Source organism: Citrus sinensis, chromosome 1 (genome assembly GCF_022201045.2).
Source record: "Citrus sinensis cultivar Valencia sweet orange chromosome 1, DVS_A1.0, whole genome shotgun sequence".
NCBI lineage: Eukaryota > Viridiplantae > Streptophyta > Magnoliopsida > Sapindales > Rutaceae > Citrus > Citrus sinensis.
Genome location: NC_068556.1, coordinates 2,534,310 through 2,638,206, shown reverse-complemented (window position 1 = coordinate 2,638,206; position 103,897 = coordinate 2,534,310). Strand labels below are relative to the sequence as shown.

Sequence of the window (103,897 nt, the reverse complement as noted above, 5' to 3'; positions counted from 1 at the left end):
TAATTATTGGTTTGCAAACACAAGAAATGTACTATATTTATATGCGTTTATTAAATTTTATATAAATGTACATGGGTAATAATAATAATAGAACATATAAGTTTCTAAGATATTTGGCAACATTATCAAAATATAGTCTAACCCATAAAACCTAAAATGAAATCAAACAAAATAAGAAACGCGAAAACGTGAGAAAATACAAGATGGCGTGCCATAAACAAATTGAAATATAGTACAGGGATATCGATGGCAAAAACACTAAAACGACAGCACAGCCTTGCGTTTTCAGTTTTCGGACTGATGTACAAGCTCGTCAATTGTTCGTTTCAACCTACAGCAGCTTCCTGACACTCCTTTTGCCTTCCTTCAATTTTCTTCTCCTCTGAATCCAAACCGTTTACGTAACAAATATTCTTCAATTTCGCATCTAAATTCTGCACACAGCATCATTCGAATCGGAAAAGCTTTCAGTTCCGCTAATATCATCACTGATCTGGATCCAGATCCAGTGATCCACTGCATCTGTTCGTACAATAACTCGATTTCGCAGCCACAGACTTCCAGATCTCACATTTCGTCTCAATTCGCCGCAACTCAGAGGTGAATCGAACTCTTTATTTTGTCGAATTACGAAATCGATAGTAAGCGACGTCGTTTTTTTAAAGAAATGATTTTGTTTCTTAGTTAATTTGGTTTCGGTGGATTTAGGTATTGTGAAAATAGAATTTTGAAAGGTGGAGTGTTGAGAAATGCCAGTGAAAGCAGCACAGACGTCGTTTAGGGATCGGACTTTTGAATTTCAGAGTGTAGCAGAGAGGCTAAGGAAGACAGTCTCATCGCAGAATGGGCCAAGCAGCAGTTCCAAAGCTGATGAGCAACGATCTGCTGTGACACTTCAGTCTGAGTTCAACCGAAGGGCTTCTAAGATAGGGTTGGGGATACACCACACGTCGCAGAAGCTCGCGAAGCTAGCCAAATGTAAGTGTTGGGAATTTAGTCATTGTTGTGTGTATTTGATTTAGACTGCTCCCCGCAAATTATTTGAAGACAATGAAGTAGTTTATGTTTGATAGTCAATAGTTGACTTGATGATAATTCTTGGAGATTGGTCTGTTTTTCAGTTGATTGATATTGGGATTATAAGCTATTAATACTTATTTACCATCACGGTAGGAAGGAGTTACTGCTGCTATCATGAATGATATATGTGTATTTTACTGGATGGACGAAAAAGTAAAAGAATAAATGAGTTTATGGAGACTGTATTTGAAACAACACAGTTCATGATGGTAACAATGTTGCTTGGAGAACCATCCTCCTTGGTTGCCTGGACTCGTACTAAAATGTGTATTATATATGCTCATTGTTAGGCTGGTTTGTTTATTATTTGCTTTTAGGAAACCATGGCATGTAATTGTCACTTGAGTTAAACTGATGCAAACCCTTGTATGCTTGTCTCTGATATATTTTTGCATTGAGTAAAGCAATCAGAAGTTTTATTTGATTTGATCCAGTGGCAAAGAGGACTTCAGTTTTTGATGACCCCACTATGGAAATTCAAGAATTGACAGCTGTCATCAAGCAGGATATTACTGCACTGAACTCTGCTGTGGTGGACCTTCAACTCGTCAGCAACTCTAGAAATGATGGTATCTCCAGTGACACTACTAGTCATTCAACTACAGTTGTAGATGACCTGAAGAATCGTCTGATGAGTGCCACAAAAGAGTTTAAAGAAGTCCTTACCATGCGAACAGAGGTAAGAGCATACTGCTAATCATCTTGTTTATAGTTTTTACCTAACTACATTAATCATATCTTCTAAAAATCTTTGATTGTTTGATTAATTGTTCAAAGGCTAATGTTATGTTATTGGCTTTGTGTAGAATTTGAAGGTTCATGAGAGTAGAAGACAATTGTTTTCTTCCACTGCTTCTAAGGATTCTGCAAATCCTTTTGTTCGTCAGCGTCCTCTGGCTACCAGGTCGGCTGCTGCTAGTACTTCAAGCTCCCCTCCTCCATGGGCTAATGGGTCACCATCTTCCTCTCAGTTGTTTCCCAGGTAGTAGCTTGATGTTACCTCTGTTGTGGGAAGCATGTCTTTGACATATAAAACTTAATCATAATTTCTATTGAGAATCGTTAAAATTTTTGTTGTGGAAGTCAATGTAACTGTGACTACAATTGCATTTTTATGTAATAGTTGTCATTTTTTTGGCCCTTCTAAAATTTCCTTTGACTGTCACAATCAGCTCCATTATTTCTTTTATAGAAACATCCTGGCTCTTCTTCTTTTTTATGGCTGGGGATTGTGATGGTGAAGAATATTTCCGAAGCTATTAATTATCACGCAGCTAGTTTTTTCCCCAAATTCTTGCTACGTGAAGGCTTGTTCTCAAAGTTTCTTGTTGGAGTTAACTTCTCTTGTTACCTGATGTTGGTCTTGCTGTTTGCAGCATGTATGATTCTAAAGTGTTCCTCAGTCTTGTTGGTCACAAGTAATGTAATTGCAACTTCTAGCCTGATTCCTCATTTTTAATTTTACAGGAAGCAGGATGGGGAGAGTCAGCCATTATTGCAGCAGCAACAGCACCATCAGCAACAACAGCACCATCAGCAACAACAGCAACAGCAGATGGTTCCATTGCAAGACAGTTACATGCAGAGCAGAGCTGAAGCTCTTCAGAATGTAGAGTCTACCATCCATGAGCTGGGCAACATCTTCAACCAGCTTGCGACCCTGGTCTCTCAGCAAGGGGAGATTGCTATCAGGTATTATTTATTTTCTAGAAATAACTCAGTTGCTCTTTGCCAAGTAATGCTTTATTCTGATCTTTCACATGTCTTGTAGATTATAGTTTTAAATAGTACTTTATATTCTAGGTTTGATATGTACCATGTATTATGTATATACAGCCATTAACCGATTGAATCTTAAGTAAATTTCCCAACTCGTGACTGAAGTTCAATTTATTAGTTTAAGATGGCTGAGAAAAGCTTAGGTAAGGCTTCTCACACAGATCTGGTAATGTGAATTTAGACATAGTCAACTGAGTGTAGAGACAAATATAGTATGTCAAGAATTTTTGTGGAATAAGATGGGTAGCATATTTTTTTGTGGTTAAAATTTTCACTGACAGCTTTAGGTAGTTGCTGCATAAATTTGAAATTCATGGGTGCCTCTATTACGTTAATGTGAAATGATATTGTTGACTGGAGGGCATGATCATTTCCATTAATTGTCTTGTCAGTTTTTAAAAATTTTGTCAACTCATAACAATGTGTTGAAGCATTTTCAACCAATGCTCTCTTGCATCAACTGAAAGGATTCTACTTTGATGTGAGACAGTTGCTTGCATATATGTTCTGCATGTGAACAATTTTTGTGATTGATGAGTGAAATGTGTGTTGCAGGATTGATGAGAACATGGATGACACCATGGCAAATGTAGAGGGGGCACAGGGAGCTTTGCTCAAGTACCTCAACAGTATATCGTCAAATAGGTGGCTAATGATCAAGATATTCTTTGTATTGATTTTTTTTCTTATGATTTTCCTATTCTTTGTGGCCTAGTCAATACATAGAAACACCTAATTTAAAAGAAAGAACTTTGCTGCTCGTTTTCACTAGTATGGAGCCATTCCCATTCTTTACATATACTTTTCCTTTTTCCGGTTAATTCAACAATTTGCTCCCAGAGAGGTATGATTATTACTCGATTTGCTTTTGTAATATGTGTGGATAAACGTAACTGTACATGATGTTTAAAAAAATGAGAATTGCAAGAACTTTGTAACTGTTGTCTGTAGCAGATACTATATGTTTCAGTGCATTTACACTACTGCCCATGAGTATTTGTCACATGTAACTCCCGCAACTTGTGTTTATTCAACTTCTCAATTGGAATTGATTTTGGAAATCGGGTGATGCATAAGAATTTGAAAAGCCCCTATGCTTGTATTTGATTGTTGGCAGAAGAATTTTAATTGTAGTCGTGAACATGTATGTATAATTTCTGAGAGCAGAGATAGAGAGATATCTGTCGCGGGTAACAATTTTTTTTTTACCGGCACCGTCCAGTCGAAAATATTTTGTTGGGTGGTAAACTAAGAAGTCCAAAACATTCTGAGAAATTTATTAAAATGGCAAAAACGAAGGGCAAAATTATCAAACCATTCTTTTAAATAATTAAAAAAAAAATCGAATGAGGTGCAGTAATAAATTGTTGTGACAAAATCAACGACATTTGAAAACGTGCTTGAAGGATCTGAGGGACCATTTAGACTCCAACATCGTGATCGTGATGATTGGCAACGAGACTGATATGAAACACCTCCAACTTCTATGTTAATTTTTCAGTCTCTCAATGGTTTATTTTGTTTTGGCAGTCATGCAGTATACATTAGCCACGGTACCGCTTACTCTGGTTTCCGGTGTATCATTGTACAATAAAAAATCGAATGAGGTGCAGTAATAAATTGTATAAAAAAGTTCCAAAAAAAATGCAGTAATAAATTGTTGTTTTTTATTTTCTTTTTTCTTATATGAAGCTTTGACCATTAAAGAATCTGAAAAGAAGAGTTTCACTGGCAACAAAATTTCTAAGTAGCAGATGGTTTTAAAGTTTAAGAAGGGGTGTAGAGAATAAAACTCTTATCATTTAATTTCTTCTAGTATGTCCATGCTAGTAATTTGCATGATAAATATTTTATTAATTAAAAGAAATTATTAAAAAGTGGATTTCTTATGAGTTGAAACGGTATGCAGTAAATAAGCTATTTCTGAAAATTGACCGTAATCTTGGACAATTTTACCGTTTTAGTGTGCATTTCCAACGTGGATTTCTTATTCTTATTTAATTTGATAGTCCTTTCTTTTAATTCTATGCCGCGTAATCTGATTGTAATGATGGACTCGTAGATGCGGAAACTCTGTACATTATCTATCAATCACATCGGTGAAATGTTATGTTTCCGAGTCCTAAAGAGGTGTTCAAATGTTGACCAACCAGGTGTCGTACCACTATTACGTTTGATTTCTTTCTGTTAAAAAAAATAAAAATAATAATATATATAAAAAATCCCCCTGGCGATTTTGTTTGATTACGTGAACTCGACACTCAAAACGACAACGTTTCCTCCTAATTTCATTCTGTAACACTGGCCCCTGCAATGTAATTTTGGAAAACTATCGGCACCTAATCTGCAATACTAACAAAATAAATGGACTGTTTAGTTACAAACCACGTTCACCATATAAATATCAACCTTTCGTGTTCCTTCCTCCCATTACGTTATCTCTCAATACGAAAGCCCTACTAGTACATTCATCACAACAGCAACCGCTGCATCTGCATAGCGGCCGTGTCGTGAAGCTCTCCTCTGTCGTTTCAAACCCTAATTTTCTCTCTCTAGAACTCTCTTTACGTCCTCTCTCTCTCTCTCTCTCTCTCTCTCGCTCTCGCTCTCTACAATCAATCTCGCTTGCCTTTCAGGACAATCATTTAGGAGTTATTATCTACAATCGCGACCCCTTTCATCGCATTTCGTACAAATTTAGTTTTCGGCTTGTTTGTTAGTTATTTTCTTCAATCGTAATTTGTCGACATCCAGATTTGAATAAAATCAATAAATTTTTGCGGCAAATTACAATTCAATCCTTTATATTTTAACAATTAGTATATTTTCCCCCAATTCTGGACTCTTTGATCATTTACACCCCTAGATCGAAATTTATAGGGAGAACAAAATGGTCGGTGGTGGAAGGAGAGACGATGGATCGCTGGTGATCAACAACACGAACGTGTTTGCTGCTTTGGAGACTCTAAGGAAGAAGAAGAAGTCCGATAAAGAGAAAGGGTCATCGAAAAGCAAAGGTTCCTCGAAATCGCAGCAGCAGAACAAACAGACCGAGGAGCCAAAGGTGTTCTGGGCCCCTTCGCCGTTGAAAGTTAAGTCGTGGGCTGACGTCGATGACGATGACGATGATGATTACTACGCCACCACGGCTCCTCCCCCGGTCGCATGGGGATCGTCTGACGCGCCGGCGCCGAGCCAAGAGGAGGAGGAGAAGCCCGCCAACGTCGAGGTGAGATACTACGTCGTTTAAATTTCTCGTGTATTTATATGTATCTATAGATTACTAAGTTTGGATAAAATCTTAAGAGAAACAGTGAAAACAACTCCTTTTATTATATTTTGATTTTGAGGGTTGGGGGCTGTGACACGTCTAATTTGTGGTTGATTTTGACGCGCGATTCTTGTTTTGATGATGTACATATTTCGATGACTTATTCACACTGGGTGAAATTAGTTTAGGATGGTAATTATTATTATTGTTATTATTATTATTATTATTATTGTTTGTTGAGGGTCAGTTCTATTATAACATTAGTACATATCCTCTTAGCCTATTTGATTTATTTTTATGCATATTAGTTTAATTATGCTTATTCAATATACTTCTTTGATATTTTCAACTTCTAGAAGTTTAGTGAAAATCATTTGAAGTTTTTTAAATACCCTGTTGGATAATCACTTTTCAGTTATTTCTTAGGTAGTTATGAATGATCCCATTTCTTTTTGTTTTTTTACTTTCTCTTCTTTACATAAACAAGTTCATTTGGTCTCTGCAAGCCATTTCTATCCTAGACGGTGCCATTTATATTATGTCAATTAACTTGGTACTTACTGTGTGGCGGGGTGCAAGCAACGCGTCTATGTAGCTAACCTTGGACTTGCTGAATTTGGAATCATTCATTTATATTTCCTTCTTCAGTATCTTTTCATGAGACTGTTGTACTATAGTGCTGGATATTTCAAATATATTTGGTTTTTTCGTTGGTCAGGTTGAAACCTGGATGTTAGAAGTGTTTGGTCATTGTGGGAGAAGATGGCAATTGTGTGATTGAATGTTCTCCCTATGTTTGCACTGCGCTATCACTTTTATGCTAATATTTTTCACAGATTTATGATCGGTGATCACACAACTTTGTATGTTGTAGTGTGTTATAGCAATTTGAGTGCCTTAAATAGTAGTTTTATACGTTTTGACATGTAAGTCCTACGTGGTGGCTTGACCATTGGCTATTTGGGATTACAGGAGAGTGAAAGTGAAGAAGATATCCTAGATGAAGGGGATGACGAGGTAGAGGAAGAGCATGATCGTGAACCTGAGGTCCCAGTGCACCATGAGCCTGTGGTGAAGCCTCCTGAAGTTTCTGTAGTACCTAAGGAGTCAGAAAGGCAACTCTCGAAGAAGGAGAGGAAGAAGAAAGAACTGGCAGAGCTTGATGCTCTTCTAGCTGATTTTGGGGTTGCCCCAAAAGAGGGAAGTAATAGCCAAAATGAATCACATGGTAAATAGACTGTTTGAATGCTACTTTTTTTTTTTTTTTTGGAAGGTTTCTAATTCTCAAGTCAAGAATTATGTCTGTAGCACATGGAAAAGTGGTTTACGTTGTTTGCTTGCAGTAAATTTCCTTCAGTCATTTGTTAAAATATGCATTAATATCCCTCAGTCATTTGTTAAAATATGTGTTCTTTAACATTCTTTATTGAAAAATCTCTGACATACTTTTTCTCTCCTTTTTGATCATTCACGCTCTCAACTCTTGAGTCGGGAAATCCCCCCGGTGTGGTGGGGGGAAGCTGAATCCTCACCTCTCTCACTCGTCTCTCTCTTTAATGCTGATACGCACACATGCATGTGCTTTAACACTCATGCATGCTACAAGCACTAACTAATGATTTATGGACCAACTTGCTTTTCTATTCATTTTCTAAAAATGAATTATTTTAATGTGCAGATGTTGCACAAGACAAGAAAGATGCAGAGCTAAATGGAGAGGAAGAAAGGAAGGAAAATGCACCTGGTGAATCTAAAAGTGCTAAGAAGAAGAAAAAGAAGGATAAATCTTCCAAAGATGTGAAGGAATCGCATGAGCAGCCTAATAATTCGGATGCCACTAATGATCCAGATAATGCTGGTGGATCTGAACACGCAGATGATGATGCATCTGCTGTTGATGTGAAAGGACGGTTAAAGAAGTTGGCTTCTTCTAAGAAGAAGAAGTCTAGTAAAGAGATGGATGCTGCTGCAAAAGCAGCGGCCCAAGAGGCTGCTGCAAGAAATGCAAGGCTTGCTGCAGCTAAGAAAAAAGAGAAGAACCATTATAACCAGCAGCCAGTGCGGTAAAAACCTCATGTTGTTTGGCAGATATATGAACATGTTATTCTTCTTGTTCATATATATAACAGTGCAAAATAAGTGGTGGACTTTTGGCTCTGGTATTGTTAAACATGACATTTTAGCTGTATTGCCGTGGACTAGGGGTAGTTACCTGTTGCCATTGTGGGTCTTATTGTTCTTCTGTTATAGTGGAACACATTGTTTTGGCAGTTTTGTTTATGAAAATCATTACTTGACAGTACTTGTCGATTATATAATTGTACCCATCTAGCTCTTATTTCTGGTTATTTCCTTTGGAATAGACGGTCAAGACAAGTTAAAATCTGGTGATGATATAGACTTTAGTTTGGTATATGTTAATATTTAATTGTTCTAAGTCAGGCAACTGTTGTTTTCATTTTAATTGAACTCTTGAAAATCACTCGGGCGTGCCGTTTCTTCAACTATGTAGGCGTCTTTGCGAGATTTGATGAATGATGTTGAAAGGCACAACATCTTTGGAGGGGGGGCCAAAAGGGTAACAAAAAAAATTCCAATCTTTTATGATACAAGCCGAAGTTGGTGTCACATCCGACTTCAGTTAACTGATTTTGTTCATTTTGTTCACTTCTGCTTTTGTACAAAAAGAGGATAAACCTATGAACAAGCTCATTCATTTCTGAGCAAAGAATAATAATAGCATGTCTACATCTAGCTATTTCTCTTACACTCTTTTTCCTTGTCTTATTTCTTTGAATTTCTTCTAAGTACACCAGAATATTTAAGAGATTACGGTGAAGAAGCTTAGTCCTGTGATGTTGCAGAATACTCAAAAAGGAGGCGTTTGGAAGGAGCAGATTGTAGGAGCACTCTCAGGCGGCTTGTAAGCTGATAGATCAATGTCCATTGCATAGCCATCTCCGAGTCTTTCATCTGCCTAACAATAGAGGCCTAAGAAGAAGAGAAAAGTTGCTTTAGCTGATAATAATCAAATTAAAATGCTAATATTTTAACAACTTCATATCTAAAATGTAGAAAGGCCCTATAAAATGAATTGGGTTATTTTTTCCATCGACCTAGGTATTTTCTTTTTTCTTTTTCTTAGTTAATACCAAGTTATCTAAAAACTGAGAAGCTCCGACAAATGAAGAACAAAAGATATCGAGGAGATTAGAGCATGATAAAAAGTAGAAATTTAGATGACCTGGAGACGTTTCCCAAGCTGAACTTCAACTTCTGTACCAAATGAAATATTATTGGCCAGAGATTTAAGAGGATCAACAGTCGGATCAACAGAGAGCAAACTAGGTATCTGCGGGGCATACACCAGCCTCCACCTAGCCTGACCAAACTCTCCCTTTCCTTCTATTCTTGGCATCAGTGTTTCAAGTGTTGCTGTTGCAAGCTTTTTGAATGCAAGTTGGCCATCACCTTCTAGTATGGATTCTGCCAATTGGCTCTCAAGGACTCTTGCAGCCTGTGCAATTAGGAAAAATAAGATATTGTCCAGCAACTCAAATGTAAAAAACAAATACATTTTATCTGAATCTTGCAATTGTAAAGACAACTTAAAAAACGCAGATCAAAATGTGGGGAGAATTCTACCAAGCCAAGACACACAGTAGTGTCAGAGATTGCTATGAGATTAGACTTCATGTAAGTGAATATTCATCCAATCCCAGTCCAATATATACCCTTTCAGTATATGGAGATCATTATATGACAGGCCAAAGAAATTATTATATACATGGATAACTAGTCTTGGCCAAGAAAACTCTCATCCATCAGTTCAGGTACAATAAAAGGAAGAATGATCCCTGACCACGATATTCAATGTTCTGTACCTCCGTAGGTGAGAGGACATCTTGTTCCATGGAACGTGTTGATGTAACTACAATCTTGTCCTGCCAATTGCTGCCTCGACTTTGAATCCTGAATTGCCACTCTGATCCTACCAAAGCTAAGTCTAGCATTGGGTCCAGTCCATGCTCGGGCTCAAATTTGGCTATATTTAGATGCTCTCGCTTGAGCCTCACCTAAACTCAAAAAGGGTAATGTCAGAACATTTGATAAAAACTACCAGCCAACCTAAATGTTGCAGTTTTTTTAAATGATTAATTACATAACACTAAACAAGGAAAAGAAAAGACACTCACTTGAGTTGCAACAAGATTAACATCACCATTCTCAAAAGTTAGAATGCCTTTGGGCTTTATCAACTTGGGATGTGAAGGACCATTTAACTCAATCTCTCCACTGACAGCAAAATTAAGAATCAAAGGATAAACTATCCTCAATTCTGGCCCTAAAACAAGCTTCAAATCACTTAGCCGGATATCTACATTAGGCTTAATATTAACTTGCTCCATCTCCTTTTCATCTGCAGCTGATTTAACTGCAAATAAGCAAAATCAAGAGAATAAAAATAACAATAGGGGTAAACATTTTATATTTTTGCAACTGAAATTTCATTTAAAAATATCATAAGATTCTTAATGATGTGAGAACAATACTCCAGAAAGAGAGGTCATTCAAATATTTTCTAACCAGTCAAGAACTATAATTAGCATGTGTGTTAATTTGCACACTCAAAATATACCAACCCGGCGGTAGAATGGCACTTGGTATATAAACACTTCAAGTTCAGTGCCTTTACCAAAGAAAAGTACAAAGAATAAAAATGGTTGTCACCAACAATACCCCACCCCACCCATGAAAATGATTGTTCAAAGAAATTCCTCCTAAAAAGTTCAAAATTTTAACTTCCTTTGGAATGTCTTACTGGAAGATCATGAGGGAAAACGAATCACGGTGACTGTTAAATATTACCTGATGGTCGAGGAAATTTGGTCATTGAAGCAGCAGGTTCAGAGCTAAAAAACCGTGAAACATATCGAGAAGCAACTGCACGATTGATTCCACCACCTGGAAGCCTGGACTGATTTGCCTCCAATCTGTTGAAAGGAGCAGTTCCACTACCCTTATCATGAGGTAGATATGCTTCACCGTGGCTCAATTTAATATTCCCCGAAATGGTTGGTTGCAGAATAGAGCCAGTTATTTGCATCTGAGTATCGACCTGGCCACTGATTTTGGCAAGACATTAAGTTATGGTCAGTATGTAAACATATTAGGAGACACAATTATGACAACTAACAGAAAATGAATTATAAGCATGCAAAAGTAGTTCAAAGTGCAAAATATGTCTATCATCATCTTTCAATGAAGCAGTGATTAGAAAGCAAGCACCATCATGCATTCAGGAACTCAATCATCGAAGAAAGAGATTAATGGATGCACCAAGCAAAGATACCAGTACCACAAGCAAATTAGTGATGCCAAAGTGCAAGGATATATGGTTGTTACAGATGCTGTCTTAGAAATAAGCACCTTAATATATTCTTCGCCCGTACTTCCAGAACTTCACACTTCAAATCAATTTTATCACCAAGTGATGCTTCATTTGTTCTCAGGGGCAGATTGCCTTTTATGAACAGCTTGCCCCTTCTGCTTACCCTGCTTTCCAGTGAAGTGATACATAACCTATTTGATTTCACATGTACAGTGCCTCCAAAATTTGTGAGTGGTTTCCGAAGTACTGGTGAAGATATAGATGCTCTATGGAATGACGCAGATCCATCAAGGACAGGTTGCTCAACTGTACCTCTGACCTATTTATTAGAAACAAATCACAAGACTTGGACAGTAAATATCAAATCTTTCCAGATCATAATTGTTTATTTAACCACAAGTACAATGCATCTAAGTTGATAAATTGGCCTATTAAGAAACTATCTAATGCACCTGAAGCATAATATCAGCATTGCCCTGAAGCCACTTGGCATAAGGAGATAAAGCTGTCAGCAGCATCATGCCCCCATCCTTTATATCAGCATCAACTCTCACTTCACCAACATCTAAAATGTTCCAGTTCAAACCTTTAAGGCTTTCTGCTAATTGAGTATCCCAACCTTCTTCAGTTCTATCTCGAAGATTTATCTTCTCACCAGTTACATCAGCAGACCCTCTATTCCTTTCCTTCACCCAACCAGGAACCCAAGCTGCTCCACTTTTATCTGTTTCCACATCTTCTTCCTCTGACGTACTATTTTGGACCAAACTGACAGGAACACTTCCTTGTATATGTACATGGCCATTTTGGATGATTGGTTCAAATTTTGCATTAAACAGAAAACGACTGGTTGATGTTAATGAAGCAACTATTTCAGCTCGTCCAAGATCAATGCCACCAATGGCACCATCCAGGAGCCTTACCTGAACATCACACTCTGGTTTTGCAAGATTACCTCTTAGATCTCCTTCCATGTGCAATATACCCCTAATTGGTGCTAACAATTGTCGCAAAGAATGAATGGCATCAGTAGCTGAAGATTCAATGACCTGAACAACAGTAGGGACTAGACTGACAGGAAAATTTAGAACAGCAAAATGAAGATTGGATTTCGGCCCCAGCAGTGTCCCATCAGCATGGATCGTGGCATTATCTTTTTGGATAAACATTTTCTCAAGGCGCAGACCATCATCATTGCTGTACGCGCCAACAGCCAGAACACGCTGAGTTCTGTAAGTTCCCCACTCCCAATCCTCTCCATGAAAGTCAAATTCTGCCTGACACACACATGCAAGAAGGGGGAAAAAGATACTGTTACAGACAGACGCAGAGAGAAAACTCATGAAAGATCATTGGCAGTGCAGTAATGAAGGATGCTTCCCCCCCCCCGAAAAAGAAAAACACCAAAAAAAATTCAGAAAGGGAAAAATATTAAAGTAAAACCCTGAAGATCAGTTTACAGAAATTCAGCAGTTGCGCATGGCAAAGCAATGATAAACTAGAATCTAATAACTCAACAATGACTGAAATATAAATACCATAGTATCCCCATTGCCTCCACCACTTGCATCAAGAGAGCCACGCCAGCGGCCTTTGAATTCAGCTAAACCTGGAAGACTCAAGTCTTCAAGAATAACTTCATTTGATGAAGCATAATGCTTCTGTACAACCTGAATTTTTATAAAGCTGTTAAACTCATATCAACACATAAACCTGAGGTCAAAAGTTCTCTATGCACTCATTATAAACAAAAAATTACACGCTACTCAGTCCGATAGGCTTCAAGCTAAAGCATTAAATACTGCAGCTTTTGAAAAGGAAATGAGTATAACTCAGTTTAAAATGTTAGTACCTCGAGCAGGTCCTGAAGGTTTTCAGCATATATTCCCACTGACTGCAAACTTTGTATAAAAAGGTCCTGAGACAAGTAAAATGAACAGAGCACAATGAGTGATTTGTAATCGAAATGAAGGATAACAGTATATATGCCAGTAGAAGACATGAAATAAGATGCAAGTACCAAGCTGACATGAGAAAATTACTGTTCAGACTTCACAGGCTATCATCCCATCATTATTCATTGTGTTAGTTATAGGCTTATAGCAACTAATTATTGCCTGGACCAAACAATTTTCTTGAGATGTTATCAAATTTCAAATTCCAAATCTCTCCAATACTCCTAAATTTTAATATCATAATTTGCTAAGCTGTCCACATTATCACTATTCATAAAAATCCAACAGTTAAGCAGAATTCAGAATTCAACCTTTGATCTTGAGCGAACAGCAGGATCTGCACTTCGAGAAAGAAGTCTAGCAAGTGGAAGCATCTCAGCAACCTCAGCCCGAGGAACTTCAAGTCGCATTCTCCACCTTCCCATTGAAGATATGACACTACCCAAATGCCCAGTCATAGCCCTTTTAAACAAGCCATCCCTTTCCTTTCCAGAAAAGTTCCGATCACGTGTACCAGGCAAGACATATTCACCTTGAAGCTCATAACGGCTATTGATTTGCTCCAAAATAGTTTTTTCAACAGTGATCTAATGCACACCATAAAGTAACAAACTCAGCCACATTCTTCACAAAGACATATTATTCAATTTTACAGACAACATAAAGGGATATTAAAGATCATAATAAACCAGACTAAATATTCCATCATTAACTTTTCAGGCTACATATAGCATTAGTTCTTTATACCAATGCTATCCACTCGTGACCTCATTAAAACACTTGGAACATCAAGGAAAAAAATATTAGGTTGACATCACAGTGTCATTACTGCAAAATAATTGTAAATTTTACAATTATGTATTGAAATTCACAAGTGAAAATAAGCTGAGTCAATGATGTACACAAAGGACAAACGGCTGGTTTTTTGAAATCAGCAACCAGAAAAAGTAGGAAACGTCTCACTGTAGCTAAACAATGAGAATTAAATAGATGAGTGAATAAATCAAGAGATTATGGCTTTGCACGTATATTTGAAAAATAATTTTCTGAGAAATTAGTTTCGCCCGAATATCAAAATACAGGGTATGCAATCAGATGTATCACCTGGATAGCATGGAATTCAACAATGAAAAACAGTGAAAGTTGATAATTGTAAGGGGTCTAGTGTTGGTACTTACAACATCTCCACTCCATCTGACGGCCACATCTAGGGCTTCACCGAGCAAACCACTGAATTTTGGCCGAAGTACAGATAAGAGACCATGACCCCTTCTTTTCTGAAGATTAAGCTGAATCTCTGCCTGATAGAAAACCAACAAGTGATGACTGAGCAAATTTTAAGTGTATACATTGTTAATCATCAATATTCAAGCAGATCAAGTTTCTAAAGATTGGCATAACATCAAGCAGATCAAGTTTCTAAAGATCAGCACAACATCAATTTAACATTGAACACCTTCAACACATAATATGGATCATGAACACTTCAGAGCAAATGACATAATGGTCATAACGCTGAGTAGAATCTTCTATAAGATTTGCAGGAGAAACTGAATGTATCAAACTTTTACAAAGAGAAATCCATTAAAAGGAATAATCGCTTTTTCCAGATACAGATCTATGTGTAGGATTTTCAACTGTTGTAAATAGATAGCTATGCTGCAGTTGTACAATAGAGGCCCTTGTCGTTTGAGCTTTGGAGTCTTTCCATTCTCCTTACTGTTGCCTTCTTAGGGAGGTCAGCCAACTAGGAGAAATGATCTCCCAGACAATCTAATTGCCCTAAAAATAGAATGGCACAGGCAGCAAACAATGCAATGCCCTCTGCATTATAGCGTTTTCAGGCACAATCTAATTTAATATTAAATTTTGAAACATTGCAGTTGGCTCTTGCTAGCCTGAACAACTAGATTATCTGTTGGAATGCCAGGAAGGATGCAATCACCAAAATATTTGTCTGCTGAGCTATTTCAAAGGGTATAGCTTAAGCTTCTTTCCTTAACAATTTAACTACCTAATTATTGATACAGAACATCTCCGGTTCATATTCATAATTTACAGTCACATTAGAGTGGAATGAGCAAGAGATGCTCTGGAGAGCAGAAAAAAATTGTGGATGCTTATAAACCACTTACGACAAAGAGGGCAATGTCATGAACTACTCATTCATTCAAAATAGATAAAATCAGGAAGGGGGAAGACCAAGGAAGATGGTTGATCCAAATAGGCTTACCCTTTGTATTGTTCCACGAAGTGAAGCCAGCTCCAATTCATCAAGTGGCAAATGGCGTACCTACAACCAGCATATTATAGCAGGCAAGTTAAATAACTCATCTTTCTAAAGATATTCCATTTTAATGGATACAAACACCTGATACACAACAAATCGAGAAAAATTCAAATTTAAACATCCAATGTTTCATGATACCTCCAATGTAATTGACTGCAATGGTCGAAAACAGACATTAGCTTTTAGTTGCCCCTTCTGCAAGGAAAAAGACAACAATTTCTCATTCTGCGAGTTGTCTTCAGAACTAGGCTGCAATGGTCCCACCAGCTCCACTGCCAAACTTTCATCTGGTCTACCTGTGGCATCCATCTGCACCACCACAAATGAGCAAATATTTCAGAATGACTTATCTAGTATTAGAAAAGAAGCAATATTGGGTATGTCCCCACCCTGAGCCTCCATACTTGAATATCTATGTCAACTATCACATACATTAACACATCAGTCTCTATATACATCAGAATCACTAATGTCCCTAACGTAGCTCAGGCAGAGATTTATATATTAAGCAGACATACTACATCTAATACATAAACATAGTGCTCTTTTCAAGAAAAAAGGTCATACAAAAGCACAGTACTCTTTTCAAGAAAAAAGGGTCAAACCAAAATAAGAAAGTCCTTGGGGGTCCTGTAGTTGTATACTTAAACGGATAACATTTATGCGAGAACTTATCATCTTAAGAGGATGGAAGAGTGTAAATTGTCAAGCAAGTTTCAGACAATAAAATTCTTAACAAACAATCTTCAAAAAAAAAAAAAATTCCAATTCCTTTTGCTACTGGGATAGACATAACCACACAAGAGATTGGAATAGCTCACCAAATGAGGTCTTAATCCATGGAGGAAATGATTGGTAATATTCTTGGCTCTACCCTCAAATGTAGAACAAACGAAAACAGGATGGAAAGGAAATTACAATTATAATGGCGAGACATCTGGAAGCTACAGAAGGACACAAACCAGACGATTAACTTGAACTTATAATGTTGTCCCAGCAATTTCGACAGCCACATAAATAGAGCATTTCAAGCTTTTCAAGTTCTTTGAGCAACCCAGAATGGCAAGATCTTTTATTAGCAAAATAAAAAAAAAGGGCATTGGGTAGTTGCATAAACAAATAGGTAAACGTTCATTTAGTCACTATATTTTTACTTAAGTGATCGTTTAGTCCCCATATTCTTAAAAAAACCTCAGTATACCCTTGTTATTAAGTATGTTACATTTTTGTCCTTATTTTTTCCTTACTTTTACAATAATACCCTAGAAACAATATGCTTGACATTAATTAATTTATCTATAAAAATTATTTAGTAAATTAACTAATAATTATTTATTAGCAAATTTATTAATAAATATCAGTATGAAAGAATTAGTATTTTTTGTAACTTTGTAATAATCTTGCTAATAATTATTTATAAATAAATTAATATTAGCTGACTTAAAGTAATATTTAATATCCTGGGAACAATCTTACTTATAACTGTATATAAAAATTTTAATTTACCACATTAATCCTAAAAATAAATAATAACTTAAAAATTAACATTAATTTTTAAGTTGGTTTTAAGGCTAATTTGAGGAATTAAATTTTTTTCTTTTCATTAATATCTCCAAGAATATTGTTGTAAGGTATTATTGTAAAAGGAAAGAAAAATTAAGAGGAAGAACGTAATATGTTTAACAGTAGGAGACTAGGAGTGTCTTGAGGTATTTTTAAAATATAGGGACTAAATGAGCAATTACCCTAAACAAACACACAGATTCTAGAAATATATTGTTTAAAGATAATAGTTGTTAGGCATTACCTTGATATGGTCACGTGAAATACTCAACGGTCCAACCAACTGTGGTGCCAGTGTCAACTGATTCAGTTTCAGACCTGAAACTGACACCTCCCCGACAAGACTCTGTTTGTTTGCTTTATTTGTCATTTCCATGTTCTTGTCAGAATCAAAATTTTGCACGGTAGATTCACTACATGGCTTAAGAACCTTTCCCTGAAATTTTATCTTCCCAGTTGCTTTCAAGTGTGTGGGTCTTGGAGAATCAAAAGGATAAGAGACCAGGCTGAAAAACTCAAAACCACGCATGCGCAAGTCCAAATCAACACCTTCTACAGTAAATGGTATTGCACCCTTCACATCAGACTCCTTTCTATCTATCCAGTAGTCATCGGGATAAGATGTTTGAACTTCAGTGTACAATTCAAAAGCAGCAGATGAAGAACTAACAGTGATACAATCATGGGAGATCATGATAGCTCCTCGAGCATCAGTAAAAGACCCTTCTGCTTTTGGTGCAATCCATTTAATGTCAAACCTCCTATTTTCAAAAAGAAAGACCAGTAAGCCAAATTTCAGTATAATCAAGAACCATTAAAGACAAACACAAACATGAGAACATGAAAAAAGATGCAGAAAGTGAAGCCTACGGTCTCAGAAGAGATCCAGAAAGTTTTGTCTCTCCACTTAAATCCCCTAATTTGAGCGGCATCAGTTGAAGGTAATCCGATATATAACGATGTGCAATTTTATCAAAGGACACATTTCCAGAGAAATTTACATCTATTGCTCTATCATCCACCTCACCCTGCAAAAACAAATCATTTTACTCAAAAAATAACAAAACCATAAAATAAAGAAGTTAATGATGATTACAGAAAAGTGAAGAGAATGATTTAATTTTCCAGCCATTCCAGCCAGTTAGGGCCTTATTGAAGAAGACACTAAGATGTTAGTCTATAAGTCTCAAATCCTAAGGTAGATAACTGCAGATCAGAAGAGCCACGGCAATGAATAGATTCACAGAACTAAAATTATTAAATGAGAAGATCAAATCCACCCAAATAAAAGATTGGGAAAGGGACATTCAGGAAGCAATATTATAATGTATCCAAATTACCAATCAAGCACCACCATTCAGACATCACAGTAACACAACTTTGGTGAAAAAGAGAAGTTTAGACTTTAGACAGGTTCCATCTCAGAAACAGTTATATACCTCTGGGCAAATCCATGCATTCCCTGCCCCACGAATTTCGCCACCATCAACAAGGCTAGCTCTAATTCCATATAAGTCAGCAACCTATCACAGGCGCAGCAATTCTCTTTTTATCAATTTTAAAAGCGAAATGGCACAATCACCACTCTCTTTTAATTTTAAGTGTAATGTCACCAACTTTCGGAAGGAGAAAAAAAAATAGCACTTACACAATTATCAGTATTAAAAGTAAAGTTAGCTGATACATATGAAAATGGAACACGGTCAAAAGCTGCCACAGCCCCAGCCTCCTTGCTTTTCAACATTGCTTCCATAGCAGCAGACACAGGAACATCAGAAACAGAATAAGACATCTTTCTAGAAACCATTCCACTTCCCACGAATATAGGTGCATCTAATGGGCCTTGACAGTTAAACACAGCAGTTACAGAACCAGCCAACTGCATTCAGTAAAGAAAAAGGAAGAATGTGAAAATAGGGACCATTTAATAACTTACTTATAGGTTAAAAACAAAATGAAAATTGTAAAGATGAATTGAGATTACTATATTCCTAGGAGAGGTAAATAAGATATAATAGGACCTAACTATCAGGTTTTGTACAAATAGCAAATAAAATTGCAGATAGGAACCCAGACAGACTCAAATTAAGTAATTAACATACTGGGAACAGCAAAGGCTTCATCTTGAAAGTTCTCATCAAAGCATTTACTTCCACACAAGGAACCTGGAAATTCAGTATGATAAACATATTAATAGATAAGCTGAAAGCTGTAAGAAAAAAATTTGAAAAAAAATACTGCCAGCTGCTGGTTTAACCTCAAAGGAAATGCCAGGAATTAGAATTGATATTCTATGAGAAGAAAATAACACTTACTTAAGTGCCCCTCATTTGTTACATTCCACATAGTTCAAAGTAATTATAGAAGCTTAGAATGATCAAGTCAAACACTGATCTGAATGACACAAATACATTCTGCAGAATCAAATTCAGTTTGAAACCTATATGTTAAGTCATTCACATTCAATCAAATGTAGTAATAGACACCTGGCACATCAGATGAAACTCCCCTTCCTCAGGATGAATGCCAAAATCTCCTGAAGCTTCCAAAGGAACACTGCCAAACCAGCCACTTGCATTGTGTAGGAATATTCTTTGACCACGGAAACATAAACTTGTTGAAATATCCTGCGAGAAAGTCACATAATACAATAAAATATTCAAAACCTCTAACCATGCTTGATATGATAGACTGACTACAATGATTTCACATTTCAGAATACATATATCATTTTGAGCTAGCGCATAGCATAAACATAAAAGCAATCAGATGAAAGCAAGATGATCAAAAAAGAACAAGGGCCAGCAAATTTCTTTGTAATAGGTAAAATATTCTTAAGAGATAGTGCTATCTCATAGCTCCCCATTTCCAATAATAAAAAGCTGGCCCTGAAAAAAGAATTTCTTCGTACTAGCAGCAAGTTCTATCCTTTCTTCACAGTTCACAGGACACCCAAAGTACATCCCTGATAATAGATTCTCTTCCTGTCCATGAAGTTACCTCTACCCATACCCACACTCAGTGTCTTTAAGAGAACGACATTATCAATATATGACTCTTGTGCCCCTTAAGCATTAGAGAGACCAAATAACTTTAAGGAGAATAAAGATATTAAAATTGCTTCAATATATATTTGCATCTTGCCATCACATTCGTGCACTGACTTGTACCTAAAATGGCCTTTAAAAACAAGCCCCTAAAGCCACCATGAATCAGTTACCCAACAAAATAACCTTTCTTCTATACAACTATTACTGAAAAATTACAATTATATACACTGCAAGAGATATCTTTACGGAGAGGGAAGGAGGCAAACATTTGAGAAGAAATGGAAAGGGACATACAGAAAACGAAGATGGGGCATCAAATATTCGAAAGGCCAATCCTGTTATGTCAAGTTGTCCATGAAGACTTGGAAATGTTTCCCCCGTGGACATGCATAAGTGAACCTGCGAAAAGTAAAGGTACAAAATGAGAAAGGCAACTGAAAAATTGGCCAGGACATGCAATATTTTAGCAAATTTTGAGCTTTCTCATCGACTTGCGGTAAAGAGAAAACTCAAAGCAAATTACAAAAAGAAATATCCTCGTGGAGTAGAAAAAAAGAAAAAAAAATCAAGAACATCGAATATCTGCATGACTTGTTGAGGATGTTTGCTGTTGAAACTAATGATTTAGATCCACCAACATCCCGACGTGAGCAGACTATACATAATCCAGAAAGAGATACAATGTAATAGCTGGTTGGAAAGAGGCAATAAATCTAGTACAAAGACTTTAACAAGGTAGATATGAAATACCATTTCTCCAAAATCATCTGAAGAATGTTTATAGCATAAGCCTCAGCTTTTGTAACAACTAACCATCCAAGAGATTTAGATCTCATTTAGCATGGTTGCAGTTTTCAAAAGCAAAATATGACCGACTAGCATGCATTTTTAGAAGAAAAACATGCGCAGATATCAAAATTGTCGATCTCGCATAATCAACAAGAGATTTCTGAAACACCAAAGTCAGATAAAATGGCAGAACAAAACAAAGCAAGACCATAACAAACAGAAAAAAACGATAATTCCCATATCAGCTTTGACATAGGAGTGAATGCATATGAAAGAACTCCAAATAGAAGTATCACTACGGCTCCTCCATAAGATCTAAACTTAAGCTTCTTTCTGACATAGGTCTGAAACTGTAGGGGGAAAAAATCAACTAAATGGAGTCAGAAAAGCACCTCACCAGTAGCTCTCCCCTTGGACCACATTATTGGAATTTCTAGAATCCTTTCAAAAAGCTGCATAAAGAGGACAAACACAGCACAAGATACAATAAAATATCAATCATCTAGGTTGCAGCAACAAATGCTTAGCAATTCTAATTATACATCACACTCACACTATACCTTACCGGAACAAATAAATTCATAATTTTCAAATTTCCATGCCATTGCTGCTCTATACTGTCTACAAAAACATCAGCAGACAACCAGCCACCATCGCCAGAAATTGTATCTGATCTCCACATCTTACAGTTGCCACTTACTTGTACATGCACTCGGCCATAGTGATTCTGAAACTTCACATGTCCACTGGCATTCTCCATCTCTCTAGACAGTGAATGCAGATGAGAAAATCAAAGTAAGCGCATAGCTTACTGAAAACAATATGTTTTGAACCCATCTTCAACTAGCTTGATGTTGTTTAAACTAAAGACAGAGGATAAGCATTAAAATTCAACATGCATGGACAGTAGAAAAAAATATATGATACACACATTAAACCAGTACATAATTACAGAGTAAATTAGCAGGGTAGGGAGATACACACCAGATAGGGAAAAAGGGAGAGCCACAACATACAGAAAACAATAGGAAAGTCCATATATACAGGTCTATGCATAGATAATTACTATTATCACCCTCAATTCAACAGACTGAGAAAAATAAGCAATATATTTCCATGCTCTAAACTTCGACAGCTTTTGATAACTAGAAATAGAGGAATGGAGAAGTATAATGATTGACTCTTTAATTAAAGGGAAGGCTCCACGAACTTTTCCCGCAAGTTTGAGAATTTCAAGAGCACTGTATTAGAAGGGCCGACAATACCCAACTTTTGAAGTTTTGGGTTATGGCCAAATGAAGGATTTCTTTCATTAATTTACTAGAAATTAACATTAGTAGAACTAGGCTATGGAATAAAAAGAAGGGAATTAAATCTCTAACTACCAGATTGAGTTTAACATTGATTGCCACATTTTTTATTCAACAGAATAACATACATGGATCCTCACTTTTGTAAAATTCAAAAACCAAATCATTAATCCCTCCAAATCTGCCAATCTGCCAGTCTTAAATAATCTCAAAACTCTGTTAAAATGCATTAAAAATGACATCTACAATGCAACGGCTATTGGATAGTTGTAGAAATAATCTACCGCATCTTTCAAATTGATTATGCACAGACCATTATTCTCACAACAAATATAATCAGATAACAAGGTTACTTGAGAAATAGTTTTTCTTTATTTTATATTCATTTTTTTAACAGAATAACTCAAATCATTATTTGAATATTCAGATTTCTTCTTTTCCAAATTGATAAATACTCTTACATTTGCATGACATTGTCTAACTAGACCTGCAGTCAAACATTTGAACCTCAACCTGCAAATCACCTAATTATAAGATTCCATGAACGAATAGTGGAAAATTGCATTAAGTGAAACTGGTTAACTGAATACGTTAAGCAATGTTCAAGTGTTCAGCAACAGAAAACAAAATTTTGTATTCACAATTGAACAGCAAGAGTATGAACTAATAATGGTTCTCACCTAGGCTCCCTATCACCGTATGCAAGCAACATTAGTGTTCCGCCTTTGAAATGAACAGAATCCAGTACAAACGGAAGCATCTTCACGATTCCTTCATTCTGCACTATATATACCCCATCAACAAGTTCTGCAACAACATCTTCAACATTTGGTGCCACACCTGACTTCAACTCCTTAAATGGAGCCAAAAAAGTAGACAATAATTCCCTCACATTTCCCCAAAAAGAGAGTAAGCTTGATTTCAAGCCAAGCGGCCAAATGGAAATTGAATCAAACATTGCATCCTGAGGCTCAGAATTTATGGAAGTTGAAATCTGAGATGCACATACCCCTTGACTCTCAGGTGAATTGTTATCCATACATTTATTTACATCACCACCTGCCAAGTCCTCACCCTTTACACTACAACTATTTGTCTCCGTTCCTACAATACTAGGAGCAGATAGCAAATTGTCCCTGACCTTTCTAACTCCACTAAGTCTACCTACAGTCATAAGGAATGGATCACGTATGAAATCAAATTCATTTAACAAGCCATGGACATTTTTGTTAGCAGTAAGATGATGAACTTTTGCATCCTCCTGTTGTTTTCCATTCAAATTATCAGCCAGTAACCGATCTTGATGACTAGTCACATCGGAATAAGTGCCAGCACTAGTATCTCCCTCACTTTTCACCAAAATGTTGTCAAAGTTCAATACATCATCATTTGCAGATGTCTGAGAAGGTTCATCGGACTTCCCTTGTACTAGACCCTGGAAATATGCTTGTGCTGCAAATGCACTACGCTCAAGGATTCGTCTTTTGGCAGTAACACCAGCTACGGACATATCACTTCCATTTACTTTCTTAAACTTGTGCTTTTTTGGTCCTTTTATCGCTTTAGACCAGAACCTTAGTCCTGATCCAGGAATCTTGACACCAAACGATCTCTCCAACTCTGCATGCTTCATATCGTAATCAACACCTGTGTCCATGCAATGATGATCTCCCCAATGCATCTTATCATCCATGCATTTAAAATTCTCAGAGATAGCTAGTTTTGTTGAATGACTTGCCTCCCGCAAAGCTTCATCCTCGAGTTGGCATGAACTATTCTCAGAAACAATATAACCTACCACTGCAGCTTCCCGAGCCATACCATCCCTATCTCTGTACCAGCGATCAGTTGCTTCCTCTCTCGCAAGCCTCCTGGTTTTGGTACGATAATCAATCCCTTCTTCGGTGGAGAAGTGCCTCTGCAGACCACCACCTTCAGATGAGGGTAACCCTAACCAAGAAAAATCCTTCTTTTGTGCAATTAATACTGTTGGATGAGACAAGACAGCATCAATCACTATCTTTCCCCTCCTCAAACTAGCAAAGGGGTGAACACGAAGTTTCATAGTATGTACCTCACCACATGAAAACTCCTCGCTATGAGGCCCAATAGAGCATGACTCCAAAGTAATGCTCAAAGGTGAAACTCTTCGAACCTTACCAAAATCAATATCACGCTGGATATATTCACTAAGCATTGAACAAACAGAGGGCAAAAGCTTGGTCTCAATAAAACTCTTTGCTTTTCTTTGCCCATACCAAACCAATAAGCACACCCCAGATACTACAGCCATGATAATAGAACACCTCACTAATAACAAACCCTCTTTCCACAATGGTTCCAATGACTTCACCAGAGCCTTACTCCGCACAAAGGGTTCTTTCACACAACTCACCACCAAACCATTCCTTGACCCAATGGATTTCCTCAATAGCTCTACATTTTTCCCACAAAAATGTGAAAACCTAACCGCTTGCATTATCCAATCATTCTGGTTTTTCTCACACTTACACTTGTGAGATACCCTTCTCGCACATTTCCCCCTATCCAAATAAAGACGATTGCCAGAGTTTCTACCATTTAAAGAGCTATACACTACATTTCCAAGAAATGGACAGTGAAGTTTCCCACTCATTATGAGTGAATTTATAAGCTAACTCCACAACTCATCTGATGGGGACTAAGAACCCCGTTCTTAGTCCCCTAACAATTCAATTATCGCAGGATAGCCAAACATTTGATCCCTAAGAGAATAGAGAAATCGCATTATAACACAAATTGGTAAAAATTATGCATCTGAGAAAAGGTAGAAAATTAAGATAACAACAAAGCGTTTATTTAATTGTCTCAAAGAAAAAGCAGCATAACATAAGTAATTTTGGCATTTATTCTTTTACCGCCTAAATTACACGGAATTAAAAATATTTGAAAAAGTTACTACAAGTTCAGCAATTCATAGCCCCAAATAATTAAATTGATAACAATTTGAAACAAAAAAAACTGAGAAAATTATGAGTAGAATTAATTTACCTATACAGATGGTAGAGAGCATAATAGAGAAGGTGCGAGAATGTGTGTTAGATTTGTTTTGTTTGAAAACTTGATGGTTGCTTGGCTTGGCTTGGCGTGGCTTTGCTTTCGAGTTTCGAAATAATAGCTGATTGCGTTTGCGTGTGTTGTTGGAGTTTTGTTTTGTGTTTCGGGGTGGGAGGGAGCTGGGATTCTGGAACTGGCAGGAGAAGAGCGGTATTCTTCTGACTGCTTATGGGCGGAAATGCCACGGGAATTATTTTAAAATGACGGAAATAACCTTATCTCGCAGTCGCTCACATATGGGTCTGTCGTTCGTTCGGATGAAATCTTTGATTGCTTGCGATGGTGTATTCGCGCCACTAAAACTTCACTCGCATTTCGAAACGACCTAAGGCCAAAGAAAGATGTCGATTATTACCACTAATATTTGACAATCTTAATAATAAAAATCCAAAAATAATTTATTTTTTAAAAATATTGTATTTTGATCTACAAATATTAGAATAAATTTGTCCATTATCTTGCTTTAAGTAGCTTAGTTATGGCGCAAGCGAATATTTGATTCGAAAACATGCAAAATCTACCCTTAATGTTTGGGGAAAAGAAAAACCCCTGCATGCCCATAAGAGGATTATGAAGAGAGAAGTGGTCGTGTTCAGAAATTTAAATTCAATTCAAATAAAGTATACACCCAAAGTTGATATAATTAAACGTATATTTTAGTAATTAATTAATTTGGTATATCAAGTTTGGAATTGTTTTTTCGGTGGAATTGTAAGCAGTTAAATGAATAAATATATATTTTCTGCACTAGTTACAAGTGGCTTGCCAAAATTATAAGGATGACAAGTCGTCCTTCAATAATTTATGGAAGATGCGTTCTTTTGAAATATTCATAAACATCAAGTCATTCACTAACAGTGAACGAGATGGCAATAGTTTTTTCCTAGATGACTGGAAGCATTGTCTCCAATGCATTTTTTTTTTTTTTCCATTTTTCCAAAATTTTAATATAATTTACCTGCATGACTCAATGAGACAGGCTGCGGAGTTCAATCACTGTAGCAGCTCACCATCAAAGCTAAAAGCAAAAAAAAAGAAAAAAAAAAGAGGCTAATACATAAAACTTAAATAAGTTTACACCCTTAATACGGGGAAAGGGGGAGGGAATATTGTGGGGGGGGGGGGGGGGGGGGTGGGGGGGGAAAGAAAATTCTTGTCACCAAAATCTCCATGGATCTTTGTATGGAGGAACATAGTCATCTGTGGGAGGCAGAAGGTGAAATGAGGCAACAGATTTTTCCAAGAAAGGTCCCATCTGCATCATCACATAAACGTGATCTTTAGTTTGTCTCAGATACTTATTATTACATTTGTGCGTGTGTGCACGTGTTGAAAGAAAGAGAGAGACCTCGTCCCACTGCTTGCCGAGCGTTGAAGCACTTATAGAATAAAGATAACCTGCGATAGATTTTCACAATTCAGAATGGGATGAGATGTCAGAGAGTATAAAAGAGAGAGTCCCGCAAGAAATAAGCTGTATGTCTTTAGTTGCGCAAGTGTTCAATAATACATCAGCAGTGTCAAAAACTGGCACCCAGAAATGAGCCAAACATTCTCTCTTTTCTCCACAGTGTTAAAATTTTTTGGCTAATAAACCCAGATAACTTATCAATGGGTGAGCTTTTTAATTCTTTTAAATCTAAAATAATCAGAATTCATAAGCTCTCAAGCAGTCTTAATATGCAATTAGAGATCTCTTCAAAGGCAGTACTTACTAATAAATGGAGTTAAAAGCTGAAAACATGTTATGATCATACCTTCTCGCTCGGCGGTTGAAGCAACATAATGTCGATAAAGGTTTGGTTCCTGACCCTGCCATTGCATTAGGGTGTCAACGATCAGTAAAAGTATGCAAATCTTTCCATTATGACTTTCTATTGAAGACAAAGAAAAAAAAATTTACAAGATTTGTTGGTGATTTGCGAATAAGATATTCATAAAACCAGTATGGCTCACCATCAACCTGAAGAGGAAAAAACAAAAATAAGAATAGGAAACTAGTTTCATATGCACGCACAGAAACGTAGATATCAACTATATGCTTATGTAACTGTATTTGCTAGGTAAAACTGAAGTTGTTCAACTGTGTAAAACATTTTATTAAGAATTGAACTCAGTTCATATAAGAAAACTTGAAGCAAGGGTTTTGAGCTTACTTTACTAGTATGGGCATCAAGAACAGAACTCTCAGCCATTCGCTGACTTGAGGTGACTCGCTGCAGAAGAATGTTGCTTGTTAAACTAGCATTGCTCCAAGGTCTTAATCATTGGAGGAAAGAGAATCTAAGTAAGCTCTACATGGGCTATTTTAAAACCTATATTATGAGTACATATGATTGGACGAGCTTGGAAGAGTGGAGATTATCTCTTTGAGTTAAAGTTTCGCATTGGATTTATACTACAGGAAGTAGTGAAGTTTCAAAGTATAACTGGGTCAACAAATCTAGAATTGCATTAAAACTTATTTAGCACACTGTTTGTGCCTGTAGTCCAAAACAGAGTATGATTTATTACCAATGCAGACTTGTCAGACAAAACAGAATCAGCAACATCTTTTGCATTCCACGTACTTTTGTCCTTTGATTTCAAGAACTGAACATTTGGGGGACCTATCTGAAATAAATGTTATAAATTTATAGAACTTGAAGAGATAATCAGAGGGTAAGGATTCATCATGTGTATGACTATGTCAGAAGTTACCGTAACAGAAATGATGAGATTATCAATAATGTCAACACGCTCAGACACGATCCGCAATCGGGCATTAGCTGTATCATATTCAAATTTAGAAGCTTCAGCTAAACTTAGGAAGGAGAAATAAGTGCTCATGAAAGTGGCAATCTGGTTGAAATTTCACCATTCTAATACCAAATAGAGACATAACGGTGAAACTTACGTGACAGTGGAGCAGCTGATGAATAGCGTTCTGGCTTTCTGGATTCCACCCTTCAAATTAATGCACAAGAAATAAGGAACAAAACCGTTTGCCTTTGCATAAATAATATAGCAGAAAATAGTAATTGTCTACACTACGTCATAAGAAAAATCTTTTGAATATTATTGAATTGTTCCATTGACTGTGAAAGTAAGTGAACATATTTGCTGACTAGGAGCTAGCAGTCCGAATGTACAATAAAGAGAAAATGCAGCAAGTCATGCCAAATTTAATCCCATTGTAGGAAACCAACCATTTAAAGAGGAACTTCTTAGATGGCAACTCCATTGGGTACAAATAAGTGTAAGCATTTATTTCATCAACAAATGAAGCCATTTTTACATCCTCTCCAGCAACGGATCCTGCAACATGATTAGTATAATATTTGAGAGATGATAAAATCAAGCAAAGATCAAGATAAGAATAATCATAAATTTAACATGATAGCATCATGTGTAACCAAGATGATTGCTGGAGAATCACTTGATAACAATGTTTCCAGCCAGATCTCTGACAGCATAAAATGGAACATGGTTAACAATAGAATGAAAATTGAATATTCTGACACCCGCGAGTTGTATATGCTTTGGAAAGCAAGAACTGACTGAACTAAAATCATGAAGAGTAACAAATATTGGGTTCTGTAAAAGAAAATGACTGGGGACCTCCAAACATCATTTCTACAAGAACACACACAAAAAGGTGCAACTAAATGCAATCCTGACAAAGAATGTGAGTAGATCGGCCAAAATCTCTTTCTCTTATTCACCGTAAGGAATGTACCATGGTGACATAGCTCAAAGTTAAGTCAAATAACAATAGACAGGCATGTATCTCTGGGCTCCACATGTTCTGAATCAATATTCTCAATTGAGCAGGTTATTGCAACATGTCGATCCTATTAGATCAAGATATAACTGAACTCGATGCTTCACATTAAAATATGAGTTTCAAATGATATGTCATTCCAAATAAATATGAATTCCGGCCATACCAATATAGGCCAATATTCTGTTCCTGTTCGCTCTGTTCCATCATTTTATACATACAATCAACATAGGTAACTGCATATGAGCTTTCGAACTACTGATGCAAGAAAATTTACCATCACCATATGAATTTCAGTCATTCTTTTAGGCAAATTCCATGTACTATATTGCCTATTCTTTCCAAAGAGAATTGCCCAAATAATCTTTTTCAGTGCACACATCATCAGCAAACATATAGTAAGTTCAAACTAAAGACACTGAAATTTAAACAATGATAAGTAATAACAACAACAATGAAGATAAGCCAAACAAGTGAACAATAAGCTTATATACCTGGAGTTGGGAAGCCCAGAGATAACGAGGAAGACAGACCAAAGAGAACTAAATCCCTTCTGCAAAATCCATTTTGTTGAATGGGTTTTGAAGATGCACACGAACACACTATTGCCTTGTTGTTTAATCTGCAATTCTTCTGGCCTTGCACAATGCTGCCCCGATGGTTTCTGCTAGCCACCACAATACACCATTTACAAAATAAATAAATAAAAACAAAATCAAATAAAAGAAAAACATTAAATGCATGCATGAGACGAGAGACAACCTGATGAAATGAAGACGGGGGAGAGAAAGAGAGGGAGAGAGAAGCACCATTATTGTGACGGTAGTCTCATCCACGAGGATTTTGTAAATCGTTTTTTTAGTTATTTTAGCATTTACTGTAAAACTCGGATGTGGCATATTTGCATCTAGACCCATCATTTTTGTTATTATTTTATTTAAATTATTTTAGAAGACAGAAAAATTAATCCAAATATAGTTGTTCATTAGCCTCTCTCAAAATAAAATTGTTCGTTAACCAATCTGTCGTTACACCAAACAAGCTCTGACAGTCAAATGAACTATAAAAAGCTTTTTACGTCCTTTACCATATCTTTCATTGTTATTATATTAAAATGCAACAAATAAAATAAAACGTGTAATAAATTATTTTTTTAAAGGTATATCTTTTGGGATAATCATCTCTTTAAATTAAGATAGAAATAAATGATATAATATCATGTCTAAAATAAAAATAATAATTTATAATGAATTTTGACATTATAGTGAGTCATGAAAATTTAAGCTTATACTTTTAAAATGTGATTATGATGAGGTTAGAAAATGAACTCTACTAAGGGTAAGTACTTTAAGTTCATAACGGAAAAAAAAAATGCATATTATCCTGGGATAAAAAATATCAACTCACAATAAAAATGAGAAATTCAAGTATATTGTATGAAATTAATGTGTGTTTAATGTAAAGTAAGAATTTCAAATTAACAGTGCAATATATATGTAAGCCTACAATAGATTAAGAAATTTATACTTGTGATAGCATAGTAAATTGAAGCCTGTAATAGAAAGAGAGATACAAGTTCACAATGGTATTACAACACAATTTGGTTGAGGGAATTGGATTGATTTCAAAATACTAAGGTTATTGTGTTTGTGTTTCTAAATTACTCTCCTTACTCACGATTAATATTAAAAAAGAGGACCTTAATGATAATATTTATAAGGGTTTGTTAAGCAATAAATTAAACATTGCCACGCTGGCAAGAGGAATGAATTTGAAGCTGGCTCACGCTGAGCCTTTGATGAGTGTTAGGATAAAATAATCGTGTTTCCAAACGGAACCCATAACGCTCGATGTTCAAGTAAACGTCTTTGCTCTTTTTGTTACTCCAAAGGCTAAACCTCCCTCATCTATTATTAACTTTTTCTCGCCATTTCTTCAGATCTCTTCGATCATCATCAGCCTTTCGCATATTCAGATTTGGTAAACTATTTTATAATTTTGTTTTATTTCCACTATTGCGATCATACTTATCGCGTTATAATCGTTTGATGTAATAGTATTGTCGTGATTGATTGTTTGTGTCTGAAATAAGTTTCGATTTAATAGTTTCTTTCTTCTTCTTTTTTTTTTAATTTGATCAAGTGTGTTTTTTTAATTGAATTATTCGTAGATTCATATCGATTTTTTAATTTGATAATTTATCTTTTTAATGTTTTGATTATGTTGATATGTTGGAATTAACCGCTAATACATGAAAACGAGTGAAGTAAAGTTGAAACAACCATAAAAACATGCTTGAAAATAGTCCTGAAATTAGGTTAATCTGGTTATATTCATTGTTAGGGTTGCTTTTGGGGGCAATTCGCTGCGAAAGCACTTGATGTGGCAGTAAGTGCTTCTCCAGAAAGCACATCGCGGTTGTGTTTGATCCTGAGTTGCCTTTGTCTATTTCATCCAAACATTGTCAATTAGACTAGAAAAGTACTTGTCGATGCACCTGAAGATAGTCTCATTGTCATTATGTTATTAGAGAAGCATATGATATAGATTAGAGTATGAATTTGATTTGAGCTTTACTAGTTCCTTGCTATGACTAGGCTTGTTCCAGATCATGCCACAGATATGAAAACATCCTTTTCCTCTTTCTGGAGAAAAGCATGACGAGTGGCAGAAGTTTTTTGTGGTTATTTGTTTTTAGTCATGACTTGACATATTTGACTAATTGATTCAGAGAATCTTTGTGTTGTGGCTGCTTGCCTCGGTTCTATTTCTGAGTGGGATATATATTCTAACAATTAACAGGCTGCAAGGTTTTTTATTTATGAAATGAGGTTCATGTATTTAGTTGGTGGCAAGTGGCAGGTTATATGCTTGGAATTTGTGCCACGTGCATAAGTATTTTTAAATTGAAACTGATTCTTTGTCCTTGTTTCTGAGTGAAGCAATGAGGCCAGGAGTTTCTTCTTTAAATCCGTATGCAGCATCATATGTACCGCTCTCTAAAAGGGAGGCATATGATAGGACTGAACCTATCACAAAAGATTTCAAGCGTAGCAATGAGAATGTCTGGTATGCACATCCTGGGCATGTAACACAGTATCATGGCAAAGTTTCTTGTGATTCCAGTGCTCAGAGCGCTCAAAAACTCCCCAATCCTGAAGGATCTACTGTGAAGAGCCAACCTCTTCATGGTTCTTATAGTTCTTCAAGTAAGCAGATGATGGATGAAGAATTTGAAATGGATTTGGAATATCTGCAGATGTCATTTCCCGGTTTATCAAATCAGTCTCTCACTGATGTTTATTTGGCGAACAATCAGGACTTGGATGCCACTGTTGACATGCTAACCCAACTTGAGGTAAGCTTTGCTGATGTATAACTATTGGGAGTTATCATTTAGGGGATTCGTGGTGTGAACTTTTATGTATTCTTTATCTTTCTTCCGGTGGATTGGTGTGTCGGAGAGAATGAGTTGGCCGTTTGATGTGCCTACCTCAAGCACCATGCATCATGTTAATGAATGGTTCAATCTCATTAAAATAAACTAATCAAATAGCAGAAGTCTTTCCTGATTCTTTTGTGAAACAAGAGCAGTCAAGGAAGTGTTGTTTCATGCTTGCTTGATGAATGGAGGTAATAGCAGGAGGGCTATTCGTCTGAACCCTATTGAGGCATTAATTTTATGCATTAGTGTTGTTTCAGTTTTGGAGAACAGCGTCTCCCACGATTGTGATCTATATACAACTGCTGAAAGTAATACATCTTTCTTCTTTGAAGTTTCGACCATCTCTCTTCAATTATCTCTCTTTTACTATAGATTAACGCTAAAATTTGATTTATCTCAGTCTTATACCTGCTGCTTTCATGCAATTTTTAGTAGTTAAAAGTGAGCAATTGCATCATATGATATGTTGAAATGTTTGTTTTAATTGCAAGCAAAATCCTATGCTTTTTGCTTAGTGACAAGAAGACCACTTGTCAAAGGTTGTCAGGAAAGTATATCGAAGCTACCATATTTAAATCATTTGTACTCGTTTCCTTTCCCCTTTTGTGAATTTAGCTTAGATTTTAGTGTCTCTTAATCCTTCAGTCATTGTAACAGTGGATTTCTTTCTCTGCAGTTTGACACTATTGAGTCTTCTGAAAATCTACCAGACACTTTGGACATTGGTGATGTTTCAGAATCAGGGTCTTCATCTGAGTGTGCAGCAATGAAACTGAAGACAGTGGTAGGTGAAGCCACTGCATCCTCATCTGGTTCCCCGGGCTCAACCGTCATGTCTTGATTGAATTTGTGAGAGACAAGTTGGATGTGTTTCCCTTTTGCCTTTTTTTTTTTTTTTTGTCTTGTTAACTTTTTACTAGTTGTAGAAGCATGTAATTAGGGGGTCCTTTACTTAGAGGTAATAGGCATCATACATATGTTTGGTTATGGTTGTATAGTTACAAGGTGCTTGTGTTCTAAGGTTTTTTGCCCTTCTGGCTTAATGCTTTTGTTAGATGGGTCAAAAGCCCCTTATGCAATTATAATGCAGAATATGGTTCTTTGAAATTCAAGTAAATGGTTCTTTCTCGATTTGCTTTGAAATGGTGTGGCACAAAGATCGTGTTGTTGAGTAGACCTTGCTTCTTGTACTTAAAAAGCTTGGTAGTATATGATGCTTGAAGCTTGTTTATGATAGTGGCCAGCAATAGTGCAGTGTTTTTAGCCTGTTCATTCATGAATTTCAATGTTGTTCTTAGGCTACTTCCATATCCATAAGATGTTAACAATATTGCCAAGCCCGTAGAAGCAATAGAACACAAAAGATCTTGTGAATGTTTGATTTTTTAATTTTTTTTTTCTTTTCACTACTAAGGAATTCCTGTTCGAAAACACTACAGGCGAATCATCTCATTTCGCACTCACGTGGCCCATTGGGGTTTAGAATTTAGTGAGATTGCAACAGCTAAACTGTCGAGGGAACATCAATATCACGTCCTTGCGATCTCGTACACCAAAACAACAATCTTTCTAAAATATTATAATGCAAGTATCTTTTTGTTACATATGATGAAAACGTAAACCAATTCCATTTAAAGGAAAAGAAAAGAATAAGAAAACGGTCTAAAAGAAAACGGTCTCAAAGGTTTCCCTCCCAGAATACCCATGGCGATGAAGACTGCATCCAAGCGCCATGTAGACTAACAGTCATTGGAAATGCTGATGTGGCATTTTCAATGGAGAAGATGCTGTGCCGGATACGCAGAAAGGCCAAAAACAATAAAAAAAAAACAAAAGAGAGAACGCCATTTTTTTCTTTTTTTTTTCAATTTTAATGTTTTTTACAGACCGAACAGCCAAGAAACAAGCTAAATAACAATTCCGGGACACGGCTATGATACAGGGACTCAAAGTCCCTGTATCATAGAGGGGGTCAATTTATTGACCCCTTTGTTGTTTGGCTGCCATCTGGCAGCCAAACAACTTTTTTGACTGGCAGCAACCGGTTTTACAGCCGGTTGCTGCCATTAATATGTTTTTTTTATTTAAATAAATTAAAATAAAAAATATTTAAAACGAATAATATTTAAAAAATAATAATAATAATAAGTAAAAAATGACAAGTAAAGTAAAAATGAAAAAAATATTTTTTATTATAAATATTTTAAAAAATAAAATAAAATGTGTGTTAACAAAAAGACAAAAATTTTATTCATTTTCTATGAAATTTATCTCATGTTTAACATTTTAAGTTTCATATTTTATGTTTTATATTTCATGTACTGATTTTTCAAATACCCCAAAATTTTTTTTTTTGCACCCGTTTCATGTTTACGTTCTATATTTCATGTTTGATGTTCTATGTTTCATGTTTTATGTTTCATGTTCACTGTTACGGAGAGACTCATATTTTATGTTTGTTGTTGCATATTTTAAGTGATATGTTTCATGTTGGTTGTGCAATGTTTCATGTACTGATTTTTCAAATACCCCGAAATTTTTTTTTTTGCACCCGTTTCATGTTTACGTTCTATGTTTCATGTTTGATGTTCTATGTTTCATGTTTTATGTTTCATGTTCACTGTTACGGAGGGACTCATATTTTATGTTCGTTGTTGCATATTTTAAGTGATATGTTTCATGTTGGTTGTGCAATGTTTCATGTACTGATTTTTCAAATACCCCGAAATTTTTTTTTTTGCACCCGTTTCATGTTTACGTTCTATGTTTCATGTTTGATGTTCTATGTTTCATGTTTTATGTTTCATGTTCACTGTTACGGAGGGACTCATATTTTATGTTCGTTGTTGCATATTTTAAGTGATATGTTTCATGTTGGTTGTGCAATGTTTCATGTACTGATTTTTCAAATACCCCGCAATTTTTTTTTTTGCACCCGTTTCATGTTTACGTTCTATGTTTCATGTTTGATGTTCTATGTTTCATGTTTTATGTTTCATGTTCACTGTTACGGAGGGACTCATATTTTATGTTCGTTGTTGCATATTTTAAGTGACATGTTTCATGTTGGTTGTGCAATGTTTCATGTACTGATTTTTCAAATACCCCGCAATTTTTTTTTTTGCACCCGTTTCATGTTTACGTTCTATGTTTCATGTTTGATGTTCTATGTTTCATGTTTTATGTTTCATGTTCACTGTTACGGAGGGACTCATATTTTATGTTCGTTGTTGCATATTTTAAGTGATATGTTTCATGTTGGTTGTGCAATGTTTCATGTACTGATTTTTCAAATACCCCGCAATTTTTTTTTTTGCACCCGTTTCATGTTTACGTTCTATGTTTCATGTTTGATGTTCTATGTTTCATGTTTTATGTTTCATGTTCACTGTTACGGAGGGACTCATATTTTATGTTCGTTGTTGCATATTTTAAGTGATATGTTTCATGTTGGTTGTGCAATGTTTCATGTACTGATTTTTCAAATACCCCGAAATTTTTTTTTTTGCACCCGTTTCATGTTTACGTTCTATGTTTCATGTTTGATGTTCTATGTTTCATGTTTTATGTTTCATGTTCACTGTTACGGAGGGACTCATATTTTATGTTCGTTGTTGCATATTTTAAGTGATATGTTTCATGTTGGTTGTGCAATGTTTCATGTACTGATTTTTTAAATACCCCGAAATTTTTCTTTTTTGCCCCCGTTTCATGTTTACGTTCTCTGTTTCATGTTTGTTGTTCTACGTTTCATGTTCCATGTTACGGAGGGACTCATATTTTATGTTTGTTGTTGCATATTTTAAGTGATATGTTTCATGTTGGTTGTGCAATGTTTCATGTACTGATTTTTCAAATACCCCGAAATTTTTCTTTTTTGCCCCCGTTTCATGTTTACGTTCCACGTTTCATGTTTGCTGTTCTACGTTTCATGTTTGACGTTGTATGTTCACTGTTATGGAGGTACTCATATATTTATGTTCGCTGTTGCATATTTTAAGTAAAATGTTTAATGTTTGTTGTTTAATGTTTGTTGGAATGATGAATGTTGCATCTTGATTTATGTTTTACTACATGGCTTGATATGTTTGTTATTATATGAATTTATGCTTCATGAATTAGATAGCTTGATATACTTGTAATTTTATGATTTTATATTTCATGCATTAAGGGCGCGTTTAGTGCATGGGATTGTGTGGTATTATACCACTATTCACATTAATTTATTACCAAGAAGTTGTTTGGTAAAATTTGAGACCTCATTATACTGCATTATAATACAGCATAATAAGGCATGGGGTCGCATTACGCAAACCCAAGGGAACCTCGGGTTTGCGTAATGCGGAAGCTTTTTGCCTCAATTGAGGCAAATTTATTTTATTAAAATATTATAAAAATAAATTATTTTATTATTAAATACTAATATAATGAATAAAATATAAAAATAAATTATATGATAATATTATTTTATTTATTAATGATTCATATAAAAATAATATATTAATATTATAATATTATTTACATTAATATTAATTTTAAAATTAATATTATTTAAATTTATGCAAATTTCAATATTTATAATTATTTATATTAAATTAAAAATTTATTAATATATTAAAATGTAAAAATAATAATATATTGTAAATTAAAATATAATTTAATATTATTGAATAATAATTTATTAATTTATATTAACAATTATAATATTAATTATAATCTAAATTTATTATTTACATATAATATTAAATTTTATAAAATTTTTTATCATAATTATAATACAAATTTTAAGATTTCTATATTTATTATTTTTCTAAGTATTAATATATATTATTTTTTAATTATTTAATTTAATTAATCAAACATTCTACAATATTGTTATAATACAATGCTAACGCAATACAACATAATACAATATACCAGCATTAAAATAATACAATACAGCATAATACAATATAGTGTGCCAAACGCACCCTAAATGGCTTATTGAAAGGTTTTAAATCTCAAAATGATTTAAAATTAAGCAATTTTAAAAGGCCAAAAATAAAATGGTGTGTGTAATACAAGTATAAGAGCTTACCCAATTAGAGACAAAAAGATTTCCCAAGTCTAAACCGGTATACCACTTCTTCTCATCCGGAAAACCGTTTTTCTTATTGATTTCTCTCGGGACAAATTCCGGATAACCGGATTGTTCAAATCGGTGAGCCGCATTTTCTTTGGTTGCTCTCGGGTCAATATTCGGATAACCGGATTATCAATCCGGAAAACCGGATTCGCGTATGGCCTTCACTGGATTTAACCGGATAGCCGGTTCTGTAAATCCGGAAATCCGGATTCGAGCTGCACTTTGGCAGCATTCTGGATTCATTCGGCCAACCGGTTAAGGAAACCGGTAAGCCGGTTTTAACGTGCTATCTTCTGGATCCAACCGGCAAGCCGGTTTGTGATATCCGGAAAACCGGATTCGAGTGAAGGACTTGCTGGAACATAACCGGATTTCCGGTTCAAGTCAAACCGGCAAGCCGTTTACGGCTTGTAAGCTTCTGGTCACTTTAATTTCGTGCACTGATTTTAATCTTTCAATAGTCATACCTTATACTACAAGTGTTCGTTTTAAACATTCAATAATATTATTTTGTAAACATTTTTCATCTAATTTTTTATAAATATAATCACTTTCGAAGTATTTGTATTATGAATAAAGGTAACCAACAAAATAATAATATTCCAATCCGAATTTGCTTTTAAGTGTTTTAAATCTTTCGTTTGGTCGGAGAACTATCAAAGCCTCTTAGTGTCTTATATTTAATTTTAATCTTTGAAATATAGCACTCGCTTTTTATTAAAGAAAAGTACAATTGAATATATAAGTGTGCTAAAGCAAAATATGACTTAACTATTAAGTTTGATTAAAAAAAAACTAAAATGAGTAAAATACTAATGGTTGCAATAAGTGGCCTCACAAATAAATTCGGAAGAGCTCTTATGTTCCACTGGCGCTTTTTATAGCCAAAATCTCCACTATAAATAACCTTGCAACCATTTTTAATTCTATTAATTCCCACACAAATTTATAGGCTTATTTTCCCATCCGCTAAATCAATTTAATCAATTTATTTTAACTAATTATAGGAAACACAGTTTAATGAAAATAAATCAAATTAACTATTCCTACGTCAAACATAATATTTTCTACATATCATCCTAAAAATCCACCAAAATCTAGTACATTACACCAAGTGTATCATCCAACCTTATTACAAGTACCATCTCCGAAAAAAAAAGTGGATTGATATATTGCATAAATTTACGACAAATAAAAAAAGGAAGAAAGGTAAGTAGTTTTAAAGTAAAAGCTCAGCACAACTTATTAACAACGTATTTATTTTTTAGCAGTATAACATTTTCTTTTTGACATTTTTCAAATAAGTATCTTGTGAAATAAACATCCATGCAAATGAAATAAACTAAGCTTTATTAAAATAAATAACAGGATAAATAAATAATTAAAACATATGGTTTCATTCAAAAGTCATCAATTGTGATCACCATATCAATTGCAATCATTTTACCATTGAAGGGTAATAACACAACAATTTTCCAGTATCCTGCCTCATGGTCAATACTTATAATTGTTGTATAAAATTGAATGTGTTCTATCACTTGCTCAGCAACTACAACGAAACCCAGCAATGTAAATGGAAAAAGAAATTTTTTTTACATAAGCCGTATAAAAGATGCCTTGCAAATATCAACCTATATTTACTAAAGCCAACCCTAAAATTCTGCAGCCAACAAAATTGCAACAAAGCCGCAGCAAAGTTCATCATCCAACAGATTCTGCCCCCTCCGAATAATTTCCAGCTATTCCAACTGTAAGACACAAACAAGAAAGCAAAAACCAAATCCCATAACTAGAAGTATAAAAAATCTTGCCAAAATATTTACTGAACCCACGAATGTAACTTGCTTTCTCATAACTCAGCAACAAAGACACCACCACCAAATCTCGCATCCATAATAAGATACAAAACCAAAGCAAAAATGAAACATTTCTTCTTCATGGACGACATTGCCATTTCCACTCTTATTATTTCTCTTAAACTACTTTTCTTTTCCTGTTCCTTAAAATGCAGAGACAAGTAAGAATTCCAATTACAGGCAGGCGATGATGCAAGTTCCAAGCACTCACAAAGGGCTTTCGTGGATAAGTTTCTCAATCAAAATCAAATTAAATCAAAATCAAATTATTGGTGAGTGAATTTTATTTTATATATTACCTCTCCTGCCTAAATAAGATTCTTGTGCCTCAGCATTAAGTCCGCTGCCAAATCCGACCCGGAGCTTGAACTTTACTTTGTTGGTACTAAACTCGCACTTGATGGACAGTTTGAGAGCGAAGCGGACAGATCTATGACTTCAAAAGCCTTATCCTAACGCGCCACAGGGCAATCTCCCAGAATTACTGAGAGAATACCAAAACTTCCCCTAAAACTGCAGCACAAAATATGTAAGAATAAAAAGCTGTAAAAAATAGCAGTTCAAATATTCAAATAGGTGCAGATAAAAAATACAAGAAATAATGTAGCGCGGTCCCAATACTCAAAAACATTTTGCCATCACTGCTCCAGAGATGTGCAAGAAAATGAAAGACATTAAACTAAATTTCAAGGATTCAGTAATGAAAGGGAAACAAAAGCATGTTGGAAAACCCCCTTAAAAAAAAAAAAATTAGTCCCACACTCCTCCATAACTCTGACCTTATCTATCATTGCATGATAAAAATTCTAACAAGGACACAAACAAAATACTATGAAAGCTTGGGTTAAAAACTGACTATAGACACTCCCTGAGTTGCACAAGTCCGTATATTGAACTATTCAAAACATCTCCTCTCACACTGCAATAAAAGTTTGCAAAAATGAAAGAGAGCTTAAGCGTTCTTCCTTATAAGAATTACTCAAAACATCTCTTCACAAAAGCCAAAAAAGTTTGCAAAAATGAAAGAGAGCTTAAGCATTCAAATAAGACAAAATATTACTCACATACAGTCTACTCTAAAGCATTCATAGATAGAAGAAAAAAACTAAAGAGAGGTTTTGGGGCGGGGGGAGCTCATTACAGAGAACCCAAGTAGCAAAGTCTAGATACTCCACATAAACTACGAACTTTCCAACATCACATGCACAAAATAAATAATAATTACTCAAAATTTACCCAAATAGAAGAATAATACCAGTGAGCCAATGTCGATTCTCAACATATATGCTCCGATCTCTTTATAGGAGCAACTTGAGAGAGAGAGCAGCAGCACCAGTCGAGACAAAGCAGAGACGCAGCAACACCACCACCACCAGCCGAGACAGAGCATGGACGCATCAGTAGCAGCATCACAAGTTATTCCTAAAGAGAGATGCAACAGCAGCAGTCGATCCTTAAGAGAGAAATTGTAGCAGCAGCAGCACCACCACCACCAATCGAGAGAAGCCGAGACACGACAGCAGTCGATTCTGGTTGAAGAACCGTGATGGAGAGGGAGACAGCTGTGACGAATCGTGGTTGAAGAACTATGACAGAGAAAGAGATGTGAATTTCGATCGGGATAAGGAGATTAGGCTTGGGTTTTGTTTTGCAATTTCTTTTTTGATATAATTTCTGATTCATCTGAGAACGTGTTTAACACGAGAGCGAGAGGGAGAGCGGGAGCGGGAGCGGGAGCGGGAGCGGGAGCGGGAGCGGGAGCGGGAACATGAGCGTGAGCAGGAGCGCGAGAGTGAGCAAGAGCGAGAGCGAGGAAGAATGTGGGGATGGAGAGGGAGAAAGATGAGGATTTTCTGGTTCAATGTTCCGGGGGGGGGGAGGAGAACAAGGGGGTGGGGGAGAAAGAGAGGGGGATGAAAATGCTTTTCTTCCGGTTGCCCTTCTTTTTTTGCTTTTATTCACGTTTTCTTTCTTTTTTTTTCAAATTAAAACCTCAACCGTTGGATTCAAATAAACTGAATCCAATGGCTCAATGGCAGCCCCTGCACCATACAGGGGATTTTAGGCCCTGCATGGTAGCCGTGTCCACAATTCCGTTGCTTTCGGTTGTTAAACATACGTCTCCATCAGACGTTGTCTTAAACATTAAAAATAAATAAAAATTAAGACACCATAATAGATTGATTCAAAGATTCTTTCTTTTCAATCAATCTTTGACACCCAGATCAAAACTTTCCAATTGAAAACACCCAAAACGTGTTTGTTTCTTTTTTGGAGGGGGTCAATACCAAGAACTAAGATAGTTTCTTGTTAGCTTTACCAGTATCTTATTTTTTATCATTTTACCTAGTTATAATAAAAAAGAAAAGATTAGAAAAATAGAGGTATTTTGTTTTAATGATCTGGGTGTTTTTAGAATGATATGATCTGTAAATTTTTTGGTTAGTAGAATAAAATTTTGTATTCTTGTTGTTGGGTTGAATATTGTGGGTGTGATTGAATATAAAGAAAGGAGAAAATGGGTATGGATTATTACAACATACTGAAGGTGAACAAGAATGCAACAGAAGATGATCTCAAGAAATCTTATAGGAAATTGGCAATGAAATGGCACCCTGATAAAAACCCCAATGATAAGAAAGAAGCTGAAGCCAGATTTAAACAGATCTCTGAGGCTTATGAGGTATGCTTTTCTTCTGAGTTTTGTCTATTGATGGTTGTTTCCTTACTGATGGATTTTGTGTTTGTGATATTTGGATTAACAAAATAATAATAATAATAATGAAAAGAAAGGAATGTATCTGTTGGATTATTGATTTGTTTCTTATTATCTTTAGGATGTATATTCAAATTAATTTTCCCTATGTCAACCAGTTCAGCAACCAAATGAAGCTGTAAGAAAATGGTGTTTGCTTAACATGGAATTTTTGCTATCCTTAGACAACAATGTCTGCAGTTATTTTCGCTATCTTCAGAGGACAATGTAATGGTGTATTTGAGAAGTTGTTGTGATTTCAGGTCTTGAGCGATCCTCAGAAGAGAGCGATTTATGATCAATATGGTGAAGAAGGGTTAAAAGACATGCCACCATCTAGCAGTAGTGGATACTCATATGCGAATGGTAGTGGTGGTAACTCTAAAGGGTTCAACCCAAGAAATGCTGAAGACATCTTTGCAGAATTCTTTGGCAGTTCACCTTTTGGATTTGGGTCAGCGGGACCTGGGAAGTCCACAAGGTTCCAGTCAGAGGGAGGAGGTACATTTGGAGGATTTGGTATGGGTGAAAATATTTTTCGAACTTATAGTGATGGGAGTGTGCCGAGGAAACCTCCGCCAGTGGAGAGCAAATTACCATGCAGCCTCGAGGAGCTATACTCTGGATCAACAAGGAAAATGAAGATTTCTAGAACTGTAGTTGATGCCAATGGGTATGTGCATTAGCCTCAGTAACTCATTTTCTTCCTCTTCTCCTTACCTTCTTTCTTCTCTACCCTTCTGCAGGTATTGTTTTAATAAGGTCTTGCAGCAGAGCTACCATTTATCCAACACAGAGCACTATGTTTGTAGTATGTTATATGGACTGAACCTTCAAGTGAAAGAACTAGCCCTTAAATTAGTTTCAAGCTTGGTTACAAGCATTGAGATTGTGCCTTTTTCTTCAGTTTATCACATCATATATGGCACTTGTTTTGTTTGTTTCTAGCTTCTTCAAGTTCTCATCATGCAAAAAAACCATCTTGCATCCATAACACATTTGACCAATTTGAACTTTATGGTATTTAAACAAGCTTACTGATTAAAGCATTAATAGGATTTTAGCGAAAATTGACAGTTTTATAAAGTTTTCCCTTGGGCTGACATTGTTACTCTGTTGAAATTCTACTCGGAAGGTTTAATAGACATTCTATGGTGGATTTTTCCATAGCATGTCAGTTTGTACATCATTTTTAGGGGAATATTTTAGTGAAAACTGAAAGAAGTTTGACGAATATGTTGAGAGGCAGATCAATTACTTAATTTTCAGTACTACTGTTACCATTTTCCAATTGGCAACACTTCGTGCTTGTTGTTATAAGAAAACAAGTTCTCAGTTAACAGATCCCTTGTTGTCCAGCTGAGACAAGTTATCAGTAGTATTCAGCATCATTGTCCCATCATACTACTTTCTGTTACTACTAATGAGTTTTTGCTTCATGGCAGCCTTGAATTTAAAAGAGTTACAAAAACTTAGAGGGCATGAATATCATACTGATTAAGTTCATAACTTTGCAGACGCCAAACACCAGAAAGTGAGATATTAACCATTGATGTGAAGCCTGGGTGGAAGAAGGGAACTAAGATTACTTTCCCGGATAAAGGAAATGAGCAGCCAAATCAGCTACCAGCAGACCTTGTATTTGTGATAGATGAGAAGCCCCATGATGTGTACAAGAGAGACAGCAATGACCTTATTGTGAATCACAAGGTGTCGCTAGCTGAAGCACTAGGGGGGACCTCAGTAAGTCTCATCACACTTGATGGCCGTGATCTTAACATTGCTGTAACAGATATAATTAGTCCTGGTTTTGAGCTTGGCATTCCTGGGGAGGGAATGCCAATCGCCAGAGAGCCAGGTAATAGGGGTGATCTAAGAATCAAATTTGAGGTGAAGTTCCCAACAAAATTGACACCAGAGCAACGAGCAGGACTAAAGCGTGCCTTGGGGGGTTGATAATTCTTGGACCTTTGCATATACATAAACAAATAGTTTGAGCTTGGCTGCCCCTAACAGTGGCCATTCCCCTGTTGACAAACTGTGGTATTTCACAGGTAGAGGTACCTGCATATTGAAATCTTTATCCGCTCCTATCTCTATCCTCTACATTTCACTTTTCTCAGTGCCCAGTATTTTTGTAATCTTGTAATTCCCACTATGATTCTTTTTATTTTTTTTCCTTTTTTGTGTCGTTATTGGATGTATAATGTAATTAACTCTTTGTCTCCCCCCCCCCCCAAACCCAAATTGTGGGTTGATTGGAGCCTAGGAATTTAGGGTTGTGGAAGTTGCATGTATTTTTGTAATTTTTTTTTCCTGTTCAATATTTTTTTTCTTTCACTGTACTTAATACTTATTATACTGGATGGTGAACCCTCCAGTAGATTTCATCCAGCCAGTGTATTATTCACTCATTCTTTAGAAACACAACTTGTCATAATTCAATCTTTTTGACCGCTTTAGTTATTTATCATTTCTGTTGCTTCAGTATCACTAACACGATCCAAAAATGTGCAATAAACTCCGAAAGTGTACGTTTACATACACCCGTAACTAAAGGTTCAGGCAGCTAATCCTCTAAAAACAGCGTTTACTTCGGGTATCGTGTTAAGTTTCTTTATTTTTTCAATCAAGTTAAATGGCAAATACCAATTGTTCTTGACATTTTTTTTGGGTTCCTCTCAAAATGCTATTTTCTGGACAGCCCATGTAGCAAAGTTATGTAGAGAACTAGTTTTTCCGTTTGCTATAAACAGAAAAGACTACAACTCAACTACTGGCGGTTACAAAGTTAAAAGAAACGAAACTAGAACACTGGATTTACAATAAAAGTAATTAATTCAAAAGCCTCTACTTTTCGGGGCATCTTGACGCCAGGCTGCCCCCGGTTGCCCATAAAATTGAACCCCTCCAGCTCCAGGTTGAGACGGAGGAGCAGTATATGTTCCGTGCTGGGTCCATTGATTTTGTTGTGGGGCTTGCATAACGTTCATTTGGGGCTGCAATGACAAGGATGGCTGACGATATTGTTCATGGGGTTGCATCAATCCTACATGCCGTTGTTGGTTAACCATGGGGGGTCGCTTGTAGCCATGAACTGGCTGTGCAGACTGTGGCTGCCACTCCGGGATGTCATCGTCGTCGTCGTTCCATGGCTGAATTGCAACCCCAATACCCCTCCTGTCTGAAGAGGCAGCACCTTGGGGCTGTCCATATTTATGTATAAGCTCTCTTATTTGATCCACAGGACGTGACGGAGTCTGGGGATGATGCAAAGGGGCCACTGGCCCCCGAGGGGTATGTTGGATTGAACCACCAGAAAAGTTAAACTCAGGAAGGTCATCATCATCCCGGGCAGCTCCAGGGCCAAACCCAGGAGGAACTTCATCATCATCATCATCATCATCCTCTTGAGCAGGGGGTTTAGCATAAATAGAGTGTCTGGCATGAGACATTGAAGTTTTCGGTGTAGGACTCACGTTCATGTTTGTATTGGTTGTAGTGGTGGTAGTATCCTTATCTTGATGTCTCCTAGTAGAAGTGAAGTGTTTCTTAGAGGCATGCTTATGGTGTGAAGCTGAGTTTGGTGATATTGTTGAAGTTAATTGAGCTTTTTTCCATACAAGAACACCAATTAGACCATTATCAATAGCACCGAGTGCCTCGAGATGGTCTTTAGGGACGATCTTGCTCAGCAAGTCAATCGTTTTCGAGTGAGGCGGGCAAAAATAAAGCTCAATGCCGGGGCCAGGCTCAGCAATACCCACTCTCCCATCCGACACATAGGATTCAGCAACCTGCAAAAATAATCACATACAGCAAATTAAGTACAAGTCAGTCACTACAACCAGCAGCAAAAGGGTCCACACAATTACTAATAAATGGCTAAAGCTTAATACCTCCGACAGATTCTTACGATCACTTTTTGGGGACGCCTCCTTGCCAACAACGTGCATAATCTGCAAAACATTTAAATATATTAGCAAAACCATCCAGAGTAAGTCAAATAGAAAACCAATATTTATTACACTCTAAATAACTAATTTGGTGCCACAAAAATAAAAAGATAAAAAGATACATACATGTCAATCTGCCCCAAACCCAAAACGTAATTATTATTTTTTTCCTTGATCTTTATGTGGAACGGTATAGTAAATTTCCGTACTTATTACCATTGAAAATAACAATAAATAAATATTAGTTTAATTTGATAATGGCCACTTTGAACATGATGTTGTCAGTTGGACAATAATTGTTTAATAGAGAATGGACGTCTGCTGATTCTTATGTGGGTAACTTCACAGTCTCTCCAATTACATCAATTAATTGAAATTTTAAATTGTAAAATTGATCCCATCTCGCTATTCATCCACCAGAATATTGTGAGCCGCTGTTGCCAGACCCAGCAAAGTGCTTGCTGTTTTGCCTAATTGATCCTAATACCAGCTGTGCTTCTTTCACCTATAAATAACTTTGATTATGTAAAATTATCTCACCCCAAGCTGCTCTTAAATATGTGATCATTGACCTAAAAAAGTAATTTTCTGTGGATAAAAAGACCCTAAATGCATCAGTAGCAAATAAAAGAATAAAAAAATTGGATAGAAGGGCTTTTCTTCCTTCTTCCTTCCTTTTTGGTTTGTAAATAGAGGGAACAACAAACAGGTCACATATTTAATACAGTGCAAACAAACTTGAGATACCATTACAGCACGACTTCGAGACATTGGAAGCTGTTGCAGGTATTTCTCAAATGCATCAAGTTTCACCCTCCCCTTGATTTCAAGGAAGCTAGCCCACTCCTTTGTTGAGGTTTTTTCACCACTGAAATAATAAAATCAGATTAGCAACACAAAATAAGAACATAAAAGGAAATAATCTACCATCTACTTTCCAATAAGTTAAAATTACTGGCATCTCTCCTCCAGATACTAATTCTATCATATAATACCATTAACATTCTTCCCAAACAGGCTCCAAATGATGGGAAATCTATTTTTATCAAGAAGGGACAAATCATTTTGCAGGGTTTATGCTTTTCCATCCTCTCCTAAAAATTCTTGTGTTCTAAGCACAAGAATGCAAAGAAAAGAAAATATAGAACGCGCAACGCGGTAAACAAACATCGTCTTAACTCAGAGAACTCAACTAATTAAAATAATAATTGCAGTATCAGAAATAATATTATGCTGCACACAGGGCACTATCTCTGCAATTCATCAGATCCATTGTCCTGACAGATAGGATGCTTAGCAGTATCATGGATCGTATGCTTATTAATGATGACAAACAATTGTAGGAAGAAATACAGTGTACTTGAAAACATAAAAATGTTCACACACCTTTTGAAGATGCCAGTTACCGAGGCCATGGCTGAGATATTAAGCTGAAGCAAGCCCTCCCAAACAAGTTCACTCTTTGATGCAACAACAGGAGCTGCAGTTTCTGATTTTACAGGACTATCATTGTGCTTCGAAATAGTATCAGATTTAGTTTCTGTTCCTTCAACATTGTCATGTTTGGCTGGTGTAGCATTAACAGGATCTTGTTGAGTCTGGAGCGACTTTGACTTGGAACCAACTTCTGTATCATCCCTGTCCAACTTGGGTGTGGGTGTTGATTTTTCAGCATCCCCAGATATATCTTCAAATGGAGGCTCTGAATTAAGGGATTCCATGAATTCATCAAGAGAGACAATTGGAGGAAGAAATTCAGCATCTTTCATTTCATTATCAACCATGAGCCCTTGCATCAAATCAGTAGCTTCGCTTGATGGAATGGTAATGGTGCATTGATCTTCCTGTCCTTCAAGATTACTCTTTTTTTCAGTGGCTGCGGCATTTGATTCCTCTTTTGTTTGAACAGATTTAGAAGGGGGAGAGGCTCCTCCTTCATTCTCTTGTCCTGATCTCCGATCATGTGAGCTTATGCCAAGAGACACGTCCATGGAAGTAGTATCAACTTGTTCAACTTCAACTTGGAATTCACCTTTATGCGTCTTCTTCACCATCCGCCTTATATCAACATCTGAATCCGGTAAAACTACCATTTGGGCCAACTCCTGGGCTTTTGCCATTCTCCACTGAGAGAGCTCCTTAGAAGCAAGTTCCTCCGCAGTCATGGAACATAAACGTTCTGGGAGAATTTCTCCTGACATAACTTTTTCTCTCAGTTCAGGGTTATTGTGATCCTTTAAATTGAACAAAAGAGATCTGCCCTTTTCTTTATACTTCTTATTCACACCTCCAAATAATTTAAAAAGTTCAGCTTCAATTTTAGATGCCAATATCTGTGGAGATTGATCTGGTGGTGGTTCTCCCCTGCCTCCATCTCCAACCACTTTCTGATTTCTCAACTCCTGATTTTCTACAGTTGGAAGTTCATTTTTCTCTTGAACGCCTATTACAGGTTCCAGCACCCAAGAGAGTCCATTTCCCTGCAGAAGTTCATCTCTGGCAAAAAAGTTGTCACTAAACGGAACATCTTCATCTGGCAGATGATTGCCATATTGAAAATCTTCCCCACTGCATTTTGGGATCTGCATAGCTGTAGATGTATTACCATTAGTAAAATTTTGTTGGGTTCCACTTCGAACATCTGTGGACATTGCAGAAGAACCTTCCTTTGAGGTTGCCGCTTCCTTGGGTGCCGCAGAGACAGGCTCAACAGTATCAGAAGCAGCAAGTACAGAACCATTGGGTTGAGAAATCCCCTGCAACTTTCCAGGAATAGTTGCAGCCTCATTCTGAGAACTTTTTTCTGCATTTGAAGATTTATCTTGTGAAACTAAGGCCAGCGCAGCAGCCAAATTTTCCCTCATCTTGGACCTCACAGATTCGAGAGAGCCACTTTGAACCTTTGCAGATGATTGCAAATGAGCATTTTGACTTTTCTGCATCAATGGCTTCTGTGGCGCAGATTTACCGGGTACGGAATCCTTTTGTACTACTTTCTTATTTGAGGCTGGCGAATGTTGTGATCCTGTAGAATTCGACATGAATTGCATCTGCTGTGCAACTCTTTTGTCTGGGCCACTTACTGGCTGCAACCATGGCCTATGTTCCAATTGCGCCACCCTCTTGTTTGACGGTGATGACTTCTGCATCACAGAAGGTTCCATTGGTGCCTTTCGCTTGTTTAATAATGATAACTGCTGATATGTTACATTATTAGACAATGTTCCAAGCTCTCCCCACTGGCTGGTAGGTGGAAAAAACTGCTGAGAAACCATATTATATGTTTGTGTATCCATCTGTCCAGTCTGCTCGTTTGACATTGGTAGTATCTGTGACCCAAGATCATTGGACACTGGCTGTAACGTACCCATTTCCATGTTCGCAATTGACAATTGTTGAGATTCAGAACCATTATAACCTGGTCCCACAGGCCCAACTGCCAAGTTAGACATTTTCATTTGCTGAGATGCAGTAGTACCATTATGAGCTGATCCCACTGATCCACCTCCCATGTTTGACATGGACATCTGCTGGAGCGAACTGGTTCCTAATCCCATTTGCATGGATGAGTCCAGTTTAGGTTCCAGCTGACCCATTTGGCTGCTTTGTATTGATAGCCGGTGTGATGCTAGATTGTTTGACATGCTAGCTCAGCAGCATGAAGAACATGCCAACAAACTGCAATCCCCCCCCCCCAACCCCAAAAAAAAGAAAAAGAAAAAAGAACAGTTAAAATTGCATAAAGCTGCATATCCACAGCTATCTGAATAAAAAAAGCACATGACCACAAACTCAAAATAATGACACTTAGCATGCTCTTTTTACTTTCAGAGATTCCAAAAAAATACAATTAAACACAGTAACAACAATGCAAAGTCAGCACCAAATCAGGCATTTCAAAGGCCTATATTAAGCAACTCTCAAGCACTCAGACAAGTATATTTTCAAGCTTAGACACGGGATATATTACTTTATGACCCAAGAAAGGCTGAAATCCTTATTAATTAACCAGAGTCATCCTTGATAGCTAAATCAACCAATCAATCGTTTGGGGATTAAAAAAAATGACAAGTACCAGCAAATAACAACCAATTCATACAAGGAGTGTAATTAAACATCAATCATATAATAAAACTTGCAGTAAACATGTATTAAGATACAAGTTGCTATAAGAATTGCTCATTTCACATTAAGCAATCATGTAATCAATAAAACAAAAGAACAAAAATTCATTCAATCGTACGAAACCTTTTACAGCCATTCACCATTTGAAAAAATAAAAAATTAATTCGAGAATAATTAGGGCTTACAACAAAAACAAACGAAATCAGAGAGCACGGATTCGAATCTAGAAGTTATCTAGAGACAGATCAACGAAAAAAAACCCTAAAAACAATCGAACCAAAACACAGCGTTTCGGAGTGGGGATGAGTACCTGATAACTAAAGCTGAAGAGAGAGAGAGCGAGAAGAGGGAGAGCGAGAGAAAGAAAGTCGGCTATAGAGATGAGGCTTTGGCTTGACTTGGCTCGTAACTTTTGATTGTTGTTTGGTTTGGGTAACAATATAAACCCTAGAAATTTTTTTGATTTGATCTTAAGGGATAAGCTCAGCGGCCTTTCCAGAGAAACCACTTTAGCTCCGCACGTGTGCATTATTGACACTAACCAACGGTGTAGGGGCAAAATTCACTAGATGGATTGATCTTAAGCCGTCAGATCAAGAAACGAGCCGTCACGTCAGGATGACTTTTAGATCATTAGTCCAAATTGGCCCTGTGGGCTGCCCAGCATACACTCTCATGAATATTTGGGCTTTAGCTAAGCTGACTCCGAACTCGATTTGCCAAAATGTTTACATTTGTAAATCATAGTTCTATTTTCTAGAAGAAATTAGAAATTTGTAATCATAGTTCTATTGTTGGAAGAAATTACATAAAAATAAAATACGAATTCAACTAAATTAAAATGTTTTTACACTTACAAAATCATGAGCCCTCCCTTATTTAAATGATACAATTTTTTTTTAAATCAAAATAATTTTGATGCAATGATAAGATTTTTATTACAAAAAAATTATGTTTAATTAAACCTATTGTAACTTTTTGTCTTTTTCTGTAAGTTTATCAGAAAAAAGAAGAGTTATATATATAATAAGTAGAGTTTCACAAGAATTTTAAAATGGTGTTAGGAGCTTCACTATTTAACAAATAAATTGGGCCTTATAAGCAAACAAGAGTGATCAATTCTGTCCATAATTGTTAAATTGATGATGTCAGAGAAATGCCCTTTTGTTAAAAAAAAATACAAAATCAGCAACAATATGTCTATTTGCTTAAAAATATAATGATATGTCTACAAATAGTTGCACAATTTTTTTTTTAGTACGATTTAAGTTGAGGTTTGTGTGGTATAAAAAGATTGATTACCTAAAAATATTATAGGACCCTCATAATTCTAATATTGGATATGATCGCTATCTTGGTTCTTTTACACTATTGTTATTATTCAAAAATTGTAGACCTTTGTTGCAATTTTTAAAATTCATGTTTGGATCACGCTTGAATGTCTTCACGACGGTGGGGAGAATAAAAAAAAAGGAAAATTCCAAAACGCCCCCCCCCCCCCCCCCAACCAAATGCAAAGTGGAACAGAAATTTGATTCAACAAAGAGCCATATAAAAGAATATTAAAGTTTTTTTTTAATACGTTATACACAGATGTTACTGACATTACATCAGACATTACAATTAATATTTACAATCATACTATATAACTGAGATCACCGTCATACATTAATACACTGAAGCACTTGCCCATATATTTTAAACCCTCTCTAATATTCGAGAGTGTCTACTCTACTCACATTTCGTAAGAGAAAGACTATCTCCACTCAATTATGTTGATAATTGAGAGAGTACTGAAGTTAACTCTCATTTCGTAAGAGATATACTGTCTCCACTCAATTATATTGATAATTGAGAGAGTATTGAAATTAACTCCTATAAAACTCTTATGGAGGCTCGAACATTTGCACTCAACATTGGACCAAAAGCCCATTGGTAAAAGAATATTGAAGTTTGGTGAAAGAATATTAAAGTTAAGTGAACAAATTCATTCTCTTTATAGGAAGGGTAATTTTCAGAAACCTCCCTTAAGGTTTGGTGTATTCTCACTTAGATAGAAAGTATTCGCGTATTCTCAGTAACCTCCCCTGACGTTAGTATTCCTACTCTTAGACCGTTTGTTGACTGATAAAATGACCAACATACCCTTGACTTCAAAACAACACAGTTTTTATATTAAGATTAATGTATAGTATGTACTATTGGTTAATAGTATCATATTTGTTTTGGCGCCAAATAGATATAAACACAATGAAAGTACCAAATCACCCTTCTCATTTTCCAAAATGACTTAACTAAAAGAGAAAAAATTTGAAGTCTTTTTTTTCTGGCGCGGGGGGATAGGAAAATTTTTTGAAATTTAATTTCAACTTGCTTCTAAAATAATTTCAACTTGTTTCTCAAACTCAAGATATAAGATAAAGCATTCATCTTCCTTTATTAGTAACAAACCACCACCGCAAATATCATTTTATCTCCACATCAATTATTTACAAACTCTTTCAACAAAAATCAAGAGACTCCATAAGGCATTAATTTTGATCATTTATCAACAAATGGAGACTGAAACATTAATGGCACACGCAAGAGCAACAACTTTGTTCCCGCACCTTCTTGCTTGTCATGAGGGTCACTGCCAGCCGTAACAATCCATTCCTTTCGCTTATCCACATCTTTGTATGAATATAAATGTCAAAGTGTGTTGCAATTGGGGAGTCGTAGTTCTAAAAGCAGGGTAATGTCTGTATCACCACAAAACCAAGATGAACAAGTTCATGAAACACAAAAAAAGAAAAACTGGCCAAATAAGATTAAGAATGAACATTTCCAACATCATCCTTCCCCAAGTCAACAAGCATAATATGCTCTACACATTGCTTTTTATCATTCAAAATTTTCTTTTCAAACACTAAATTGTCATTAGCAGTCTTGCCTTTTCTAACAGTGCCAAGGGGTTGATTAATAATTTTTCTCTGTAAATAATGATAAAAGGTGAACATCTGCAACCATCACAACAATACAAACAAAAATTCTGATAGTAGAAAATAATTAATGCATAGAGTGGGAAACAAATCTTATATAGTCATTATGTATCCCTAAAATCAAAACTTAAGGAGAAAGAGAAAAAAAATGTGAAATTAATCATCCCAAAATTCCTTCAAGTATTACTAACCTTCTTCATACTAGTAAGAATTTTTGGACTAAAAGCCACTAGTAAACTCGATTTAACATGATTAGAGAAATAAATAAATGAACAAAAAGCTTGGAAACTAAATATTATTTCTTGACAAACAAATAGTGTTAGGGAAAAGCAAACAAACTTGTAACTAAGTCATGTATGGACTTGAATTAACATCTCAATGTTTTCTATATTTCAAATGAAGTCTGCAAGAGTTTGCCTTTAATAAGGTTGACTTAATATGATGTGGAAAATGTGACCAGGAAGGACATATTGCTTGGTATGCAATGCAACCTCCTTGTATGCTTCACTTGTCATGCTTGACCTCTCCAATTTCGGACTAAAATGTTGTGTGTAACTTTATTGAACCTAAGCAGAGCTGTGGTCTGAAATTGCATTAAAAATAAAATGTCAAAAAAGTTAACTAGAAGAAACAACAATGAAGAAAATGATATTAAAAAATATAAATTGAACGACAACAATTTGCAGAATTTTTAATGGAACTATCCATGCTCCCATTTATACAAAACCAACAAGTTATCACTAATCATAGGTTAACATAATTTCTCCATCACAAATTTATCTGGTTTTTCCACATATAACCATTACTTTATGATTTCAGTGCATGCCCCAATAAAGCCATGTAATGCACTTCATTGTTGAAACTTTTTTCCTTGAATTAAAACAGACATGCAACTAAAATAGCTCATGTGCACCCTAAACCCATGGATCCAAAGAATACAGCAAACCATTTCATTTTTCGCAACCCAAGTCATGTAAATAACACGATAAAAACCCAAAAAAAAATTCAAAAACCCCTTTAACAGAATACTACCTATATACACTTCAAACTATCTTCAACATACATTTTTATATTTAATTTTACTATAACTATCATGAATCTATTGAAAATAATCATAAGAAACAAATAAAAATCTAAAAAGTTTTCAAGAACTATTTTTCAATCAATCATAAAGGCAGCAGAGATATTTAGCTCTATGTTCAACGTGCTTTTGTAATACTCATTTAACTACAACTAACACTAAATGATGGACAAAATCAAAAGCAACAGCAACAATCTTAAAAAAATTTCAAGATCCATTTGCTAATTTTTCACCGAGACTACCAATTTCAGCTAATAAAACTAGCATGCATTGAAAGAATTAATACCTTATTCGTGGCTTAAAACAGTGGGATGATTGGCTAGTTGTCGGAAAAAACTCACTCGCGGTCGTGAATCATTCGTAGCCGATATTAGAGTTGGCTTCATCGTCATGGTCTTTAATTTACGGCCGAAGTACTTGATCAAAGCATTAGAGAGAAAATGAAACGAGTTTTGCTTGGTTGCTTTGGATTTGTGGAGTAGAAAGACGAGAACTTTTTATTTTGTTAATGTCTGTTGGATAAAAGCGTGCTTCAACTTATTCTCCACTGGATATTAACAATGGTCAAATCATTTCCAAAGCCCAGTGCAAAAATATTAAGTTAACTTGAATAGTTTGTCGTTAGCGTGTTTGATTTACAATCTTGCCCTCACTACTCAACATATACTAAACGAAATATTGACGTCAGGGGAGGCTACTGAGAATACGCAAATACTTTCTATCTAAGTGAGAATACACTAAATCTCAGGGGAGGTTTCTGAAAATTACCTTTATACGAAATATTAGTTGTACAAAAATTAATGTCGTTCAAATGTTGGTTTGATGACCATCGCGATTATCACAGATTCGCATAGAAGGATGATTGCCACACACAACCTACACGATTTATTATTAATTATATAGAGTTTTGTATTTTCATTGCATCAATAATTGAATAACATTGCACAGAAAGTTTGTCAAGCTTCCCTCAGTATAAATGTATAAAAGGTAGTGTTTTACTACATTTTAACTGCCTGATAAAAATAAATACTTGTTTTAGAAATATCTCGAAGTAAAATCAAATTTTGAGACTCTTTTACTACATATTGCTTTTAGAAAGACCCACAAGAACATTATGTTCATTGTTCTTATAACTAAAGAATTAACTATTAATCTTTCCCAAAAAAAAAAATAGATTAAAAAAGAAAAAAGAAAAAACAAATAAATGAGGAAGCATCTCTACTTTATATTTCTATAACGTTGATACACAAATACTTTCCCATCCTAAACGCAACTCCCAGGCTTCACGCGGCCATTTGATGCCGCCAAGCAAGTAATATAATCTATATATAACAGCACTTTTTTGGAAAAAAAAAAAAAAAGAAAGAAGGCAAAATGCTTTTAAATCATCCATCGGCCAAGCTACATCTCAGCCGAGAAAAGAAATGGATGAGCTTGGACAAATAATCCAGCCATACAAGAAGGGATGCTCAAGCATTTAACTATGAAATCATACATGTACAATAGAGGAACAAGGTCATGTATATATATTACATCATCGCACTGAGGTTATCGAGCCATCGTCGGCCCTCCTGTCACCCCTCCACTGGCTGTCATTTGTCCCGGAGATCGAACCCAAAATTCTGGCATTCGCCCCGGAGATTGAACCCAGAACAGTGTCACCAACCTCAGACTTGCATAGGGGACATGAAGCATTAATCTTTAGCCATTTATCCACACAATCCTTGTGAAAAAAATGAGAGCATGGCAACTCCCTCAGCTCATCATTGTTAGCATACTTTGCCAAACAAATGCAACAAACCTGTATATGGTTAAAATAAAAGAGCATCATTTTGGATCCTGCGTCAATAACAAGATTGACAACATAACACCAAGAAAATCAGCACATAGCTTAACCATACAATGTTCTGAGAGAGGAAAATGTACGTCTTTACTGGCAAAACTAGCAGAGACTTTAGCATTATAAGCAGACATCACAGTGTTCTCAATCTTTAAAGCAATCATGGTCAAAATAGTACAGTCAAGATTGTGCTACGAGTTAAAACAGACAAAAATCACATTTGGAGTTATTGGATAATTGCGCCCAACATTCATGATATGAATGACTGAATTTACCAAGCTCGTCATCATTCAGAATGTAATTCTTCATTTTATGGAGGACTACAAGTCAGAAAATCTCCTAATGGTTATGTTTAGTGTCTATGATAAACAAAAATGGACAAATCTATGACCAAGTATCTGAACTCATGATTAAAACCAGCAGTCCAGCAAAAACATACCGCATCTTCTCCAGATATCACACGCTCCTTTTCTGTTCCTGCAGCCACAACCCCACCATCACCAATGCTTGAGCTGTTATCTCTGTCATTACTACTTCTAGATTTCTTCAACTTAAACTTGTATGTTGGTAAAGCATCTATTGATTCTGCTGTGGCTCCTCTGGTCTGTGCTAGATCTTCTCTTAACCCAAGTATGGAAACTATACAAGGCAGGCAACAGCAGATTGTTGCACAGAGAATGAAGGGCATAGCATATCCAATACAGCTAATGGCAAGAAACACTATACATAACCTGCAAAGCAACAAAGATTTAAAAAAAAGATAACACGAGCTTTAAAAAAAGGGCAGAATTTGGAAGGAGTGAATGAGATGTACACCATGGCGAAGTACCTGTACAAATTAGGAGCATCGGCGGCAGATGAATGCCCACCAAATATCCAAACGTTACCAACAACAAACCAAACAGCAAAGAAGCAATCCAATGCCATTTTGAAGTATTCCACCAGTACCTTGAATCTGTCGACAAAATGAATTAATTTATCAAATTATAAGTAATTAAAGCTCCTCATTGGCACAAATTTCCTAACCAAGCAAAATAAAAAACAAGGGGGCATAAGAAGCATAATGGCAATATGCCACAAAAATCATGGAAAGCAGATCTCATGGACAAAGATCTATTTGCTTTGTTAGGTGACAAATACTGAAATTTGAAAACTGATGGAACCATGGGAACATTCTCTTTGTTACAGGAGACAAGGGAAGGTTGATTATACACTTAAACTTCTTATGGAACGAACTCAATCTTATAAGACCACGAGATGGCACCAACTGCAAACAGTTGGCCAATTCAGTTTGATCAAGCTAACACCAAGAAAGGAGACGTGGGTGGAAAAGAATGAACAATTGAACAAATAAGATATTGGGAAAAATCTCAAATAGCCAATATACTTTGGTTTGTTCTACTTCATATACCCAAACCCACTACAACATGATTCGGATTTGTTGACAACCTATTTCTGCATTCCTAGCCATAATCCAGCAAAGAAACTAGTATCAACTGCTCTCAACCACAAAAAGCTCCAAAGATTTAGTAGGCGATGAAACTCTGTTAAACAATACAAACTATTTAAATGACATTAGTCATCAATGCAACAGAACATATAGAAAAAGTCAGCAGATACCCTTGTTCCAGCATGCACAACAAATACACCAAGATTCATACCTTGGACTCAGTACTCCTGTATTTTGTCCACCTCTATGGGATGCAATAGGAGCCCGGTGATCTTCCACTTCTGAAGTCCTAGGGACAGAAATAGAAAACGGTGCAGCAGGTGCATTTAAGCGAGCCGAACTATTACGAGATTGCACTGAATCTGGCTCTGAAACCTGATTGCTTTGACGATAACGCCAATATAGAAGAGGAAGGGTTGCAACACATCCAGCTGCATAACCCACAATCCATTCAAACAAAGGAGCGCGTGGATGCTCATGTCTGAACACTGACAAAACAACAACAGCTGAAACAACCTGGCTCAATGTGAGAACTAGTTCAACAGAGATCCATAAACCAGAATTCAATGGACTCCTACGACGACGGGATTCCCCTCTCCTTGTGAATGCAACATTCCGGGTATTTGATCCATTGACAGAAGTTGATGGCTGAGAAGTTGGATTTCTCGAACTACCCGAAGATCCGTCCTCATGCCGCGTAGAATCTAAGCCATTGGAAGTTCTATCATGAGTTGAATTAGATGAGGAAACATCAGTAATCGTTATGTCGATAATGTGCTCGCAATTGTTAACGTTCTCTGGACGCTCCATTAACAACGGGAAAGTTTCGGTTTCTGTTTCAGTGTGTAGTTCCGCAGAGGGAACATCCATCTAAGTTCAACGCAATAGAAAATAGTGTAAGCATAGAATCAGAGAACAATATACCGACTTTTACTCAACTTCTCAGCTGCTTGAGGCAAATGCCACTCTCTACCAAAGATAGCTCAAGCCGTATTTACAAGCTTAAATTACTTGGCATCACAAGTCGTGGAGAATCAAATACCTAATACTGTTAAACAAGAAAATGCATGAAGATCAGAATCAGAATTAAATTCATTTTCCCTTTCAAAAAAGGAGAATAATTTGAAAACACATTTATTGCTCAAAAAGGCAACAGAAACAAAAGCAAACCAAATTTTAATGGAAGGTTCTTCATAATTCAAACCCTGATTATGCATCCAGCTATCTGTATTAATAAATTTTATTTGAAAGCTTACTTTCCTTATCTTCTTGGATTTCCAGCAAACGAAATCACACAAAGCAGATGTAAATTAAACGAAATTCATAGCAGAGCACAGCCTCCTCTACTATTACATTGGAATAAGACAATAGATGGGAGAGATATCACCACTAATTCTACTTGAAGGATATCACTCAACTAACTGATCGGTTCATCTAAATCAAAATCCAAAAAATCCTGTGATCTTCCATGGCTCACACAGAAACCATTGGAAAAGGAAAAGGGAAACTCAAATTTTAACTTGAATCATATCCCAAAGAATTGCTTCACTTATGGAAATCTTGGAGGCTTTAGTATCTAAGAAGTAACAGACTATTTCACAATTCATTTTTCCTCCCTTTTCTTCCCCTAAGTATCATCAAAAACATAACAAGGCAATGTAAACTCAATGACATTTAAAATCTTGATAAGAAACTAACACAAACTGATTGATAAAAACTAAAATAACAACACAGGTTGATTAAATTCAGTCTTGCATTAGTGTGTAATCCAGAACACTCAGTATATGTTTAAATACTAATTGGAAAGAAGCAAACAAATTGAAGCCTTCAAACTTTTCAAGAGCTAAAATTCCATTATTTTTTGTAATTAAAAATTAAAACAAAATTACCAACGATTACGAAAATCAATAACACAAACAACACTCGATCATTTCGTGATCAACTCAGTTCTTTAAAATTACAAGACCGAAAAGAAACCCCAACGACGATCGGCGAATCAAAGAAAAAACAATAATAAAGCACATTAAAATTTGACGAAATTCGAGAAACAAATTCACAACCACAGACGAACAGAGAGCGAAAGATAATCGTTACCATAATGCTAGCGGCGAAGAAGAGCGGAGCGGCAGGTTGCAGTCGATATTTGAGGAGAACGAAACGATGTCGTTTAGGAATTTTTTTTTTTTTCCTGGGTTTCGTTTTTTTTTTGTTTTTTGTCTTGCTTATAGACGGGCAGATAAAGAGTCAGCTTTTGATCTGCATTTACTTCGCCGCGTGGTCTGAGAATATACCTCTGCTTATTTGAGTGTGCGTATATTGCATCGTATAAATACATCATTTTGCTTGTTATTTTTCTAAGGAATAAAACGTTTACCACGATTATTTTCTTTTATTTGTTTATTAAATAGGACCAATTGCTGCATTTTTTTTTTAATAGTTTTATAAAAATGCCATTAATTATTAGTTATTATTATTATTATTTCCGCGGAAATATTATTTATTTTGCCACGTCAGCATCGGGACATAGACATTGCCGAGCAATGGGTCCCATTTTGACACGGGAGCACTTTGTCATTTTGTCTGGCTTGTCGACTTTACAAGTTCATCATGATTACGACAAATCAAATTCCAATCGAGAAAAAGATGTCATTTCCTTGGGAATCTGTTACAAGAATTAAGAAGCAGCTGTAAGTAACAATGAAATTTGAACCGTTCCTTATTATTATTATACACCAAACTCATTCATTACATTTGTGTAATTTTAAAAAGAATCGTAAACGTAGCATCAAGAAAGTCCTCACCGAACTTCCGAGCTTATTAGTTTGGGCGTTTGCTCCTCCATCTCGCCATAGTGCGTGTGGCCCCGCCTGTGTTTGTTTCTCGTTCGATTCTTAGAATATGTATCTCTAACTAATTAGGTAGTGGTAGTATGAATGCTAATTAGGGTCATTTTGATAATATTATAAATTTTAAAGTAATTACTATTATAATATATGAAGATATATATGGAATTGTATTAAATATAAAAATAATTTTCAAAATTAAAATTTTAAAACTATTTCTTTTTTATTTTATAAAATCTGCTACAAGATATGGTGATTTTATCCCAGAACTACCAAGATATGAAAATTCAACTTCGTTCACATTTCAGCTGAAGTTTGATCAGCTTGTTCAGAAAATAAGCCTATATCATCAAATAACATTCGCTTCCATGGGAGTTGTTTTCAATGATATAAGCTTTTTTTCTGGTTTACGGCTAATAAAGCTGAAGAGCCTTCCAAGAAAGTTTCTGAGAAAGCATTTATCATCCCACATAGTAACAATTAGCAAAGGTGAATACAGGATTAAAATAAAAAAACGACTTACAACAATTGGCTGTCACAGGACCATACAAAAAAGAAATCCCACCAACCTAAACGACGACCATTTCCCCCCCCCCCCCCCCTCCTTTTTTTTTTTTTTTTGGGATTTCACCACCCCATATATTGTAAGGCGGAGAAAGACTTGTAAAAATTTTGGAGCAAAAGTTACAAAATGTAGGTAGGTTAACAGGCAATTGAGGTTGCTAAAGGAGTCACCAGAACAGCAGTATTTCCTGTTATTGGCTGAAGACGGGCTGCATTTTCTAATTGCTCCCATGCTTCCTTCCGCCTTTGATCTACCAGGCTCAGGTTGGCTACTTGTTCCCTGTACTGAGCATGGCAAGACATGAATAGCACGTCGTCCATCTCAGAGAACATCTTTCTAACATTCAGAGTGAGGTTGAGAACTGCTTGGTTCCAATGGCTCTGGGCATTTTTCTCTAAAACTGGAAGTAAAATAGGCAGAATCACCTGCCGGTTATGTGCAATCAAGTTCACAATTTGATCGTTGTTCCACAAGAAAAGGGCTCTTTCGGCGACCTGAAATGAATCAAGTTCAGAAAATAAATCTTTGAAGTTCTTTCACCAAGGATATTGAGTAATAATCTCTCATAATACAGAGGCAAATACAACACTACTACAGAAAAAACAGCTGCTCTATGATAATAGTGAAGAGAAAAATGGCAAAAGCCATAAGGCATTTTCTATCAAAAAGTGAAGGAAAGTGCCACTGCAAAATGACAAAAAGGATATAAGGTTGCATAAACCAAAACCACACCAAGAAGTCGAACCTCACCATGAGACCATGCAAATCACAAAGATAGTTGAGGTATTAAGTATTAACAAGAAATCCTCCCACCTAAGAAATTGCTCATTAAGCATCAAACAAACAAAAAAAAGATGCTCCAAAACTTTTTTTTTTTTTTAATAAATAGAAGCTAATGATCTGATCAGTCCTTTTAAAACCAACTGAATACAAACTTGAGAATTTTTATTAAAGCACCAGAAATCCCAAAAATGCAAGGATAAGAAACCTCTACATTGTGCTTGAGTGGAACCAAATTGGTTCTCCACTTATCCTGGGTTCCCAAGATGGAAGGCACTGAACCTCTTCCACCCCAGGCCATAGAAATCGACTTTGGATTCACAGCCTCTCATGATTTTGGGTTGGATCAAGGTGGTTTTATGGGAGGATTGCACCATCATAAAAGTTCACAACAAAACTGCAAAGCACAACTACCCATGTAGCTTCCAGCACACAACGCTCATAAACAATCATATAACAGTCACATGCAAGGTAAAAAATCTAGTTGGTAGCTCCAGCAGGGTAGTGGCTCAGGGTAGGATAAACATCAGAATAGTCCTCACACTTTTGAATTACTATTAAAGAAATTATTCCTTTGAACAACAAAAAGCAGAAATATTCAAAATGAAAGAGAGCAAGATAGAATCTAGAAAGCATGCTAAAAATACACGAAGTAAAGCAGCAGATACCATTTTACACTCCTTTAAGAAAAAAGTAAATGGGTGCCTAACTTAGAAAAGAAATTAAAAAATCACATGCAATCTTAAGCATTAACGAGTCAAGAAATCATAGGATGGTCCAGGAAATAGTACCTGGAAGTGGAAACTGTTAATGCAGCATCCAATCCGCCAGAACAATGAAACCATGACCTTTTGAAATTCCACCATATTAATTGCTTCCAAAATCTCTTCTATCTCCCCAAGGAACATCACCTCCTTCTGGCTGTTGGTTATCGGCCAGTATTTCAACAATCCATTTATCACAGTACTCGACAACTTGGGCTCCTTCTCTATAAACTGCATGACGCAGTATGAGAGCTGTTGAAAATAAGTCCCCAAAGACTTGGGCTTGTGCAAAGGAATTATAACTCTCCTCAAGAAGATCTTGTGTTCCTCTTTCAAAGGCAATGCAAACCCACTAATTATACTCCCCAAAATCTCCAACAACTCTGCAATTCCATTATGTTTCTCCGTCTCAAAAACAAACCGATAAAATATGTTACTCATAGACTTTCTGATAAACGGCCTATGAACCATAAATTTCCCATAAACCCGGTGCAAAATGGTCTTTAAACACTCCCTTTCTCTCGGATCATCGGAATCAAACAAATCAAGCAATCTTAAAATAAAGGAATGGTCGATATACCTTTTCGCAACCTTGGCATCAAGACACGAAGAAGTAATAAACTTGAGCAACAAATCATACACAATTTGCAAATGTGGCCACGAGGGATCGAACATAGGCTCGTCGTCATCATTTTCACCAGTAGTATGTGAACTACACCGATAATTAGGAGGAAAAACTCTGAACAAATTAACAGCACACATCCTACACATTGCTAAAATCGCCGGTTCGCTAAATTTCATAGACCCAGCGGCTACAAAATCTAACAGCTCAATCAAGGTCTGTTTTTTAACATCCTTTTCAACACAATTCTTAGTTGGGTCAGTGAAATCAAATGTTACACAACAAAGGCTCACTTTACTGACAAATAAATTCATCTTCTCACCATTGGGCACATCTTTGAATGGAAGCAACGGCTCGATTCCTGCCACGACGCTAGCGGGAAACACAGCTGACGAGGTTCTTTTTGTCGCAACATTGGATTTGCCCGCTGAAGAATATTTTTCTCCACCGTTGGATTTATTCCCATTCCCAGAAGCAGCGCTATTGCTTGTCGTCGTTGTGTTAGAGTTTGTGGAGAAATCGGTGCCGGAGTTGGTCCGATTCAACTCAGGCGAATCCGGTTTCAATGATTTTTTCGGAAGTTTACTGAAAAATTGCTTAAACATTGTCAAAAATAATAAAAAATCAAAAAGAAAAAATAAATATGAACAAAAGGGAAAATGAAACCCTAAATTGTTCGTTACCGATCTGTTGAGAATGTGGGTAAACGATTAAAAGTTACAGAGACATGAAAGAGCGAAAAGATTTGCGGTAAAATGATGGACATTGAAGAAAAATCAGATCTTTGAGGACAATGTGGGCAAAAAGTTGATTCTTTTTTTCTTTTTTTTTAAGGTTTTGAGGGAAAAAAATTTTGAATGTGAGTGCATGCACAATCAAAGAAATAATGATTACACAAATCTTCAAAAATTGAAACAGAGGGACAGTTAATTTGAGAAATTGATTATAAAAGTGATTGGGGAATCTAAAGAGTGAAGATCCACAACAAAGAGACTTTTAGAGAGATAAAATGGAGATCTAGGAAAGGGAGGAATTTTTTTTTTTTTTTTTTTTTTTTTGCTTTGTTTAAGGTTGTTGTAGGTGTGGTTTGATCTCCATGAAAAGAAACCAAACTAAACTATCAGATGTGTAATTGTGTATTAATGGGCGTTTTATTTTTGTTTTTGTTTTTTTTTTATTTTTAATTTTTAATTTTTTTACTTTTTTGTTCTTCGTGGATGAGAAAATTCTAGGTTTTTTTCTCGGAAAATGCAGGATTTAACTTTAATAAAAAAAGAATAATTGGGATGTAATGTAAACTTTACTTTTCTTTTTTTTTTTGTGGAAATAGTTACGGTGGTTGACTGGTTTCTTTTGGTAACCACATCAAAGTCCCTAGAGTTTTACTTTTACTCAAATACTGATATTATTTTCCATTTATTTCAAATAGGTCCCTGATCAGTGATCACTGATCTATTGTCATTCATCAATCATCCCGTCATCCCGTGACATGAATTTAAGTCTTCTAACATAGAAGGTATTATATGTGACAGTTTCAGTTAGACTAATGAACCGTAAAGTTTTTACTATAACCACTAACCGGGCAAAACACAAAATAAATAAATAGATTGGATTGAGCAAAATTTACATAATTATTGAATGACTGAAATTCAAGTCACTTATATAGTCATATTTAGATTTAAAATTTTTGACATGATAAATTGATAACACATTTATATAATATTAACTTATTTTCATTAAAAAATCATCCTATGTTTTTCATATATTTACAAAGTTGTTAGTTATATTTAAAATAAAAGTAATTAGAGCTTAGGAAATTTGTACTATAAATTTGTTTGAAAATATTATTAAGAACATGTTTAAAAATGTGATTCTTTATAAAATATTAAAATTATATATATATATATTAAATTGGTGACACAATATTAATTATGATAAAAATATCAGAATTAGAATTATAATAAACAAATCAGCGTTAGAAGATTCTTAAAATAATAAATAAATAAATAAATCAGGTTTATTTATTTTAAATTTGATAGAACTTGAAAAACATTTGATACTCTTAACACAAATTGCCACCTCTTCAGCTCTACTGTCAATATTTGATACAAAAGTAAAACACTGAGGCCCTTACATGAGAAATTGCGAACTATAGGGATCTAAGTGTTATTACTCCTTTGCCGGTGCATGTTAACTTGATTACACGTGTGTCTGCTGTCTTGTACGTTGAACCGTTGGATTGGTCACTGGTGGACGGCATGTGATATCACTATACATTAATTTTTGTGTTCAATCGACTCAATGCTCACCTTCGATAAGGACGATTATGTAAGTTTATTCAAAAGTATTGTCCTTAGCAAACCTTTTACGGAATGTTTCATGAAAATATATACGCAAACATTTTCTTTTTTTCTAAATGAATTTATAATCTATCACCAACAAATATTTGTAAGTTTTAATTATTTAAAAACACGTCCAATGGAAACACTTTGGAAAAGAATCCTAAGCCAACACATTCACATTTTTGCCCGACGAGTCCACTCTAAAGTACCAATTTATATTACTATTAATAAATTAGAAAGCTTCGCACACGTGGAAGGTCAATTGATGAGTCAGTTGATGCCCTCCCCTTGAGGAAATATTGTTTTCATTTGTTTAAGTTTTATAAGAGATCTAATCTGAGAGGAATTAACAAATAGCATAATTCAAAAAAATAAATAATAATAAAGGGAGTAAGATCCCACATAGCAATACGCTCTGTTTCAGTTGAAATATTTATATCTATAGTCAGTATGTAAGCAACCACATTGCATAAAATGTACAGTATAGTAGAGCTAAATTACTAATAATAGCTACAAAAAGATTTTTTTTTTAAATTACAAAAATATAACAGACCATACCTGAGAATTTCTAGTCATATCTCATTCCCATTAAAAAAAAAAAAAAACTCGCACATATATTTGCCCCAAAGTTAGAGGCTAAAAATGACATGCATATTGAACCCTAAGCCGTCAAGCTCTTTGGAGTTCAGCTTGTTTAGTTACTTACTGGTCAAGTAAATGGATCAGAAAAAGAGCGACACACAATAAAGAATATGGAGCAAATAAAAGAAAAGAATAAGGGTAGCTATAACTTTTTTTTTTTTTCGGGCCTTTATGATTAATCAGGTGTTTAGATACAGAAGTACTCTCTGCATAGCTACATCTTCAATCCTACATGTAAACTAGGGGGAAAGAAATTCTAGCCGTTGTTAAGACTTCCCGGAGGCTGGGAAGTCCTGAAAATTATTCCTCAGAGGACATATAAACTGTCTGTCTAATTGGTCAGACTCCAGAAATTACAGGTTACAATTTTTGACCTGGAAGCACCAGAACTGGATAAGATGCTACAACAACGATGAACAGACAATAAAGGCAAACCATAAATTAAAATTAAACGGTAAAATGTGTTATGATGGGAACCCAGATCACCCTCCAAGAACTAGAATGGAAGCGCTGTGTCAACAGGTTGTGTAACTCATCTTATGAGGAAGAATCAGCTATTGTACTTGTTCATCTAGAGAAAACTGATAGAACTCGCTCTGTTGGGGTCATGGTTGCCACACATTTGAACTGCCACGACAACAGCATTTTATAAAAACAGATTGTCTAGCTGAAGTGGTATAAGAAAGTTAGAGCAGGTTTTGGCATACTTTCCAAAATAGTTCCAAGTTCTCCGGAACAACTTGGATGCATGATTAGCTTAACTAGTTCATATGAAAAATGATAGATGGCACTAAAAATCAATTACCTTTTCCTGTCTATATTTCTCACGTATGGCATTTAGTGAGCAACCGTCAGTATTGAGCTGCAAATCTTCTAGTGCTAGTACTGTACACTTCAGCTCTGATGCCTTGTAACTAGTATAATGCTCTAAAGTTGAATTCTGCAGCAGGTTCACAGAAAGATTTAATTTAGGTAATTTTATCTTATTCGGGAGTGTAAAGAATGAACAAAACTAGGCCCTGCTAGATCAATGAAACAGAAAAAATGCTGACCCATGGGTGCTCTGACTGATTAAGCGTCCATTTGGCAAGGAACACGGCAGATGCTGCTACAAGGGAAGGCCGAAACCTTAGGAAGCTATACTCCAGAAGAGTCAACTCAGCCAAGTAATTTGCTAGGAATTCAAGCTCCAAACAAGAAACCTGAATATCAAAGCAATTAAGTTGTTTTACTAAATTGTTATTGAAGAAATTAAACCAGGGAGTATGATTTGCATTTAGGTTACCTTATGTGAAGCTTGAGCCGCTTGAATGAATCTCCTAAAAACCAAAAATGAGGGATAAAAAAAATTAGTCTTTTGCACTATCAAGAGGTATTTGGAAAAGGCTAAGGAAGATGCTGGTGGTGCTTTACCTTAGAAATGATTTTGTGGTGGGAACAGATAATTGAAAGTGCAAGAAATTCAGAACTTGACTCTCCATTTTCAAAACCTGTCAATTGACTTCAATTAGCAACCTTATAAATCAGAATGGGGAAGAACAAAGGCAAGATTGGACATTGCAAAATTGATAAATTGGGATTTTTCAGAACTTGAATATCCTAAGAATACTCTCTATTTAACTAAGCAGATCGGGTCGACTAGAAAATGCTAGTTTGCTCTTGGGCCAATTATTTAGGAGAGATGACAAGAATTACATGATGCAGCAGAACATATGGTCGGTATATTCATAAAATTGCCAAGTAAAATCATACCTCTTCTCTCGTGTAGGTATTATCTGTGATGAAGCAAAATTCTTCCAGTCGTGGTGCAATGATTTCTTCATACTTTCTTTAAACCACAGTGGAATAGGAAAAAAAAAGGGAAAAAGGAATCATTTAGTGCAATAATCAAAATAAACATAATATCTGATGTTCACTAATTTAGGAATATTCAAGTTATGTCGACGATATGCTATTTGAGTTAGATTTCAAAGTTTGAAACAAATTGATGAATGTAAAGCAATACAAGATAATTACTGCACTTCCTCATCTCCATGCACATTCACACTAGAGAGATAGAATGTCTTCATAATTCAATTGAAGAATTCTTTATATGTCAAAATAAAAAAAATTGATCAAGAGATTAAAAAGGTAGGAGTCTAAGAAAGGAAAACAAAGGTCAAGCATTTTATTACGTTGCAATTATTCTTTTAAACTTCAAAATGACAGATATTCACTACGAAGTAGCATACCCAACATGTTCAACTAACATTATAAATCTAAGAAACCCTAGTTCTATTACCGACCATTTGAAACTTATATTATTTGATTTATCTCTAGAAAATGTGTCAAAGTTGACAAAACATTTGTATCAAATGTACATTCAAACTCAAGAATGTTCACCTGTTGATGTCATCATCAGCATTTCAATACAGAAACATAAGAAATTTTTTCTCCCCCCCCCCCCTTTCCTGATAAAAGCCTCAAGAGAGACATAAGAAACTTTCAAATGATGAGACAGATATCACAAACTAAAAACATACAGCAATTAAGAAAGTGATAAAACTTGGAACTTACGAAGCAATTAGCATGCAAGTGACACCAACAAGCTGGAGTCTTTGCTTCGGAATATGATTTTGGGAGAGAAACCGATCAATGAGATTCACTGTGAGGTAAAGTGTGTCTGGAACCAGCTTATATTCTTCAGAAACCTAAAAGAGGAAACATAAACTATGAGTTTTGATCAATTATCTTAAAATTTTGTGGATATAAATATACATTTTTATCAAATTCATTTGAGAATAAAACATCGCTATTGCATTAAAGCTAGGTAAAGGCAAACTGTAGCAGGCTGACTCACCTCCACAAGCCAATCAATCAATATTCCCCGCATGTTTGGAGTGATATCTTGCTGCAACTTTTCCATATAAGTTGTTGAAGGTCTTTGGTCAAGCTGAAAAGAGGGAATTTTCAGAAAATCAGCATTAAATATGTTTACAACATCCACTAAATCAGTAAACAAGTATCCTTTCTTTGCCAAGAAGCATTTCAAAAATGAAAAAAATTTTACTTAATAAACCAAACTAAGTATAGTCTGTCTGAACAAAAATCAAACTGAACCCATAATGCTTTCTCCTGGTCCCAGCCAAACAAGAAGACACTTGCAAGTGGACATCAGAGTTCGCAAGGATATGATGATAATCATAATAGCAGCCAGCATAAATAACTTAAGAGATTGGAAAAGGCCAGAAACAACAGCAACTTTAAGAAGTTCTTTAAGAAGCAAACCTGGTTTACTTAAGCACAGGCAATGATAATGACATCCAGTGAATGAAAAAGCACGGTAACAAGTATTAGAAAGTAGTAATTACAACACAAACCTCTGTAACACGTATATTATTGTATATATCAGGGGCATATAAGCTGCACACTTGAGGATCTTCCAGGTTTGAATCAATATTCACAATGCTTGGACCATTTGATTGCAGTTCTTCGCACAAGTTGTTTTCTTCTGCATAACCCAATTAAAAGACTGTCACCTTTGTGCATAAGTTTAGAAACAGAACTGTGTAACCTGCACATTTTCTTTTACGTCTTACTTGAAATTTTTTTTCACATCATTAGATTCTTTTGTCTCCCAAACATCAATCACAAGATTAAGTATAATAACAACTTAATAAGGGCATAATGCACAATTTCTGTTGCATAATTTTTGAGAAGACAACAAATGCATAACCCTTCCAAAATAGCGGCATGCAATGTCATTTAGAAGATATCCTGGCATATAATTGTGTTTGCCTTACAGTTTATACAACTCATATTTCCATTAACCGTTCTAAAATAATTTGAAATTGAACAGAAACCTCTCATTTGATGGCCTTGGAGTCCAAAAGGTTTCTCTGAAACATGTGTTGGATGGTTCCGATCTGCTTTGCCACATTCACTTGTGTTTTCTGTCACCTCCTGTGGTTCCCCCATCCTAATTTTTGACAATTCTTCAGCTAACTTTTCTTTTACATCTTCTTCAACAAGTAGATTTTCTGCACAGACATCTGAAGACACCTTTGCAATCTTCTTTGGAGGACTACTACTAGGTTGCTTTCTAGTCTGTCAACCAGCAATATCAACAGATACAAAAATTCTTATCCTTATACCAAAAAGTTTTCAAAAATAGTAGAAGTTGATATAGTTTCTAGACAAACAAAAAGTGCCGCGCCATTTCTTTGTTGGTATTATCACTGTATACAAAAACTGACCATCTCCCATTTTTAGTGGTCTGGTAAAATCAAACAATCATGTAGACAAATGTTATGAACTCACCTGAATTTTAGCAAAACTACTATAGTTTCTATGCGAATTTTCACAGATGTTGGTTACATCTTTAAGTACAGCCCTTCTCTTATGCTGAATGCCTGAGGTAGCAGTCACAGAAGCTTTGTTCTCATCCGACGCTCCCCTTTTGGAATTCATTCTTAGAACATGCTTGTGATCTGGTTTAAAGGTAGGTTTTGAGGAGGGAAATATCCCTCCTGATGTTCCCAGGGCTTTAGCTTTTGCTCGTGTGATCCGTGAAGTAGGCTCTTCAATTTTGGCATGAGTTTTATTTTCTTTATTTATGTTCACATGCCTTGAAGAAGAGCGAGGCATGACTTAATCTGAAATGCTGTTCATTGGACCTGCATTTCTATTGCCATTTCAGTGCAAAAAATAAAAACAAGAAGCTAAAACGTAGGCATGTAGCCAATAAAGCAATTGTGCAGATGCAAGAAATGCTAACGCTAACATATTAAACATCAAATGCCAAGTACAATCAACTGTTCTCATAAGCAAGCATTGGTAGATTCAAAATGTTGATGTTATTCATAGCGATCTCAAGAGGAGCAGATATAGCATATATTTGTAATTACTATGCTTTTGCTTAATTCTGGGGAGCACAATAACTAAAGTCTTTTTTACTTGAGAACAGCTCATGTTTACATCTTCAAAAGGATTAGTTTAAACAACAGATCTCTAAACCAAATTGGGAGCATCAATAACTTCAATCCCCTTTTAAAGTTAAAAAAAAAAAACTACTTTATTTTTACACAATCAAACGATTTTAAATATTTGACCAGGAAACATAACTTAGAAGGACAAGAATGCAGCTAAATTATGAAAGCCATTTTGCTTGCAGATATTAATTACACATTTCAGTTTTTCTTTTATTTTTCACAATTTATCAGAAATTAAACACAGATTCGTTCTGCATTTTCACATAAGCCAACCAAACCCTAACCTCTGGAAAATTTGGTCACCTTTTAGCTTCAAGTTCAAATAATAAATAACATTCAAAGTTCAAAATACAAAAGTTATCCATCCTCTGCTCCAACCAAAAATTCCTCCACTAATTCGTTCCAGGAAACAGTATTTGAAAATATAAAACGAAAACAAAAATTGCACATTCAAACGCAAATAATTTAATGACAAAAAAAAATTGTGCAAATATGGTAAATGAAAGGAAATATCTGAAAAAGGAGACTCCATCACAGATCTACGAAACGAAACTCCAAAACAATATCGTCATTGTCTCGTCAAAGTCTGTGACTCTCATCGATCCATATAACACAACGAAACAACAAAATTTAACACGGGAAAAAAAAAAAAAAGGAATGTGTAAGCAAGTATCCGAGAGAATAGAAGAAAACCGAGCTTACTGAGTGACTTGGAGCTCCGAGACCTTTCGAATCGGGTCAAAAAGAGCTCTTGAAAAGAGAGTGAAGAGTGTGCGTGAATTGTGATTGTGAAATTTGAGGAGTGTGACTGGTGTTATATTACTACTGCAGGAGCAGGGGCAGGGCCGCAGCAGTGGGGAGCGTGAGCGGGACGGAGTACAGTTTAAACTTCCAAAAAATTTCTTATTTCCGCTTCCGCTTTTTACTGCTTCCACTCCACGCTCTTCAGTTTTTTTTTTTTTAAATATATATATATATATATAGAAAAAGAAAATACCCAAACAGATCCCCAAAGTTTATTCTAACGTAAAAATAACCCCCAACTTTTTAGAAATAAACATACAAAGCCTCTACTAAGTTCTAGCTAGTTTTGAACTGTTACAATTATCACAATTTGTATGGCTCCGACTCCGAGTAAAATTAAAATGAAATAAAAATAAGTGAGGTAGTAAAAATGATTCTATTGTTATATCAAAAAAAATTTTATCTTTAAGGAATTTTTTTTCTTTTGGGTCATAAGATTTAAATTGATGTAGCTTTGATTTTATTCTTAAAAAAATTCATACGAAGAAAAAATTGTATGTGATAATTTATAAAATATTATTTCTACACTAGCCTCATACTTTAATTTTATTCTTAAAAAAATTCATACAAAGAAAAAGTTGTATGTGATAATTCATAAAATATTATCTTTATACTAGCCTCATAGTTTAATTTTTTTCACCTACCCATTCTATGATAATTTTTGTTTTCACATCAATTTATTAGGGGATGGTTCTCACTTTTTGGTGAACAAAGCCATCACATGATGCTACGAGACTAATCTACAATTTCAACTCTATTCACAGAAGTCATATAAGTATGTTATGTGTCCATGTATGTATTAAATCATTTTTCCCCACACTATATACATTAAACACACTTCATTACTAACCTTATTATATTAAGATAATAAGAATACGTGGTTAGCCATATCCATGATTATAATTTACCATATCTAAACTTAACAATACCAATCTCACCATTATGTTGATCTAAAATGTTTGGAAGTCTTAAGCTCCCCCCCCCCTTACCTAAACTTTGTTCTTTTTATTAAATATTACACTTGTCACGTCAGCCACCAACCACTTTAAATCACATCTGCCATCAACCACTTTTCTATTATTTTATTTATAATTCTAAAAAAAATTTAAATTATAAAATTTAAACCAGCCCAAAAATAGTGCTCGCAGGTCGCGGGGGGGGGGGGGGGGGGGGGGGGGGGAGAAGAACGTCCCTAGGGCAAGAAAGAGAGAGAGAGATGAAGAAACTAACGCAAGCGTGGTTATGTGTGTCTAGTATTAAAAGTTAATTGTATCTAGGTCTATAAGGAAAGACTTCAGTGGCCTGAATGTTGTTTTCGTGTTTGATTTGACCACGTGATTTAAATATTAATCAGTGGTCCGTGGATTATATGTGCGGGAATCTATAAATGTGATCCACTAAGATATTGCCGCGTTTGCATGCCTGGTGAAAGTCAATGCGGAGTGCTCTTTTGGAAAGAACTATGCGATTTTCGAAATGTTTAAACTTAAAATTAGAATAAAAAAGAGGAATTTATTGTGGATTTTCAACCACGAGGTAACTCAAAATAGGACAAAACTACGTTACAGAATCTGTAAGGTACAGACTGCAGCATCAGCCGTTGGATGTGGTTGGATGTGGAGTGAGAAACTAAACAAAAGAAAATCGGATGGTGGGATGACGGGAGATGTTTGTTACAGAATCTGTAACATAGACAGGTCCACTCAAAATAATAAAATTCTTTTATTTTGAATAGGTTATTTCAATATACATAGTCATATTTCATTTTTTGTCTTTTAATACTAATTTTAAATTTTTTTAGAAATTTTTAAAATTTTTCTTTAAATTTACATTAAACTTACAAATTACAGTTGGTAATCTCTAGTAGTGCATGCAGCCATGAGTATCATGCTTTTATTATTATTCATCTTTTATTAACTGGTAATTAAGTAGCTGTATTTACTTGCCGACAAGACCTCCACGAATAAAGTTCAAACAACTTTTAGCTAACTGAAGTCGAATTTTTGGAGGTGCTAAAGTAAAATTTTAGTCCATATATAATAATTAGAGCACCTAAAAAGGGTGACAACTAATAAAAGAAAGTCTCAATGATTTCCACTTTATCAAGATAAGCACGAAATCTTAAGAAATTCAAGAAATCTAACAGGTGTAGCCAGATGAAATACAAACATATACATTTAATCGTCTACAATGACTAAATAAATAATAATAATAATAATAAATAAATAAAACCACCCAGCGTTTCTCTAAATTTAATTTAATTAATATGTTGCGGTGGGCAACCGATGGGGGTTAATGCTGTCTTTATTATCCAGAATCCAGATAGATATTGATAATTTTTGGAAAGGGGGAAAAAAAAGAACGGGGGATTTAAAAGAGCAAAACTCTCTCTCAAAATCTATTAAACAGTTTTATTTCAGGAATCAAATCAAGGCTTTAGAGTTTTTTTTTTTTTTTTTAATACTAGTTACACACCAGATTACTGTATTGCACAGATATTTACAAATATTTACAACTGTTATCACAATAGTATATTGATATTTACAATCAGACATACCTAACTGGGACTTATATATGATTACTTTAAATTTTATGAAATATATGCTCACATAAATTGTCCTTACAGACGAGGGATGCCTCCTACTTCACTTACATTTCGTAAGGAATAAGAAGTTATAAATATTTTTAGCCCCCACAAAAGCATTGTGGGGGCTTGAACCGCTGCCCAGAGCAGCCCACCACTTCAACCAAGGCCGAAGTGGCAAGGCTTTAGAGTCGGTGGAAGCATTCATGGGAAATATTTGCGAGCAATTATTGCACACACATTCACAAATTCTAATTATGCCAAATTCAACTTTCATTTTGAGAGGGTGCACTAGTACTTGATTCAAATTTTTTTACAAAATTTTAAGAATCTTAAATTTGGCTCTTTTGCAGCCATTTGGAAAAGGGGTCCCATGACCATAAGCAAATACGCTCGCAATTGAACCATTGTTTGGGATATTGACGATGAGGACAATAATTTTGAATAGTTAGTTGAGTGGAGGGCGCTTGCCTAACTAAGAGGAAGGCAACAACTTTATAGGATTTGATAGAGCCAAATTAAAATGGTCCCCATTGTCCGCTCCCCTTTATTTTCTTCCCCCACCTAATCTTCTGCATACATTTCAGGCTATGAATCGTTTTGTGACTTTAAAGGGTAGCAAATGCTTAAGTCCAAGTGGCTAAAAACACTCACTCACAATTGTAAGGAAAGTGGTTCGAATCCCTTCATACGTATTGTGGGGGTTTAATTTAAATGTCTTTTCTTAGAGCCCCAGAACTTGAGTGAATGTAATTTTTCTCCCAAAATAGGAGTTGGTCGTCCCTCGAATATTTGAGAGGGTTAAAAATTTGAGCGATGTCATATCAGAATTGATGTAAACGAGTCTCAACAATTTATATGGCGTAAATATCATGAACATTAGTTCTCTTCAAAAAAAAAAAGGAACCAAATTAAGCCCCCCCCCCCCCCCCCCAAAAAAAAAAAAAGTTCAGCTTTTTTCTACATTAATTGACCCTTTAAGGGTCTCCATTGTTAGTAGTATAGACGAAAAGTTGTTCTAATAAAAATGCAGTGATTCTAATTGCGCAAGCCAGGAGCTAAGGCTTGTGTGTGCGCGCGCTCTTACAAACACATTCATCACGGAGAGATTATTTTATGTATCAAAGATCAATTAATATTAATATAATACGTTCATTATTATTTAATGTAACTACTCATTTATCTAGTAATTTTTTAAAAAAAAAATAAATGAAAACCTAATAGGATGCTATTAATTTATTATATCATAGAACTAATGTGAGAAACAAACGAACCCTTTTAGATGCTCCTTTCGGCATTTTTAATATGCATTTTAAAAATTTTAAATTGAAAAACAGAAAAGATACGGACCAAAAGAGAGGAGAAAAAAAAAATGTTTTTGGCTTCAATCATTAGCTATTTCTGCTTTTAATAAACAATTTTCGATTGGATCTTGATGATGTCAGTGACATATTCAAACCGCTTTGAAACTTGTTTGTTGTTTTCTTAAAATCATTACTTTTTTTTATTCCTTGGCTTCATAATTAAGAAGACTTTGAAATCTCGGTCTTTCTTTTATTATTGATTATTATTATTATTATTATTAACATTTTGTTCGTGGCTCGGCTCTATCAATTAATTCTACTTAATAATGTGAATTAGACGAAGTCATTCGTGGGTGTTTTCATTTCACGTGTAAATCTTTTGATTTGAGATAGCATATAATATATAGGCGCTCCACCCCCACTTTAGCCCACCACCATCGTGTTAATTTCTCAATGTCAAATTAAACATCAAAAAGACTTGAAAAGCATTGTCATCGTGTTCGCTTCTTTTTGTAATTTGCAGGCTTTAAATTTAGAGCAATACCTTTACACCCACTTACTAGAATGAGCAAGTCTTGAAGTTGTCATAGGAATGGCAATGAAGTATATATGGATTGAATCTATATTACTCCATATTCATATTCATTATGGATCTATATTTTTTGCTTCATATCTAGATTCGAAACAAAAAATAAAGATTTATATTTGCTCCAAATTCAAATTAAAAAATTCAAATTCAAATCTGCTATAAATCCATCATGAATTCTAAATCTCAATAATAAAAAATCAATTTTTTTTAGAAAGAAAATTTAAGACTAAAATGTATTGGTAACAATTAAATTATATAATTTGTACAAAAAATCTAATAAGTATTGTAGCTTCTACTTTTGCACCAAAATAAACAAATAAGAAAGATAATAAAATATCGATAAAAAGTAATTGCATGAATAATATTATTATAATATTCTAATGTCTCATTTACTATCTTGATATCCACTGCACACCATCATATTCCTATATCATTAAATAATAACATACAAGTTAAAAATGATTTATTATATTCAGTGCTTTACTATTTTTATTATTCCTATATCACACTCGTAGTTATTTTCTCATTTTCTTTCTTTCTTTCCTTTTTTTTTTAATAGATTGCCATCTCTCGTTTCTCTTAGTAGTTTTAGCAGTGTGCTTACAGAGTTGAATTTGGGTAGATACAGCATTGAACTAGCGTGAACTTTATAATTATTTTGGAGCACGGGAAAGCTACATTCAAATTATTCATATTAGATTTGTATCTTTTAACTGTGAATGGTTTAAGATTTAACATAAAGTTGTGCATAATTAATTTTATAGTTCTGCAGCAGCATGGAGCGTAAAAAATAGTAAAATCACCTTTAGAGCTTATGGAGCTTACCCTTTTTTATAATTTTGTAAATAAGAGAAGCAGTTTAATACGCGTTGTTGTTGTTGTTGTACATAGATCAAATCCAACAAATAATAATTAGAAATTGTGTTTCTTATTATACCGTCTCTAACATTACGCACAGTCTCCAACAGTCAATGAATGCTTAGAAAAATAACCTGAAACCATGCATTTGTTTCGGAGGCAAGCAAGGTTGTCTGTTTAAACTACTGCTAGCTACTGACAACAACAAAAAATGATAATCATATTAAGGCTTTGGCTAAGTTACGTTAAACGTAACTTACGCCAGATACAGCAACAGTGCTAGTGATGGGACTTGTTACTGTTGCTGTGCCTGGCGTAAGTTACGTTTAACGTAACTTAGCCGGCTCCATTAAGGCTTTGTGTATATTGTACATAACTCAAAAGGAGGAGTGATTTGCAGAAAAAAAAAAAAACAAGTTGATTGGGTGGGTGGATATGAATTTTTCATATTAACACTCATGCCTTTATCCTAAAATTTTTCTTCTTCTTTTTTTTCTTTTTAAAATCTACTAGTACTTTAAAATGTGTTTATTGAAAATTAGGGTGCCAAAACGAATAATCAAATCGAATTTGAATCGAATCCTAAACGAATTGGGTCAAAATTCTGTGGATTCGGATTCGAATTCAATTCGTTTATTAAACAAATATTCGGTTCTATTCGTTTAATTCGTTCAATAGAATTAATAAACGAATCCACAACAAATCGAATTGAGTATGAATTCGTTTACAAAAGTTAAATAAATAATCCAAACCATAAAAATTTTCATTTCATTTATATATTGTCTTATTATTATTTATAATTACTAGATTAACTTTCAAATTTTAAAAAATTTTCTTAAATATTTAAGAATAAATAAGTAATTTAATTAAATGAATAGAATGTATTCAGACCTATTTATTAAATAAATTTTAAACAAATAAACGAATTAATGTCTTGAAACTCGAATTCGATTAGTTTAATTAACAAATCAAATCGAATTCACCCAAACCCATTTAATTCGCTTTGAATCAAATCGAATCGAATCGAATAGAATAAATGAATTCTAACCCAAATTGCCACTCCTATTAAAAACTTAAAACTTAGCCTGAATTTATTTAGCAAACTTCAAAAATCTATATCTAACAAAGACAAGATCCACCTACCTGACAACTATAAATATTTAGGAAGGAAGGAAGTTTCTTAATTACTAAGACAATGGCCTCCATTATCATTTAAGATCAACCATAAAGCATTAATTCCTTGACAACCCCAAATCAAGTCTTTAGTATTTTTTTTTTCTAAAAAGAGTCTTGAACATATGAGAGAGAGTGAGAGAGGGGCACGTTGATTTACATTGAGAAGTGTAAACAAATTCTGTCACTTGTTTCTCCTCCTTACATTGACTTTGACAACGCAATTTTTACTCCTTTTTAATTTATACACATGTCCCTTCCAAATTTTGTCACCATTTCAAACATGAAGAGATTTTTGATATTTGAATGCAACCCTCTTTCCCTAGGCAAAAACTAATCACAGTAAAACAGCCTGTAATGCCACAGCAGTACAGGCAGCCCACCACATAGTGTTGAAAAAAGCTTTAATGAAAAATGTCGTGGAAAAACTAAACATGGCCTATATGTGTGTATGTGATTTGCAAACCCATGTGCCGTGATAGAGAAAGAAGAATTTGAAAAAGTTTGGAGATAAGCTTTGTCCTCTCTCCTCCTCTCTCTCTCTGTCTCTGGTTCATGACGGGATTAAAAAGTTCAAAAAAATGCTTTATAAGGGTAGTGTGGTTCCTTTTTGACTGTGACAATATATGTCCACTGTTGAATGGTCGGGTCCGCCTTCTTCAAAATTATTTGAGTGTCAGATTCCTCATGTCGTGTAAACTGTAAAGTCGTTTATTTCTGATTTTTTTTTTTTGAATCTTTGGAATTTAATGTAGAGTTCTTATGCAGTCCTCACATTCAAAGTGTTCCTATAGCTACTACTCTTCAAATCATTTTTCTTACTATTCTACTTGACTAGATCAGGTTTAATTTAATTATTAACATAAATTTCCCCTAGGAAGCATGCTGAAGTTTAACAATCTCTTTACTAACATAAATGATACGAAGTTCCATATATAAATAAATACGTGTTTTTCCAGATGCATTTCATCCAATCAAATGGATTTATTATGACGATTGATGAAATGTTCTATTGCATAAGATATATTGCAAAACAATTAACAGTTAAATGATAAAATCTACAAAAGGTGTATATATATATATATAAATTTGCTTACGAATTTGAAATTGGTTGCTGCAAGTCGATTAATGTGTGAGCCGAGCTTCAACATTTGTTTACTGCTTGGCAGCTTAATTATCACTTCTTCCACTGAGGAATCCTTTGAACCACAACCTAAAACATACATCAATACGATGGTCATTTTTTGAATCTTTTTTCAACCACATGACTTCGTAGATATTCATATTAACCTTTTTGTTTTTCCCTGACTCTGTAAATGCAAATATAAAGCAGGTAACCTTTAATTGATCCAAACATAAATGATGGTAGAACTAAATAAATAAATACATAAAAAGATTCAAAACCGAGTCGTCAGCGCAGCAGCAGTACTTTTGATTATAGCTTAGTGGATCTGAAGGTCTACAGGGGACTTTATTAGCTGCCAAGGCATCATGGGCCGCAGATTAACATAACAGTGACACAATGTGGGCTAAAAAACTTCTTTCCACTTCCACACAAAGCAAGCCGAAGTGTAATCTCTATGTCAAACAGGCTCCTAGTAACCGAACCTAATGGCCACCCAAGTACCCAACTGCTCTGTACAAACTACAAAGAGCTTCAACCTTCAAATATTTAATCCTACACTGCAGGGGTGAGTACAATCACTATTAACAAACCTGATACCACAATGTGTAAGGACTTTTACACCACATTGTGTTACTCAGCATTCATTCCAGTACGTGTAGTGAGGAATGAGGACAGTTTCAGACGTTATGATGCAAAGCAGTTAAATTTTAATACTGATAATCACCTACAGTGCAGAGCAGTGTAAGAACCCACAATCTTTCTGATTGCATAAAACGACTCTGTAAATATCCATATTGATGTTTTCCACGTCTTTAGTTTTGAGTACAAGTACAAAGCAGGTAATTAGATATGCAAGTCATATAACAACACGGTCATAAGAGAAAAAGCATAAATATTACTGTGCCTCTTCTAAACCAAGTCATGGCTGACTTTTCATCTGTGATTAGAATTCTCTCATTCACCTAGATGGCAATTTTGAGTGATTGAGACTTGTAACGCGCATCTCTTTTTGTAAAAATGCTAATAGGTTAAGAAGAAACATAGTTCTGGAGCATACCTTGCCAGAGTTTTCTTTATTTCCCACAATTGTTTGACATGCAAGCCTCCAAGATTCAGGTTTCTGCATGCACAATAAAACCATAATAAAAAACAACAGTCAAATACTAAAAACAAAAAAAATTTGATATCAGATTCACAAATACAGCACCAAAAAAAAATTAAAATTACATCAGGTATAATGACAAGTGGATTTCATGTCTCTTTTTTTCTTCACTAACGAATGTTATAAATATAATGCACATTCAGCATTTCGGGTTAAGTAGAAAATGAGCTTGCCTTTTTCAAATAACGGAGTTCAGTATTTGTTCTTTCATTCAAAAGATCTTTTCCATCAATAATCTGCCAAAATGAGGAACACATCAATGTTAGACAAGCTTAAATACTATTGTTTGGGACACAACCTTCAAGTTCAAGTTTTTAGGTCAAATGGTAACTTAGCAAGATATTAGGTTAGATTTGACTTAAAAGATCTTGTGCTAGAATTCTTTCTTTTAATAACATTGCACCTCATTTCTACATGTATTCCCTCGGACTCGAATCTATGATCGCTTACTTTCATTATAAGAGTTAAGTCAACTGAACTATCTTAATGTCTAAACACGAATTAAATTTGCACTAGTAAAATAGATCGTTGAATTTTAAAGACGCATGACAAGTCTAAAATTAGTCTTGCACGTGAGAGAGGATGTTAATAATATTAGACAAGCTCAAATTTCATGGATCCTTACCTTAAAGGTAAAGATTAAAGATTAATGTCAAATAGTACCTTACAAGTCAAAGCGGTGAATGTAATGTAATTAGACATTAATTTAAAAAATAATAATAATAATAAAATAAAGGTAATACAGTACCTCCACAATGCAAGTCCCACAGCTTCCACCGCCGCCACAGTTCATCACCTTCCCCTAGTGAATACACGTCACCAAGTCCAATTTTAAGCAACAGTAAATACAAGAACTTCCCACTTTTAAACTAAACGACACCGGATGAAGAAACGACAGCGTTTAAGATATTTGAAAGAAAAAAAAAAAAAAAACTTACATACGTGGCGTAAAGCTCGATCTTGTTATCCAACATGATGTTCCTCAACAGCTTCTCTCCACTGATCGCTTTAGCTCTCTCCACCGGATACGAGCCGTCGTCTCCCGCTCTCGGCTGCAATTAAATTCATAAAATTTCAAACTCTATATATAAAGGAATATTTTCACATTTTATACTATCCAAGAATGAGACGCATGCATTCAAGGGTACGGACCGCTATGAACTCGAGCTCGATTTCGGGCTTCTCCGGTTCAGGCGATGAAGGTTCCGTTGAATTCACCGCGAGTGATACGAACTTCGGTCTCCTTGGGGAGCTTAACTTGGACTTGAAGCTACTCCTTCTCAAGCATAATTCTGGTGGCTGTGTTGACACCTGAGTGGCGGTAAAGTTGAGAGAGGTAGCCATTTTTTGTTCTTTATTATTTTTTTTTTTTCAAAACGAAGGATCCGTTTTTTAAGCTTCGAGACTTCGAGAGTTCGAGCAGTAGCTATTATCAAATCTGTCTGTATGTGTTGGTCTATAGCCTTACCATTTAGCTTAAATTAGTCCTAGTCATCATCCAAATCAATTAGTAAAAATTAAAGCACAAATTTTACCACGTACGAATTGATGTATAAATCTTATATGGAATTATACATATGTGTGTGTATATAAAACATCATAAACAACAATAAAATTACTTAACATGTACTAATTTAGAATATTAGTATTCAATTAGGCATGATAATATTTTGAAAATATATTAGCATATTTATGTTCTTTAAGATATTATTAATTGTTTAACATTTATAATTTGTAAGGACATATGTGTAAAAATACTAGTTTTCAAAATTTTTTTAGGTTAAAAAAATAAACAAGTTAATACCTATTTGTAGCAATTCAAACATAAAAAAAAAAAACATATTATTTAAATTTGAATATTCGGTGCTATTCATAATTCAAGTCTATTCATATTTCAGATTAAAAAAAACACACCTTTAGTGTTCAATTTTTACTCACTGACTGAGAATTATTTGTAGTGAGAAAATACAAGCAGGGTAGAATCCCTATTCTGAAAATCAATTAATAAAATAAATTATTCTTAATTCATTGGATACTTAATTATAAATTAATTTAAATTTAAATTGATATATATAGACCACCCGTTCTATATGTTTTATTGTGCTCTAATCAATGATAAATTAGCAATCAAACTTACAAATGTTTGGATATAAATAGAACCCAAAGCCACTCGGCCAAACATGGCTGCTACCCTCCAAGTTAGAGGGCAGCAGTTCGAACCCCCACAAATGCATTGTGGGGTATTTTCTTCCTCAATTAAATTTGAGTGAAGACAGTTTTCTCCTTACCCAAGTGTGAGGAGTAGACATTTCTTGAATATTTGTGAGGGTTAAAATTTGGGTAGCACTCCATTAGGATTGATGAAAGTTGGTCCCAGTAATAATCTGATTTGTAAATATCAATTATAGTCTCATGTAATATGAGTTATAGTTTGAGCAATAGTCTCATATAATAAAAAAAAAAAAATAGAACCCAAGATTTCAATAAAATATGGGGAAAACAAAATGACTCGAGTTAAAAGGATAAATTTACTCAATATACACTTAGGCTCCTCTGCATCTACTCTCTACGTCAAGGCTTTGCGATTTATACGCAGCATTATCAGTTTAATTTTGGGCGTGATGGAATTGGAGTGCACAGTACTTTTATAAAAAAATAATAGACTAGGGACTAACTTGAGGCACACAATAAATGAAACTTTAGTTTGTTATTTTCATAAACAATAGGGCTTTTTTTTTTAATATATATAACAACAATCTCTTTTCGAAATTTGTAGGCAAAATTATAAAATCTTTTTCGAAAATTTAAAACCCATTCTCATCCTTCCGAATAGGGAAGAAGAAGGAAAAAAAAAAATCCTTTCTTACTGCAGAATCACAAAGAAACTCAAGAAAACACAAAAATAGATAACTGAACAAAGACTTAAAGGAGAAATAAACACACAAAAATCACATTTTTTCTTCTTATTTTTTTCCCCCCTTTGGTTGATGTTAAAAGGTCGCCTACTTGCTAAGTCTATACCAATAACAAAGATCAATAGAATAGTTTTATGATCATATCCGCATTTAACTTGTAATTAAAGACAATAACAATTAAAAATCAAAATATTATAGTGATTTGATACATGAAGCTTTCAAAAGTGAAGACATTATTAATGCCATCTTACAGTCAGTCATTCAATGCCTTCATCTGTTTATTGCACTAAGGACATTTCTATCTAAAAGACTCCGGGAGAATTAAAGCGTGAAGCTGTAGCAGGAGTTGTTTCTGAACTCCCGATTGGTTGAACTTTTGAGGGGTTGTTATATATTCTATGCTCATCAATTGAGGAGAGCCTCTGGCACCTTGCTCTTTTAGTCGGACTGCATATATTCTGTTGTCTTCTGTTCAGAGCCTGAAAAGGTTGCCTACAAACCTGATTCCAGTGATCTCTTGGTTGTGTCCAGAACATGCGGGGTGCTGTTCAAAATATATTCCTCTTTGTTGATAAAAAGTCTTGGGAAGTAATTATGATATCCGTATTTAACTATAATCATCATCTTTCTGATTCTGACCGAGAGAAGTATATATCGCGGAATCCGAATTGAGGAGGCAGGCACAGGCAATGTAATTAGTGTTCAGCATAAAAACCCATTTCATGTTTCACTTGTTCTATCCTTTTTATAGTTCTTTAAGAAGAAGGGAAGGAGCCCACCAAAGCCTTCATCTACGTCCAAGAAAGATCAGTTTGACGACGATGATGATTGTTAAAGATCTTTTTCAAATGCGTGTGGAGTTTACCTGCAGGTTTTGGATGTATCTCTCTATCAATTTCGAAAAGAAAAGAAAAGAAATTTAAAATAAAATATAAATTAAAGAATTTCATACCTATTTGTGATTCAAATTATTGCTAATATTGTTTCGTTTCTTCATAAAATCAATGTCCATCAAATCAATATCAATTAATTTTGTTATTCTGAATCGAATCACATTTACTTATTTAACAAAAATATATATTTTGAGAGAAGAGTCACACCTCATGATTGATTAAGATTTAATCACACCAAAAGAACACGAGGCAATCTTGGAATTCATGTTACCCGATGTTGGATTCCGCGTTTCTAGTACAAGACATGGTGCAATTTTTCAATGGTTTCATTATATCATTCCTTTGACTAAATTTTACAGCCATTTCGCTCTTTCATATCATAACTTTGACGCTTTGCCCATATTCATCAGTTTACTTCATCAGTCGTGGTTTCGTCAGCTTTGCATATTCGCTCGCTGTAAACTCAACTCTTGAAAATTTATGTGGCGCCCATTAGCAGGAATTTGATTCAAATAATTATATAGAAGAGTTGAACCCAACCCTTAACCAAATAAAGTGTTTAAACTAAAACTCTAACCCATTCAAATTAACCCAAACTACTTAATTTAGTTTGGATTTGAGTTGGGTTGTGGGGTTTTTTTGCACACTTTTAAGTAGCATATTCAAAATAATAGTGTAAGAGTTTTTAACATTTGAGTTCAACTTGAGTCTTAATTTTATATGTCACTTATTTATTAGATGATGAATGTGAAATTACTTATTACTTTGTTTTATTATTTAATTGATAAATGTTACATTAATTGGAACTCAAATGTTAATACCTAATATTATTTAATACTTTAATTAATTTGACGTATTACATTGAATATAAGAGATTTAAGTATTCAATTACTCACAACGACTTTAGACTATGATTATTGTTTAGCATGGGGCTGTGAATGTGATGGAGTTGAAGCGTAGATTGTTTTTATATGTATGAAAAATTAGAGTACGGACCAACTCGAGACAAACAATAACCGAAAGATTAGTTTATTATTTTCATAAACTATAGGGAAAATTTTGATAATAACTGTTTCTCTCATGGGGAGGGATACATTGGTAATTTGTGCTTAACCCACATGTCGCGCTGACGGCTAATCTTCAAATTCCGGCTGCAAAATTGAACCGTTATTGATTACCGTACGATATGATGAACATCCTCAGGCGCGGCAGCCACACTCACGTCTCTCTGTACTCGCCGTTTCGCAAGCTCTTCTCCGACCAAGCATGTCTCTCCGTTCCAGTCAACACTCTCATTCCTCCGTCCACCCCACCCCACAATTTCTCTCAAACCGACTTCTCCGTCATTTCCGGTCTCCTCCGAAACCCTGCCATCTCATCCGGCCCATCTCTCGAGTCCGAATTAAACCAGACCGGCGTCGAACCGGAACCGGCTCTGCTGCTTGCTGTATTCGAACACTTTGACCATTCTCCTAAACTGCTGCACACTTTGTTTCGCTGGGCCGAGAGCAAGCCGGAGTTTAAATGCTCTGCGGCGCTGTTTAATTGCATGATCAAAGTTCTTGCTAAAGCCAAAGAGTTTGATTCCGCTTGGTGTTTGTTGCTCGATAAGATCGGTGGTCATGAGGTACCTGATTTTGTTTCTAAGGACACGTTTGTCATTTTGATCAGGCGGTACGCACGAGCTGGTATGGTAAACTACATTTGATTATGAAAAAAAAAATGATTTTTTTTAGCATTATTTCGAATTTAGAATTTTAAGATGTGTTTGTAATTCAAACTCAGGACTTATAGTAGCTGTTGATTTAAATCATTAGCTTCTTAATTTCAAATACACACTTTATATTAATTATGGTATTTGATTTTTTTTTTTCCATGTAACTTGGACAAGGATGATTGAACTTTGGTGTCTTTTACATCTTATTGCTTAATGTGATTTGGAATTGAATTTTTCGGCTTCTAGACTTGATCCTTATGTTATGGAGCATTGGTGATTTGGTTCAGGTATGGTTGAAGCTGCAATTTGGACATTTGAATTTGCAAATAATTTAGATATGGTTAAGAATTTTGATTCAGGAGCGAGTTTGTTTGAGATTTTATTGGATTCACTTTGTAAACAAGGGCGTGTTAAGGCAGCTTCAGAGTATTTTCATAAAAGAAAGGAGTTGGACCAAAGCTGGGCTCCAACAGTTCGGGTCTATAATATACTATTAAATGGGTGGTTTAGGTCCAAAAATGTAAAAGATGCAGAGAGATTTTGGTTGGAAATGAGAAAGGAGAATGTGACACCAAATGTTGTTACGTATGGTACTCTTGTTGAGGGATACTGTCGACTGCGCCGTGTTGACCGGGCGATTCGGTTGGTGAAAGAAATGAGGAAGGAAGGAATCGAGCCAAATGCCATAGTTTATAATACTGTAATTGATGGGTTAGTGGAAGCAGGCAGGTTTGAAGAAGTGTCAGGAATGATGGAACGGTTTTTAGTGTGTGAACCCGGCCCCACAATGGTCACTTACACTTCTTTGGTGAAGGGTTATTGTAAGGCAGGCGATCTTGAAGGAGCTAGTAAGATCCTTAAAATGATGATTAGCAGGGGTTTCCTACCATCTCCTACAACCTATAACTATTTTTTTAGGTACTTTTCGAAATTTGGGAAAGTTGAGGATGCAATGAACCTTTACAGGAAGATGATTGAATCTGGGTATACTCCTGATCGGCTTACTTACCATATTCTGTTAAAGATATTGTGTAAGGAGGACAAGTTAGACTTAGCAATTCAAGTAAGCAAGGAAATGAAATGTAGAGGATGTGATATCGACTTAGATACCAGCACTATGTTGATTCATTTGCTTTGTAGAATGTACAAATTTGATGAGGCTTCTGCAGAGTTTGAAGATATGATTCGCAGGGGTCTAGTTCCTCACTACCTCACTTTCAAGAGGTTGAATGATGAGTTCAAAAAACGAGGAATGACTGCCCTGGCACAGAAACTATGCAATGTGATGTCTTCTGTGCCTCGTTCAATGGAGCTGCTGGATTCACGCTGTAAAGATTAAAATGCTTCAGATGCAAGGAGAAGACCTACAATGCAGAAAGCAGAAACAATGTCTCATATACTAAAGGCATGTAAAGACCCAAGAGAACTTGTTAAGCATTAAAGTTCACTTGACACTGCTTTTTCAAGTGCAAACTGGCTGATAAAAGATCAGTAGAAGAGCTAAGGAGACATGAAGCTGCAAACACTGAAAAAAGTCTTAAAATCCAGGTGAAGTGGATGACTGCTTGCCATCAATTTGGGAAAATGTTTGGAGCATTTTTTGTGGCACAATTTTATTTACAAGTTGGAAATTTTGGAAGATCATGCTAGTTTCAGTGAATGATTGGTTGTGCAGAAATCTTGTGGCTAAGTTTCAGGCAAATAATAACAGTTGACTCACAGAATGGAAATTCTAGAGTTCATTGTAAGAATTTTATTCAATAAACATGTAATAAAATGAGCCTTTTACATGTTACCTGCTTTCTCGCAGACTATAGTCCATGAGTTCAAAATTCACTGATTTACAGAGTTTGCTAAAATTTACTGGCCTCTTTCCTTTACAGTGTTTGAATCTGCCTTATCTTTTATGCCAATTATAGGGGACCTTTGTCTTATGATTAGGATATATTGTTAGTGGATCATATCTGTTCTGAAAACTGATATTTGGGTCCATCAGCTGCTTGTCTTTGGATAACTTTCTCCATCACTCACTGCCTGCCTGTGCTTACCGGGCAGCACACCTCATCCTTAGTTCAGCCATGCCTCTTTGGATTTATTTGGAATACTCTCTGTTCTCCGAACAGTGTATTAATCGTGCCAAAAGATTCTGAGGCAATTATATCGGCAGGGTATGTGGAAAAACTTCACATTCATGCGACCTGAATGTTTCGCATTTAAATTAGATGTTGGATTCCACATATTTTTTAGTGCTATGCATAGTGCCCTTTTTCAGTGGTTTGATTATATCATTTTTTGACTTAAGTGTTTTGCTCGTTTGCATCAAAACTTTGATGCCCATATTCATCAGTCGTTGTTTCATCTGCATTGCATATTCGCTGTAAAACTCACTTCTCGAAATTCATGTGGCGCCCATTGGCAGGGAATTTGATTCAATTATGTATTAGTTGACAGATTATACGGGCCACTTAGGAATATTTGAGATGTGTAAGAAACACCAACTGATACACGCATGATGTTGATGCAATCTCTTCTTTCTTTCAAGATTTGACGCCATATTATTGGTGGGGTCTCATTGTTCCGATTTATATATATATATTTTGCCTTATTCCTTATAAAGATCATCTTACAATTGTTGTATGTTGTTTGTCACTGTAATAGACAACTTGATGAGTGTAACAACAAACTTGACGAAAGCGCCATAACATAACAACAAACGAGTCGACTCAAATCGAACCAAACCCAGTTGTGATACAGGAATCGGTTCAGATTTTCCTTCGAGTTGGGGCCTTTAGAAAATGAATTTTGTGAACAGAGCCCGAACACGCCCACTCTTAGTCCCATAATTTCGAGTAATGTTATTGTTACCATATGACCAGAGGTTTCTGGGTTCTACTTATCCATTTCTGATCATGGGGAATATGAATTGAATCTAACCAAGTAACCGAATTCAACGTTATTAATATTAGGTTCTGTGCTTTGAGTTTTCTGTGGATTGGTTGAAGAGATTAATTAAGTTAAGATTATTGAATTAATTTACATATAATAAAAATTGATAACCCTCAAAGGCGTGATTATTATTTTTGGATTTGTTGGCAAAACTTTGGTGGATTTGTGACTTTTTGCGCATGATTGGATTTGGAGTGCGGTCGGCAATTTGCCGAATCAGAAGTATATTTTTTCTCCAGTTGTTACATACATGCAAGGCATCGGTATTACGGTACCTAAGCATTTCTGCGATATTATCGATATTAATATTTTTACTTTTCTTAATAATAATATCAGCTGACACTAACATTATTATTTTTTTAATAAAGGAAATAAATACAATTGCAGATTTGGGTAATAAATAATAGGTTATGGTTACGTTTGAGCTAATCTATAGTCGAGCATGAATTTCAGTCACACACATAAAGTTATAACTAGTAAAAAATACATTATAACTTTAATCGTGTGATTATGAAGGAATGTTTTAGTTTAGAGCGGTTTCAAAATAGTCAGACCTAAATAATAACAATTTCGAGTGAATGACTGAGAGTCATATCTTGTGTTTGATTATTTTGAAGTTAAGTGTTTTGTCCAAAAGTTATAGTGATATCATATCATCACGATCTTGTGGGACACCGGACATGTGATTATGAATATCCTAAGCTTAACAATTATATTTTCTTTGATATCAATGTGATTTTTTAATCGAAATTATCAAGTTAGCCTTTCTTTTAATGATGAAATTAAACGTTGATTGGGACAATCAACATTTAATCGATTATAAACCGAACTAATATTGACCAATTGGGGCCTCTCTGTTCAGTATCAATAGTCAAAGAATAATCACAATCACTTGAATCAATTCACATTTTAGATGATGATCTAACAAATAAAGATGACCGACTTTTTATTATTTTATACGTTGTCTTTAGGTTTTGTTTATATAAACATGCATAGTTACTTAATAAAGTTACTGATATGATGATATCCACATTTGGAACGATGATTTTTTTTTTTTTTTTTGGATTTAAGGAAAAATACAACATAGTAACATTATCATAGAAGAATAAAAAATAATTTAATCCTTGCCAAACTTTTTTACTAATATACATATAGTATAGGGTGTATATATTAAACGTATTTGATGATCTCTCACTTGATTTTGAGAAATTTATGAAAATGACCTAAAAATAAGGTTTTTTTTTTTTTACAAAAATAATATATTTTTTTTCTTTCAAGTATTTAAATTAGTGTTTTGGATATAAATATAAGAATTAATTCGTTGTGCTGGACAAACAATCAGCATAGAATTATTTTGAGCCTTAACCGACGCACAATCAAATAGGCTATTAAGTATTAACATATTGAGTGCTCCATCTTCAATCTAGAAGCAACCAACCAACAAGTTAACTATTTTTCTAAAACGACTTATTAATTGGGGGCATTTACTTCTATTTTAGTTACTAAAATAATAGAAGGGCTAGTGATTCACTTTCATAAATTGACCCTGAGTTAAAGCTAATTCCGTAAATTTCTCTAAAGTCTTTAAATATTTGAATTTTAAAATTTTTTTTATTGAAAATGGTTACGAAATGTTTCAGCTTGTCTGTTGGAGTAAAAATTCTCGGGAGTGAAGGTCAATTTTGGCAAAAGAGGTTGAGTGCTAACACGAAGACCAAAGTGGGAAATAAACGGCTATGATTAAATGGTAAGAAGAAGGGAATCAATGGAGAGCAGTCAACATTCCTGAAATGGAAGAGAATCAAATGCTTCAATATTCATCTCTCTCTCTCTCTCTCTCTAGCCATTGATGATTGGCCACTAACACAAATCTCATTTTACCACCCCTTACTCTTCTTGCTTTCTAGTTGATGTACTTGTTTAGTTCATCTTTTGCCTTTTCATCCAAAAATTTGCTAGTAAAGCAAAAAAATGAATACCATACTTGCTTAGATGTCTTTATTTATATAACACAATATGAATATGTAAGTCCAAAATAAATCGAATCTACTTCAAATTTTATCTCTTTATTAAATTAAAAAAAATACAACTCTTCTTAGTTAGATATAAATGAGATAAGAAATAAAGCCCATCATATTTTAAAAAGGTCTTTCTAATCATTTCATAAAGAAAAAAAAAGGGTCTTATTCTCGCCAATGAAATGAGAAAAAAATTGACTTTCTCCGTGAGATCTTCTAATAATTATACTACATGTTTAATTATCTCTCTTATTGCTTCAATTAATATCAATATATCATGATTGATCATTTTCAAAGTAAATATATCTAATACAATATCCAATCATTAGCATAATAATAAGATAAATCACCTCATCTGAATATTTCTCCGTTCTAATTAAACTATTTTGAATTTATATAATTACACCAAATAATAAATACAAACTTTTGAAATACTTTATGAGAAAGGTGCTTCATTTTTTTTTCTTTTTTCATTGAACTTTTGGGAGGTAAAATACTATTGAGTATCTCATATTTGCTTCAAAGGATATGGTGGGATAAAATTTTTACCAAGGGGGTGAAAAGGATTTCAAAAAGAAGAGGGACCCCCAAAGGGAAAAAGGGGAAATACACACAGTAATGCAACAGAGGCGCCATAAATCTAAAAACCTCACCTCGTATTATTCTACTTCTCTCTCATAAGTTGTAAGAACTAAGAAGAAAACAAAAACACACAACACTTGCAACACAACATTTATTCTCAAAGCAAAAACAACACAACACCCGGACACGCGGACACTGTCACTCGCACTGAGACTGGGGAAAAAAAAGGGTTAAAAAATTATTAAGAAAAAGATTTTTTTTTTTTTAAATGCTCCAGTTAATTGAACAACACAGCACAGCAGCAAAACAACTGAGAGAGAAAGTAAGAACCTTTTGCTTTTTAATGCTCTCTGATTCTCTCTCTCTCTCTTTTCCTTTTATCAAAAATCGCGCTTTCTTTTCTTCCTGTTGGCTTTGAAGCTATGAAGCAGAAGCAGCGGCAGCAGTGTCAAATGGGGATGAGGAGATGGCCGTACTGATAATGGTAATGGCTCAACAAAACAAACCCAACAACAGCAATGCTACAAACATTACTAAGAGCAGTGACAGTCAGCAGCAACTGAAGGTGAAGCCAATGTTATACGACTTTCTGGGCATGAAGCCCTCCCCGGATTGTTTGCCTGTCGTTTTGGCTCCAAAGCCTGCCGTTTCGGAGCCCTCTCTGGCTTCAGTTGGTGCTTCATCTGCTGGTGGTGGTGGCCGTGGGCCCATCTCTTCTTCATCTGATCTTGCTTCTGGTTAGTCTTTTTTTTTTTTTAAAGTCTTTGAGGTTTGATCACAAATGGGTGTCTTCTCTTTTTTTTTTTTTTTGGTCTAATAATGTGAAAAATGTTTGCTTTATATGTTTTTGCTTTTGTACTTTGATGAGTGGCTTTGCAATTTTTTTCCCCTTCTGGTGTTATAGATCGTCTAGCTGGAAATTTTTTTTTGTTCTTTCTCTAGTTTAGTGGGAAAGCTTGTACTTTTTTGTGGTTTAGGGATGCATGCTGTGTTTTTGTGTGCGTTATTAAATGGGTGGCCTTGATTTTCTTTTAGTCATGTAACAATCCCTCTCTCTTTCTCATGGTCGTGGGGGTGGGTGTCTTTGTTATGGATTAGTTTTAGTGAGGTCAGTGATGGATTTGTTAGCTTTTGTCTGTGAATTCTAGCTCTCTCTTTTATTTTGCGTCATTAAAATTTTCTTCAAGTTGGTTTGTAGAGTTTGCAAAAAGCTTTGAACTTTTGTTTGATTTTGCTAATGTTTTCTCTGCTGTTGCCTTTTTGCCTTTGGATGATGTGGCTTTACAATGTTGTGTTTTGTGTTTTCTTTTACTTAATTTTTGTTACCTCTTGGGGAATGAGCATGTTGAAACTGTTGACAATGTTGAGCAATTTATTCATTTTCTTCAGAGAATTTTTCTTCATAGTTTGAGATATTTAATTAAGCATCTCTTTGTTTTCGTGTCATTCGTTGTCTTCTCTCTTGTATTGGCTACCTCAGTGGCGGACTTTTTTAATGTTGAAGCTTTCTTGTGGTAATTGTATTTCTAAAATTTGAGTCCTTATGTTTTGTGGACTGGGACTAGGGTATGAAAATCTAAGTTTAATACCTTCTCTCATCAATTTAGTAGAAAAGCAGGTCGGAAATCATCTTGAGGGGGTTCCATTCTATGGTACAAGGAGCGATGTTTCTGGGCCTGAGATTAGCAACAGATTAGCAGGAAGTAAGCGAAGTAATTCAGAATCTGGCTTCATGGGTCATGACTACCCTGAGAACATGCATTTGATGAAGGTATGCATTGGCATCTTATCACAATTTTCTTCTTCCACTGCAATGCTAGTCAAGAAGCTCAATATTTGGCATTAGTTATTGTTTTCACTGATAATGGTTGGTCATGTTCAGATTCTTAGAAATGCTGCAGAAGGAGAGCAATCAAAAAGGTCCAAAGATGATGAGATGTTTTATCGCATGCAGCAACTAAGGCCAACTTCTGCCTCTGTTATGTTACAGCCCTCCAATATCAGTAGAATTGATGCCAATGTTTCTAGATGGGAGCGGACAAATCCTGTGAATGTTGGCCCTGCTGTACAGTACCCTCTACGCGGGAGCCAATTAGTGCCTTTTATGCATCAAGTACCTACAAACAGGTTCAGGGATGCCAATGCTGGTCCTTCAATTATCTCTCAATCAGCTGCTGATGAAGGATCTAGAACCGGGATTAAAGGTCCCGGTATTTTGAATTCTATTAATGCTATTGGTGGCCTCTCTGAGAAAAACTCATCTGCACCTCTGCCAGGTGGAAGCAAGCCCAAGTCTGGGACTGTTATTTTGGAGCCTGAATCTTCTACTCCAAGGTGAATTTAATAATCTTATTCTTTTCTCTGTTTATCATTTTCAACTGTGTCTTTCTGTAAGAGAACTTGATTTATACATTGTGAATGTGGTGACAGTCGGCAGGAATTAACATCTGCTGGCAGGCAGATGACTATATTTTATGGTGGTCAAGCTCATGTTTTTGATGATGTCCATCCAAATAAGGTTTGTTTTCTGGTTTTTTGCATATACTATATTGGAAAATTGTTCGATGTTATTGGTGTTTCTATCACCTTTTATGTTGAGGCACTTCCAGTGCTTGCTTAATAAGATCTATATTAGTTTGTGTGACCAAATCATCAGAGGGAAGAATAGACAATCAATATCATCTCGGCTTCCTCATATTTCAGTTCCAGTTATTATAAAAAAAAAAATGGCCGAAGTAATTTGTCATGACATCACTTTGTTAAATTTTCATATTGATTTTTGGGTTTAATAAATATTATATTTAAAAAAATGCTTTTTCTTTTCCCAAGGTTGTTTCTACCTGTACTCTTGTAATTGACATGGCCACTAAGTGTCTCCTTCTTGTGATTGCATCAAACGACCATGGCATATAAGTTCATTTTTTTATTATTTGATTGGAAGCCAACGTTAAAAACTGTTCTCTCCAAAAAGTATAGTACTAGTTAATGTATTGCATGCTTATTTGTGTGGTTAGAACTTCATACTTGATGCTATTAAGGACAAAGCTGCATCATTTAGCTTACTTCTTACTTCGCTGGGTCCATTCGGTTTCTCGGTAGCATCCATCCATACTAGTTGTCATCCATTTGTAGAAAGGCTTAGCTTTTGCCTCAATGTCACCACCCAATGTCTTCTTTCAAAGCTAGTAACTTGAGATTGGTCTGGAAGATGCCATTATGTAAATTGCTCACTAGCAATGCCCACTAAAATATATAGTATGTTGTTTTAGGGGCCTAATCATTGCCTGATTTCACACAGTTGTTGCAGTCTGGTTCTGTTTTCATAATGAAGACTGTACTAAGCTAGTTTTTAGGATCTGTAGTTGGCATGCTGTTGTTGACCTGTATGCAGTGAATTTTATGTTGCAACATGGAAGGGGTAGATGACAGAAGTGAAAGGCAATGTAATTAGTGGAGAAACTCTTTGGGAGCGATATAACACTACACTTAGAAAGCAATCCAGACATGGAAAGATGGTGAGCAACAGATTGATAGCTTCATAGAATGATCTTGTTTATACTTCCACTGAAGATCTTTCTAAATTCAACCAAGAAGGGAACAGGTTCTTGCTGATTTGTTGATTCTGAACAAAGTTAGTTGAAGGGGATTGGTTTTCTTAACGGGTAATAGAGTTGAGCTCCATACTTCTCACAATGGTGGTTGTTGAGGGCCATAAATGCCTCAATGCTGTTAGGGGCCATAAAAGCCTCAATGCTGTTGGGACTTGGGAGTGTATTGCATGCAAATTTCATGCAAGTGCTTACTCGGAACCGTTTGGCTATCTTTGCTAGGTGTTTTTAGCTTGTTTTGGTGTTAGATTTGGCTCATCATTGATGTAGGATGGTTGCGTGAGATGGGCAATGTACCTTTCAGAGGTCATAACTTGGGTTACAAGTGTCAGTTTTAGGCGTATAATATACCATTCGAAGCTTGCAACGAGTCAAACTAAACCCAACTTGCGGCATTCTGACCTGTGGTTGAGCCAGAAATTTCCTAGTTGTTTTTTAGTTTCAAGTTATTTTCATATTTTTTCCTGTTACTTTGAAGATTTTTATCCTTTTTTCTAGATATTGGATTTAGGTGCCGTTTATTTTGGTTTTTTTATTTAGATTAAGAGAATGTTATTATAAAATAATATTTCGAATTTGCCTAGTTTGCTAAATTCGCGATATCTAGGGTTATTATTAAAGGGGCCTAAAACCCTAGTTTTGTTCATTCAGATTTTTTCTAATAAAACATCTATATTCAAAAAGCCAGTTTCTCTTATCTTTTAATCTTTACGTTGCTGCATCATCAATCATTAAAGTCAGTTGCACTAGTTGATTGTGTCGCATGCTGCATGGAGCAATTGCTTTGGTATTTGACCAATGTGCTTAATTAACAGATTAATGATTTTATTGTTGGCTTGTGGTTCACTTTTTTACTTCTGTAGAGTTGATTCTGGGGGGCTTTTATACAATTTACTACCTTAGTAAGGGACTTTTTTTTTTATTTTGGAAGTCACTTTCAGTGAGTGTTTCAGCATTTTCATTTCAGTGTAGTGATTCCTAATTCTACAATGAGAAGCAAGTCCACAATTTTAATTTCTCCTTTCCTCATATTGCTGGTTTTATTCTTTAAGGCGAGGGAGTCATTACTTAACTATGTTTATAGAAGTTTTTGGTTTTCATTGGCATGTACTTACCCATAGGGGTGAGATTTTGTATTACTTGGCCTGTTAAAAGAGAAATGGCTGAAGCAACTTAAAAGCAGCTGGGTATTTGACAGGGTTTTTTAGTAGCGACACTAAACATGAGCCCTTTATTTGTTGTACTTCCGAGGGATATTTGCAAGTTGACTGGGAGCATATCCATACTTGAGTGTTTTCTCCCCTATTATTTTTAAGCAGTTTTCATGTCTTAAAATTTTATTCAAGCATTTGATAATCGAATACTTAAATGCACATTGCAAGCCATGACTTCCTGGTTGCTGACTTGCTGTATGATAACTTTCAGGCAGATGTTATAATGGCGTTAGCTGGATCAAATGGGGGATCTTGGTCAACAACCTACTCACCAAAATCTACCGTGCGGCCAGTTGGTGAAAACTTCTTGGCCAGTGGGGATCTAGAAGGACGTGTGGCCGGCAACACAGCTTCACCGCAGGAATTTCGTGGAAGGTTATCTGTAATAGGTAACACCAGTCATGGAACTAGCTCGAATGATCGAATTTCAACACCCACAGGTATTCCGTCTTCTATAGTGCCTCATTTTGATTTAAGGACTTTGGCTACATAGCCTCCTGCCGAAATTAATTACTAATCCGTAGGTTGTAAAGGCGGCGGCGGCATTATAGCTAAGGATACAAGAAGCCCAAACCAAGGAGCAGAGCCTAGTAATGAAGACAGAAGATAGATGTAGAATGACAAGGGAGTTTTTGAAAAGCTTCAAATCTATATGCAATCTTTTTTAGGAAGAACAAGCTCTTTTCTCTGTTGTCATTTATGCTTCAACTTTTTAGTTTTTCTTTTTTCTTTTTGGGAGGTAAAGAGAAGGGAGGAGGGAATATTCCATTTCCATCTTGTTTATAGAGGAACCACCCAATTAAGCTGTTAAAATTTATCATCAAATGCAGATGTTTCTCAACAAGATTATCTATCTTATGCTTCTTTACCGTTTGATTGCCATAAATAGCTTAAAATTATTTTTTACCCCACACGTCATTTGAGGCATTTGCACCATTGCCTTGCGTATTTATGTTGGTGGCAATTGGCTCTATTTTGCAACTAAATTTAGCCCGTAAATCGAGTTAAATCGTATTGATATCAATAAAATAATTGCTTGACCAGTTTTTCTATTGATTCATTCCATAATTTTATAAAGGGTTTACACCTGTCCATCCCTTAAGAAATATTTCTTAGTTTTCGAAAAATTAAAAAATTAAATCTTATTCATCAATTAAAGCCTTAAAAGCCTATTACATTACCAAACTGGTCCGGCCCAAGTCGTTTAGGCAGGTGCGCATTTGGCTTTCAGACAAGTGGAACTACAGTTGCTAGAAAAATCAGGTCGGTTTTGATGGACGACGAATCGGATCACACTTGGGTGGGTTCTTTATTTTCCAAGGGTACGTTAATATTTTTAACTTGAATCGCTAGCGATGACATGAACTCAAGTTACTCAACAACCGCAAAGGCCTGATGCAACCGCACTTCATCCGTTTCCGTCAATTAACAGCCGTTAGACTGCGGCATCCTTGTCTCCGTCGTCGCCACCGCCGCCGCCCCTGTAAGTTCAATTTTATTCTCATTTCCGTTAAAAGTTGAGATTTTTTACTTTGTTTTGAGCTTGTTGATATATTGTTACTAATAAGGCTTAATGGAGTCATCGCATCTGATTTTTTTTTTTTTTTTTTTTGGGGGACAAAATAGGATTCTGTCGTTTTGCAGGCTATGGTGTACCGCTTTGATTGTAATTGTACTTGTCGTGATAATGTTTGGTAAATTATCGACTCGATTATTGAACATATGCGTTTGTACCTTTTGTAAGGCCAATAGATTGGAGAAAGCAGAAGCTATTATTATTGATGGAATTAGATTGGGAGTATTGCCTGATGTGGTAACTTATAATATGCTTATTGATGCGTATTGTCAATTTGTAAGCTTTGATGCCGGTTATACTATTCTAAACAGAATGAGAGAAGCTGGGATAAGCCCTGATGTTGTTACTTATAATTCTTTGATTGCGGGTGCTACTAGAAACTCTTTATTATCGTGTTCGTTGGATTTGCTTGACGAAATGCTTGAAATGGGTATACCTCCTGATGTATGGAGTTACAATTCTCTAATGCATTGTTTATTTCAGTTAGGAAAACCTGATGAAGCCAATAGGGTGTTTCAGGATATGATTTGCGGTGATTTGACTCCTTGTACGGCTACATTTAACATCATGTTGAATGGTCTTTGCAAGAATAGGTATACAGATAATGCCCTTAGGATGTTTAGGGGCTTACAAAAACATGGATTTGTCCCTGAGTTAGTTACTTATAATATTCTGATTAAGGGGCTTTGCAAGGCTGGTAGATTGCGGACAGCGAGGTGGATTCTAAAAGAGCTTGGGGATTCGGGTCATGCTCCAAATGCTATTACATACACTACAATTATGAAATGCTGCTTCAGAAACAGGAAGTATAAACTGGGACTTGAGATATTATCTGCAATGAAAAGAAAAGGGTATACATTTGATGGTTTTGGTTACTGTACTGTCATAGCTGCATTTGTTAAGATTGGTAGGTTAAAAGAGGCAACTGATTACATGGAGCAAATGGTGACAGATGGTGTCCAGCTTGATATTGTGTCTTACAACACACTAATTAATTTATACTGTAAAGAAGGTAAACTGGAAGCTGCCTATTTGTTGTTGGATGAGATGGAGAAACAAGGGTTTGAATGTGATAAGTATACCCACACAATTTTGATTGATGGACTGTGCAAGGCAGGTAATATCAAGGGGGCATGGTTACATTTGGAGTACATGAATAAGATTGGCTTTGACTCAAACTTGGAAGCTTACAACTGTATTGTTGATAGGTTGGGTAAAGATGGTAAGATAGATCATGCAATTAATGTTTTTGAATCGATGGAGGTAAAGGATTCATTTACCTACTCTTCCATGGTGCACAACCTTTGCAAGGCCAAAAGGCTCCCCTCTGCATCCAAGCTCCTACTATCTTGTTTAAAAAGTGGTGTGAGAATTCTGAAGTCTGCTCAAAAAGCTGTTGTTGATGGCCTTCGCCATTCAGGTTGTAGAAGAGAAGCGAAGAAGATTCAGTCTAAAATCCGTATGGCCAAAATATCACATTAGTTGGATGGTTTTGGGAATACTTGCTGAAATTTTGTGGGTTAAGAGGCTCCCTTTGAGTTCTAGAATAAAACAAGTCTTAAAAGGTAACAGTCTATTAGCATTTGTATTAAATATATTCTTTTGAGACACTTCGTTTTTTCTCTTATGGTTATAGTCTAAAATTGTCAATCAGACCCATTTTTTATTTTTATTTTTTTGGCGTTAGGATAATATCACTGAATTGTGTGTAAATGAATCTCAAAAAGTATTTGAATGCTTCTAAGAGGGAATTTTTCTGGAGCTCCTATTTCATGTGAGTATAGTCTGATCCCAAAACGTTATTAAAATTTTTGTTCTGCTAGGAAGCAAAACATTTGTGTTAAGTAATGGTGATTTTTCGATGTGATCCTCTTTTTTCTTTTTTAATAACTTCTTGCAGTCTGTCCTGCTGGCTTGATCAAATATCAAATGTGAGGAACATGTTAATACATTAAAGCTTAAAAGCTCCACTTGTTCGTGCATCTATGATTTGGTCTATGTTGATGATGGGCCATTGAATACAAAGTTATGGAGAAAGAGCTTAAATTTGTGAGGCAATTTGCAGTATCGGTGATTTATTTTTGTTTCTTTGAGATAATATTGATTATAGAATATCTTCAATTATTGACAATTTACTTCTTTTTGTTCCATGGCAACATATCTAGAACACATTATCATTCTAATGAGTCTTCTTAGTGTTACTATAGGTTGAAGGGATTCTGGGGTTGATATTGCTGACCAAAATTAATTTTTGTTTGCCGACTTTTCAAGTTGAGGAATGCACGAGAGGAAATGAAATGGAATCCCTATGTTCCGTGTTCACTTTGTATATCTTTTCTGATTGACAAGTTTTTGATCATTCGTATGTCATTCTTCAATGAAATTGAATTGGGTGTTGTAGAAATTATTGACTAGTTTATATGTTCATCAACTCTTAAAACAGTCCATTTTTTTTTATAAGCTTTATTTTCATAAAGAATAAACGCTATTCATCCTGAGAAACGATTGCCAATTGAGTGTATTTTCTAGAAGCTTCTTGTTTTCAAGGCCTAATTCAAGATGGAGACGACTCCTGCCCAAATAACAAAGATCTCTGCTCTCAATTGGGAAATTTCTACATCAAATTAAGAAGTCCGTCACCGTGATCAGGCCAAGCAGATTACTGCAACAGTAAAAACCAAGCAACAAACACAAAAAATTAAAATTAAATTAAAAAATAGCGCCCCCAATCTTAATTATTCTTCTTGAAGCATGGCTATGGCCGATGATCTCATCCTCTGGACATTGGCCAAACTGGCGTAGCACCAACAAGATCATTGTTATTGTAATTTTGACCCATATGCAAATTCCTCTCTCCCAAAGTCACTGCTACTGCCACCACCATTACTGGGCCTAACTGCAGCATGATTAAACGGTGATTCAAAAGCTTCTTGATTGTAGGAGAGTTGGTGAGTGAACATAAGAAGAGGCAGTAATGGCTGGTGGTAATAACACTCATTCATCATCATGGTACGATAATAGTTACGGTCTGTAATTGTTGTATCATCATGATCTCCGCCATTATTATGATCGATCACCGTTATATGCATGTGGTCATGATCATTATTAGGGTTCGTAAATGTACTCCCCCAATTATTATTAGAAACCTGAACTGCCTTTGCCTTTATTTCTTTCTAATTGTTGTTCTGAAGCACCCGAATTCTTTCTCTCAGAATCTTTAACTTGGAATCCAAGGAACTACACAGACCCATCAATTCTTCCATTGAAAACTGCTTCAACTTTTCATCCCAGTACCTGTTGTGGCCATTAATGTTTTCTTGATTGATATCTGCAGGTTCCTTCCCCTTGCCGTTCGATAGCTTTTCTTGATCAGGCTGATTCTCCAAGAACCCAAAAAGATCATCCTGCTTAGCTTTATTCTGTCTCCGCTCCGCTCTCATCAGGCCCAAAACACACCATGCAAACCCTAACATCACAAAGAGTCGCTAACTCGCTAGCTTTCTTCTTCAGTGTAGATTTTCTTTTACATTCCTTCAGAGCCATTGAAGAGCGATGATAAGTGGGCGCGCATGAAATCGAGTTTCCTATTGATATAAGGAACTGTTCCTATTTCATACACTTCAATTAATGAATATATATCTTCAAAAAGATTCACTCAGGAATTGATTAATTAGAACCAAAAAAAAGTTCCATTAATGCCGCAATATATAATGCACTGAATTTTCTTTTAAATATTTAAATTTTGACGTGTTTACAAAACATAGAGAACAGCGGAGCATATGCGCATCAAACCCTCGCCCCGCCAACACACACAAATAAGTGGAAATACTTATTTGGCAAAATAATTTTTCATATTAATAAGTAAATCATTCTTCTTCTTCTTCTTTATTTTTTTCTTTTTGAAATAAAAGTGATTGACATCTTGTTATTATTACTACTATGATGAAATTATAACTTTTTCACTTATGTTCAAAATTGTGATATATAATATTGCTTATAAAGCAAAGTAAAATAACGTACTTATTTTCTCTTTTCAAAATTATAACATTCTATATATCAAAGTGATTTTATGATGACCCCTCCAAAAAAAAAAAGAAATATTGGTACACGTTTTATAATTATGAACCATACAAACACTCAAGTAAGAGAAAAAAATGGTAATATTAATTCTAAGTAGTATGCCAAAATGTCACCACCTCTACTACTAGTGCTGCAGGCATATGTTTAGTATGCCGTAGGTCAAACAACAACTACTTCAAAGGTATGTTATTAGGCAATCCCTATCTTATAATTAATGTAAGATACACTCCCTCACATGAACAGTGCATACATGGAGTTTACGCACTGTTCATGTGAGAGGTATATCTTACATTAATTGTAAGATAAGGGGATCCTATTAATTAATTGTAGGAGAAATGACCATTGAACACAAAAGATCGAGGCAATAGTATTGGTTGTTAACACTCATTCATCGTGTTAAGCTAATTAGGTTTCGTAATCTGAATTCATCCATTGACAAATTTTAGTTTAGTCATGTAGCACTAACTTGGGCAAAAGTCCGTTTAATCTTTATATGTTGATGTTAGTTTTTGTTTAATCCTTAAATTTTTAAAAATACCTAAAAACATCTATGCTAAGCTATTGACGGTCATGCCATTATTCCGGGTAATTTTTAGATACCTCCCTTGAGGTTTGCCATATTTGTTGATAGATGGCGAAGATGTGTTTATTAGTGAAAACCCCCTGCCGTCAATTCCTTTTCTACTTGGTTGTAAGCTCACATTTAAAATACAATAATGCCCTTGACAACCCTTGACAGCCTTTGAGATACCTGACATGCCTAAAACATTAACTAAAGCATGTGCCTCCAAAATCACAACTACAAAATTTGACAAAACTACCCTTACGATATATGGTTATTTACAACTGCATCAAACAAATGATACGATAATTTTCCTCTCATTTAACATTTAAAATTACAAATAAAACCAAATAAAAAGGAAAAAAAAAAGAATGTTGAATTGTTGCCTTCCAAAGTCTTTCAATAGTCTCATTTGGAGATTAGTTAAGGTAGAATGCTGGATGAATCAAGCAAAAGCAAACTGATGAAAACTAACTGCAACCAATTAGTTCCAAATTGCAGTAGTGTGCACTTAGCAGTAGCCACACTACAAACAACCAAATTAAGATTCAATGCCACCAAAGTAATCAGTAACTTATTTTAATCCACTACAGATCTAGTGCCACAACTACAGTACTAACAAACATAATATTCCACTCAAATATGAATTCAATTGAATTTAGCACAATTGAGAAGTGAAGCTTAAATTGAACATAAAACCAAATAT

The 103,897-nt window shown here is 35.3% G+C and overlaps 14 protein-coding genes and 1 long non-coding RNA gene across 27 annotated transcripts; 7 read left to right on the top strand and 8 right to left on the bottom strand.

The window, feature by feature from the left end:
* The first annotated feature begins 312 nt into the window (after window positions 1-312).
* LOC102627357 (syntaxin-32) lies at window positions 313-3,797 on the top strand. Its single transcript, XM_006476118.4, has 6 exons — window positions 313-600; window positions 709-978; window positions 1,515-1,759; window positions 1,887-2,062; window positions 2,548-2,772; window positions 3,415-3,797. Exons 2-6 carry the CDS (start codon window positions 750-752, stop codon window positions 3,572-3,574), a joined length of 1,035 nt encoding a protein of 344 aa, XP_006476181.1. The 5' UTR covers window positions 313-600; window positions 709-749; the 3' UTR covers window positions 3,575-3,797.
* A 1,478-nt stretch (window positions 3,798-5,275) lies between these two features.
* LOC102627654 (uncharacterized) lies at window positions 5,276-8,432 on the top strand. The gene is made up of 3 exons (XM_006476119.4): window positions 5,276-6,088; window positions 7,103-7,358; window positions 7,809-8,432. Exons 1-3 carry the CDS (start codon window positions 5,750-5,752, stop codon window positions 8,195-8,197), a joined length of 984 nt encoding a protein of 327 aa, XP_006476182.2. The 5' UTR covers window positions 5,276-5,749; the 3' UTR covers window positions 8,198-8,432.
* A 277-nt stretch (window positions 8,433-8,709) lies between these two features.
* On the bottom strand, window positions 8,710-25,896 carry LOC102627941 (hypothetical protein). Its single transcript, XM_006476120.4, has 24 exons — window positions 25,510-25,896; window positions 23,160-25,223; window positions 21,735-21,933; window positions 21,562-21,621; window positions 20,675-20,779; window positions 19,817-19,957; window positions 19,433-19,495; window positions 18,979-19,209; window positions 18,770-18,853; window positions 18,201-18,358; window positions 17,575-18,091; window positions 15,906-16,076; window positions 15,711-15,770; window positions 14,656-14,778; window positions 13,789-14,064; window positions 13,375-13,440; window positions 13,061-13,192; window positions 11,975-12,799; window positions 11,561-11,841; window positions 11,000-11,256; window positions 10,327-10,565; window positions 10,015-10,206; window positions 9,375-9,647; window positions 8,710-9,121 (listed from the first exon to the last, which is right to left on the bottom strand). The coding sequence occupies exons 2-24, from the start codon at window positions 25,112-25,114 to the stop codon at window positions 8,975-8,977; spliced, it is 6,555 nt and encodes a 2,184-aa protein (XP_006476183.1). The 5' UTR covers window positions 25,115-25,223; window positions 25,510-25,896; the 3' UTR covers window positions 8,710-8,974.
* Window positions 25,897-26,346: 450 nt separating this feature from the next.
* LOC102628232 (psbP domain-containing protein 5, chloroplastic) lies at window positions 26,347-30,260 on the bottom strand. The gene is made up of 11 exons (XM_006476121.3): window positions 30,101-30,260; window positions 29,833-30,002; window positions 28,764-28,872; window positions 28,472-28,521; window positions 28,276-28,343; window positions 28,090-28,188; window positions 27,732-27,791; window positions 27,479-27,538; window positions 27,333-27,387; window positions 26,924-26,973; window positions 26,347-26,830 (listed from the first exon to the last, which is right to left on the bottom strand). The coding sequence occupies exons 1-11, from the start codon at window positions 30,256-30,258 to the stop codon at window positions 26,732-26,734; spliced, it is 978 nt and encodes a 325-aa protein (XP_006476184.3). The 5' UTR covers window positions 30,259-30,260; the 3' UTR covers window positions 26,347-26,731.
* Window positions 30,261-31,149: 889 nt separating this feature from the next.
* LOC102628731 (polyadenylate-binding protein-interacting protein 5) lies at window positions 31,150-33,926 on the top strand. The gene is made up of 3 exons (XM_052440571.1): window positions 31,150-31,318; window positions 32,281-32,696; window positions 33,460-33,926. The coding sequence occupies exons 2-3, from the start codon at window positions 32,283-32,285 to the stop codon at window positions 33,622-33,624; spliced, it is 579 nt and encodes a 192-aa protein (XP_052296531.1). The 5' UTR covers window positions 31,150-31,318; window positions 32,281-32,282; the 3' UTR covers window positions 33,625-33,926.
* Window positions 33,927-39,282: 5,356 nt separating this feature from the next.
* On the bottom strand, window positions 39,283-41,646 carry LOC102626721 (uncharacterized). The gene is made up of 3 exons (XR_369137.2): window positions 41,020-41,646; window positions 40,064-40,277; window positions 39,283-39,656 (listed from the first exon to the last, which is right to left on the bottom strand). It is a non-coding gene; the product is annotated as an uncharacterized LOC102626721 (long non-coding RNA).
* Window positions 41,647-41,880: 234 nt separating this feature from the next.
* LOC102629004 (uncharacterized) lies at window positions 41,881-44,981 on the top strand. The gene is made up of 3 exons (XM_025097426.2): window positions 41,881-42,447; window positions 42,783-43,192; window positions 44,037-44,981. The coding sequence occupies exons 1-3, from the start codon at window positions 42,283-42,285 to the stop codon at window positions 44,473-44,475; spliced, it is 1,014 nt and encodes a 337-aa protein (XP_024953194.1). The 5' UTR covers window positions 41,881-42,282; the 3' UTR covers window positions 44,476-44,981.
* Window positions 44,982-45,121: 140 nt separating this feature from the next.
* Window positions 45,122-51,078, bottom strand: LOC102629288 (hypothetical protein). The gene is made up of 5 exons (XM_006476125.4): window positions 50,911-51,078; window positions 47,862-50,153; window positions 47,223-47,343; window positions 46,419-46,478; window positions 45,122-46,316 (listed from the first exon to the last, which is right to left on the bottom strand). Exons 2-5 carry the CDS (start codon window positions 50,117-50,119, stop codon window positions 45,360-45,362), a joined length of 3,396 nt encoding a protein of 1,131 aa, XP_006476188.2. The 5' UTR covers window positions 50,120-50,153; window positions 50,911-51,078; the 3' UTR covers window positions 45,122-45,359.
* A 4,785-nt stretch (window positions 51,079-55,863) lies between these two features.
* LOC102629570 (E3 ubiquitin-protein ligase At1g63170) lies at window positions 55,864-60,248 on the bottom strand. The gene is made up of 5 exons (XM_006476126.3): window positions 60,047-60,248; window positions 58,164-59,000; window positions 57,332-57,457; window positions 56,942-57,233; window positions 55,864-56,463 (listed from the first exon to the last, which is right to left on the bottom strand). The coding sequence occupies exons 2-5, from the start codon at window positions 58,820-58,822 to the stop codon at window positions 56,197-56,199; spliced, it is 1,344 nt and encodes a 447-aa protein (XP_006476189.1). The 5' UTR covers window positions 58,823-59,000; window positions 60,047-60,248; the 3' UTR covers window positions 55,864-56,196.
* An 827-nt stretch (window positions 60,249-61,075) lies between these two features.
* Window positions 61,076-64,768, bottom strand: LOC102629851 (serine/threonine protein phosphatase 2A 57 kDa regulatory subunit B' kappa isoform). 2 transcript variants are annotated; one of them, XM_025097775.2, is made up of 3 exons: window positions 64,210-64,768; window positions 62,932-64,111; window positions 61,076-61,854 (listed from the first exon to the last, which is right to left on the bottom strand). In XM_025097775.2, exons 1-3 carry the CDS (start codon window positions 64,290-64,292, stop codon window positions 61,498-61,500), a joined length of 1,620 nt encoding a protein of 539 aa, XP_024953543.1. In that variant the 5' UTR covers window positions 64,293-64,768; the 3' UTR covers window positions 61,076-61,497. The 2 variants fall into 2 exon arrangements, with proteins under 2 accessions (XP_024953543.1, XP_006476191.1); XM_006476128.4 differs by having other exon boundaries at window positions 62,932-64,767.
* A 1,876-nt stretch (window positions 64,769-66,644) lies between these two features.
* On the bottom strand, window positions 66,645-72,359 carry LOC102630346 (cyclin-A2-1). Of its 2 annotated transcripts, none has more exons than XM_015529651.2 (12): window positions 72,183-72,359; window positions 70,810-71,173; window positions 70,353-70,596; window positions 69,870-70,000; window positions 69,350-69,442; window positions 69,067-69,200; window positions 68,263-68,338; window positions 67,924-68,000; window positions 67,796-67,829; window positions 67,563-67,712; window positions 67,316-67,450; window positions 66,645-67,137 (listed from the first exon to the last, which is right to left on the bottom strand). In XM_015529651.2, the coding sequence occupies exons 2-12, from the start codon at window positions 71,134-71,136 to the stop codon at window positions 67,078-67,080; spliced, it is 1,461 nt and encodes a 486-aa protein (XP_015385137.1). In that variant the 5' UTR covers window positions 71,137-71,173; window positions 72,183-72,359; the 3' UTR covers window positions 66,645-67,077. The 2 variants fall into 2 exon arrangements, with proteins under 2 accessions (XP_015385137.1, XP_006476192.1); XM_006476129.3 differs by having other exon boundaries at window positions 70,810-71,165.
* A 7,336-nt stretch (window positions 72,360-79,695) lies between these two features.
* Window positions 79,696-82,515, bottom strand: LOC102630654 (hypothetical protein). Of its 6 annotated transcripts, none has more exons than XM_006476133.4 (6): window positions 82,233-82,515; window positions 82,019-82,132; window positions 81,829-81,882; window positions 81,254-81,316; window positions 80,976-81,038; window positions 79,696-80,005 (listed from the first exon to the last, which is right to left on the bottom strand). In XM_006476133.4, the coding sequence occupies exons 1-6, from the start codon at window positions 82,422-82,424 to the stop codon at window positions 79,970-79,972; spliced, it is 522 nt and encodes a 173-aa protein (XP_006476196.2). In that variant the 5' UTR covers window positions 82,425-82,515; the 3' UTR covers window positions 79,696-79,969. The 6 variants fall into 6 exon arrangements, with proteins under 6 accessions (XP_006476196.2, XP_015385139.2, XP_006476195.2 ...); XM_006476132.4 differs by lacking the exon at window positions 79,696-80,005 and adding an exon at window positions 80,120-80,475; XM_025097228.2 differs by lacking the exon at window positions 79,696-80,005 and adding an exon at window positions 80,120-80,437.
* A 3,394-nt stretch (window positions 82,516-85,909) lies between these two features.
* LOC102606646 (pentatricopeptide repeat-containing protein At5g11310, mitochondrial) lies at window positions 85,910-88,400 on the top strand. Its single transcript, XM_006476134.4, has 2 exons — window positions 85,910-86,576; window positions 86,893-88,400. Exons 1-2 carry the CDS (start codon window positions 86,075-86,077, stop codon window positions 87,942-87,944), a joined length of 1,554 nt encoding a protein of 517 aa, XP_006476197.3. The 5' UTR covers window positions 85,910-86,074; the 3' UTR covers window positions 87,945-88,400.
* A 3,854-nt stretch (window positions 88,401-92,254) lies between these two features.
* Window positions 92,255-97,817, top strand: LOC102606952 (protein TIFY 8). 3 transcript variants are annotated; one of them, XM_006476136.4, is made up of 7 exons: window positions 92,255-92,473; window positions 92,572-92,888; window positions 93,759-93,922; window positions 94,034-94,485; window positions 94,582-94,669; window positions 97,185-97,413; window positions 97,498-97,817. In XM_006476136.4, the coding sequence occupies exons 2-7, from the start codon at window positions 92,618-92,620 to the stop codon at window positions 97,581-97,583; spliced, it is 1,290 nt and encodes a 429-aa protein (XP_006476199.1). In that variant the 5' UTR covers window positions 92,255-92,473; window positions 92,572-92,617; the 3' UTR covers window positions 97,584-97,817. The 3 variants fall into 3 exon arrangements, with proteins under 3 accessions (XP_006476199.1, XP_006476200.1, XP_006476198.1); XM_006476137.4 differs by having other exon boundaries at window positions 92,255-92,888; window positions 93,762-93,922; XM_006476135.4 differs by having other exon boundaries at window positions 92,255-92,888.
* Window positions 97,818-98,192: 375 nt separating this feature from the next.
* Window positions 98,193-100,991, top strand: LOC102607642 (putative pentatricopeptide repeat-containing protein At4g17915). Of its 4 annotated transcripts, XR_003065028.2 has the most exons (4): window positions 98,194-98,456; window positions 98,600-100,114; window positions 100,237-100,323; window positions 100,450-100,991. XR_003065028.2 is itself a non-coding variant. In XM_025097685.2 (2 exons), the coding sequence occupies exon 2, from the start codon at window positions 98,661-98,663 to the stop codon at window positions 100,029-100,031; it is 1,371 nt and encodes a 456-aa protein (XP_024953453.2). In that variant the 5' UTR covers window positions 98,193-98,456; window positions 98,600-98,660; the 3' UTR covers window positions 100,032-100,991. The 4 variants fall into 4 exon arrangements, 1 of the variants encoding a protein (XP_024953453.2); XR_003065029.2 differs by lacking the exon at window positions 100,237-100,323 and having other exon boundaries at window positions 98,193-98,456; XR_008053218.1 differs by having other exon boundaries at window positions 98,193-98,456; window positions 98,600-100,323.
* Window positions 100,992-103,897: the final 2,906 nt, after the last annotated feature.

Bases quoted from the DNA above. Each gene is read 5' to 3' on its own strand.
- LOC102629004 (XM_025097426.2), top strand. From the start codon at position 42,283: ATGGGTATGGATTATTACAACATACTGAAGGTGAACAAGAATGCAACA. The intron at 42,448-42,782 runs GTATGCTTTTCT...TTGTGATTTCAG, and splicing joins AGATCTCTGAGGCTTATGAG to GTCTTGAGCGATCCTCAGAA. The intron at 43,193-44,036 runs GTATGTGCATTA...ATAACTTTGCAG, and splicing joins ACTGTAGTTGATGCCAATGG to ACGCCAAACACCAGAAAGTG.
- LOC102606952 (XM_006476136.4), top strand. From the start codon at position 92,618: ATGGCCGTACTGATAATGGTAATGGCTCAACAAAACAAACCCAACAAC. The intron at 94,486-94,581 runs GTGAATTTAATA...ATGTGGTGACAG, and splicing joins CCTGAATCTTCTACTCCAAG to TCGGCAGGAATTAACATCTG. The intron at 94,670-97,184 runs GTTTGTTTTCTG...GATAACTTTCAG, and splicing joins ATGATGTCCATCCAAATAAG to GCAGATGTTATAATGGCGTT.
- LOC102629570 (XM_006476126.3), bottom strand. From the start codon at position 58,822: ATGGATGTTCCCTCTGCGGAACTACACACTGAAACAGAAACCGAAACT. The intron at 57,458-58,163 runs GTATGAATCTTG...TTTTGTCGACAG, and splicing joins ACAGGAGTACTGAGTCCAAG to ATTCAAGGTACTGGTGGAAT. The intron at 57,234-57,331 runs GTACTTCGCCAT...GTTGCTTTGCAG, and splicing joins GATGCTCCTAATTTGTACAG to GTTATGTATAGTGTTTCTTG.
- LOC102628232 (XM_006476121.3), bottom strand. From the start codon at position 30,258: ATGATGGGTCTAGATGCAAATATGCCACATCCGAGTTTTACAGTAAAT. The intron at 28,873-29,832 runs GTATATAAGCTT...ATCATGTTGCAG, and splicing joins TCTGGGCTTCCCAACTCCAG to GATCCGTTGCTGGAGAGGAT. The intron at 26,831-26,923 runs GTCTCTCTCTTT...GTGATGATGCAG, and splicing joins TCGGCAAGCAGTGGGACGAG to ATGGGACCTTTCTTGGAAAA.
- LOC102606646 (XM_006476134.4), top strand. From the start codon at position 86,075: ATGATGAACATCCTCAGGCGCGGCAGCCACACTCACGTCTCTCTGTAC. The intron at 86,577-86,892 runs GTATGGTAAACT...GATTTGGTTCAG, and splicing joins CAGGCGGTACGCACGAGCTG to GTATGGTTGAAGCTGCAATT.
- LOC102627357 (XM_006476118.4), top strand. From the start codon at position 750: ATGCCAGTGAAAGCAGCACAGACGTCGTTTAGGGATCGGACTTTTGAA. The intron at 2,063-2,547 runs GTAGTAGCTTGA...TTAATTTTACAG, and splicing joins TCCTCTCAGTTGTTTCCCAG to GAAGCAGGATGGGGAGAGTC. The intron at 2,773-3,414 runs GTATTATTTATT...TGTGTGTTGCAG, and splicing joins CAAGGGGAGATTGCTATCAG to GATTGATGAGAACATGGATG.
- LOC102630654 (XM_025097228.2), bottom strand. From the start codon at position 82,424: ATGGCTACCTCTCTCAACTTTACCGCCACTCAGGTGTCAACACAGCCA. The intron at 82,133-82,232 runs GTCCGTACCCTT...ATTTAATTGCAG, and splicing joins TCGAGCTCGAGTTCATAGCG to CCGAGAGCGGGAGACGACGG. The intron at 80,438-80,975 runs GTATGCTCCAGA...AGCTCTTTGTAG, and splicing joins ATAAAGAAAACTCTGGCAAG to TTTGTACAGAGCAGTTGGGT.
- LOC102629288 (XM_006476125.4), bottom strand. From the start codon at position 50,119: ATGTCAAACAATCTAGCATCACACCGGCTATCAATACAAAGCAGCCAA. The intron at 46,479-47,222 runs GTATCTCAAGTT...AATGTTTTGCAG, and splicing joins CTCGAAGTCGTGCTGTAATG to ATTATGCACGTTGTTGGCAA. The intron at 46,317-46,418 runs GTATTAAGCTTT...TTATTTTTGCAG, and splicing joins ATCGTAAGAATCTGTCGGAG to GTTGCTGAATCCTATGTGTC.
- LOC102628731 (XM_052440571.1), top strand. From the start codon at position 32,283: ATGAGGCCAGGAGTTTCTTCTTTAAATCCGTATGCAGCATCATATGTA. The intron at 32,697-33,459 runs GTAAGCTTTGCT...CTTTCTCTGCAG, and splicing joins ACATGCTAACCCAACTTGAG to TTTGACACTATTGAGTCTTC.
- LOC102627654 (XM_006476119.4), top strand. From the start codon at position 5,750: ATGGTCGGTGGTGGAAGGAGAGACGATGGATCGCTGGTGATCAACAAC. The intron at 6,089-7,102 runs GTGAGATACTAC...TTGGGATTACAG, and splicing joins AGAAGCCCGCCAACGTCGAG to GAGAGTGAAAGTGAAGAAGA. The intron at 7,359-7,808 runs GTAAATAGACTG...TTTAATGTGCAG, and splicing joins TAGCCAAAATGAATCACATG to ATGTTGCACAAGACAAGAAA.
- LOC102629851 (XM_025097775.2), bottom strand. From the start codon at position 64,292: ATGTCCATCATTTTACCGCAAATCTTTTCGCTCTTTCATGTCTCTGTA. The intron at 64,112-64,209 runs GTAACGAACAAT...GCAATTTTTCAG, and splicing joins CCCACATTCTCAACAGATCG to TAAACTTCCGAAAAAATCAT. The intron at 61,855-62,931 runs GTACTATTTCCT...GATTCATTTCAG, and splicing joins TTAACAGTTTCCACTTCCAG to GTCGCCGAAAGAGCCCTTTT.
- LOC102630346 (XM_015529651.2), bottom strand. From the start codon at position 71,136: ATGCCTCGCTCTTCTTCAAGGCATGTGAACATAAATAAAGAAAATAAA. The intron at 69,201-69,349 runs GTGAGTCAGCCT...TTCCTCTTTTAG, and splicing joins TGATTGATTGGCTTGTGGAG to GTTTCTGAAGAATATAAGCT. The intron at 68,001-68,262 runs GTATGATTTTAC...GTCAATTGACAG, and splicing joins ATACCTACACGAGAGAAGAG to GTTTTGAAAATGGAGAGTCA.
- LOC102607642 (XM_025097685.2), top strand. From the start codon at position 98,661: ATGTTTGGTAAATTATCGACTCGATTATTGAACATATGCGTTTGTACC.
- LOC102627941 (XM_006476120.4), bottom strand. From the start codon at position 25,114: ATGAGTGGGAAACTTCACTGTCCATTTCTTGGAAATGTAGTGTATAGC. The intron at 19,958-20,674 runs GTATGTCCCTTT...ACTTTCTCGCAG, and splicing joins ATGCCCCATCTTCGTTTTCT to GATATTTCAACAAGTTTATG. The intron at 14,065-14,655 runs GTAAGTACCAAC...GGTGTGCATTAG, and splicing joins TCAGATGGAGTGGAGATGTT to ATCACTGTTGAAAAAACTAT.